Source organism: Perognathus longimembris, chromosome 3 (assembly GCF_023159225.1).
Source record: "Perognathus longimembris pacificus isolate PPM17 chromosome 3, ASM2315922v1, whole genome shotgun sequence".
NCBI lineage: Eukaryota > Metazoa > Chordata > Mammalia > Rodentia > Heteromyidae > Perognathus > Perognathus longimembris.
The window spans coordinates 86,255,497-86,364,323 of NC_063163.1; the positions used below are offsets into that span (position 1 = coordinate 86,255,497).

General features: G+C 42.0%; 1 protein-coding gene and 1 non-coding gene across 2 annotated transcripts; one reads left to right on the forward strand and one right to left on the reverse strand.

Moving 5' to 3' along the window:
* Positions 1 to 14,348: 14,348 nt before the first annotated feature.
* Ift81 (intraflagellar transport 81) lies at positions 14,349 to 94,846 on the reverse strand. Its single transcript, XM_048342975.1, is given in 20 exon segments — positions 14,349 to 14,835; positions 20,446 to 20,491; positions 27,716 to 27,801; positions 27,884 to 27,955; positions 29,207 to 29,293; positions 36,353 to 36,442; positions 37,968 to 38,096; positions 42,237 to 42,386; positions 75,297 to 75,443; positions 77,090 to 77,185; positions 78,562 to 78,725; positions 82,128 to 82,212; positions 83,879 to 83,989; positions 84,295 to 84,360; positions 89,059 to 89,148; positions 90,973 to 91,017; positions 91,019 to 91,154; positions 92,033 to 92,136; positions 92,854 to 93,021; positions 94,737 to 94,846. Coding segments are annotated over 19 exon segments (2,031 nt in total). The 5' UTR covers positions 92,998 to 93,021; positions 94,737 to 94,846; the 3' UTR covers positions 14,349 to 14,652.
* On the forward strand, positions 64,795 to 64,899 carry LOC125349816. The gene has a single exon (XR_007210619.1). It is a non-coding gene; the product is annotated as a small nucleolar RNA U13 (small nucleolar RNA).
* Positions 94,847 to 108,827: the final 13,981 nt, after the last annotated feature.

Genomic DNA, 108,827 nt, shown 5'->3' on the forward strand with positions numbered 1-108,827 from the left:
GGTTTGATTCCTCAGTACCACATAAACAGAAAAAGCTGGAAGTGGCGCTGTGGCTCAGGTGGTAGAGTGCTAGCCTTGAGCAAAAGGAAGCCAGGGGCAGTGGTCAGGCCCTGAGTTCAAGCCCCAAGACTGGCCAAAAACAAAATAACAAAACAAAAGAAGAGGTATCTGAAAATACAGGGGGCCCTAGATAGAGGAAAGGGACCCTGAAACTGACAGTTATTAAGCACAAATCACACAAGGACATTGTTACTCTTAGTACAATGTTTTTACTTACTTATTTACAGATTGATTGATAAGAAAATACTTTCAAACTGGGTGCTGATGGCTCACGCCTGTAATCCTAGCTACTCATGAAGCTGAGATGTGAGGACAGTGGGTTTGAAGCCAGCACGGTCAGGTTGTGTCTGTAACACTCTTATCTCCAATTAACCACCAAAAAGCTGGAAGTGGAGCTGTGCCTCAAGTGGTATGGTGCTAGCCTTGAGCTAAAAGCTCAAAGACAATGCTCAGGCTGGGTTCAAGTCCCAGGACAGGCACACACAAAAAATATAAAATAAAATACTTTCAAAAACATATTTCAGGGGCTGGGGATATGGCCTAGTGGCAAGAGTGCCTTCCTCATATACATGAGGCCCTGGGTTCGATTCCCCAGCACCACATATACAGAAAATGGCCAGAAGTGGCGCTGTGGCTCAAGTGGCAGAGTGCTAGCCTTGAGCAAAAAGAAGCCAGGGACAGTGCTCAGGCCCAGAGTCCAAGCCCCAGGACTGGCAAAAAAAAACCCAAAAAACAAAAAACATATTTCAGCGAACAGTGATCACGTAGGCATATAATGTCAGCTACTCAGAAGGCGAAGGCAGGAGGAATGTCCAGTGTGAAGCCAATCTTGGCAAAGTTAGTGAGGTCCTGTCAAGAACCAAGCAAACAAAAATAGAAGCAAAAGGGCTGGGTGCCTAGCTTAGATGGTAGAAAGCTTCCTTAGCAACTGCAAGACTGTGGGTTCAATTCCCATTCCCACAAATACACTGACATTCCCACTCTGATGTTTTCTGGGGAAAAAATTGTTTTTGGCAAAATTCACATTTAAAATTTCTATTATTTAAAAATTATCTTCTCTCTTGAGTTGTTTTCCTCATGAAAACTTTCCTTAAGCATGACAAATCTTAGGAACATCCTGTAGAACATCTATTTTTTCCCCCTATCTTTAAAATCATAGTTCAAAAGTTACCCAGTTGGAGGAGTTGCTCACGCCAGGAAAAGTAAACGTTACTGCACAGCCTATAAAATCAATCAACTGGGCACTATGAGCCCTTATTTACTTAATTAGGGCAGTGTGGTGACTTCAGCAATTGCTGTAATTCGACACCAATAAAATAATGGAAATGTACACATAGGACAGCAATGCTCATGCAAAACCTGTTTTTTTTTTTAAAGGAGTAAATGTCAGATTAGGAATAAAAGCTACCAGTTTTTGAGTTTAGACCCAACAAATAATGCAATTATTTATAATAACTAAAAACTTAAGATCACTGTCACCTGATAGAAAGGGTCATCTTTAAAAGCCTCCTAGGTGGGGAGAGTTTTAAAAAATCTGTTGTCTGTTCTAGATCATTCTCCCTGTGGTTAACAATGACATGATACTTGACACCAAATCAAGCAACAAGGAATTCTTGAGAACCAGTGACACCATAAAGTATCATAATATGATGTGTTTGTTTTTTCCATATGGTATGGGTGTTCACGTATTTAACAGTATTTTATCAGGACTTAATGTATTGTGCATGCTCGAGACTGTTGCTAACAACACAGTCATCTCCATAAATGCTGTAATTGTTGCTGGGTGTAGTGGCTCAAGCCTGTAATCCTAGCTACTCAGAAGGGGGAGGTTGGGGGGCCAGTCAAGTCAAAAAGTTCTGGAGATCCTCACCTCAATTAGTAAGGGATGGGCATGATAATTCAGACTTGTCATCCCAGCTATGTGGGTAGTGTAAATACAAAGATCAAGGGCATGAATGTATAACCTTATTTCAAAAGTAACTAAGGGGTCAGGCATTGATGGCTCATAGCTATAATCATAGCTATTTAGGAGACTAAGATCTGAAGATAGCGGTTTGAAGCCAGCTCAGGAAGGAAAGTGTGTGAGCTTCTTATCTTTAATTAACCATGAAAGAGACCGAAGTGGAGATGTAGCTCAAGTGGATGGGCACTCGCCTTGAGCACAAACGCTCAGGGTCAATGCCCAGGTCTTGAGCTTAAGCCCAAAGACTGGAGTATGCTTTCCTTTTAAGGAAAAAAAGGTTATGGGCATGGCTCAAATACTTGCCTACCAAGCATAAAGCTGAGTTCAAACCCTAGTATTGAAAGAAAAAAAGAAAAAAGGAAACAAGATAAAAACAAAAAATGTTACCATCCCCGATAATATGCTATGCAAGATAATAGTCAAACTGTAATTTTTATTTGCTTAAAAGTGAAACTGGGGGGGGGGGGGCTGGGGAATATGGCCTAGTGGCAAGAGTGCTTGCCTCGTATACATGAGGCCCTGGGTTCAATTCCCCAGCACCACATATACAGAAAATGGCCAGAAGGGGCGCTAGCCTTGAGCAAAAAGAAGCCAGGGACAGTGCTCAGGCCCTGAGTCCAAGCCCCAGAACTGGCCAAAAAAAAAAAAAAAAAAAAAGTGAAGCTAGGGATGGGAATGTGGCTTAGTGGTAGAGTGCTTGCCTAGCACAACATGAAGCCCTAGGTTCAATTCCTCAGTATCACATAAACAGAAAAGCTGGAAGTAGCACTATGGCTCTAGTGATAGAGTGCTAGCCTTGAGCTCAAGGACCTCGCCCAGGCCCTGAGTTCAAGCTCCAAGGAGTGGCAGAATAAAAGAAAAAAAAAGTGAAGCTGTCTTATCAAAGAGGTTGCCTAAGTCTTGTCCTATGACCATGACAACAAATTAAAAATGGAACTGCTTAAACCTCGAAAATATGCAAAATAGCAATTGAGAGGATGTCACTTTAATGACACAGGCTAAATGTAGACACACATGGAAGCTAACTTTGGCAGGGAGCCTGAGAGGGACCAGAGGCTTTCTATTGTCATCAGAACAGGTGGCAGTAACCTCAGGAGGGGATGGATGTCAGGGCCTTCAAAGCCTTCTTTTAGATCTTACATCAAGCTACCATGAACCCTGGCTGCAGCCCAAACTTTACCACCAGAAAGCAAAGGCAAAGGGTTAACTGTTTTTTTTTTTAAATTTCTTAGAAGCGAAAATATTTTAAAAAGCAAAGACAGCTCAATTTAGATTACAAAAAGGCACTTCGATGAAGAGCAAATATGTTCCTAAATGTATTTTGAAGTGAATGGTTAGAAAGCTAATATGGAGTTTGTGGGCTAAATATATCATTTCTTTTAGAGGCAGAACATATTGCTGGGGGGGGGATGGGGGAGTCCTCTACCAGAGGACTTGTGGCATAAAATGTTTTCCACTGGTTGGATTTTCAAAATTGGGGAATATTCAGTAGGCCCAGAGAGAAGTCCTAAAGTGGAAACGCAGCTGAGTCCAAGGTCATCGCTCGTTTCCAAATATATCTTGAAACAAATGCAAGAAGGGCACTTTGCTGAGTGTTATCTGGACATATATAGTTTCAATCAAATTCTTCAAGAAGTGTCGAAATAAAAGCTGAACATTTGTTTGACACGGCCAAGTCACTGGCAAGTGGGTCTCTTGGAGGGCTGAGGCTGTCTTTGGCACTCGCAGTTATTACAATAAAAACACTTTTCCCTAGGGGAGAAGGAAGGAGCATGATGGAAGGGGTGACTCTGATTAAGATGTACTGCATACATAAACGGACATGATAAATTGTAACCCATTTGTACAACCATTTGTAGATTAAACAGTAAATAAAAAACAGGGCTGGGAATATGGCCTAGTGGTAAAGTGCTCACCTTGTATACATAAAGCCCTGGGTTCGATTCCTCAGCACCACATATATAGAAAAAAGCCGGAAGTGGTGCTGTGGCTCAAGAGGTAGAGTGCTATGCTAGCCTTGAGCAAAAAGAAGCCAGGGACAGTGCTCAGGACCTGAGTCCACGCCCTAGGACTGGCAACAACAACAACAACAAAAAACCCAAAAAACAAACCACAACTCTTTTCCTGCTCTGAAGAAAAAGAAACCCAAGCTGGGTACCGGTGGCTCACACCTGTAGTCCTAAATACTTAGGAAGCTGAGATCTGAGGATTGTGGTTCAAAGCCAGCCCAAGAAGAAAAGTCTATGAGACTGTTATTTCCAATTAATCACAGAAAAAGCTGGAAGTGAGGCTGTGGCTCAAGTGGTAGAGCACCAGCCTTGAGCAAAATGAGTACAGGGAAAGTGCCCAGGCCGAGTTCAAGCTCTAGGACAGGCAAACAAAACAAAACAAAACTCTCAAGTACACTGAAACATGAGCTTTGAATTGCTTCTCATGTTAAAAAAAATAGGAAATCATACAAAAGCTTATCTAAATGTCTCTCAACAGAAATATCATGTTAAAAGAATCTATTTTTCAGCTAAATTTCTTGGAATTATCAAATCTGGTTTGCTAAATCAAAACACATTTCAGGTGACAAAAAGAGACAGTCTAGGCTGGAAATACGGCCCAGTGGTAGAGTGCTTGCCTTATATACATGAAGACCTGGGTTCAATTCCTCAGTACCATATAAATAGAAAAAGCCACAGGTGGTGCTGTGGCTCAAGTGGTAGAGTGCTAGCCTTGAGCAACAAGAAGCCAAGGACTTCTCAGGCCCTGAGATCAAGCCCCAGGACTGGCAGAGAGAGAGAGAGAGAGAGAGAGAGAGAGAGAGAGAGAGAGAGAGAGAGAGAGAGAGAGAGAGAGAAAGAGAGAGAGAATAGATGACACAATTAGAAACTAAATAAAAAAATAAAATGTTGGATCTTTGAATCAGTATAAAAAAATACTTCCCCTAAATACAAAAAAAAAAAAAAAAACAAGTGGCGTATTACTTATCTGTCACAAAAATAACCTAAGTCCACATGGAAGTGTTTTGTAGAGATGATCAAGTTATTTTCTAGATGGAGACTCTCTTACTTCATCAATGGTCCATGGCAAAGGAAGCAGGGACAGCAAGAACAACTCTGATGGCTATGTATCAGTAGATGGTCAGATATCATAGAGGAAGACTCACATCAACTTAAAGCCTTTGTTGGTTTCCACTCTCTTGCCTACCACCACCTTCCTTTTCTCCCATTCCTCTGGCTTGCACCTCAGGATATCACCCCCTTGGGGCTCATTTTTTTTTTCCCCTAGGAGCTCTTGCTTCCTTCTTTTCTTTTTTGGTCAGTTGTGGGGCTTGAACTGAGTGCCTGGGCACTGTCCCTGAGCTCTTTTGTTCAAGGCTAGCACTTTAAGTCACAGCTCTACTTGGAAATAAAGACTCACAGACTTTCCTGACCAGACTGGTTTTGAACTGTGATTCTCAGATCTCAGTCTCCTGAGTAGCTAGGATTACAGGCATGAGCCACCAGCGTCCAGCTACTCTTGCTTTTTTCTGAGCCAAATTTCACACAGGCTTCCAAAAGAACTTGTACATTTCTTCTTCCAGTCTGCCCAGATCACTCTAGTCGAATATTCTCTTTTCCTTTTTAATTCTTAGTTGGTACTCTTAAATTCAGAGGGCCTAATCTCCAAAAGATTACAGCGCCTGCCCATACTACATGCAGTAGAATGAAGTGTGAAGATGTCTAAGGAGTTCTATTTTTCTAGTGAAGACTTCTCTGATAATGGGAAAATTGGGGTGTTGGGTGTTGCTGGCTAATCCAGCAGGTGCATTACTTTACCACAGGTTACATTTCTCATCTCGAGCGCTGCACTTCCTGTTTCTTCCTTTTCCTGCTTCCCAGGCTCCTTAAGAGTTGGCCACAGCAGAGGGGGCACGGGTGCCCCATGTCCTGGCTTACTGACTACTGTTCTGTTAAAAGTGCCACATTTCACCCCCGGTTCCAGAAGACCAGGTAAATTCCTTCCTACTTAATGAGGCCTCTTCACTGGGTTTTCCCTTTTTTTCCTTCCTCCCACCACTAGATGGGCAGGGGGTGTCTCACTATGTCGTCCAGGCTGGTCTTAAGCCCTAAGTGCTAGGATTACAGGCATGTGCCTCTGTGCTACTCTGGGCCTTGGTTTGTTTTGGTCAACTTACAGAACTGCAATATTTAGCCTTTAGTTATTATGTTTGTATGCTTATAGCTGTTTAATATGCTGAATGTTTGGTTACTGCACCATAACTTTAAAACTTTACCATAGCTTAAACTCTCACTGTGCTTTTCTTTTATAGTTTACCTGAGTGCCAGGACATTAAATCAGAGTAGCCCCTACCTCTTATCCTTGGGAATGTGTTTCAAGACTCAGTGGATAGGGCTGGGGATATAGCCTAGTGGCAAGAGTGCCTGCCTCGGATACACGAGGCCCTAGGTTCGATTCCCCAGCACCACATATACAGAAAACGGCCAGAAGCGGCGCTGTGGCTCAAGTGGCAGAGTGCTAGCCTTGAGCGGGAAGAAGCCAGGGACAGTGCTCAGGCCCTGAGTCCAAGGCCCAGGACTGGCAAAAAAAAAAAAAGACTCAGTGGATATCTGAAACTAAGAACATCACCAGCCCTATATACTAAATCTACTGTTATGATAAGGTTTAAGGGTGGAGGGGTGGTCTAGCAAGCATAAGGTTCTGAGTTTAAATCCCAGTACTGCCCAAAACAAAATATATTAAAAAAAAAGAAAGAAAAAGAAATACTGGTGGTTCACAGCTGTAATCCTAGCTACTCAGGAGGCTGAGATCTGAGGATCATGGTTCAATGCCAACCAGGGCAGGAAAGTCTGTAAGACTCTTATCTCCAATTAACCACCAGAAAACTGGAAGTGGTGCTGTGGCTCAAGGGGTAGAATGTAGCCTTGAGCTGAAGAGCTCAGGGACAGCGCCCAGGCCCAGAGTTCAAGCCCTATGACTGACAAAAACAAAAAACCCCCACCAAAATATATAAAAAGAAATACCAAAAATTTGATACAGATTAACAATAACTGATAATGAAATAGAAATATTATAACAGTATACTATGATAAATTATTTGAAATGTGAATTATTTCTAGAACTTTTCAGTTATTATTTTTAGACTGCAGTTAACTGAAGATAAATGAAACCCCCAAAGGTGGAACTGGATAAGGGGTTTGCAGAACAGAGCGTAACAGCTCAGCACCAGGCAAGTGAACCTTTACACACACACCACCACCACCACCACCACCACCACCACCGACTGAGCCCCACTAGTGGGACACAAGGTCACTTTCTTCAACATACCATGTCCTTCATTGCCTTTTATGCCTTCCACTTTTCTCATGCCTATCAAAATCTAAACTCACCTGACAAATGGAGCTTAGTCACACCCTCTTCATTAATCTTTCCTCTTCCTTTCAAAATTAACTGCTTCTTCCGCTGAGCTTTGTTCTCTGTATACAGAATACCTGCTTTGTTTTTCTATATACTATCCAAGCCATCTGGACAAAAGTTTTTTAAGATCAAAACTTAGGTCATGTTCATTTATATTTCAGAACTTAGCACAATGCCATACACACAGAAGTTAATACCTGAATGTATTTTTAACTTCATTCTGCAATTAATCAAATAATACCTTGCTAAATTTTTGGGTTGGGAGAGAAATTGCTTCTTTGTATTTTCTAGATAATGCAAGGTATGTCTGTAAAATTGTTCAACAGATTCTGGATTTAATCATACCACATACATTTGTGGTCTTGCTTAATATGTTATTATATTTTAGTTATTGTTTCATTCCAGCACTGTTCACACACTGAAAAACCAAAACAAAACTGGGTTTAATGTAAATGTCCAGAAGAGGTGTGATTTTTAAGACTCGAACAGAGAGATTTACATAATAACTTACAGTCTGCTGTCTCTGAAACTATTACTCATTTCTTCCATGTATTTACTTGACATTAATTTTCTGTATAAATTATAATCTTTAGTAAACTTAAACTTTTTCATCACACTTATTTTTCTAAGAGTACTACATTATAAGCAGCACTAAAAAGCATTAAAAGAATTTCATTATAACTCATAAATGGCCACCAATCTGTTTCACATATGTACCTGGTACACTCAAGCCACACTGTTATATGGTACAGTACTTACAGCACAGGTCTGGGTCCTGGCTATGCAATACTGTGTACCTGTGTAACACTGAGGAAGTAGTTTCCTCATCTACAAGATGGGGTAATGATGCCTTGTCACATGATTACTATGAGAATGACTTGGGCTCATGTCCATAAAGCAGGGGACAGTGCTTGGAACATAGCAAGTGCTTCATCAGGGTTACAGATGTTGAGAAAATTCTACTGGCTGATCTGCTACTTTGTATAATTGGCAAAGTGAATTTGTTGGGCTTTCAGCTCTTTCACCATGGATCAGGCTCCCTCCTGAGGAGTGAACCGCATGGCAGTAACTCTGCTCCCTCTGATTCTTTCAGGCTCTCATCTGTTTCCTCACTGGAGGCTGTGAGAGCTGCCTCCCAGGCCCAGCATCGTACCATCAATTACTGGAATCACTCCAGGCTGGTGAAACTCCACCATTCCAGGATTATTTACCAGTTATCTGTCACATGCCTTGTTAAGGCTGGGCGGGGGAGGCCCTGCCACACCCTGGACCTAGGTGGAAACGCAAGACTTTCACTGAGAAACAACAACCTTTAATTTCTTCCTGTGCTCTGAATAGCAAATTACCATAGCAGTAAGCCCAGTTCGGTGACTCAAAGCGTCTCAGCCAGCAGTTCTAGAAAGGAAATTGTGAAACTGTGGAGTTGATGGAGAAGCTACAGCCAGTGTGCCAAAAGAGGGAGCTTGGGAGCAGAAAGCATGTGCTTGCCAGGCTTCTAAAAAATACTTAATTTGGGTTCTTTTTTTCTTTTCCAAGGATGGAGTAGGAGTAAAACATAATCATAGTCAACTTTCTCTTTTTAAAGATGCTTTAAGACAGGAAAAGTCAAACATCAGAAATACACAAATCACTTTTAATGATTGCTCTCTATCCTCCCCAGACAAAACACTCACCTCATTCCTGGCTGCCAGGCACCAACAGCTCTAATTAAACTGCTCTCATTAAAGGAAGGAGAGGGCAGGGGTGAAGGTGGAGGAGGAGGAGGGGCAGAGGTAGGAGGAGGAGGAAGAGAAAGGGGACCAGGGGAAGGTGGAAGGTTAGGGGGAGGGGGAGAGAAGGCCAGGAGGTAGAGGGGAAGGGGGAGGAGAAGGAGAAGAAGCTGAACCAGTATGACTAGGAAATCATTGCATATTTAATAAAGGTTCAGCTTTCTTTCTTTTCTGGATGTCATGCAAGGTCTAAAAAAATTAAAAGATGTGTAATTTAGATCTCACCTCAGCACAAGGATGGAGACAGTGCTGCTACAACCTAGCTGAGGGGAAGGCAATCACCAGGTGCCATCTGACCCAACCCCAGGGCAAACCACTCCTTTCTGCCAAGCAGGAGGACTGGTGTAAGCACCTAGAACCCTTGGTGCAGACAGGCCTTTCATTCACCTTCATTAGTCACTGTAGGTGAACGCCTGCATAAGACATACTTCCATACAGAATCATTTTGCAAAATAAACTTTGCCTTTGTAAAGGCAGCTTTGGCAAGCTATTCATTTGTGTATTTTTTCAAAGTCACTTCCAAAGAATTTTAACTTGTATATTTTTAGTTTGAACACATATTGAGCTTGTTATTTTACTCAAATTACCAATTCTTTTTGAATCATCTTAGCTTAAGAAACACAATTGGAAAATGCAGAGCTTAATTTTTTTTTTTAAATGTATGTTTAGGGGCTGGGAATATGGCCTACTGGCAAGAGTGCTTGCCTGGTATACATGAAACCCTGGGTTCGATTCCCCAGCACCACATATATAGAAAATGGCCAGAAGTGGCGCTGTGGCTCAAGTGGTAGAGTGCTAGCCTTGAGCAAAAGGAAGCCAGGGACAGTGCTCAGGCCCTGAGTCCAAGGCCCAGGACTGGCAAAAAAAAAAAAAAAAAAAAAGGAAGTTTAATATATGTTGATAGGCAGAATGATATACTTGATAGCTAATTAAATGACTTTTAGTATACCTGCCTGTTGAATTCAAGAAAAGCAATGGAAAGATCAATCTAAAGAAAACTAGATGTTCTGCAATTCCAGAGCCCCAGGAACAATCTTTTAAGACCCTCTGCTACACTCTCCAGACCTGGAAAAACATGACCTTGAACTCAGCTGTTACTAGATTCACAACAGGAAGCATATCACTGTGCTATAAGATTCCTCCTACAGGACAACCTTTAAAGTTGGACTGTTTCCTAAACCAATAGGGAGCAGTGGCCTTTTGAGAGTCACGGGTGACAGTCTGTCCTAGGCAACAGTTGGCAACACCAAGAACTAAGAGAAGGAAATCCATGAACACAGACACAGATTTCATAAGCCACATTTTTTTCTTTATTTGGGCCACCATGGGAAAGACAAATTATTTTCTACAATGATTAAGAACTTTCATCAATCAGACAGATAGAGCATTCATCTTGAAGGAAAAATGTAATAACCTCTTCTCTAAGTGCTAGTAGTCAAAAACTGCCAGTTAGTCAAAGCTTTTCAATGATCCAATCAAATCACTTAGTGGAAAGTCACTGCATGAGACTGATTAAGCTGTATTACTAAATGTCCAATGTTACATAAAAACTATAAATAACTTTGTACTTTTAGTTTTCTGAATTTGCTTTTCTTGAAGTTATAATGATGTTCTGTTTCAGTTAATAAAAGTAATGTTGGATCTACATTTGTGTTTAATCCACATAATCTTCCTGCAGAATAGAGATAGCAAGTGAAAATCTAGTAGAGCCCTAAGCATGCCTTGGCTTATCTTCATTAACACTTAAAACTCGAGAGGAGCACCTAAGACAGTGGGGCTAGGCAATGGCCTCATGACTTTGTGAGTTGATTTTCCTTTTGTAGAATAAAATGCTGTTTCTGTAAAAGGCTTTCAATATTTGCAAAGGAATTCATATTCTGGTACACAAGACATCACTTACTAGTGGCTAAAAAATAACAAGACTGCAGCCAACACTGCACAGACATTATCTATTCCAATGCTCAAAAATGATTGCTAAACCAAGAACATGTTTCTTCTCTAAAGCATGGCGTTTTTTTCTTTAAGCTTATGGTTGATTTACTAAAGGTACAAATAAGAATGCTGGTAGCTAATGTTGGATAGCTAATGCTCGCCCAAATGAGAGGATCAAGAAGCAGAGGACTAAACTAAAATCACTAACATGGAAATGTTCCTTTCCCTCAAACACTTTTTTGTTTTGTTTTGTTTTTTTTGCCAGTCCTGGGACTTGGACTCAGGGCCTGAGCACTATCCCTGGCTTCTTTTTGCTCAAGGCTAGTACTCTACCACTTGAGCCACAGCACCACTTCTGGGCTTTTTCTATATATGTGGTGCTGAGGAATCGAACCCAGGACTTCATGTATATGAGGTGAGCACTTTACCACTAGGCAATATTCCCAGCTCCTCCCTCAAACTCTTAAAAAAAGACATTTCTTCTGGGAATGTGGTTTAGTGGTAGAGTGCTTGCCTAGCATGCATGAAGCCCTGGGTTTGATTCCTCAGCATCACAGACCCAGAAAAAGCAGGAACTGGTGCTGTAGCTCAGGAGGTAGAGTGCTAGCCTTGAGCAAAAACAAATAAACAAACCAAAAAACAAAAAACTCCCCGGCATTTCTTTCTATACTTTCCTGCTAAATCGAGTTCTTCCTTAGTAATCTCTATGTTAATGGGGACTTGATGAGCAACAAACAAATATTGTGTAGTTCACCAAGAGAGAAAAGTGATCCAAGTTTATGAATTTTACAGGGGGGAGAAACACCTTCCCCTCATTTTTTTCAAGCCAGGCATCACAGTGAATACCTATAATCCTAGCTGGTAGAACAGAATGGCAGGAGAACTGATGAAAGCTTAAGACCAGCCCAAAAGGAAAACACTCAGGAGGAGACTGAGAAGGAAGACTGAAAAGGAAAAAGAAAAGTAAAAAGCAAATAATTTTGAAAATTTTCAAAATTTTTAGAGAGGATAAAACACCTATGAAATAAGATTATCTGCAACTATGAGAACAAATAGAATGATGAAACCTGTGGAAATTATTTTGGGAAGGAAGGAAGAGGGGAGGGGAAAGTGATAGAGGAGATAACATTGAAATACACTATAAGCCAGGCACTGGTGGCTCACACCTATCATCCTAGCTGCTCAGGAGGCTGAGATCTGAGGATGGAAGTTCAAAGCCAGCCTGAGCAGGACACTCCATGAGACTTTTTTTTTCTTTCCAGCCCTGGGGCTTGAACTCAGGGCCTGAGCACTGTCGCTGGCTTCTTTTTGCCCAAGGCTAGCACTGTACCACTTGAGCCACAGCGCCACTTCTGGGCTTTTTCTATATATGTGGTGCTGAGGAATTGAACCCAGGGCTTCATGTATATAAGGCAAGCACTTTACCACCAGGCCATATTCCCAGACCTGCCATGAGACTCTTATCTCCGACAAACTACTTAGAAAAAGCCAGAAGTGGCGCTGTGGCTCAAGTGGTAGAGTATTTTTTTTTTTTTTTTGGCCAGTCCTGGGCCTTGGACTCAGGGCCTGAGCACTGTCCCTGGCTTCCTTTTGCTCAAGGCTAGCACTCTGCCTCAAGTGGTAGAGTATTAGCCTTGAACAAAAAAATCTTAGGGACAGCACCTAGGCCTTGAGTTCAAGCCCCAGGACGAAAAATAAAATAAAACAAAGAAAATAAAAAAGAAGTACAATGTAAATGTGTGTGAATGTAACAATGCTATCCCCCTTCTATATAACTAATGTAAGCTAACATTAAAATAAAAATTTTAGGCTGGGGATATGGCCTAGTGGCAAGAGTGCTTGCCTTGTATATGTGAGGCCCTGTGTTCAATTCCCCAGCACCATATATACAGAAAATGGCCAGAAGTGGCACTGTGGCTCAAGTGGCAGAGTGCTAGCCTTGAGCAAAAAGAAGCCAGGGACAGTGTTCAGCCCCTGAGTCCAAGCCCCAGGACTGGCAAAAAAAACTAAAATAAAAATTTTACAAAGGGCTGAGAGCTTTGCTCAAGTTGATAGGGTACTTGTCTAGCATGCTCCAGGAACTGGGTTCAATCCCAGGAAATGCCTTCTTCTCACCTCTCGCCCACATACCTAAAAAAGAAGCGAGCCTAAGATAGACATAGTGAGCTTTAAAATTTATGGCCAAAATATTTTGAAAAAAATGTAAATGAGGTAAAGAATGGTAAATGAATACACTATGGCTCTTTAAGAAAAAAAAAAATCTTCTAGTACCTTGTCCAAATGAAGCAGGAACCGAGAACTTTTTTTTTTTTTTTTTTTTGGCCAGTCCTGGAGCTTGAATGCAGGGCCTGGGTGCTGTCCCTGAACATCTTTTGCTCAAGCCTAGCACTCTACCACTTAAGCCATAGTGTCACTTTCAGCTTTTTCTGTTTATGGGATACTAAGGAAGTGAACCCAGGGCTTCATGCTTGCTAGGCAAGCACTCTAAGCCACAGTCCCAGCCCCACTTTGAATTCTTTAACTTGGAATCTTATGCTAACTTTTTAGCATAACATCTATATTCTATAATACTTCTTATAATAGTAGTCCTCAAGACTAACAGATGAGCCGGGAGCCAGTGGCTCACACCTGTAATCCTAGCTACTCAGGAGGCTGAAATGTGAGGACTGTGGTTCAAAGCCAGTCTGAGCAGGAAAGTCTATGAGACTCTTATCTCCAGTTAACCACCAGAAAACCAGAAGTGGTGCTGTGGTTCAAGTGGCAGAATGCTAGCCTGGAGTTGAAGAGCTCACAGACAGCACCCAGGCCCAAAGTTCAAGTCCCATGACAAAAAAAAAAAAAAAGACTTAACGTCATTATGTTATTAAATATGTAATAGGTTTTGATAGAAATAAGTAAAATTCTTTAATAATAGAATGTGAAAACATATGTTAAGGAATACATTTTTGACACACTATAAATTTGAAAATAAATAGCCATGATATATTATGCATCAAATTTTATTGCCTTTTTATGAATAGGACAAATGGGGTATTCAAAATATATTTTCTTGCATATTACAGAAGAAAAAGTAACTGAAGTAAAATTGAAGGAATTGAATTGTTGAACTTCAGATAAATGTTTCTTCAAAACAAGAGATACTAGTTCCTAAAAGAGTCCTCTAAAGTTGAAAAAAAGATTAAGGAAAACATTAAGCTATTGAGCTACTACCATTTAAAAAAAAACTACATGCTTCTTAATGGACATAGGTTTACATCTGTAGGTAGTAAACTCAGTTTCCTCCCCCATAAAAACCCAGGAGACACCACTAATATGTAAACTAAGCAAAACAATAAAAGCTTCTTTTTCATATTAAACAACAACAACAAAAACCCTTTTAAATCTAAGTCTACCTTAACTTTACAAAAAAAGTTAATCTGAAAGCAAAAGGTTGTTGAATTGACTTTCAAGAAAAGAAATACATTATGGAATGTGTTTATAACTAATAATGTCAAGTACAACCCAAAACAATGACCCAAGAATTCACAGTATCAGCCTGTCCTCTCCTCCCTCCTGAATTACCTGACCAACAGAAGCTTGGCTTTGTTGTTTCAGAAAGCATTGTTTTTTACATTCCATCAACTGTTCAAAATCATGCCACATTTTCGCTTGTTTCATATTTGGACCATGACTTTCTCGTACAGCTTTTTGCTTTTCTCGAAGTTTCTATCATGAAATAAATAAATAAATAAATAGGTAAATAAATAAGTTAGTCACAGAGATACAATTCTAATGCTACAAATCAAGGTAATATGGTATAGCTGTCATCTGAGCAAACAATTGGCTAAATTTAAGATAGATACAGGATATCATAAAGAAAAAACTGGGAGAGAAAAACAGGGCAAATAAAAAGGAAGAGGTGACATTGTCTAAAAAGAAATGTCTATTAACCTGACTCATGTAACTGTAACCCATATCTTTACAATAACAATAGAAAATTAAAAAGAAAAAAAGAGAACAGGAAAGTGTAAAAAAGAAAGGAAGGAAGTGAAAAAGGGCATCGGCATCCAGGTCATCAGAAATGACATCAGTTTCAAAGTTGGCTTTGTCACTAGTGGTGGCAATGTTTCCTGGGTCCCAGTTTTCTCCATTGTCAGTTAAGGCTAATAATAGAAGATAATAAAAATATATGTCTTTGGCTGGGAATGTGGTTTAGTGGTAGAGTGCTTGCCTAGCATGCACGGAGACCCAGGTTTCATTCCTCACTACCACATACACAGAAAAAGATGGAAGTGACACTGTGGCTCAAGTGGTAGAGCGCTAGCCTTGAGCAAAAGAAGGTCAGGGACAGTGCCCAGGCCCTGAGTTCAAGCTCAAGAACTGGCAAAAAATAAATTATATAGGGGCTGGGAATATGGCCTAGTGGCAAGAGTGCTTGACTCGCATACATGAGGCCCTGGGTTCGATTCCCCAGCACCACATATATAGAAAACGGCCAGAGTGGCGCTGTGGCTCAAGTGGCAGAGTGCTAGCCTTGAGCAAAAAGGAGACAGTGCTCAGCTCTGAGTCCAAGGCCCAGGACTGGCAAAAAAATAATAAAAAATTATATATATGTATATGCATATACATATATATATGTACTCTCTATATGTGTGTCTTTTTTTTTTTTTTTTTGGCCAGTCCTGGGCCTTGGACTCAGGGCCTGAGCACTGTCCCTGGCTTCTTTTTGCTCAAAGCTAGCACTCTGCCACTTGAGCCACAGCGCCACTTCTGGCCGTTTTCTGTATATGTGGTGCTGGGGAATCGAACCCAGGGCCTCATGTATACAAGGCAGGCACTCTTGCCACTAGGCCATATCCCCAGCCCTATGTGTGTCTTATAAGATTGCGTTTTTCACATATTACACAAATACTTCATAAATTATAATCTGCTACATATGTTATTATTAAGTGCTGTATTCTAGCTTGAAACATATTTATGCTCGAATAAAACAAATCATATAGATATCTTCCTTAGGGAGAAGACACAGGTTTCATTTTTTATTACTAAGGTTTGAATTAAGGACCTTTGTGCTTGCTAGGCTCTCTCTATCTGAGCCATGCCTACAGTCTTGATTTTGTTTTGGAGATTGAGTCTAGCAAATTTTTCTGCTAGGGCTAGCCTAGACCTGCAGTACTCCAGATCTCAGTCTCCTGGGTAGCAAGGATTGATGGCAAGAGCCACCAGCTCCTGGTGGAGCCAGTGATTTTTAAAAAGTAATGTCATTCAGCAAGCACAAATCCTTACTATAACCTAGATGATTCCACTGCCCAAACTATTTTACTCTTTGATTCTAAAATTATAAACAGAAGTAAAGTTTCTTCAATAAATTGTAAAAATATACTTTGGTTCTATGTAATAGTAAATTGAGAAATGTTGACTATAAGGAGAGGGTCAGCACAAAGCCAGACACAATGAGAAATATGGTAGAGAGAAAAAGACAGGTCTAGTGGCAAGTGCTTGCCTCATATACATGAAGCCCTGGGTTCGATTCCTCAGCATTACATATATAGAAAACAGCCAGAAGTGGTGCTGTGGCTCAAGTGGTAGAGTGCTAGCTTTGAGCAAAAAAAAAACCAGGGACAGTGCTCAGGCCCTGAGTCCAAGGCCCAGGACTGGCAAAAAAAAAAGAAAAAGGAAAAGAGAGCAGAGAGGGAAGAAAGGAAGGAGAGGAGAGGAGAGGGGAAGGAGAGCTGAGGGGAAGGAGAGCTGAGGGGAAGGAGAAAGGAGGAGAGGGGAGGGGACAGGGACAAGGAGAAGGAAAACAAGAGACAATGATGTACATATAAGGAAACACAGTGTGCCCAAAATACTATCTACTCAGCCATCAAGTGTGAGAAAATCACCAAGAGGGACAGAAAAACAAACAAAGACTAGGAAGCAGAGTGCACTGGAACATCCTGGTTTCCTCTTTTAGTACATGGTGGATCTACCGTTGATCTAAGCATGCTGATGGTTAATGCTTGCCCAAATAAGAGGATAAACTAAGCTAAGGACCAGATTCAAACCTCTTTCTAAATGTTGTCCACTGTAGTATGGACAACAAAGCACTTAACAGTAAACAGCAAGAGAAAACAACAGAATTCTAATATAAAAAGCAGTTTTTAAAAATCCAACATAAGGGCTGGGGATATAGCCTAGTGGCAAGAGTGCCTGCCTCGGATACACGAGGCCCTAGGTTCGATTCCCCAGCACCACATATACAGAAAACAGCCAGACGCGGCACTGTGGCTCAAGCGGCAGAGTGCTAGCCTTGAGCGGGAAGAAGCCAGGGACAGTGCTCAGGCCCTGGAGTCCAAGGCCCAGGACTGGCCGAAAAAAAAAAAAAAATCCAACATAAGGCATATGAATACATATACTTAAGTTCATATTTATTAATAATTTTATCTTACAACAAACTTATTAACTGAGATAAAAGCATTTGCTAAGGTCATTAAAGCAGATCAAAACTTTAAACAGCTATGATCATAATTTTAAATTGAGGTTAAACTTAAAACTCTAATTTTTCTTATATTAGTAGAATAATTTCCTTGTCAAGTATCCTAAAATCTATAAAAGTTAAAGAAGCAAAGTGAACGTGGGTGCTGTGTCAGAAATACTAATTTATCTCATAACTCTGGGCCTGAAACCTTTAGCTTTATGAGTATAACTGACTTTAGTTTGTAATTTATTTTAAGTTTATTGTCCCTTACTACCGATTTATTTTGTTATAGTCGAAATGAGTTGGGACAGTAGAAGTGTTGGGATGTCCTTTTTTTTTTTTTTTTTTTTTTTTTGCCAGTCCTGGGGCTTGAACTCAGGGCTGGAGCACTGTCCCTGGCTTCTTTTTGCTCAAGGCTAGCACTCTGCCAAGTTGAGCCACAGTGCCACTTCTGGCCTTTTCTATATATGTGGTGCTGAGGAATCCAAGGTAGGGCTTCATGTATACAAGGCAAGCACTCTTGCCACTAGGCCATATTCTCAGCCCGGGATGTCCGTTCTATGCTCTGGTGTGGTCTGGAGTATGTGCCTGTCATCACTGTGAAAGGCAAGCTGCACACTGCGTTTGCATGGAAAACTGAGATCTACTCTACAAGTGAGAGGATTGGAGAGCTGTGCTTCTGACAGCCTAGAAGGTGAAGAATGGGCAAGTCATTGACTCATTTTGCTTAAAAATCTTTGGTGTCGGGCTGGGGATATAGCCTAGTGGCAAGAGTGCCTGCCTCGGATACACAAGCCCTAGGTTCGATTCCCCAGCACCACATATACAGAAAACGGCCAGAAGCGGCGCTGTGGCTCAAGTGGCAGAGTGCTAGCCTTGAGCGGGAAGAAGCCAGGGACAGTGCTCAGGCCCTGAGTCCAAGGCCCAGGACTGGCCAAAAAAAAAAAAAAAATCTTTGGTGTCAGATTGCTGCTAGCACTTTTCTCAAGAACCTGCAGTAAAATACTACATTGAAAGGGAAGAGCCCAGGTCTCGTTTTGGTGCTGGGGACCAGAACTGTGCACAGGCCAACATGTGTTCTACACCATCACTCAAGAATAAGCTTGAATTGGTTTAGCAATTCATTTGGGGTCTTCAAAAGGTTTCAAGGTATAATAAATATTTCTGCACATACCATCATCAATCTAGGTGCTTTTCAAAACAAGAGAAATTGAAGATGCTCCTTAACATGAGGTCTTTGTGAGGGAGTTAACTGATAATCATAGTAAGTGCTAAAAAAAGACCCTAAAAATCTCTAGTTAAAATAGTGTAAAATGGGGCTGGGGATATAGCCTAGTGGCAAGAGTGCCTGCCTCGATACACGAGGCCCTAGGTTCGATTCCCCAGCACCACATATACAGAAAACGGCCAGAAGCGGTGCTGTGGCTCAAGTGGCAGAGTGCTAGCCTTGAGCAGGAAGAAGCCAGGGACAGTGCTCAGGCCCTGAGTCCAAGGCCCAGGACTGGCCAAAAAAAAAAAAAAAAAAAAAAAAATAGTGTAAAATGAATGTTCACAAATTATCTCAAATATATGCTTTCAGATGTGAAAATTCTTTTTTTCCTTTTAAGAATGACATGTCCCTGGGGCTGGGAATATGGCCTAGTGGCAAGAGTGCTCGCCTCGTATACATAAAGCCCTGGGTTCGATTCCCCAGCACCATATATATATAGAAAACAGCCAGAGTGGCGCTGTGGCTCAAGTGGTAGAGTGCTAGCCTTGAGCGAAAAGAAGCCAGGGACAGTGCTCAGGCTCTGAATCCAAGGCCCAGGACTGGCAAAAAAAAAAAAAAAAGAATGGCATGTTGCTATAAAGGAATTGCATATTTAGAATTCACAAGTTCTCTAATAAATGGAGTGTTAGCTTTGGAAGGTTTCCTTTTATTTTTAACCTCCTCATTATAATAAGTATTTACTCACAAATCAAAAAGAAAGAATAGAGGAAGGATTTTTAGAGAAATGACTGATTCTAGGTTTGGGACAGGAAATGTATAGGATGAGCCTGGAATACTGTGTCAATCAGGAAGTAAGTCACAGAAGTCTATTAGGGTTTCTTTAAAAGGATTCAGAGGTAGGATTGGTGGTATATGCCTCTAATCCTAGTGCTCAGGAAGCTCAGTAGTATTGAGATTTTAAGGCCATGCAGAGCAACATAGTGAGTTTAAGGCTGTAGTTTGAATCTTATGTTAAAAGTTTATATGTCAGCCTGATACCAGTGGCTCATGCCTATAATCCTCGTTACTCAAGAGGCTGAGATCTGAGGATCAGGGTTCAAAGCCAGCCCAGATAGAAAATTTGAGACTCATTTCCAATTAACTACCAAAAGAAAAACAAAACTGGAAGTAGAGCTGTGGCTTAAGTGATAGAATGCTAGCCTTGAGTATAGAAGCTCAGGGATAGTACCCAAGTCCTGAATTCAAGTCCCAGGATAGACAATAATAATAATAATAATAATAATAATATAATATTAATAATAAAATATTATAATATTCTATTATATATTATAATATAATATTAATGATAATAATATTAACTATTATTATTATTGTAGGGCTGAGGATGCAGCTCAGTGATTAAGTGCTTGCCCAATATACACAGGCCTGTGTTTGATCTCTAGAAAAAGTACAGACATGGATGTTTTGTTTGCTTCTGTGGTGATGCGATCCAATCCAGGGCCTCACACATGTTAGGCAAGTGCTCTATCTGAGCTAACTCCAGTCCCTAACTTTTGAACAAAGCATCTTCATCTTTGAAAGAAATTAACAATTTCCCTTTAAAGGTATAGCCTTTGAAAAGAATGATGATGTAATACTCATTAACTAAAAGTCAAATAATTCTTACCTTTCCAAGGTTTTCTTGTTCAGTAATATTTTTGGTATACTGTTCCCTAGAAAGTTAACATAAACTATTTAGCTTTGATTTACTTCAATTGATTTAATCGTACAACAAATTATAAACACATCTATCTAAATATATTAAGCAATATTTGGTAATATAGTTTAAGGAGCTGGAATAAAAATTAAACCCATTATTCAAATACTTTGCCTTTCCTCATCTTCAGTTAGTTCTTTCAGTAAATAGTAATTTAATGGGAGGAGGTACATTTCATATGAAATTACATTAAAAATTAAGATGTTAAATATTATTTCTGGGGGCTGGGGATATGGCCTAGTGGCAAGAGAGCCTGCCTCATATACATGAGGCCCTGGGTTCGATTCCCCAGCACCACATATACAGAAAATGGCCAGAAGTGGCGCTGTGGCTCAAGTGGCAGAGTGCTAGCCTTGAGCAAAAAGAAGCCAGGGACAGTGCTCAGGTGCTTAGTCCAAGCCCCAGGACTGGCAAAAAAAAAAAAAAATTATTTCTGGTGCTGGGAATGTAGCTTATTGGTAGAGTGCTTGCCTAATATGTATAAAGCCCTTGATTCATTTCCTCAGCAAGACATAAACATAAAAAGCCAGAAGTGGTGCTGCATCTCAAGTGGTAGAGTGCTAGCTTGAGTAAAAGAAGCTCAGGGAGAGTGCCCAGGCCCTGAGTTCATTAAGCCCCGCGACTGGTAAAACAAAACAAAAAAAATATTTCTGATAAAGCTATTCTTAAGACAATGACAATCTATTTACTTAAAGTTTGTATTTGAAGTTTGCAGAAAGGAGAAATACATACATGGTGTGTGTGTGTGTGTGTGTGTGTGTGTGTGTGTGTATGTGTGATAGTACTAGGGCTTGAGCTCAGGGCCTTGGGCTCCCACACTCATGGCCTTGAGCTTTCACACTCATGGCTAGTGTTCTACCACTTAAGCCATGTTTTGCTGGTTAACTGGAGGTGGAGTTTCACAGATTTTTTTTCCTTAGATTGGCTTCAAACTGCAATCTTTTCTGGTTTTAGACTCCTAAGTAGCTAGGATTACAGGTGTAAACCATTATACTCAACTAAGATACACTTTCATTTTTGTTTTTGTTTTTGTTTTGTTGTTCATGGGGCTTGAATTTAGGGCATGGCTGCTGTCCTTGAGCTCTTTTTGCTTAAGGTTAGTGCTCTGCTAATTTGAGCCACAGTTCCACTTCTGGTTTTCTGGTGGCTAAGAGTCTCCCAAACTTTCCTGCCTGGGCTGGCTTTGAACTGCAATCCTCAGATCAAAGGCTCCTGAGTAGTGAGGATTGCAGGCATGAGTCACTGGTATCTGGGTTAAAATGCACATTTTAAATAAATATATAATAGTTTCTAATTCTGCAGTTCTACTTATGTGAAATCATCCAAAAGAAAACTTAAGGAACATGACTTAATGAACATAAAAACAAGGACTACCTACTTCATGAATGCTTAGAACAGCAAAAATTTAAAATATAAATGTATATAGATGGGGAAATGCCTAAGTAAATTATAGTTTGTACATTTAAAGGAAGAATACAAAGTGATAAAAGAGAATGAGGGGGCTGGGAATATGGCCTAGTGGTAAAAGTGCTCGCCTCATATACATGAAGCCCTGGGTTTGATTCCTAACTACCACATATATAGAAAAAGCCGGAAGTGGCGCTGTGGCTCAAGTGGTAGAGTGCTAGCCTTGAGCAAAAAGAAGCCAGGGACAGTGCTCAGGCCCTGAGTCCAAGCACCAGGACTGGCAAAAAGAGAGAGAGAGAGAGAATGAGGGCATATCTATAAATACTGAAGTAGAAAATTCTAGGTAAATTAATGAAACTCTGTGCAAGCTGGACGCTGGTGGCTTACACTTGTAATCATAGCTACTCATGAGGCTGATTGTGGTTCAAAGACATCCCAGGCAGGAAATTCAGTGAGACTCTTATCTCCAGTTAACCACCAGAAAACCAGAAGTGGTGCTGTGGCTCAAAGTAGTGAAACAATAGCCTTGAGCAAAAAAGAGCTCAGGGACAGTGCTCAGGCTCTGAGTTCAAGCCCTATGACCAACAAAAACAAACTAAGTGTGTGCATACAAAAGTTCAGGACAGCACTCAGGCCCTGAGTTCAAGTTCCAGGATTGGCACAAAAAAAAAAAAAGAAAAAGAAAAAGAAAAACTGTGCATATAGCTTAGATGTTACTTTTTTTTTTTTTTTTTGTCAGTTGTGGGGCTTGCATTCTGGGCCTGGGTATTGTCCCTGAACTTGTTTTGCTCAAGGATAGCACTCTACACTTGAGCCACAGCTCCACTTTCATCTTTTTCTGTGATTTAATTGGAGATAAGAGTCTCACAGAGGGCTGGGGATATGGCCTAGTGGCAAGAGTGCTTGCCTCATATACATGAGGCCCTGGGTTCAATTCCCCAGCACCACATATACAGAAAATGGCCAGAAGTGGCGCTGTGGCTCAAGTGGCAGAGTGCTATCCTTGAGCAAAAAGAAGCCAGGGACAGTGCTCAGGCCCTGAGTCCAAGCCCCAGGACTGGCCAAAAAAAAAAAAAAAAAAAAAAGAGTCTCACAGACTTTCTTGAATTTGCTGGCTTCAAACTGTGATCCTCAGATCTCAGCCTCTTGAGTATCAGCTAGAGTGGGCCACTGCCACCTGACTTATAGACAATATTTTTGTTGTCATTCCATTTTCATCTTTCACAGTTTTTCAGGTTAGCTCAAAGAGAGATAGAAGAAAAGCTGTGAAGAGGCAGCATGCTTTAGTTCAAAGTGGAAAACTCGTGTGTGTGTGTGTGTGTGTGTGTGTGTGTGTGTGTGTGTGTGTGTGTGTATGCCAGTCCTGGGTTTGAACTCAGGGCCTGGGCACTGTTCCTGAGATTTTTTGTTTTGTTTTGTTTTGCACTCTACCACTTGAGCCATAGCTCTCTGGCTTTTTAGATAGTTAATCAGAGATAAGAATCTCACAGGGGGCTGGGAATATGGCCCAGTGGCAAGAGTGCTCGCCTCACATACATGAAGCCCTGGGTTCGATTCCCCAGCACCACATATATAGAAAATGGCCAGAAGTGGCCCTGTGGCTCAAGTGGCAGAGTGCTAGCCTTGAGCAAAAAGAAGCCAGGGACAGTGCTCAGGCCCTGAGTCCAAGGCCCAGGACTGGCAAAAAAAAAAAAAAAGAATCTCACAGACTTTCCTGCTCAGGCTAGTTTCAAATCGCAATCCTCAGATCTCAGCCTCCTGAGTAACTAGGATTACCGGTGTGAGCCACCAGCCCTCAGCTAGTAAAACCTTTTTTTTTTTTTTTTGGCCAGTCCTGGGGCTTGGGACTCAGGGCCTGAGCACTGTCCCTGGCTTCTTTTTGCTCAAGGCTAGCACTCTACCACTTGAGCCACAGTGCCACTTCTGGCCTTTTGTTTATGTGGTGTGGAGCAATCGAACCCAGGGCTTCATGCATGCTAGGCAAGCACTATACCACTAAGCCACATACTCAGCCCTTGACTCATAAAATCTTTTTTTTTTTCCAATCCTGGGGCTTGAACTCAGAGCCTGAGCACTGTCCCTGGCTTCTTTTTGCTCAAGGGTAACACTCTGCCAACTTGAGCCACAGTGCTACTTCTGGCCTTTTCTATGTGGTGCTGAGGAATTGAACCTAGGGCTTCATGTATATGAGGCAAGCACTCTTACAACTAGGCCATATTCCCAGCCCTCATAAAATCTTTTAACCTCTTTTTTTTTCAATTCATAGTTGTATCATCTTGGGCAAGTAACTTCATTGTCTATAAATAAAAATAATATGTATCAGATCAAGTTAATATGATGTATGCATTTGTACTTTGCCATTTCTGTCCTGATTTTGACCTGAAACCCAGGGCATAATGGCACATAACAATTACTCTATAATAATTCTTCTTTTCTCGGTGGTGCTGGGGTTGAACCCAGAGCACTCAGATGTGCTGGGATAACATAATACCACCGAGCTATATCCTTAACCCCATAATTATTCCTTAAATAAATTTACTCAACCAATAAAAATTAGTATATATAATGTACTAAACCTGTTTATTTCTTGAGAACTTTTATGTAAATGGAAAATTTGAAACCATTTGGACAGTTCTCAGGCCTGGGGTTCCGATGATTTATTTAAAGCCATCTGCTCTGTAGCCATGCACTCTTCTTGAAGGGTATGCCACGTACACACTCCTATCTGCTTTTCTTTGGAGAACTGGAAAGGCAAGCTGTTTGACTTAGTGTTTCATAAATTTTAAGAGGAAAATGAAGGTTTGTCAGGATGGTTTGTTCTCCCTCATCCTCATTCCTATGTACATTCTACCTTTAGCCCTGTCAGGACCTTGTCCACTTTTCATTCTCTCTGTTCTTACCAATTTCACAAATCTTGCTTCTCTTAGGCTACTGTGATTTCTCTCTTGTGGTTTATGATTTCTTAGATTCTTAATTTTGTATTCTTAAGTAATACAATGTAGATTTATACAGAAAAACAAAAAAAATCTGCTTATATTCAGACATAAAGTGTAAAGTCTCTTAGACTCTGTCATTTGTTTCTTAGTCCTTATCCTTCAACCTTTGTCTTAACACATCACCCACTTTAAATCCATTCATTTTTGTGCAGTATTACATATATTTTTATATTTTTATTTGAAAATAAAGTACACTTTAAAATTTCTTACATTAAAACTGAAAATGTTGGGGCTGGGGATATGGCCTAGTGGCAAGAGAGCTTGCCTTGTATACATGAGGCCCTGGGTTCGATTCCCCAGCACCACATATACAGAAAACGGCCAGAAGTGGCGCTGTGGCTCAAGTGGCAGAGTGCTAGCCTTGAGCAAAAGGAAGCCAGGGACAGTGCTCAGGCCCTGAGTCCAAGGCCCAGGACTGGCCAAAAAAAAAAAAAAAAAAGTTGTCCATATTGTTACACCTCAGACTTTTTTTTTTTTTTTTTTTAGGGTTTACTGCCATTATTTACTTTGTTGAAAAAGGCATGCTAGAATGTAGACTGGAACTTGGCAACATTGAAGCAATCACTCCTTGTGCAGATCTGAAAGTAGAGGTGAAAGTATGTGACTGAGATCCCCAGATCAGCAGGTAGATGAAGGGAGACAAGTCTGCCTTGCAGGGTGGTGACGCTTCAGGATGAAGGGGAACTACTTCCTTGCCCTGGCTGCTCAGCCACAAGGAGTGATTCATTCCCTGGATTACAAGGAAAAGGAGCGGGCAGAAGAGAAAGGCGCTGGCAAGGCAGGTTAGAGCAATTGGTTTCTTCTTCCTGTGGCCCAAGCAACCTGCTGGGTGGTTTACACCTCAGACTTTAACACCAGTATACATTATGAGATTTTTTTCCCCTTACATCTGTGTATGTTAGTCTACATTCAATGAAAAATCTAAATAAGGACATTTTTAATTTAGTATATGAGAGTGCGTTTTAGAAAAAAACAATCATTCTATTTATAGTACACTTTTGGTCTGGTTTGCATTCCAGTTCAGTATATAAAAAAATTCAGACTACAAGAAACTATTTCTTAGATTCCTTTCTATAATGTAAGTGTGTGTGTGTGTGTGTGTGTGTGTCTGCCACTTAAAATCTCAAAAGTGAATCCAATGTTGGGTTTTTAGTAGATGGTAAATTAAAACATTTAAATTGTGATGATGGGCAAAGAAAGCTTACTTGTTTAATTATTGCATTTTATTACAAGTAGAAATTCAACTATAAATATATTTTTGTTTTGTTTTGTTTTTTGCCAGTCCTGGGCCTTGGACTCCAGGGCCTGAGCACTGTCTCTGGCTTCTTTTTGCTCAAGGCTAGCACTCTGCCACTTGAGCCACCGCACCGCTTCTGGCCATTTTCTATATATGTGGTGCTGGGGAATTGAACCCAGGGCTTCATATATACGAGGCAAGCACTCTTGCCACTAGGTCATATTCCCAGCCCTATAAATATATTTTTGTTTTGTTTTTTGTTTTTTTTTTGGCCAGTCTTAGGCTGTGAACTCAGGGCCTGAGCACTGTCCCTGGCTTCTTTTTTGCTCAAGGCTAGCACTCTGCCACTTGAGCCACAGAGCCACTTCTGGCCATTTTATTTATATGTGGTGCTGAGGAATCGAACCCAGGGCCTCAAGTATACGAGGCAAGCATTCTTTTTTTTTGGCCAGTCCTGGGGCTTGGACTCAGGGCCTGAGCACTGTCCCTGGCTTCTTTTTGCTCAAGGATAGCACTCTGCCACTTGAGCCACAGCGCCACTTCTGGCCATTTTCTGTATATGTGGTGCTGGGGAATTGAACCCAGTGCCTCATGTATATGAGGCAGGCACTCTTGCCACTAGGCCATATCCCCAGCCCTGAGGCAAGCATTCTTGCCACTAGGCCATATTCCCAGCCCCTATAAATATATTTTTAAAGGCAGAGTTTGATTTACTACAGTACATCACAAGCCAGGATTACAAAAAAAAAAGAAAATCACCATAAAATAACTAAGTAGCATTTATATACAATAGGCTGGCACACTGTAATCACACAGTTCCTAGCTAAAATGAACCATTGGCAGACAGATGATGGGAGTCCTAGCCACTTTGTGCTTTAAAAGGAGGCCAAGGGGCTGGGGATATAGCCTAGTGGCAAGAGTGCCTGCCTCGGATACACGAGGCCCTAGGTTCGATTCCCCAGCACCACATATACAGAAAACGGCCAGAAGCGGCGTTGTGGCTCAAGTGGCAGAGTGCTAGCCTTGAGCTGGAAGAAGCCAGGGACAGTGCTCAGGCCCTGAGTCCAAGGCCCAGGACTGGCCAAAAAAAAAAAAAAAAGGAGACCAAGTTAATGCTTATAAAGGAGTAATGACGAATTATTCATATTCCTGGGGGAGAGGAGAGGCTAATGAGTTATTGCTTAATGGTTATAGAGTTTCTGTCTGGGTGATGAAAAAGTATAGCAATGATTGGATAGCATTTTCAGTGTAATCAATTGCCACTGAATTTGAGGTCTAAAAGTGATTAAATTGCAACTCTTGTTTTATATATATAGTAATATATACATATTATATATTATCCCATAAATAATAAGCAAGGAAGAGGTAGAATTTTATGTATTCCTACCTAGCAGGAAAGGGATATCCAGAAAATACTTAAGATTCTAATAAAATTTTAGTATATATTTAAATATCCTAAATTTATATAATTCTGTGTTATTTATAAAACTTTCATAGATAACAACATTAAGTAACAATATGAAACAAAAATATTACTTGCCTAATTGCCTTCCTCTTTTCTTGCTGATCGGAGGAGACATAGGCCTTCATCTCATCAGTAGCACGACGAAGTTGAACTTCTAGGTCCTAAGTGGGAAGACGAGTTTCAAGGAAGTTTTTGACATAGAAAAATCTCAGAAAATATTTCAATCCATTTCCTTTGTCTTACCTTAATCATACAATTTGTATAATGGTATTTACTTTCTTCTTGAAGACATTCTTCCCGGAGTCCTCTAACTTCCTGCAACAAGTCATTTTAAATGACCAACATTATTGAAAGAGTAAGACAAATGCAGCAATGACTTTAAATATACAATGAAAGATTTACCATCAGTCATTTACTCTCTTGATCTTTAAATGTACGCAGTTATTCTAATTAAAAAGATAGCAATCTTTTCTAGAAACTTTTCTTATCCCTCTAAAACCTGTAGGTTTGGTTATCCATTATTAAGGTCTGCTGTATGCTCAGCGCTGTCTAAGTGCTGGGGACACAGCAGTGAGTAAGGCAGACAGGTCCGCACTGCCTTGTTCACATAAGGAGACTGGCATATAGAAGACAACGTGTAATGAAGGATATTACAGATAGGGATAGACCATGAAGAAAAGTCAGAAGTAGGATAGGTCAGAGAGACAGGATGGGCTTACCTGGGGTGGAGAAAGTAGGAAACATTAGGTAGGGTGGTCAGGGAAGCCCTCCAGGAGGAGAGCTGATAACTAGAAGAAAACTAGGCAAAAAAACAGGAGGCATAAGAAGTGGTGATGGGCTCAGCCTGTTGGTAGTTTAGGAAGAAGGCCTGTGTGGAAGGGCTCCATGGATGAGGGGCACAGTACATGGTGGAGCTGAAGGGAACAAGGCAGGTGGGGGCCTGCAGATCTCTGTGGAGGTTGGTTAGGTTTCATTCAAAGTGCAAGTGGAAGCCAGCGCAGAGTGTTGTGAACTGCAAATAGGTTTCTTTGGCTGCTTATATAGACAGAAATCTTGGGAAGGGGCTGGGGATATAGCCTAGTGGCAAGAGTACTTGCCTCGTATACATGAGGCCCTGGGTTCAATTCCCCAGCACCACATATACAGGAAAAAAACGGCCAGAAGTGGCGCTGTGGCTCAAGTGGCAGAGTGCTAGCCTTGAGCAAAAAGAAGCCAGGGACAGTGCTTAGGCCCTGAGTCCAAGCCCCAGGACTGGCCAAAAAGAAAAACTAAAAAAAAAAAAAAAAAAGAAATCTTGGGAAGACAAATGTGAAAGGAGGACACCAATAGAAGGTCACTGTGGGAATCCAGCAAGACATGATAGAACTTAGAATTTGGTGGTAGTGGTACAAATGGAAAAGTTCAGAGTATACATATAAAGTTCAAAGAAATAAACATCTCTGGGGCTTAGGAGACAGGCAGGAGATGGTGATAAAGATTTGGGAATTTTTTTGACATTAATGTAGTGGAAAAAAGCATTCACAGGCAGTATTTACTAAACTGTTATAGTAAAAATTCTCTTCTTACCTGTTCTAATTTGGACCGATTGCTTTCAAGGCCTGCTGCACAGCTATCATACTGGGTTTTCTTTTCGTCACACTCCTGGGTTAGTTCCTAGTATGAAAAGGGCAAATGATTGAATAAGTAAAAAAACAAAGCCCTTAAAATGTGGACCTAAAACAATGTGTGCCCTTGTCAGACTTGTAACTTAACTCTAAGCTTCTTGGCATACTTAAGAGTTATTTATACAACAATCAGACATTTGAGAATTATGACAGATGGAGGTGCTGATAAGAATAATAGCTACCATGTATTGAGCTCTGTGCCAAGCTCCTTATTAGAAGCTGGGATATAACAATGAACAAAACAGCTAAAAATTCTTCCTCTCAAGTAACACCCAGACAAGTACTTGTGCTTTTGCGGTAGCTACAATGTGAGATGCAAGGTGAATGAAGCACACAGTACTCTATGGACCTAATCCATGCTGGGGATCAGTGGGAATAACTTCCTGGAGAAAACAATATCTAAACTGAATGTGAGGGATTAGTAAGAATAGTTAAAGGAAGGTGAAGAAGGGGAAACGGGCTAGGTTTTTTTTTTGTTGTTGTTTTTTAGCACATTAGGTATAAAGGGTTAGAAACCAGAGAGAAGAACAATTAAGGAACACACAGTGGTGAGCATTACTGGAGGGATCTAGGAAGTGGTGAGGGAGGATGAAGACGTGGGCGATAAGGAGAACTTTGTGAATGCCAGGGCATTGAACAAGGCCCTTGACAATAACTAAAAGGCACAACAAGGCCTCAAAGGAGGCACTACTACCCATACAATGTCTGGAGAACCTTCAGGAAGGCCACATGCTTGCCAAAGATTATACTACTCAAGAAAGGCACAGTTAGAACTTTCTGTTCAGGCTATTTTAGTAATTTTAAAGTTGATTCTACTGCAATATTTTGAATGAGATAATCTGAAAATGTGCTACAAATACTTCGGAAGGTTGAAAGTATCTACAGATGCTTGGTAAGGTAGAGCAAATATATATTTATGTGCAGAGCTGAATTGAATTCTCAACAAAGAGGAAGTTACCAGGACCAGAAACAAGAGATTACATATTGGCTCTTCCTAGGGAAATGCATGGGGTGAGCTGGTTTGAGTATCAAGTGATTTTAAAGTCTAGGCAGGACAGAAGAAAAGCTCTAGGTCAGTGCAGAGTGGGAAGCTAGAACTGAACACCCAGTATTAAATCCAAGTTGCTTTCAACCTGTGAGTAAGGGCTGCTACTAGCCCGAGTGTGACCTTGTTTTCCCACAACTGTTTCCTTGGGAATGGGAGTTACCATAGATGAGGAATATTGCATTTGCTGCCTCTGTTGTGTGCATATAAGTGTGACTAGAACAGAATGAAAGATTATAGGAAAAAGGATGTGGTTTTGATATACCAAAATGACCCAAAGATAGAGGCTTTCCAGGCTGGCAGTCATTCACACGCTAGGTGGGAGACAGATGCTACATAATTAGGAAGGTGCTGTGCCTCTAAACAAGATGAGATGCAATAGCTAATGAGACCCCTTTGACCCATGAGTCTGATGGACAAATTTATCAGTACGCAGCTCTGCTGCCACAAAGGCAAATGAAAAGGTGATCTGAGCCCAGGTATGTTTGAGATTTAAATTTTCAACCTACAAGGTCCACAAGCTTCTAAACTAAGCATTAGCTCAAAATTAGCTTCCAGCTTGTGATATTTCTAAAACATATGGCAGAATAATTGCAAAAAAATATCTGGAGGAACACATTCTCTGCCCTGAGTTGCCAGGATTCAAGAGACAAAATCTTTTGAGTATAGTGGTACATGCATATAATCTCAGCACACAGGAGGACACCGGTAGCTCACACCTGGAATCCTGGCTACTTAGGAGGCCATCCTGGGCAGACAAATCCAAGAAACTCCTATCTCCAATTAACCAGTAAAAAGCCAGAAGGTGGAGGTGTGGATCAGGTGGTAGAATGCTAATTTCAGTAAAAACAACAACAACAACAACAACAAAAAACAGGGCTGGGGATATGGCCTAATGGCAAGAGCGCTTGCCTCGTATACTTGAAGCCCTGGGTTCGATTCCCCAGCACCACGTATACAGAAAATGGCCAGAAGTGGCGCTGTGACTCAAGTGGCAGAGTGCTAGCCTTGAGCAAAAAGAAGCCAGGGACAGTGCTCAGGCCCTGAGTCCAAGGCCCAGGACTGGCAAAACAAAACAAAACAAAAAACAAACAAACAAAAAAACTAAGAGTACAAGCCCTAGTAGTGCATGCAAATGTGTGAACACACACACACATACACATACCCACATACACATAATATAATGAGGAAAAAATTAAAAGATAGTAATTTAAATTAAAAATTGAGTGGATGGAACCTGGCGATAGTGCCTTATAGTCCTAGCTACTTGGGAGAATGGAAGAAGCCACAGTTTGGCAAAAAGCCCAGGCAAAAAGTTCACAAGACCCTATCTCAACCAACAGCTGGGAGCAATGGTTCACACCTGTAATCCTAGCTATGAGGCTAATGATAGTTCTGGCCTAGCTCTGGGCAGAAAAGTCCATAAGATTCCACTTCAAGAAGAAGCTGAGCATAGTCATGCATCAGTTATTCCACCTAACACAGAAAGCATACAATAGGCAGATTGTGGTCTACTCACTTGCCTGGACAGGAAATGAAATCCTACTCAAATATAATCAGCATAGAAAAAGGGTGGAAGAGTAGAAGAGCATCTGAATAACCAGCACAGGGTCCTGACTTCAAACCCTGTACTGTCAAAAAACAAAACAAAACAAAAAAACAAACCCCAAAGATCTGGGATTAGACAATGCTGAAGAAATAACTGAGAGAAGTAGAAAAGGCATCAGAAGAAATTACCCCAACACTCAACGCAGAGACAAAAATATGACAAGGTTAAACAATAAGGAACAGAATAGATGTCTGACATTTATCTAATCAGAGTGGCTGAAAAACAGACTAAAAATGGGTAAGAAGCTATCTGAAGGTATTATGTGGAATTGTTCCAGAATTAAGGGAAGGTATAACATACAAATCCTAGCAGAGTAAATAGAAGTTAGGTTATGGCTGGATGCTGGTGGCTCACATCTGTAATCCTAGCTACTCAGGAGACTGAGATCTGAGGATTGCAGTTCAAAGCCAGCCTGCACAGAAAAGTCCCCATGAGATTCTTATCTTCAATAAACTGCTCAAAAACCATAACTGGCACTGTGGCTCAAGATGGTAGAGTGTTATCCTTGAGTGAAAGAGCTCAGGGACAGTACTCAGGCCCTGAGTTCAAGCCCCATGAACAACAACAACAACAAAATGGTATTTAGGTTATGGTAGTAAAACTTGGACAGCTTTAAAGAAAAATATAAAAATATTAAAACCAATTATTAGATGTACATTATCTAAAAAGAAATGAGAACTAAGAGCAGATCCTTTAGCAGATGAAATAGTGAAAAAACTTCTGGAACCATTATTTACCAAAAAAAAAAACCAAAAAGGATTTTTTTTAAAAGATGGATTACTTACTGTAGTGATTCTTCACTGAGACAACTATGGAAAAACAAAACAAAACAAAATCCCACGGAAACAGACTTTCAGGAAGAAGGAAAACTGGGCCAGAAGGAAAGAATGAGGCACAACAAGTGAGAACCGCTGGCTGTGTGAGAGCTACACAGGAAGTGACCATAAAAACCACAGTGACAAGGGCTCTCAAAGATGTAGAAAGAAGAAGGAAACTATTCTAAGTTCCTGTAATACTGGAAAATGATCATTAACTTTAGATCTTATTATGTCAGAAATATATGATAAATACTTAAAAAGTACACCATATTAGAATCATAAGAATAGTAAAGGAAAAAAGAAGCCAGACTATTTTAAAATGATGGGGGGATAAAAAAAAAAAAGAACCAACTCAGCAAAAGAAAGAGCATAACAAGTAGGATGTACATAATATAGTGAAAAAATAAGGATATGCTGGGCACCGGTGGCTCATACATGTAATTCTTTTTTTTTTTTTTTTGCCAGTCCTGGGGCTTGGACTCAGGGCCTGAGCACTGTCCCTGGCTTCTTTTTGCTCAAGGCTAGCACTCTGCCACTTGAGCCACAGCACCACTTCTGGCCATTTTCTATACATGTGGTGCTGGGGAACTGAACCCAGGGCCTCACGTGTACAAGGCAAGCACTCTTGCCACTAGGCCATATCCCAAGCCCCTCATACATGTAATTCTAGCTATGTAGGAAGCTGAGAGTCAGTTGGGGCAGGAAAGTTTGTGAGACTCTTACCTCCTATTAGGCCTAAAGAAAAAGCCAGAAGTGGAGCTGTGGCTCAAGTGGCAGAGTACTAGCCTTGAGCAAAAAGAAGCCAGGAACAATGTAACTTTGCACAACACCTTGTCAATAAAATTTAATTAAAAAAAAAAAAGAAGCCAGGAACAGTGCCCTGAGTCTAAGCCCCAGGACTGGCAAAAACAAACAAAAAGAACAGAAAGATGGTGGTTTGAAGCCAGCCTAGGCAGCAGAGTTGGAAATATTCTCAACCCAAAGCCTGGTGTGGTGGCCTGTGCTTGTCATTCCAGATATGACAGGAAACTCACAATAGGCATACTGTATAGGCATAGGCCTGGTCAAGAAGCAAAGTCTTATCTCAAAAAACAGCACACAGGGGCTGGGGATATGGCCTAGTGGCAAGAGTGCCTGCCTCGGATACACGAGGCCCTAGGTTCGATTCCCCAGCACCACATATACAGAAAACGGCCAGAAGGGGCGCTGTGGCTCAAGCGGCAGAGTGCTAGCCTTGAGCAAAAGGAAGCCAGGGACAGTGCTCAGGCCCTGAGTCCAAGGCCCGGGACTGGCAAAAAAAAAAAAAAAAAAAAACAGCACACAAACAAAAAAGAGCTGAAATCTATAATCTTAGCTACCCATGAGGCTGAAATCTGAGAATCAAAGTTCAAAGCTATCCCAGGAAGACAAATTGGCAAGACTCCTATTTTCTATTGACCATTAAAAAAATCAGAAATGGAGGCATGGCTCAAACAGCAGAGTGCCCTTGAGCAAAAAAGCTTGAGGCCCTGAGTCAAGCCCCAGTAATGCCAAAATAATTGCTGGGGGGCTGGGGATATAGCCTAGTGGCAAGAGTGCCTGCCTCGGATACACGAGGCCCTAGGTTCGATTCCCCAGCACCACATATACAGAAAACGGCCAGAAGCGGCGCTGTGGCTCAAGTGGCAGAGTGCTAGCCTTGAGCGGGAAGAAGCCAGGGACAGTGCTCAGGCCCTGAGTCCAAGGCCCACGACTGGCCAAAAAAAAAAAAATTGCTGGGTTTTGCACATGTTTTACACATAAGCTCTACTACTAAGCTATATCCTGGAGCAATTAAGAAAAATGTTTTAGAAAGTACAGCAAGCCTGGTGCCGGTGGCAGAGATCTGAGGATTGAGGTTCAAAGCCAGCCTGGGCAAGAAAGTCCGTGAGACTCTTATCTCCAATTAACCACCAGAAAACTACAAGTGTGGCAGTGGCTCAAGTGGTAGAGCTCTAAACTTGAGCTGAAGAGCTCATAGACAGCACCCAAGCTCAGAGTTCAAGCCACATGACCAACAAATCCCCCACCCCCCAGAAAAAAAGGAAGTAGAACAAAGTTTGAAAACAAATTTAAGGTGGTCACTATATAATTATCCATTTACAATTCCCACAAAATTTCTAGACAATAAATAAGGACCCACTAATAGATAATACCTCTAGAGAGTGCACTGGGAATGCACAAGAATAAAAAACTTCTGTTCTCTTCAAATAATTCTATTGTAAATTATTTGCCAACAACATGAGTTTTTTCTGTTTGTTTTTGTGCTGGTACTAGGGACTTGAACTCAGGACCTGGGCACTGTCCCTGAGCTCTTTTTGCTCAAAGCTAAGCACTTTACCACTTTAGTGACAGCTCTACTTCCAGCTTTTTGGTGCTTAATTGGAGATCAGAACCTCACAGACTTTCCTGGCTTTGAACTGTAGTCCTCAGATCTCAGCCTCCTGAGTAGCTAGAATTACAGTAATGAGCTATTGGTGCTCGGTTGGTTTTACTTTTATTAAAAATACGTAAGATGGGGCTGGGGATATGGCCTAGTGGCAAGAGTGCTTGCCTCATATACACGAGGCCCTGGGTTCAATTCCCCAGCACCACATACACAGAAAATGGCCAGAAGTGGCGCTGTGGCTCAAGTGGCAGAGTGCTAGCCTTGAGCAAAAAGAAGCCAGGGACAGTGCTCAGGTGCTGAGTCCAAGCCCCAGGACTGGCCAAAAAAAAAAAGAAAAAAAATACGTAAGATGGGCTGGGAATATGGCCTACTGGTAAAGTGCTCGCCTCGTATACAGGAAGCCCTGGGTTCAATTCCTCAGTACCACATATATAGAAAAAGCTGGAAGTGGCGCTGTGGCTCAAATGGTAACAGTGCTATCCTTGAGCAAAAAGAAGCCAGGAACAGTGCCCAGGCCCTGAGTTCAAGCCCCAGGACTGGCAAAAAACAAAACATAGGTAAGAAATATTTCAGTGGAACTAATAATGATCAGATTGCATATCTATCTATCTAAATTTGTTCATACATTTACAATTATAAGCAACTGTCTCACTGAATTATATATAATTTCTAAAACTGCTCCAAAGAAAATAACATAATTTTTTAAAGATGCCATTCTAGCTATAAATGATTGTAAAAGGTTAAGATAAGTAAGTTACAAGTCTTGAGTTGGCAATGCCCTACACGTGCCTCACAGAAAGGTAAATGCATTCATCTAAAGTGAACTTGTCACAACTCGTTGGCAGACTAAGCTTTTATCTAGCCACATAAGAATGTAATTTTTAATTTACAGCTCTTACAGCACATGATTTAAAGGAAAAACCTCATCTGGCTGCATTTGTGAATTTCAGTTTAAATTCCTCTCTTGGCTTTCTCTCATTAATTTATGACAAAATCAAAAGAATAAACAACCCCTCCTCTAGGTCACATTACTCCCTTTTGTAGAATCAGATCAGTGCAATAAAAATAATTTATTTTCTATAATTACCTAGGTAAAATATTCAGTAGTCTAACTAGTACATCTAAATAAGACAGAACACTAAAAATATCATAAAAACAAATTCACTTACTTGATATTTCTGACGCAACTGTCGTAATTCCTTTATAACTGGGGCTAGATCTGACTTCTTTTCCAATACTAGGGAATTCAGTTTTTTTACCTGTCATTTAAACAAACCACATACGTCTAAAAAATAGTTAAGAGGAAGAAAATGCTACATGTATAGAAATATTTATTGTAGTGTAAAAGAGTAAAATTTCTACATAAATTGTTTGGTGCCAAACAGTGGTTAAGTAAGATTTATTATCTTGGCAAGATAGAGTATCATTTAGCCAATCAAAATGTTCTCTCTCTCTCTTTTTTGCCAGTCCTGGGGCTTGAACTCAGGGCCTGAGCACTGTCCGTGGCTTCCTTTGGCTCAAGGTTAGCACTCTACTACTTGAGCCACAGCGCCACTCTGGCTTTTCCTGTTTATGTGGTGCTGAAGAATTGGACCCAGGGCTTTATGTATCCTAGGCAAGCACTCTACCTCTAAGCCACATTCCCAACCCATGAGTCTTATCTCTTAACCACCAAAAAGCTGGAAGCAGAGATGTACATATATATGGAGTAATGTTCAAAACACTTAATTTGAGTGGTAAAGGTAATGATCAATTAGAAAACCTACTAGGTATAGGAATAAAGAAGGTCTTGAGGCTTCTTCCATTCAAATTCTTTTTTCCCCCCTCTCTTTTTGTTGGGTGTGGGGCCTGGGCACTGTCCCTGAGCTCTGAGCTCTTCTGCTCAAGGATAGCACTCTACCACTTGAGCCACAGTACCACTTCTGGTTTTCTGGTGGTTAATTGGAGAGAAGATTCTCACAGATTTTCCTGCCTGGGCTGGCTTTGAACTGTGATCCTCAGGTCTCTGCCTCCTGAGTAGCTAGGATTATAGACGTGAGTTAGCAGTGCCCAGCTCAAATTCTATTTTTGTGTGCTGGAATTAGGGCTTGAGTTGTAAACCTCAAACTCTCTCTTGCCTTTTTTACTCACAACTTTTTGCTCATGGTTGGTACTCTACCACTTGAACCACAGCTCTTCTTCTGGCTTTTAGCTGATTAACTGAAGAGTCTCTAGTATAACAAACCTCAATCCTCATATCTCAGCCACTTGAGTAGCTAGAATTGTAGGCAAGAGCTACCAGTGCTCAGCAAAATTTGAGTCTTTTGGGGAGTTACATTTCTATGAAATTCAAAAAGTTCTGGGGGAATGCCCAAGATGAACACGAGGACTCTGGGAATTTGCAAGTGGCTACTTACCAAAAGGTCAGAAAAAAATGTCATCGTTATTATTTGGTGTATGATGTTTTCTCTTTTTTCTTCTGATTTCAACATTATGATGCTGGTGAAAATGAACTGTGTATTCTAGTCTAATAGCATCTTGAATGTGGAAAGATACTAAGCTTACCCATGAAAATAAAGTAATTTTATCAGGTAGGATGGTATGATTTGAGAAAAGTTATTTTTATCACAAATATTTTTTAACATCACTTAACTTGCACGTCTCAAAAACCACAAAATATATAAACTACCAGTAGTTAAGACAACCTTATTAGAATGGAAAAAATTTAAAGCTATTGATAGAAGCACATAAAAGATTATAAACATTGTGCAGAGATGGAAATAAACACAAGGAAAGTATAATCACCATTTCCGACATGTCATCCAAGGTTCGGCCTTTCATTTCATCCACTTCACTCTTCAGTGCCGACACCCTTTCTAGCTCTTCTTGTGTATAACTGTAGCCGGATATACCCTTCTTTTCCTCCATGGTTTGCTGTAAGAATCAAAGAGCCCACAAAATGGTCAATCTGTTGCTGGTTTCCATAAGAAGTATGACCACTTCATACTTCTGTTAAAAAGTTTAGAATCCAAAAGAGTTTTCATTGACTTCAATTATTATTTCACTCAATTATAAGCCTTTCCATGTTATAAACATACACTAAATTTTACCATGGTAGCTTTAGGTGCAGAGAGAGTATTTCCATTTGTAGGCTTTGGAAAAATGCTACATACCTAATACAGACTGAAACACAGGATGCACTCAATAAACACTTGGCAAATACATGAATTCTCAAGTGATCAATTATGTTTGTTCACTCATTAGTATTTATTGAACACTCAAATGTGCCAAACCCAGTTCTATGCACCAGTGTTCATAGTGAACAAAATGGAGGAAAAAGTCTCTTCCTCCACACAGTACACAGCAGTATATAAATAAATAAGTAAACAACTATGGTGTGAGGGAGAGTGGGGTTGGAATCTTAAAACCTAAGATGACTCAAAAAAAGAGAAAAAATACAATAGAAATAAGATACTTGAGTGAATTTATCAGACAGAAACTTTAAAATAGTTCAATAGATTAATATATTCAAGAAAATAAATGAAAAGTTGGAAAGTACAACTGAAATCTACAAAAGTCAAATGGAAATTGTAGAACTGAGAAATATAATAACTGATATTAAGAATTCAAAAGATGGATTAAATAGACTAGGCACACACAAAGAGGATGAATAAATTACAAGATAGCATAGGAGGGGAAAAAAACAGAAAAATCACAGAAAGAAAAATAATGGGAACCAATGGGGATAAAGCAAAGCATAAAGCCCATAGGCACATGGACTGTGGTAGAGAAGTATAATATACTAGCACCTGGAGCTTAGTAGAGAATGAAATGATGGTAGTAACTGCAGTTGGTATAGTGGAGCTACAAATTCCTACTGTAATATGGAGGTCAGATTTGGCCAGCACCATCATTGGCTGTTGAGGGGTATCAGAGTGACTCCATTTCAGATTAGTTAAAGAGAGCAGAAGTTGACTCCATCTTCACCAAGATCCCCCCCGCCCTACCCAGGGAAGTTCCCTTAGGCTGTGATAAGATTGTGTAAACTGCTTGACCACTTGAGTAGTGGAACATTCAAGGTTAAACCTGTGCCCTCCCTTGAGTAGGCGCATCCACCTGCATTATGTGAGCCCGCCAAATCCATGGGCCCAGTCAAACTAAAATGGTTCGAACAGTTACTATAAGGCAGATTGTAACCCCATTGGCCACCTGCGTGTGACCTGGCATGCTCTGTAAGTGTTGTAACCTCATTGGCCACCTCTGTGTGGCACGCTTGACTATGTGGTATTGTTGTGCCAAGTCGCAAGACCACCCCCAAGAAGACCACCGAGATTCAGACACTCCGAAATGCAAAAGCAAGGCAAGGCTTTATTTAACGAGCTGCCAACTCGGGCCTCGTCCTACCCACCGACACAGCGGAGTTTAGGAGGAAGCCCCGAGCTGTGATTACACAGGGCTTATAAAGGCAAAGAACAAGGTTACAACAATCAGCTGTGCAAGCGAGATTAGAACACAGGTACAAATCTGATTGGCTCAGGGTTCGATTCTAAAATGGGGTTCATGTGGTGGGGCCTGACTTCAAAGTCTGGCACCTCATTTCCCCCTTTTTCTTTTTGGTACCTTGGGAGCCAATCATGGCTCCATTCTGTCCATTTCAATGGCTTGCATGTCTAGGGGATGATATAGAGGTAAGGCATGGGCCAGTAGGGCCCAATGTAGTAACCAAAGGGCCTGTCACCATTTCTTACAAGAATAGTCTCTGTACCTCTGTTTTGCATGCCTCTAGTTTATCCTGCCTCATCTTCCCAAAAACAACTCTGGTCCCTTGATTTTAAAGGGGGGCTGATGGGTGAAGATCATCCATCTTCTGTAACTTCTTCAGGCTGACTCAGGGGCGTCCGTTTGTCAGTCAGGCACAGTGCAAGAAAGAAACACACAAAAATGAGCTATCTCCTTAACCTCCCTCCAGTGAGCTAGGATCAAGTAGAACGTTATCCATAGCTCTGATCATATGTAATACAAAAGGAGGAAAACATACAGGCCTAAGAAAAGCTACGAGTTGGAGATCTCCCAAGCTGGCCCACAACCTCCTACAAGAGTGCAGAAGGAATGGACCCGAGTTGGCCCACAACCTCCTGCAAGGGTGCAGAAGGAGTGGACCCGAGTTGGCTCACAACCTCCTGCCAGATAAGCAGAAGGAGCAGACCCAAGTACAAGGTGGGCGGGTTGAGTCTCGTTTAGGAGGCCCTCCTGGTCAGTTCCAGCCAAAAACCAAACTGACTCGCGCCCTACAAGCATAAGCCGCTGTTTTCTTACCTTCGGAGTCTGGGATCTCGGGGTCTCTGGGGCTATCCCGGACGAAACCCCAAATGTTGTGCCAAGTCGCAAGACCACCCCCAAGAAGACCACCGAGATTCAGACACTCCGAAATGCAAAAGCAAGGCAAGGCTTTATTTAACGAGCTGCCAACTCGGGCCTCGTCCTACCCACCGACACAGCGGAGGTTAGGAGGAAGCCCCGAGCTGTGATTACACAGGGCTTATAAAGGCAAAGAACAAGGTTACAACAATCAGCTGTGCAAGCGAGATTAGAACACAGGTACAAATCTGATTGGCTCAGGGTTCAATTCTAAAATGGGGTTCACGTGGTGGGGCCTGACTTCAAAGTCTGGCACCTCAGTATTTGCCTTTATAACCAGACCCAGAGTGTGGCCCAAGGCTCCCGGTCCCAGCTCCCAAGTCTGGGCTGCAGCCCTGGACAGCCAGCCTGCTTTTTACAGTTGCAGTCCCAGCTCCGAGTCTGGGCCATGACCCTGGCCAGTCAATATACTTTTTACTTCCCCAATAAATCCATTTTTTTACTTGAGACTGTCTCTGAGCGGTGGACTCTTGGAGAAATGGGGGATTCCCGCCCCCCTTGGGCCCCATTATATTGTGGTCCCCTCCCTTGGGGGGACCCTATTACACTACCAGACAAGTAACCTGGAAATCCCAAAATGTCTGACTTTAAGGAACAATAAGTAGGCAAAAAAAAAAAAATCACAATGAGAATTAGAAAACAATTTGAAGTAAATAAAGATAATGTAGTTCCTACTAACAATTTGAAATTAGTGTTGTGAGAATCCATGGTAAATTTGCAGTAAATTTTCAATCTTAAATTCTCAAGTAGCAAACAATACTCATTAGCATGAAACTGAAGAGTTCACACTGTCCACTAAAAAGAGAATCACAACTGGGTAAAATTTCATTTATTTCTACCAGATTATTGCTAGTATCCTGAAGAAGTAATTTCCCATGAATAAGAAGAAAAAATGTGAACCCTAGAAAACTCGAGGAACTATCTTCCACAATGAGAACAGCTTTGCTGCTGACTGTCCTGAGCTTAACTCTTGATAAGCAAGACATACACATAAGGAAGAAGCCTGTGGCGTCTCCACACAGGCTTTCCCAGATGGGGCATTTCAAAGTGCCTTAAAAGTACATGCTTCTGCTCAGGAAGCCATGATAAATATTTTAGTTACTCTCTTGGTATGGCACTTTTACTCAGAGTAACTAGTTAACCAAAGGAAAATCTACTTGGACTTCAACTTCTATTAATCCTGAAGTCAGCACACATATTTATAAACAGAAATGCTTACCACTGCATTAAAAATAAATGAATCAGCTTACAACACAACTCCATCATTAATCAGAAAATTAATGTTATGCTTTTCCAATAAAAACAAAGACTTCAATAAAAAGCTGCAACCCATTGACCACTAGTGGCTCACGCCTATAATCCTAGCTACTCAGGAAGTTGAGTTCTGAGGACCGAGGTTCAAAGCCAGGCCAAGCAGGAAAAGTCTAGGAGACTCTTATCTCCATTTAACAACCAAAAAAGCCAGAAGTGGAATTGTGGCTCAATGTGGTAAAGTGTTAGCCTTGAGCATAAAGCTCAGAAACAGTGCCCAAGCACAGAGTTTAAGCCCCAGGACCAGCAAAAACAAAAAACAAACAAATAAAAACCCACTGGAATTTGTATTTTTAAACCTCCTGGCATTTATATTTTTAGCAGCCCAAGGTAACACTTCATTACCAGTTGATGTTGAATATTTTCATAACGCTGCTTAAGAAGTTCTTCAGTCCTCTGCAAGAGACCAAATTCAGCTTTAAACTCAGCTATTATCTGATGCTTCTTTTTGAAAACTGTACTCTTGCTTCGAAGTTTATTGACATATCGTTTGAACTGTAAAAAAAAAAAAAACAAACATAATATAATTAGAAAAACAGCAGGCCCGGAATATGTTATACTATATCAGAGCCTTAAAATTTTTTCTTCTAGGGGGGAGGGAGTAGGGGAGGAGGGAAGGTAGGAGAAAAAGAGGGAGGAGGTAACAAGTGTGCTAAGAAATGTACTCACTGCCTTACGTATGAAACTGTAACCCCTCTGTCCATCACTTTGACAATAAATTTAAAATTATTTGTTTTCTTGTGGGGCTAGGATTGTGGCTTAGTGGTAGAGTGCTTGCCTAGCACGTATGAAGCCCTGGGTTCGATTCCTCAGTACCACATAAAACAGAAAAAGCCCAAAGTGGTGCTATGGCTCAAATGGTAGAGTGCTAGCCTTGAGCACAGAGAAGCTCAGGGACAGTGCCCAGGCACTGAGTTCAAGCCCTAGGACAGGCAAAACAAACAAACAAAAAAAACTTCTCTTATAATATGTGTCAAAAATAAGGGGTTGGGGATATGGCCTAGTGGCAAGAGTGCTTGCTTTGTATACATGAGGCCCTGGGTTCAATTCTCCAGCACCACATATACAGAAAATGGCCAGAAGTGGCGCTGTGGCTCAAGTGGCAGAGTGCTAGCCTTGAGCAAAAAGAAGCCAGGGACAGTGCTCAGGCCCAGAGTCCAAGCCCCAGGACTGGCAAAAAAAAAAAAAAAAAAAAGAGATAAGAATCTCATACTACCCTGTCTGCTTGGGCACCAGCACTGGCTCACTATCTTTACTGTTATTAGGCACTGCCAGAGAGGACACAACTCTAAACAAGATCTTGCCCTCATGAAGTTTGAGGGATTGTGGGTTAAATAAACATGAACTAGAACTTACAACATTGGTGAATATTATAAAGAAATGAAGGGAGCCCTGAGAACAAATACAAGCTTAACCTGGGTTAGGATGAAGATCAGGAGCCAAGGGTCAGGATTAAGAGGAAGGAGGTCATGATACCTTCTTGGATTAAACTGTATATAAGCCAAGACTGAAGGAGTCAAGAGTGTGTCAGAACAAAGAACCCAAATGAGCACTTCAGAAAGTAAGAAACATCACGTTTAAAGGTCCTGAGGCACTGGTTTAATACATTTATATTTCTGATATATGATTCTTTAAAAAAATCACTTTCTGTCATATTAGTACTAGTAATTTTCATATATTTAATGTATAAAATAATGTTTCTGCTCTATCTGATTTCATTTGTTTTTGTCAGTACCAGGGTCTGAACTTGAGGCCTGGTGCTCTACTTGTACTTCTTGTCCAGCTAGTGCTCTACCACTTGAGCTACACTGCCAATTGTCATTCTGGAGATGGAACCTCACATGCTTTTCTGCCCAGACTGGCTTTGAACTTCAATCATCCAGGTCTGTGCCTCCTGAGCAGTTAGTATTACAGGTGTGACTCACCTGCTCCAGGCTTGCTGTATTTTGTTATTAACTACATTATAATAAAACTTCTATAGAAGCTGGCTCACCACTTCAAAATAAAAGGAAGTTATTATATTATCTAATACATAAAATGTTCTGAGAATCTTAGCTTTTTAAGGCCCAGTGATTCTTTTTTTCCCCCCAGACAGTCCCTTGGCTTTATTTATTATATAAGTTAAAAATTATATACAAAGGTGCTTCATTCAACAAGTCTGTTTTTGAGTACAATGCATCTCAATCAATGTCACCCCTCCCCATCCTTCTCCCCCTTTTCTCCTTCTTTTTTTTTATAATTTAATTTATTTATTAATTGAACACAATTTTTTTTTGACAAGGTGTTGTGCAAAAAGGGTACAGTTACATAGTAGGGCAGTGTGTACATTTCTTGTGATATCTTACGCCCTGTTTTTTTTTCCCTTCTCTAGGTCAGGTAGACATATATACAATATACAATGTATCAAGAACATATACAGGGGGCTGGGGATATGGCCTAGTGACAAGAGAGCTTGCCTCGTATACATGAGGCACTGGGTTCGATTCCCCAGCACCACATATACAGAAAACGGCCAGAAGTGGCGCTGTGGCTCAAGCGGCAGAGTGCTAGCCTTGAGCAAAAAGAAGCCAGGGACAGTGCTCAGGCCCTGAGTCCAAGGCCCAGGACTGGCCAAGAAAAAAAAAAAAAAAAAACATATACAGTAGCCACGTGGGCAAGCCCAAGAAAATTCACCTAGGGCTTTAAATGTAATGTCGATATTAGACAATATGTCGACAGAAGTCTTATATGAACGTACATACATAGCTTTTGACCTATTGTATTCCACTGAGAGGTCGATTTTTGACCTTTATATGTTGAGTAGTTGTTTGGTTTTGGTTACATACTGTTGGGTCGCTGCCCGAATCCTGTGGGAAATACCATTTGACAAGCAGTTTTTGGTTTCGCAGACCTGGTCTCTACTGTCTCTCCATCTCCCTTTCTTAACAGTCATATATCAGGGAGATCATGCCCCTTTGTTTTCTGTGTTCTAGGCTTGTCTCGCTCAACATTATTTGTTCGAGTTCTGACCATTTCCCTGCGAATAACAATATTTCACCATTCCTAATCGCTATGTAGTATTCCATTGTGTATAAGTACCATATTTTTTGGATCCATTCATCTGTGGAGGGGCATCTGGGTTGTTTCCATATTTTGGCTACTGTGAATTGTGCCGCGATAAACATGGAAGTACAAATGTCTTTTTGATATCTTGGGACTTGCTGTTTAGGATAGATGCCTAAGAGTGGTATGGCTGGGTCATAGGGTAGGTCTATATTGAGCTTTTTGAGAAACCTCCATACTGTTCTCCAAAGTGGTTGTACTAATTTGCACTCCCACCAGCAATGGAGAAGGGTTCTTCTTTCCCCGCACCCCCTCCAGCATTTGTTGTTGCCTGAGTTCAGAGTATAGGCCTTTCTAACTGGGGTGAGGTGGTATCTCAGGGTTGTTTTTATTTGCATTTCCTTTACTACCAGGAATGTTGAACATTTCTTCATATGTTTCTTTGCCATTTTTATTTCTTCTCTTGTGAAGTCTCTCTTTAGCTCCTTTGCCCATTTCCTAATTGGTTTATTGGGCTTGGAGGGGCTTAGTTTTTTGAGTTCTCTGTAGATGACAGATATTAGGCCTTTGTCTGTTGCTGTGCTGGTAAAGATCCTTTCCCATATGGTTGGCTGTCTTTCTGTTTTGGTGGCTATGTCCTTAGCTGTGCAGAAACTTTTTAATTTGTAGTAGTCCTATTTGTCGAGTCTCTCCCCTATTTGTTGTGCCCCTGGGACTATATTCAGGAAGTTCCTTCCTGTGCCTATAAGTTCTAGCGTCTTTCCTACTCTGTCCTTCAGTAGTTTCAAGGATTCAGGTCTGATATTGAGGTCCTTGATCCATTTTGAGTTGATCTTGGTGCATGGTGATAGGCTTGGGTCTACTTTGAGTTTTCTGCATATAGCTGCCCAGTTCTCCCAGCACCAGTAGTTGAAGAGTCTATGTTTATTCCATTGTATGTCTTTAGCTCCTTTGTCAAATATCAGCTGACTGTAAGAGTGAGGTTTTATTTCTGGATCTTCAATTCTAATCCATTGGTCTTCTGATCTGTTTTTATACCAATACCAGGCTGTTTTTGTTATGATGGCCCTGTAGTAGAGCTTGAAGTCTGGTATTGTGATACCTCCTGCACTGCTTTTTTTGCCTAGAATTGTTTTGGCTATTCTAGGTCTTTTGCTGTTCCATATGAATTTATGGATTGCTTTCTCTATTTCAGTGAAGAATGTGACTGGGATTTTGATAGGGATTGCATTGAATTTGTATAACAATTTGGGCAATATGGCCATTTTCACTATATTGATTCTGCCTACCCATGAGCATGGGAGGTCTTTCCATCTCTGTGTGTCTTCTTTGATTTCCCTTATTAGATTTTTATAGTTTTCATTAAATAGGTCCGTCACATCCTTGGTTAAGTTGATCCCTAGGTACTTTATTCTTTTTTTGGCTACTGTAAATGGAATTGTTTCCATAATTTCCTTTTCTGTTTGTCTATTGCTGGTGTACAGAAAAGCTGCTGACTTTTTTGTTTTGTTTTGCCAGTCCTGGGCCTTGGACTCAGGGCCTGAGCACTGTCCCTGGCTTCTTCCCGCTCAAGGCTAGCACTCTGCCACCTGAGCTGCAGAGCCACTTCTGGCCGTTTTCCATATATGTGGTGCTGAGGAATCGAACCGAGAGCTTCATGTGTAGGAGGCAAGCACTCTTGCGACTAGGCCATACTCCCAGCCCCTGCTGCTGACTTTTGTGGATTGATTTTGTATCCTGCTACTTTGCCGAATTGGTTTATTAGGTGTAGGAGTTTGGGGACTGAGTTTTTTGGGTCCTTCAGATATAAGATCATGTCGTCTGCGAATAGGGATAACTTGATTTCTTCCTTGCCGATGTGGATCCCTTTGATGTCCTCCTCTTGTCTTATTGCTATGGCTAGGGATTCCAGCTCTATGTTGAAAAGAAGTGGGGAGAGTGGGCATCCTTGTCTTGTTCCTGAGTTTAGGGGGAATGATTTAAGTTTCTCTCCATTTAATATGATATTAGCAGTTGGTCTGTTGTATATGGCTTTTATTGTTTTGAGGAATGTTCCATCTATTCCTGTTCTCTCCAAAGCTTTTTTTTTCTTTCTTTTTTTTGCCAGTCCTGGGCCTTGGACTCAGGGCCTGAGCACTGTCCCTGTCCCTGGCTTCTTCCCGCTCAAGGCTAGCACTCTGCCGCTTGAGCCACAGCGCCGCTTCTGGCCGTTTTCTGTATATGTGGTGCTGGGGAATCGAACCTAGGGCCTCATGTATCCGAGGCAGGCACTCTTGCCACTAGGCTATATCCCCAGCCCTCTCCAAAGCTTTTTAATAAGTATGGATGTTGTATTTTGTCAAAGGCTTTTTGGGCATCGACTGAGATAACAATGTAATTCTTGATTTTAGTTCTGTTTATGTGGTGAATTACATTGATTGATTTACGGATGTTGAACCATCCTTGTGACTGTGGGATGAAGCCTACTTGGTCATGATGTATAATTTTCTTGATCAGTTTCTGGATCTTGTTAGCTAATATTTTATTGAGGAGCTTTGCATCTGTGTTCATTAGTGATAATGGTCTGTAGTTCTTTTTGTTGGGTCTTTGCCTGGTTTGGGAATGAGTATGATATTAGCTTCATAGAATGAGTTTGGGATTTCTCCCTCTGTTTCTATTTCATGGAAAAGTTTGAGGAGTATTGGTATTAGCTCCTCACTAAAGGTTTTGTAGAATTCGTTGGTGAATCCATCTGGGCCTGGGCTTTTCTTTGTTAGGAGGTTCTTGATTACCTCCTGTATCTCACTGTAAGTTTATTTAGTTGATTTATTTCTTCTTGGTTCAGTCTGGGCAGTTTATACTTCTCTAAGAATTGATCCATTTCTGTAAAATTATTGTTTTTTACTGAATAGAGGTTCTGGAAATAGCTCCTTATGATTTTTTGAATATCATGTGTACTTGTTGTATTTTTTCCGGTGGAGTCCCTGATTTTACGTATATGAGTCTCTTCTCTTCTTTTTTTTGTAAGCCTTGCTAGGGGTCTGTCAATTTTATTTATTTTCTCAAAGAACCAGCTTTTAGTCTTATTTATTTGTTGAATGGTCTTTCTATTTTCAATCAGATTTATCTCTTCTTTAATCTTTGTGATCTCTCTCCTCCTAGTCATTTTAGATTTGGTCATTTCTTATTTCTCCAGTTGTTTTAGTTTCATTGTGAGGTTATTCACCTGCTCTGCTTCCATTCTTTTAATGTGAGTGCTGAGGGCAATGATCTTGCTCCTCAGTACTGTCTTAGCTGTGTCCCATAGGTTTCTTTGTGATGTATTTTCATTGTCATTGTGGCTTATGAATTCGTTGATTTCATCTTTAATTTGGTCTGTGGCCCATGTGTTGGATAACAGTGTGGGGTTTAGCCTCCAAGAATGTGTATAGCCTCTCTGGTAACCGTTGTTATTGAGGGTTACCTTTAATCCACTGTGATCAGATAGGATACATGGGATGACGTCAATACTTTTGTATTTGCTGAGGTTCTTTGTGTGGGCTATGACATGGTCTATTTTGAAGTATGATCCATGTGCTGCTGAGAAGGTGTATTGGGTCTCTGTAGGGTGGAAGATTCTGTATAGATCTGTCAGATCCATTTGGGATATGGTGTTACTTAGGTCCTCAGCTCCCTTGCTGATCCTCTGGGTGTTGGATCTGTCTCTTGGGGAGAGTGGGGTATTAAAGTCTCCCACTATGATTGTGTTTGCGTCTATCTTGTTCTGTAATTCTGTGAGAATTTGCTTGACATATGTGGGGCCTCTTTTGTTCGGTGAGTATACATTTATCATCATGATGTCTTGATTCTGGATTTTTCCTTGTATTAAAATGTAGTGTCCTTCTTTGTCTTTTTGAGTTGGTTTTAATGAAAAGTCCAGCTTGTCTGAGATCAGGATGGCTACACCTGCTGTTTTGGTAGGTGCATTTGCTTGGAAGATCTTGCTCCATCCTTTCATTCGGAGCCTGTTTTTGTACCTTGCGGTAAGGTGGGTCTCTTGTAGACAACAGATGCCAACTTTTGTTTGCGGATCCATTCTGCCAGTCTGCTCCTCTTTATCGAAGAGTTTATACCATTTATATTCAAAGAGATCAAGGATAAGAGTGTTTTTTTCTCCTTCCATTTTCTTGTTGGGCTGTTTTTTTCCTTTTTTTTTCTTGTCTTTAGTGAGCTGCTCTTTCTGTTTCTGTTTCTGTCTGTGTGTCCTGTACAATCTCTGTTGGGTGGGATTTCCCTCTTAGAATTTACTGTAGGGCTGGTTTTTTATTCACATACTCCTTTAGATCCTCTTTGCTATGGAAAGATCTGGTTTTTCCTTCGAATGTGAACTCCAATTTCGCTGGATATTTAATCCCAGGTTGCATACTGTTGGCCTGTAGAACTTGGATGGTGTTCTTCCACTCGCTTCGCGCTTGGTAGGTTTGTGTGGAGAGGTCTGCTGTTATTCGGATCCTCTTCCCATTGTAGAAAATTTCTTTCTTCGTTTTGGCTGCATTCAGAATTTGCTCTTTATTCTTCAGATCTGAAGTCTTGAATATTATGGGGTGGCTTTTCTGGGGTCTGGCCTGCCAGGTGTTCTATAGGCTTCGGTTACCTGGATCTGGTCCCTTGTGAGATTGGGGAAGTTTTCTGCAATAACTTTATTGAAAATATAATGAAGCCCTCTGCTCTGGTACTCGGCTCCTTCTTTTATTCCAATTATGCACAGATTATATCTCTTGTCTTTGTCCATTAGTTCCTGGATTAGTCTGCTCTGAAGCTTCACCATTTCTTGGGAGTGTGGTAATTTTCTGGTTGTTGTCGGCTGTTTCATCGTCCGAGAGAGATTCTGGATTCCATATGTTCAATTCTTTGTGCTGTGGATTCAATTGCGGAGTTTATGGATGTCAGAGAGCTATTTATGGCTGTCAGATCAGCTCTGATCGTGGAAATTTCTTCCTTTAAAGAGTTGTATTTTAAATCCATTTTTTCATGCATTTAATTTCTCAGGATATTAAGGTCTTCTTTAACGGAGGTTTGCATTGTATCCATTTTTGCTTCCATTTCTTTCTTGGCTTCCTGGATGTCCTTCAAGACTTCCACTCTAAACTCCTGGAATTGTTTTCTGATTTTGTTTCTGACGCTTTCCATCATTTCTGTTAACATGGCCTCATTTGCTTTTTTATTCTCCATCTCCTCTTCAGTCGTGCTGCTTTTTGGAGCTGGTGAGTTGGCTTGCCCTTTGATGAACTGTGTTATATTTCTTTGTGATTTGTGCATCTGGAGATCTGTGGGTAGCTTTCCTGGTTTGGTTTTGTGCTAGTTCCCGCTGGTCTGTCAGTGGGAGCCTTGTGCCCTGGTGTCCTGGCTCTGGGTTTGGCTGTTGGACCTTGCTTCCCAATGGGTGAGTGTGACCTTCTCGGTTTTTGCTGAGGTAGTCACTCTCCCTGCACTTGGGGGCCAGTAGGTTCTGTGTCTTTCTCTGCAGGACAGTGTCCTGCCGCTGTGCTGTGCCGACCCTAGCGTGCCCCTGTTGGGGGTTTGTTGGTCGCTAATTTAGCATGGTGTGGAGGCTTATCTCTTCTTTGGTTCTTTTTTCCACTCTGTATCTTGGTCAGAGGGGCTCACCTCTCAGGTAGGTCGTCTTCCTATGTGGACCGCTCCGGGGCCGGTGTTGTTGGGGTGCAGCCCACCCACTTGTGCGAAATGCACCAAACTGAGTGGGCACGGGCCGATGGAGAGCTCTGCCCTCCTGTGTAGGCACGCCTACCATAGCGGGTGCTGCCGCTGTGGCCCCGCCCACCTGAGTGGGGTACGCCTACCAGAGCGGGCGCTGTCGCCGAGGGCCCCGCCCACCTGTGCGCTGTGCGCCCACTACAATGGGCGCTGCCGCTGTGGCCCCGTCCACCTGAGCGGGGTACACCTACCAGAGCGAGCCCCAGGTTGTTGGGTTGTGCTTGCGCCCTCCTGTGAGTCCGCTGTGGGGGGCGGTATGTGTGGGGCCCAGTGGGATCAACTGTCCAGGCGCAGGTTAGCGCCTTCAGACTGTGCCTCCGCTGCGAGGGGGTGGGGGGGCGTGATCAGGCCCAGGTGTCCCTGCTGTGCTGGTATTGCCCACCAGCGCCTGTGATTTTAGTTGTAAAAGTCCGCGAGGTCCAGGCGCCTCAGGTGGGGCTTGCACTGCCGGCCGTCCCCCAGCCCCTGTTGGGAAGGGGGCAGGGCCGGTTCGGCCAGTTCAGGCTCCTGGGCGGCCTTGGGGCTGCTCCACCCTTCCCCTGCTAAACTCCTGTGACTTTCCAGCGCCTGATGGGAGCTTCCCGCCTGATTTGGGGGTTCTTTGTTCCCTCGGTGTGGGGAGGGGGAGGAAGGGAGATCTAGCTTCTTTGTAGGGTTTGGGTCTCTGATAGCTGGTCTCCCGTTGGGGGAGGGGGCAATGGGGGACTCACTGGTCCTGGATTGTCTGTGTGTCCCGAGCTGCCGTTGGTCCTTCAGGTGTGGCGAAAGGTCGTGGTGGCGTCCTCGGCTCTCCCCTTCTGCACCACTGGGTTCCCCAGCTGCTAACGACCGTTCCCGGTGTGGACCCGAACTTCCTATCGCCACCGTCGCCGTGTGTCTTGGTCCGTGCTCTCCTGGTGTCTGTGGAGTCCCGCTATCTGGACTCTGCACTCCCGGTGTGAGTTTTCGGCAGTCAATCTTCTGATCGCTGGGTCCCCTTTCCCAGCCTGGCCCTGTTTGGGCCAGGGTTGGCTGGTGGGGGGAGGGTTCCCTGTAGATTCTCCAGCTCCGTGCAGGTTTTTGGCTCTTCTTTTTTGCTCCTTTTTTTCCCCTGCATTTCTCCACCGGTCTGGCTGCTGGTTTTGCTGGGTTCTTGATAGGGTGTTGGGTGCTGGAGTTCCCAGCTCGCTACTCAGTTGGAGCGAGTGGGGGCGCCTCCCTACTGTGGTGACGCCATCTTCCCTCCCTCCCCAGTGATTCTTAAGACAATTTTAATGCGGAAATGTAATAAATAATATTATAAATAATGAAGAAATGACATTACGTAAATCTCATAAAACAGAAAAAAGATAATATATATGCAAAGTCACCATCCCAATGAAAGGTTTATTATCATGTTGACATAGGTTCCTTTTTTTTTTTTAAGCAATCCTGGGGCTTGAATTCAGGGCCTGGGGCTTATTTGTTTTGTTTTTGTTGCCAGTCCTGGGGTGTGGACTCAGGGCCCTGGCTTCTTTTTGCTCAAGGCTAGCACTCTACCTCTTGAGTCACAGCGCCACTTCTGGCTTTTTTCTATATGTGTGGTGCTGGGGAATCAAACCCAGGGCTTCATGTATACAAGGCGAGCATATTCCCAGCCCCCTGGGCTCTGTTCTGGAGACTCTCAGTGCTCAAGGCTAGCACTCTACCACTAGAGCCACAGCACCACTTCCAGCTTTTTCTGTTTATGTGGTACTGAGAAATAGGTACATGTATGCTAGGCAAGCACTCTACAACTAAGCCACATTCCCAGCCTCTAGATTACAATTTTGAAGAGTAATTATAAGATCAGTAATTCTCAGTTGTAACACACTTCTAAAATTAATTTTTCTTACAGGTTTGTTTTCTGAGTATACAAAGAAATTCATTAAAAGATTAGAACTCATTATGTATCAACAATTCCCAGTTTATACATCTTCTTATAGGTGACTTAAACTTTTAGAGAATTTTATTTTATTTATTTGCTTGTTTTTGTTCATTCTGCCACTCCTGGGGCTTGAAGTCAGGACCTGGGCACTGTCCCTGAACTTTTTTGTTGTTGCTGTTGCCAGTCCTGGGGCTTGAACTTGGCCTGAGCAATGTCCTTGGCTTCTTTTGCTCAAGGCTAGCATTCTACCACTTGAGCCACAGCGCCACTTTCCAGCTTCTTCTGTTTATGTGGTGCTGAGGAATTGAACCCAGGGCTTCATGCATGCAAGACAAACACTCTACCGCTAAGCCATATTCCCAGTTCCTGTCCCTGAGCTTTTGTGTGCAAGCCTAGCGCTTTACCACTAGAGCCACAGTTCACTTCCCAGCTTTTTGGTAGTAAATTGAGATGAGTCACAGAAGCCAGGCTCTGGTGGCTTACACCTGTAATCCCAGCTACTTCGTAGGGTGAGATCTGAGGAATGTGGTTCAGAACCAGCCCAAGATTTTTATCTCCAATGAACCACCAGAAAACTGGATGTGATACTGTAGCTTAAAGTGGTAGAATAAAAAGTGGTTGAATAAAAAGAGCTTAGGAATAGCACCCAGGCCCCAAGTTCAAGCAAGCCCTACAATGAACAACAACAACAAAAAAAATCGTACAGATTTTCCTGCCTAGGCTGTGTTTGAACTGCAATCTTCAGATCTCAGCCTCCTAAGTAGCTAGGATTACAGGCATGAGCCACCAGCACTTATCCCATGATTTAGTTTTTAAAAGGTTAAGAAATCTTCCAGCTCCATACAGCAAATTTTCAATGGCTGATTTACAGAAACTGCTCTAAAATTTTAAGTAATTGGTATGAATTAAATTAGTATTTACCTAGAGCCTAATAACTTGCTAATTTTCACTTCAAAGAATTAATGTGTAAGCCTGATACAACCACATGCTCAGAATCCCTAGAGTAACTAACTATATGTTCTATTAAAAGTGTCCTGGGCAAAGTGCCCAAAATGAAATCAACCCTGCTCATCTGCTATCCTCTTGTAATATCTAGGCCAATTTCCCCTTCTCTTACTGCTCCAAAACTATTTTTAAAAGCTAAAAGCTAGACATGCTTTTGGTGAAAGAATCTATAATGACTCAATGTGCTCTAGGTGGGTTGGTTATTATGTGACATTCGTGGTACATACTACCTCGTGGAAGGTGGCCAAGGTCAGATTAACCACAGTCCACGCAATGAAGCAAGAACTCTACTATCCAAGAACTATGAGAAAATGAGAAGAAAACACATTATGTTTTTGATCCACTGAAAGTTTCTTTTGCAGCTGGGCATTGGTGCTTCATGCCTGCAATCCTACCTACTCTGGAGGGTGAGATCTGAGGATCGTGGTTCAAAGCCAGCCCAGGCATAAAGTCCATGAGACTCTCATCTCCAATTACCCACCAAAAAACAAGAAGTAGAGCTGTGGCTCAAGTGGTAGTGCACTTGAGCAGAAAAGTTCAGGGACAGAACTCAGGCCCTGAGTTCAAAGCCCCACATCTGACAAAAAAAGAAAGAAAAGAAAAGAAAATTTCAACAAAATACACAGCACACACACACACACACACAAAAAAAACCATGATAAACTCACTGATGTTGTGTTTGATGATGTTTCACAAAGTCTCACTATGTAGTCCAGGCTGGCCTCCAATACACTATCTTCTTGTGTTATTCTCCATAATGTTGAGCTTACAAGTGTGTATTACCATGTCTGGTTCAGACATTTTCCTCAATAATGTCTACAGGAAATATTTAAAGAAATGGACAAAAGGAACATGGGCTTCGAATACATTCTGACTACTCCCTTTCAAAAGGCTATTTATAATGTTTTTGTAATCTATATAATAAGAAAAATACTATCTTTCAGTTGCATTTCTTCATTAGAAAACTTCATTTTTCTGTCATGGCTATTATGCATCTGGGGGTTTTAAAAATTATTTGTCTATCTTAGGTCTACTTTTTATTTGGCTGATTGTCTTTTGTCTATGCATATATACAATGATTTTCAACTTTTCTGACCTAAGAAACCCTTTATGTTTTCTTATCTTTTCTGCAGCACTGGGGTTTGAATTCAGGCATACAAACCTGCCAGGTGTAAGGCCCACTCCTGGGAGGGCTCCATGAAGATGCCCCCACCTGTTTAAGTCTGCACCCAGTACCCGAGATAGCTAGGTAACTAGCACACTTGGAGGCAGTTACCTCCCCCTTCTCTGAGGTCACATCCAATTCACCTGGCCATATCTCCCCTTTTCCTATATAATCTGGCTCAACACCGTCCACACTCTTTCCTTTTCTCTCATACTTTCTCTTGCTCTTTTCTCTCTTCTTCCTTTGCCTCTGCTTCTCCATGCCTCCATCTTGTGTGGGCTGGCAGTTTGCTTCCTCCCCACCCCCCATAAACTCCTTTCTGCCTGAACCACACAGCTGGTTTCCTTTCTGGTGCCATGACTCAGGAGGGGACAGAGTCAGGAGTCGCTGGATCTCCTCCCCCTCTGCTTTTCTGAGGGTTAATCTGCCTCCTTGATCACCCTCCTCGGACCAAACTGCCAAAAGCCAGAGAAAATTCTGTTTGGATTTCTCGCCTTTACCATTGCTAGTTATACATCGCCTTTATCATTGCTAGTTATACATCCATCACACCATCTCCTTTCTAAGTCTGGTGAGTAACTCCTGTCTACAGTCCTCTGTCTGAACAGACCAGAGGGGACCCCTTATGCCTTTTTGACCAGCTGGTTCACATTTCAAGGATATCTGAATCGAGACTTTGACCCTACATCCTTGTGATGTCCTTGTGGACCCCCACCTACATACTTATAAACTCCTATGTCCTCACCAGACTACTCCATAATGTCAAAACGCCTCATAGGCTAGAATATCAGTCTCAATGACCCAACCTCTTGGCTTGTGCCCTCAAGAGTGTGACTCGGGCTGGGTTCCAGGGACCCTCTAGGTTCCCTCTCAAAGGCTAGCTATTCTGGGTTTGATCTACTCCACAAGCCAAAGGAAAAAGCGGGCAATTTTAGAGAAATAACTTTGACAAGTACTGTGGCCAATTCCTAGTAAGTTATAGCCCCTGCCTCATGAGACTTCTTCCAGGCTTAGTTCAAGGACCACCAAGGGACAGCTGCTGCTTTCCTTCTCCAGGAGGGGCCACATCTCCACCTTTTACCCCTAATGTTGACACCCCTTGACAGCAGGAAGTAGCCAGAGAGAGTCTGTGTCCTTTTTCATAATTATTAAAAGGCCAGAATGTAATGTCCACCCCCGGGAGGGCTCCATACAGATGCCCCACCTGTTTAGGTCTGCACCCAGTACTTGAGTTATCTAGGTAACTGGCACATCTGGAGGCAGTTACTTCCCCCTTCTCTGAGGTCACATCCAATACACCTGGCCATATCTCCTACCTTTTCCTATATGATCCAGCTCAACAGTCCCCATTCTTTCCTTTTCTCACTCTCGTTCTTTTTCTCTTCTTCCTTCCACTCTGTCTCCCCATGCCTCCATCTTGTGTGGGCTGGCAGTTTACTTTCCCCACAATAAACTCCTCTCTGCCTGAACCATGTGGTGGGTTTCCTTTCTGGTGAACCTTACGCCAGGTACACTACCTGAGCTATACGCTATGCCTTCAGCCTTTTTTTGGGGGGGGAGGGGGAGTGGAGGAGATTATTTTTCAGATAAGGCCTCATGCTTTGGCCCAGGGATGGCCTGAAGAACCAAACTCTCCTATATATGCTTCCACATTAGCTGAGACTATAAGTGTGCTCCAGGTGCCTGGTGGTTACAGAGGCTAGGGAATGTAAAAAGAGAAGACTAGTGGGTGATGACTGAGTGAGGATGGTGTGGAATATGGAAATGCAGAGAAGGGTGTGGAAAGGTAGGGTGGGCTCAGAAGCACATGGAGAGCTAGGCTTGCAGACATGGCAACTGCACACACAGGACACAGGATAGTGGGAAGCCATGGGAAAAACTGGCACTGGGAGTGAAAATGTGGGTGGTAAGGTAGCGGCACAAAGTAGGTGTGTGGCAGAAGACTGGTGAATTTGAACAAAAATGTAATCAGATAAGAAAGGTATGGTATCACATACCTGTAAATCCCAAACATGGGAAACAGGCTACAGGATGACTTTGAAGCCAGCCTGTGTTTTTTTCTTTTTTGGTATTTGTCTTTATTTCAAAAAACAAAACAAAAAGCAAGGCTCACGCTTATATTCCTGGTGACTCAAGAGGCAGAGACATGGAGGATTAAAATTCAAGGACGGTCTAAGCAAAACTTCACAAGACCTCATCTCAACAAAAAAGCAGGGTGTGAGACCAGGTATTTGGTAGCTTATGCTTATAATCCTTGCTACTCAAGAGGGTGAGATCCAAGAATATCCACTGTAAGCCAGCCCATGAACAAAAATCAGACCCTTATTTCCAATTAACTAGCAAAAAGCCAGAAGAGGACGTGTGGCTCAAGTGGTAGAGTGCCAGCTCTAAGTAAAAACCCTAGCCACAGGGGCTGGGGATGTGGCTTAGTGGTAGGGTGCTTGCCTAGCACAAAGGAAGCCCTGGATCTATTCCTCAGCACCACATAAACAGAAAAAGTCGGAAGTGGCTGCTGTGGCTCCAGAGATAGAGTGCTAGCCTTGAGAGAGAGAGAGAGAGAGAAAAAAAAGCCAGGGACAGTGCTCAGGCCCTGAGTCCAAGCCCCAGGACTGACAGACAAATAAACAAAAAAAACCCTAGCCACAGTTCAAGGCACTGAGTTCAAGCCCCAATACTGGTACACACACACACAAAAAGGCTACAAGGGAGGTACAAGTAGGATCATGATCCAGGCTAGACAAGACAAAAAACACAAGACTCCACATAAAAATAGCCGAAGAAAAAAAAGTTTAGGGTGTGGTTTAACTGTGTGCCTACCTAGAAAATTCAAGACCCTGATTTTCTGATTTCAAACTGTAGTATCATAAAAAAAAAAGGCAAAAGTTAGTTGATTGTGCAAATAAGTAAATGCAACAGAAAAAAATGGGAGCTAGATTACTCAATAACATAGAAGATATTTTAAAAGAAGCAAAGGGAAAAACATCTTGAAAAGGGTACTCATGAATGGGGATGCTTGTTATAATCTATTGTATTGTTATTATGTACACAGATAAACACAGATAAAACATTTGAGTGTAAATATATACACACAGATACATCAGTCTATGTATCCTTTGTACTGAAGGATTTGTACTAGTCAATGTAGTAATAGAAACATAAAATGTGTAAGATTTAGGAAGAATTTTTTTTTTTCTTACCAGTCCTGGGGCTTGAACTGAGGGCCTAGGCACTGTACCTGAGCTTCTTTTGCTCAAGGTTAGGGCTCTACCACTTGAGCCACAGTGCCACTGGTGGCCTTTTCTGTTTATATGCTACTAGGGAATAGAACCCAGGGCTTCATGCATGGTAGGCAAGCACTCTACTACTAGCCACATTCCTGGCCTGAAAATTTCATTATTTATGCATAATTACCCTTGTGAAAAAAATAAAATTAATCTAAAGATAAATATTATAGCCAGTAAGAGACTTTAGCAAACTTTCTATATACAAACTTGATGGCAAAAATCAATTTGTATATTCAATTTGTGACTGGTTAAAATAATTCTAATTTATCTGAAAATCAGAAAGTCTTTTTCTTCAAGTGGCTGGCCCACTGTTGTAAATTACATATCTGTTTATATTTATTTGTTCACTTGCTCTTTTTTTTGTGTGCCTGTCCCTGAGCTTCATTTGCTCATGGCTACAACTCTACTGCTTGAGCTACAGCTCCACTTCTGGCTTTTGGGGGGTAGTTTATTGGAGATAAGATTCACACTCCAATACAGGCACACACACAAAATGTTGTGCTGGGAATATGGCCTGGTGGTAAAGTGCTCGTCTTGTATACATGAAGCCCTGGGTTCAATTCCTCAGCACCACATATATAGAAAATGGCCAGAAGTGGCGCTGTGGCTCAAGTGGCAGAGTGCTAGCCTTGAGCAAAAAGAAGCCAGGGACAGTGCTCAGGCCCTGAGTTTGAGCCCCAGGACTGTCAAAAAACCAAAACCAAACAAAAAGTCATTGTTGTTCAAGTCCATAACCAACAACAACACTAAAATCACTGTCTCTATCGTAGATAGTCTCACAGACTTTCCTGCCTAAGCTAGCTTTGAACGGTGATCCTCAGATCTCAGTCTCCTGAGTAGCTAGGAATACAGATGAGAGCCACCAGCACCCAGGTGTTCACTTGCCTTTTCAAGGTGGCAAATTCAAAAGTGTGAAGATTTATGTCTAAATCCATCTATGCACAATCAAGAGATGAATCTATAAAGTGCTGCTGAACCTGCTTCCACAGTTAACTACAGAATGTCATTTGGCAATAGAATATTATACTTGTCACAATTTTCACTTCAGGAATACAAGATAGATCTCTATTTTATTTTAGTGGGCCCTATATTCAGTTTTTCATCATCTCTTAAACTTCTTTAGGTTTCTTCTTATGACATCACAGAAAATACAGATTAAAAACATTAAATAGGTTCCTTTCTTGCTCCAGAATTTATTAACATAATCATATTTTATATTTGTAGTCATGAACTCAAGCCGGCAGCTACAGCCAAGAGCCAAATATTATGCTAATATATTATAACAAAGAATAATTAAAAGAATATTTTATTTTGATGGTTTCTATAAACAAGGAACTGCAATTCTTGAGCATTATTTTTTAACCTTCACTGTTACTCTAAGCAGTCATATATGCCATAAAATTATTTTAAGGTATTTGTTCTCTGTAAGAATTGTTTTAAGGCTGGAGTCTAGTTCAGTGGTACAATGACTGACTGACTGGCATGTGCAAGGTTCTGGATTCTATTTCTAGCACTACAAAAAAAAGCAAAGAAAAGTAGGTGCAGTTTGAGGGCAGCCAACAAAAGTTCTTGAGACTAACTCAAGCAATTAAAAAACCTTGGTAGAGGGTTTAGAGTGTGGTTTAGTGTTAAGAGTGCTTGCCTACATTGCATGAAACCCTAGGTTCAACTCCTCAGTACCACATAAACAGAAAAAGCCAGAAGTGGTGCTGTGTCTCATGTGGAGGAGTGCTAGCCTTGAGCAAAAGAAGCTTAGGCACAGTACCCAAACCCTGAGTTCAAGCCCCAGGATTCCGCCCCCTCCAAAAAAAACCAACCTGGGTAGAGTAGTGTAAATGTGTCATCCCAGCTACAAACGAAGTATAAGAAAGAAGATTATGGCCCAAGATGACCAAGACAAAAAGCAAGGCCTTATCTGAAAAATAAAGCAAAAAGTGCTGTAGCTCAAGTGGCTTAGCAAGTATAAAACCCCTGAGTTCAATCCCTAGTGCCACCAACAAAACAAAACGCTACCCTGCATGGTGGTGTACTCTATAATCCCAGCACTTGGGAGGTGGAGGCAGAGGGGTCACGAGTAGACAACAACCATTGGGCTATGGCCAGTGACTGTAAAGACAGCATAGGCTACACAGAGACCTTGTCTCAAAAAAAACTTGTGAGGAAAGCCGGGTGCTGGTGGCTCACACCTGTAATCCCTAGCTAATCAGAAGGCTGAGATCTGAACATCAGGGTTTGAAGCAGCCCAGACTTCCTTGCCTGGTTCATGAGTCTGTGAGACTCTTATCTCCAAAAAAATACTCAGAAAAAGCCAGAAGTGCTGTGGCTCAAATGGTAGAGCACTAGCCTTGAGCAAGAGAAACTCAGGGACAGCACTCAGGCCCTGAGCTCAAGCCCACACACACATACACATACACATACACACACATACACACATACACACACACACACACACACACAACTTGAGGGAATGAATATGTTTGGGATAGATGAGAAGGGAGATAATGATGGAAGAGGTAATACTGTTCAAGATGTACTCATAACTGACATGTTGAATTTGTATAACTATGTATAACTACTGAAAGACAATTAAAAATAAAATGAATAAAAAAACAATTTAAAAGCAATTATTTAAAATTACTACTTAGGGCTGGGGATATGGCCTAGTGGCAAGAGAGCTTGCCTCATATACATGAGGCCCTGGGTTCAATTCCCCAGCACCACATATACAGAAAACGGCCAGAAGTGGCGCTGTGGCTCAAGTGGCAGAGTGCTAGCCTTGAGCAAAAGGAAGCCAGGGACAGTGCTCAGGCCCTGAGTTCAAGGCCCAGGACTAGCCAAAAATAAAAATAATAAAATAAATAAAATAAAATTACTACTTAAAATCATTAGTATTTAAAGTATTGTGGGACATCTGGGTTGTTTTGATATCTTGGCTATTGTGACTAGTGTAATAATGAACATGGATGTGCAGGTGTTCTTATCATATCCTGGTTTATGATATGATGCTCAGGGTAGACGCCTAGAGTGATAAGGCTGGGTCGCAAGGAAGGTCTTATCTTTCTTTTTTTTTGAGGAACCTCCAGACTGCTGTCCAGAGTAGTTGTACTAGTTTACACTTCCACCAGCAGTGTAGTAGGGCTCCTTTGTCCCCACATCCCTACCAGCATTTGCTGTTGCTCAAATTCAAAATGTTGGTCAATCTAACTGGGATAAGATGCAATCTCAGAGTTATTTTGACTTGAATTTCCTTTACAGCCAGGGATGAAGAGCATTTCCTCATGTGTTTCTTTGCCATTCTTTTTTTTTTTTTTTTTTTGCCAGTCCTGGGCCTTGGACTCAGGGTCTGAGCACTGTCCCTGGCTTCTTTTTGCTCAAGGCTAGCACTCTGCCACTTGAGCCACAACGCCACTTCTGGCCGTTTTCTGTATATGTGGTGCTGGGGAATCGAACCCAGGGCTTCATGTATATGAGGCAAGCACTCTTGCCACTAGGCCATATCCCCAGCCCTCTTTGCCATTCTTACCTCTGTTACAATAGCCAAAAATATGGAAACAACCTGGATGTTCCACAATGACTGGATCCCAAAAAATATGGTACCTATACACACTAGAATTTTACACAGCCATTAGAAAGTCTAATGTCATTTGTAGGGAAATGAATGGAACTAGAAGTCATGTAAAGTGAGATAAGCCAAGATCAGAGAGACAAACTGCACATGTTCTCTCTGATGTGCAGAAGTTAGATCTAACATGCACTGGGATATGCAAATTACACAGGATTCTAGATATACACATAGAGTGAGACCAAAAGAGGATAGTTTTAGAAAAGAATCACACAAAAGTTCAATGCCTAATTGCCTCTTAATACTTATATAAAATAATAGCATACTAAAATGAACTCCAAAGATATGGAAACAAAAGTCTTTTAATTTTTTTCTTTTCCGATGATTCTGTAGTCTTGACCTTATACACAGTGTATTCACAAGCACATGTATGGGAGGGTGTGAGGAGGGCACAGAATCCGAGGAAAAAGGGTGGAAAAGTGCAGCACTAGAGCACACTGGACATTGATAAAAGTGAACTATTCAACTCATGAGTGGATATGGTAGGGAGGAAATGGGATGGGAGAGAATGAGGCAATAAATGACACTATGCCAAAAAAAATGTACTCATTATCTGACACATATAATACCTCTATAACACCTCTATAGTAACAATAAAATAGACTCATGGTGTAGCAAAAAGAAATAAGTAGGGCTGGGAATATGGCCTAGTGGTAAAGTGCTTGCCTCGTATACATGAAACCCTGGGTTTGATTCCTCAGCATCACATATATAGAAAAAAGCCAGAAGTGGCGCTGTGGCTCAAGTGGCAGAGTGCTAGCCTTGAGCAAAAAGAAGCCAGGGACAGTGCTCAGGTCCTGATTCCATGCCCCAGAACCGGCAACAAAAACAAAACAAACATATAGAAGAAATGTACTCACTGCCTTACCTATGAAACTGTAACCCCTCTGTACATCACTTTGACAATAAATAATTCTTTTTTTAAAAAAAGAAATACTAAGTAAAGTTATTTATCAAAGTAACATGATCAGAAAAGGAAGAAGTAACTATCAATGACTAATATTCAGCATTAAGTCTTAAAAGTTTTTGATTTAAGAATTGAAATATTCTGAGTAAAAATACTATTTTAACTTTTAAACTATCTCTGATTTCTTAAAAACTGGATGTTTTTGAGGATAAATCCGAAACTGAGAAATTGGCTTATTTTTGGTTAAAGATAATAGGAATCCTACTTTGTATATTTTTATCATTAAATTCTCCCATTCTTAAAAAATATTTAAAATAATTAAGTGGGTTTTTTTTTTTGTTTTGTTTTTGTTGCCATTCCTGGGGCTTGAACTCAGGGCCAGAGCACTGTCCCTGGCTTCTTTTTGCTCAAGGCTAGCACTTGACGATTTGAGCCATAGCGCCACTTCTGGCTTTTTCTATATATGTGGTGCTAAGGAATCGAACCCAGGGCTTCATGTATACGAGACGAGCACTTTACCACTAGGCCATATTCCCAGCCCCCTAAGTGTTTATTTTTGTTGTTGTTGTTGTTGTTAGTTTGTTTTTCTGCAAGTCCCCGGGGCCTGGATGCTGTGTTTAAGCTTTTTTCCTTTTTCTTTTTTTTTGTGGGGGGGGGGCCAGTTATGGGACTTGAAATCAGGGCTTGGGTATTGTCCCTGAGCATTTATGTTTAAGACAGTGCTCTGCCACTTTGAGCCACAGATCCACTTAAGAGTTTTCTGGTGGTTAACTGGGGATAAGAGTCTCAGGGGCTTGGAATGTGGCTTAGTGGTAAAGTGCTTGCCTAGTATGCATGAGGCCATGGGTTTGATTACTCAGTATCACATAAACAGAAAAACAGAATAAAATAAAGTGATTTTAAAAAAAAGTCTCAGGGACTTTTGCCCTGGTTTTGAACTGTGATCCTCAACTCTCAGCCTCCTGAGTTGCTAGGATCATAGTTTTGTGGGGTTTTTTTTTGGCCAGTCCTGGGCCTTGAAGTCAGGGCCTGAGCACCATCCCTGGCTTCTTCCCGCTCAAGGCTAGCACTCTACCACTGGAGCTACAGCGCCACTTCTGGCCGTTTTCTGTATATGTGGTGCTGGGGAATTGAACCCAGAGTCTCATGTATACAAGGCAGGCACTCTTGCCACTAGGCAATATCCCCAGCCCATAGTTTTTAAAGTTAAAAAGAAATCAAAGGCAAGGGAGATAAGCAACAAATGCATGGATTATTAAGATAAAAACTTCCCACTATATACTGTAACCGATCAACCAAATAAATGTATCATGAAGTAAACTTGTAAGCTTGCCACCAGGCTGGATACCTATTAGGGCAGCTATTCCTGGTCATTTATACCCAATGCATATGCAATAGAAACTTGTCTTTTATGAGAGATCAGCCATCTTTCTAGATGCCTACATAAGACTAATGGTTCTGGGAGCGTGAGTACTCGGTGGTGTGAAGCCCTAATCTTTATCTCATGGGCGAGTGGTTTGGGTGATGGATTAATGCTTTGCAGTATTAGCTTCTGGCTCATGAATACTATGGATTCAACTCCTTTGTGATCAAAGTGGAATCTGACAAATGTTTCTCTTTATTTGCTTAATGTTTTTTTGAACCTTTAACAGCAATGATTAAAATCTCAGCAAGCTTTTAAATGGATGGGGCAGCTATTTCTCTAATGCTTTTCAAGCTCATGGAACTCAAAAGAACTAACTGAATTTCATACATCATTCTGGACATTTATGTGAAGGCAAGAATCAGTTCCTGTTGCAAATGTCATACTTCAATATCTAGCAAAAAAGTTATTTTCATAGTACCTTGGAAGACTTTACAAGAAATACATCCTTAGTACTAGTGTGTTTGATCAGGATATATTGTGTGCATGAATGGAAATGTACAACTAATGTAAGCTAATAAAAAATTGTAGACTAAGTAATCAAAAACTATACTTGTAAAAATAAAAAAGCTACGTGTAATCCATTAATCTTCAATGAAAACATTTTTAAAGTTAAAAAAAAAGCAGGGCTGGGAATATGGCTTAGCAGGATAGTGCTTACCTAGCATGCATGAAGCCCTGGGTTCGATTCCTCAGCACCACATATATAGAAAAAGCTGGAAGTGGCGCTGTGGCTCAAGTGGTAGAGTGCTAGCCTTGAGCAAAAAGAAGCCAGGGACAGTGCTCAGCCCCTGAGTCCAAACCCAAGGACTGGCAAAAGTAAAATAAATAAGTAAGATCCTTTTCTGGTTCATAAGCATGATGATTGGGTTCTCACATGCTTGTGCGGCATGTACCTCCCTCTAAACTTTGTTATGACATTAGCACATTACCCATCTGACATGAAAAAAAAATAAAAAAGCAGTAGGAAACCTATAGAAAAATGATTAATTTCATCAAAACATCCTAAATTTGGACCACAATAGGTATTTTTGTCTTCAAAACCTGTTAAATACAACAATCATGCTATTTTCCATCCTTAATTAAACCATGTTTTTTTCTCTTGTTTCCTTAAATGGTTTGCAAGTGTAGAAAACTACAGAAATAGGTGGCAGGCTTGTGGTACTCAGGAGAAAGGAGATAAACTACCACCAGCTGTTTAAGAGTAGCATGAATAAGCCCAAAGGTCATAGAAGTTTTGCCCAGTTGTCAGCATCTAGTATTCTCTCTGAATTCAGAGTTGCTGAAAACTTGAAAAGGCAATCTTTTCATGTCATGCCTCAATAAATAATTGACAGTTCCTAAAGTTTTGTCTCAGAGCTGCTAGCAAGAGAAAATGTTTCAAAGTAACTTTTGCTTTTTGCTAAAAGGAGTCTTTTAAAAGAACCCATCAGGGCTGGGGATATAGCCTAGTGGCAAGAGTGCCTGCCTCGGATACACGAGGCCCTAGGTTGGATTCCCCAGCACCACATATACAGAAAACGGCCAGAAGCGGCGCTGTGGCTCAAGTGGCAGAGTGCTAGCCTTGAGCGGGAAGAAGCCAGGGACAGTGCTCAGGCCCTGAGTCCAAGGCCCAGGACTGGCCAAAAAAAAAAAAAAAAAAAGTTAAAAAAATTAAAAGAACCCATCAGGGCTAGGAATATGGCCTAGTGGCAAGAGTGCTTGCCTTGTATACAGGAAGCCCTGGGTTCCATTCCTCAGCACCACATATATAGAAAAGTGCCAGAAGTGGCACTGTGGCTCAGGTGGCAGAGTGCTAGCCTTGAGCAAAAAGAAGCCAGGGACATGCTCAGAGCCTGAGTCCAAGCCCCAGGATTGGCAAAAAAAAAAAAAAAAGAGAGAGAGAGAGAGAACCCATCATAGCTAGGTGCTATATAAATACACATACTATTGCAACCTTCTGCAACCTGTTCCTATTACTTTTTTGTGTGTGCTGGGTCCTGAGGTTTGAACTGGGGGCCTGAATGCTATCTCTTACCTAGTGCTCCACATCTGGCTTTTTGGTGGTTAATTGGAGACTTTCCTGCCCAGGACTGGCTTTAAACCACAATCCTCAGTTCATAGCCTCCCAGTAGCTAGGGTTACAGGCGTGAGCCACCGATGCCCAGCAGTACTACATTTTTACCAATGAAATAATCTACATATGACAGTGGCTCATTAATTGCTTCTTCTTTTGATTTGGTTTTGTTTTTTGTTTTTTTTTTTTGGCCAGTCCTGGGTTTGGACTCAGGGCCTGAGCACTGTCCCTGGCTTGTTTTTGCTCAAGGCTAGCACTCTGCCACTTGAGCCACAGCGCCACTTCTGGTCATTTTCTGTATATGTGGTGCTGGAATTGAACCTAGGACCTCCTGTATACGAGGCGAGCACTCTTGCCACTATGCAATATCCCCAGCCCTGCTTCTTCTTTTGAGAGAAGCTATAGTAAGTAATATGATGTACACTAGTAGAAATCTGTCTTAAGTCAAATTGGTGGCCCATAATATCCATTTGTGAAACTGTTTTTGTTTGTTTGCCAGTCCTGAGCCTTGGATTTGGGGCCTGAGCACTGTCCTTGGCATCCTTATGCTCAAGCATAAGGACTCTGCCACCTGAGCCACAGCACCACTTCTGGCCAATTTCTTTTCTTTTCTTTTTTTTTTTTTGGCCAGTCCTGGGGCTTGGACTCAGGGCCTGAGCACTGTCCCTGGCTTCTTTTTGCTCAAGGCTAGCACTCTGCCACTTGAGCCACAGCACCACTTCTGGCCATTTTCTATATATGTGGTGCTGGGGAATTGAACCCAGGGCTTCATGTATGGGAGGCAAGCACTCTTGCCACTAGGCCATATTCCCAGCCACTCCATTTGTGAACTGTTAACCACAACTTCCAAGGTCTCTGTGCTTCTGTTATAAGTCAAATTACCATCACACAGCTGCTACTTTCATTACCAATGAATGAACAGTTCAACTGCTGTCCAGTTAGCTGTCTAGAAAAAATTATAGGAACAGCTTTAAATTTTTGGGTTCAAATTATGCCATAACCCAGACTGCATGCATTTTACATTTATGTACTACAGTGAGCTGAGCAAAATTCATTTGTCTTGCAACAACTCGGGAAATGTTAGGGTCCTCAGGCCCTGCTATGAACTCTAAAGAGTATAACATGATTTGAAAGGTTCTAAAAATACCACAGGTTCGCCTGGATTCACTTAGAAGGGTGGATGATTCAATTTCAAGTGTCAGAATTTGATTCCTAATTTTTCAGGACCTGACAGCTGCCACAAATCTTGCCAGGATTCCCTTATCTGCATTGTACTTCTCTTTGAAGTATTTAAAGAAGATTTCATAATCTTTCCAATTTAGCTCTAGGATTTCTGCCCATAGCTGTAGAATGGATTGGTTGGCCCTTTCTAAAGCTGCTTATAAATCTTATGTGACCAAGCACATTTTCCAAGTAGGTATAACTGCAAAGCAGCTGAGCTTCTTTCCATAGTTAGGGAAGAAAACAATACAACAGGCTATATAACCACACATAAATCAGCAGTGACCTCTCAATACATGAAGTGGCAGTCCAAGCCTAAACAGAGCTTTATTTGCTGCCATTAAAAAAAAAATTAAGCTGGACACCAGTGGCTCATGCCTGTAAATCTTAGTTACTCAGGAGGCTGAGATCTGAGGGTCATGGTTCAAAGCCAGCCCAGGCAGAAAAGTCAGTGAGACTCTTATCTCCAGTTAACCACCAGAAGGAAGTCCTGTGGGTTTGATTCCTCAGCACCACATAAACAGAAAAAGCTAGAAGTGGTGCACTGTGGCTCAAGTGGTAGAGTGGTAGCCTTGAGCAAAAAGGAAGTCAGAGACAGTGTCCAGGCCCAGAGTTCAAGCCCCAGGACTGACAAAAAAACCCACAAAACCAAAAACACTGTTGTGCTGGGAATGTAGCTTAGTGGTAGAATGCTTGCCTAGCATGCATAAAGCCCTGGGTTGTATTCCTTAGTACCACATACACAGAAAAAGCCAGAAGTGGTGCAGTGGCTTAAGTGGTAGGGTGCCAACCTTGAGCAAAAAGAAGCCAGGGACAGTGGCCAGGCCTTAAGTTCAAGCCCCAGGACTGGCAAACAAAAAAACAAAAAAACTGTCTATATGATGACAGGATAACTGTGGTTAGATGGAGACTTCATATAAATAATTGCTATAATCATACTAAATTCTACAAACAAGTGTTTTTAATATTATCACCTTTCTGATGAAAAACCTATCTAGATTAGTTGACAAAGCATTATGGAGAATTTCATCCAGATTTCCAAGGAAAGTCTAGTAGGCCAGGCAATGTATTACAGGGTGGGGTTTCCTATAAGGAGCCCATGAGGGAAAGGTATCAAACTGTGATGCTGCAGCCTGAGACCTGAGTGTTGAAAATCCCAAGAACATAGAACTCTGGTCAAGGAAAAGCTATAGGCAGTGAGTAGAGCCTGCCAAAGGAAGAGGCCACAAGAGGTGCAAACAGTAAGGCTATAGAGGATCAGCCCAAGCCTGTAGGAGCTCCTAGCATGACATTAGAGGCCTGGATGCTAAACAAGGAATTGCCGGTTTATTCTGCTGAGTTTCAGTCCAGTCCTTCCTTATTATTCTCCTGTTTCTACCTTTTGGAATATAACTTTATTCTGTGATATTTTATGTTCTGTTTTATTTTTTTGCCAGTCCTGGGGCTTGAACTCAGGGCCTGAGCACTGTCCCTGGCTTCCTTTTGCTCAAGGTTAGCACTCTACCACTTGAGCCACAGTGCCACTTCCGGCTTTTTCTATATATGTGATTCTAAGGAATCGAACCCAGGGCTTCATGTATATGAAACGAGCACCCTACCATTAGGCCATATTCTCAGCCCTCTATGATATTTTATGTAGAAAGCATGTAAAATGGTTTCTTTTTTATTTTACAGGGGCTCAGACTGAATATGGATTTGTGAACAATGCTGGAGCTCTTAAGACTTTGGGAATTTATAGAGCGGAACTAAATGCACTTGCATTATGAAATGATTCAGAGCATTTTGATGGCCAGAGGTGGAATGTTATGGTTTAAGGTGATCCATCAGGCAGGTTGACAAGAGGTAGACTTAAGGCTAGTCTTGATTGTCAACTTGGTTGGATTAAGATACACCTAAAAGATTGGTAAAGCACACATCTGGGCATATCCATCCTTGTGGATTCACAATATGATGGCATTAGTGGAGGTGGCAGGCAGTGGGCCTCTGGAAGGAGTGGGTCACTGGGCTGTGTCCTTGGGGCTCCTTTTTCTCTGCTTTCTAGCTGGCATGATAAGCTGAACCCTCTGAAACCATGAGCCAGAGAAGATCCTCCTCCCCTGCCCCCCACTTTTTTTGTCAGTCCTGGGGCTTAAACATGGGGCTTTAGCACTGTCCTTGGCTTCTTTTTGCTCAAGGCTAGCATTCTGCCAACTTGAGCCACAGAGCCACCTCTGGCCTTCTCTATGTATGTGGTGCTGAGGAATCGAACCTAGAGGCTTCAAGTATAGGAAGCAAGCACTCTTGCCACTAGGCCATATTCCCAGTCCCTCTCCTCCCTTTAAAAACAAAACAAAACAAAACAACAACAACAAAAAAAAGCTAAAACTAAGCATTAGTGGCTCACACCTATAATCTTAGTTACTCAGGAAACTGAGACTTGGAGGATCTTAGTTCAAAGCCAACCTAGACAGAAAAGTTCAGGAGACTCCATTTCCAATTAACCATTAAAATGCCAGACTAGAAGTAGAGCAAGATAGGGGCTGGGAATATGGCCTAGTGGCAAGAGTGCTTGCCTCATATACATGAAGCCCTGGGTTCGATTCCCCAGCACCACATATATAGAAAATGGCCAGAAGTGGTGCTGTGGCTCAAGTGGTAGAGTGCTAGCCTTGAGCAAAAAGAAGCCAGGGACAGTGCTCAGGCCCTGAGTCCAAGGCCCAGGACTGGCAAAAAAAAAAAAAAAAAAAAGAAGTAGAGCAAGATAGCAAGTGATAAAGCAAGATAGTCCAGTAAGAGCGTCAGGGCCTTGGGCTCAAGCCCTGGTACCCTCCCTGACAGTCTACAGTAGTGACGTGTTAAATAAGTAGGCTGATCAAACTTGAATTCTACCACATAATCCCATTAACAACATTTTGTTTGTCTAACTAAGCATAGTGCTCTGACCTATCAAGACAACTTTAAATTGTAACCGTATTACCTATCTCAGGTTGGCTATTCCTTCTAGCTTTGTCATGTATAAATTATTGAGGGTTCTGAAACTGAACTGTCTTGGTTCTAATTCTGGTACTACTAAATGCTAACACCAAGATCTTGGCCAAATTAGTTTCAACTCTGTGTGCTTCAGTTCTCTTACCTGTAAAAATAGGGAATCAAAATTATATCTATCTCAGAGTACAATGAGATAAACGCATACAAGAAGCTCAGTATGGTGTTTGACACATTGTGACTGCATAATAAACTTTTATTATTATTAATCTGATTTTTTTATACAAGTAACAAACAGGTCAGAATCTAGGGCAAAGATCATTTTGGTAATTTTTTTGACTCAAAGATAACATCAGTCAAAATGTTTACAAACTATCAATTCAATCATACTTTTACTTAATTAGTTTATATTTAAAGTCTAAGATGAAAACCTTTGAGATACAAAAGCTAATGTTTTTTTCCCCATCTTGAGGTTTGAACTCTGGGTCTAGGTGCTGTCCCTCAGCTCCTTTTGCTCAAGACTAGCACCTCTACCATCTGAGCCACAGTATCATTTCTGGCTTTTTCTGTGATTTAATTGAAGAGTCTCACATACTTTCCTGCCAGGCCAGGGCTGGCTTCAAACTGTGATTCTCAGATCTCAGCCTCCTGAGTCACTAGGATTGCAGACATGAGCTACCAACACCCAGCTTAAATATTCATAATGACCAATATTTAGTTATATCTAGAAAGTAAAATTACTAAACTTAACCTTTTATTACCTCTCAATGTGAACAAAAAGAAAAGCTAGACTGGCTATCAAATGTATCTTTTTTTGTTGTTGGTCTTGGGGCTTGAACTTGGAGCCTGGGTGCTATCCCTGAGCTCTTTTTGCTCAAGGCTAGTGTTCTATCACTTTGAGCCACAGCATCATTTCCAGTTTTCTGGTGGTTAATCAAAGATAATAGTCTTTCAGACATTCCTGCCTTTAGATCTCAGCCTCCTGAGTAGTTACGATTACAGGCACCCAGCTGAAAAATGTATCTCCTATCACTAAGAAGGTAATTTCAACTGCTCCAGAAATTCCTGTCAAAATGTTAGAAGAACAAGAAATAAACACACTCCTTTGCTCATTCTTGTGTATTACCTCAAGTATGACAATACAATAGAAATAAAATATTAAAATTATAACCAAAGAACAATGAGAAAAAAAGCATTTAGACACTTCTTCTTTTATTAATAAGGACAATAAGGAGATATTAATAAACAAGCCTAGTGAAGAAAAATGCCTACAGCACTTGTCATTCACAATCAGAAAAGTAATCAGAAATTGGATCCGTTTGGCCACTTTTCTTTTTTCTTTTTCTTTTTGCAGGGGGCGAGGTTTGAACTCAGGGCTTCCCAATTACTAATTACTAGACAGGTGCTCTAACACTGGAGCCATGCCTCTTTTTGCTTATTTGTTTTGAATTTTATTTTTAATTAATTAATTTATTGTACTTATTATTTTTAGTAGGGTCTCACATTTATGTGCGGATTAGCATGATCTTCCTATTTATGCTCCCTGTGTATAGCTAGCATGTGCTACCACATGCAGCTTTTATTGGCTGAGATGGGCTCTCATGAACTTTTTTTTTTTTTTTGGCCAGTCCTGGGGCTTGGACTCAGGGCCTGAGCACTGTCCCTGGCTTCTTTTTGCTCAAGGCTAGCACTCTGCCACTGGAGCCACAGCGCCGCTTCTGGCCGTTTTTTGTATATGTGGTGCTGGGGAATTGAACGCAGGGCCTCATGTATACAAGGCAAGCACTCTTGCCACTAGGCCATATCCCCAACCCCTCTCATGAACTTTTTTTGCCCAAGCAGACCTCCAATAGCAGTCCTTCTGATCTCTACCTCCCAAGTAGATCAGATTACAGCTATGAACCACTGCACCTAGCTTTGTCTCTTTCTTAGTACCTTCTCTTGAACTGTCTTATCAGACAAGTGGCAAAGGACATGATTATTTTGGTAATTATTATGTGATACCAAATCAGAAACCTAAGTGAAGTCCAGCTACCTTATATAAACTTAGCAAACTTCCTCCTTTTCATCCATATGGCCTGTCACCCTACAAAGTTGAAAATAAAATTGGTCTACTAAGATTTGTTCTTTATAAATTTATGCATAATGTTCCCCAATACCTTCTGTTCTTTTAGGTAACTGCCAAATAATTTACTTGACTTGTTCTGGTTTCTGATCAAATATTATTCAAAAGTTAAGTTGACCTTATCATTTCTAAAGTTAATCTTTTTCCCTTAAAAAGACTTTTTTCTACCACCGATACTTCTACTCACCATGACTTTTCAAAAATAAAGGCTACTAACTTGGCATTGGGTTCTCTTCCCTCACATTTGCATAGAGAACATCTAAATGAACTGGAAGCACTAATCACATGGCCACAGCGATTAGGATTTCCTGTCAACTGGGCAGCATTTTTTTTTAAAGAAAAGTGAAAATGTTAGGAAGTACCAAGGTTTCTTAACAGGAAAAACTGCTACATAATTAATCTTTTTTTCTTCTGTGGATAGCAAAGATGACACAGGGCCATGATTTTAGCTTCCAAGTTCATTTAAAAGATTCCCACGTCATAAAGCAAAATGAAATCAGACATTAAAATCCAAAGGAAGCTGGGTGCTGGCGGCTCACATCTGCAAATTTTAGCTACTAAGAAGGCTGAGATCTTTTTTTTTTGCCAGTCCTGGGCTTGGACTCAGGGCCTGAGCACTGTCCCTGGCTTCTTTTTGCTCAAGGCTAGCACTCTGCCACTTGAGCCACAGCACCAATTCTGGCAATTTTCTTTCTTTTTTTTTTTTTTTTTTTTTTTTTTGCCAGTCCTGGGGCTTGGACTCAGGGCCTGAGCACTGTCCCTGGCTTCTTTTTGCTCAAGGCTAGCACTCTGCCACTTGAGCCACAGTGCCCCCTCTGGCCATTTTCTATATATGTGGTGCTGGGGAATTGAACCCAGGGCCTCATGTATAGGAGGCAAGCACTCTTGCCACTAGGCCATATCCCCAGCCCTCTGGCAATTTTCTATATATATGGTGCTGCGGAATCAAACCCAGGGCTTCATGTATATGAGGCAAGCACTCTTGCCATTAGGCCATATTCCCAGCCCAGAGGCTGAGATCTTAAGCTTACAGTTCAAAGACATCCTTTGCAGGAAAGTCCATGAGACTTATCTCTAATTAGCCACCAGAAAACTGGAAGTGGAGCCCTGGTTCAAAGTGTCGTAGATCGTTAGATTTGAGGGACAGCACCCCAGCCCTGAGGTCCAAGCCCCAGGACTGACAAAAAAAAAGGGGGGGGGATTTTTCAATCAAACACTGACTTCTCCATCTAGCTCAAGGCATATTGGGAGGTTACAATTAGAAATACTATACTGAAAAATGGCACCCTAAGAACAATCCGTTTGTGTTTGGCTAAAGTGAAAATTCACTGCCAATTTTTTTTTGGGGGGGTCAGTCATAAGGGCTTGAACTCAGGGTCTGGGCACTGGCCCTGAGCTTTTTCACTCAAGGCTAGTGCTCTACCACTTTGAGCCACAACCCCACTTCTGGTTTTCTTGTGGTTAGAGATAAGAAGAATCTCATGAACTTTTCCACCTGGGCTGGCTTTGAACTGTGATCCTAGATTTTAGCCTCTTGAGTAGCTTGGATGACAGGTGTGAGCCACCACAGCCTGACCACTATATATATTTTTGTTTGTTTGTTTTTGTTTTCCCCCGTCTTGGACCTTGAGCTTAGGGCTTGGGCACTGTCTCTGAGCCTCTTTATACTAAAAACTAGCACTCTGTCACTTGGGCTACATAGCCACTTTCAGTTTTTTTTTTTTGTTAGTAGTTTATAAAGATAAGTCTCATGGACTTTTCCTTCCTGGGCTGGCTTCAAACTGTAATCCTCAGATTTCAGCCTCCTGAGTAGCTAGGATTACAGGCATGAGCCACTGGCACCCACCTTCCTTAGACTTTTATAGAAATATGTTCAACAACAAAGACAAATTTTTATGTTATTTGTTAGTTTTTACTACCTTTGTTTTCCACTTTTATAATTTAATACTTATAAACCAATGAGTTCACTTAAAAAGGGAAAGTACCTCATATTTTATTATTAATTTGTTTAATAGGGCTGGGAATGTGGCTTAGAGGTAGAGTGCTTGCCTAGCATGCAGGAAGCCCTGGGTCTGATTCCTCAGCACCACATATATAGAAAAAGCCAGAAGTGTGCTGTGGCTCAAGTGGTAGAGTGCTGGCCTTGAGCAAAAAGAAGCCAGGGACAGTGCTTAGGCCCTGAGTCTAAGCCCTAGGGCTGGCAAAAAGTAAAAATTAAAAAAAAATTTAATAGTAAATTTACTGTCTTTAGTGTCTTATTTTTAACTTATTATTTTAACTTTTTATTATTACCTTATTTTTATTATCTTACTGTTTTACTTTTTGGTGGTACTATGGTTTACATTTAGGACTTCACACTCACTAGGTTAAGCACTCTCGTCTCTTGACAAAGTTGACCAATAATAACTCCCAGTCCTTTTTCCTTATGTTTCAGACAAGGTCCCTAATTTTTTTCCACCAGAAGCTGAAGTAGAACTGTACTGTGATTCTCTATTCATACCTCTAACAAAGAATGACAGACAGCACCATGGCCATCTTTATTGGTTGAGATAGACTGGCCTCCTAATAGACTGGGGTAGCAGGTAAGAACCACCTTGAGTCAGATTGCTCCCATTTTATATCAAGAGTATCGTACCACTGTTACAAAAAGACTTAAGGTGTGTGTGTCTGTCTGTGTTTCTTTTTTGAGAGTCCTGGGGTTTGAACTCAGGGCCTGAGAACTGTCCCTGAGCTTCTTTTACTCAAGGCTAGCACTCTACAGAACACTTGAGCCACAGGGCCACTTACCAGCTTTTTCTGTTTATGTGGTATTGAACCCAGGGCTTCATGCATGCTAGGTAAGCATTATACTACTAAGCCACATTGCTACCCATTAGGTTTTTGGAAATAAGATTATCTTTTCATAAATATTCAAACTAAGAAAGTCCAAACCCAGTAGTTATACCCTTGGTTCCATGAGATATCTCAACTTACCTCATCTCCCTTCAAAACCTCGGTGCCATCAAATTCTCGGGTCTGATTTGTCTTTACTGACACTTCTCTTTCTAGGCTGCTTAACTTCTCCTTGGCATCCTGAAGTTCCTCAGCCTTGGCTTCTTTTTTACGAGAAATAATGGATGCCTGATTGAGCATTTAATATGGATATAAAATAGGACATACAGTCACATTTCTATTATCTTGTATAATTATGCATTAGGTTTTTACCAAGCTAATTTTCAGTATCAGCTTTGCCTCTCCTGACCAGAACTGGTTAACCTACTACTTATCTTTTCAATTATAAATCAATTATAAATGTAACTTGAGCATAGAATGTATAGTATCAACCAAAAGACAAAAGCCCTGAGGAATAAAATGCAAAAAAAAAAAAAAAGCCCTGAGGATACAGAACATATCAATAGGGAAACAAAGAACGTACCAATGAAAATCATCAAGTCTTCTCAAGTAACACTCAAATACTAATGAAAACATCTTTCAGGGAGATAAGCAGAAATTAACACTAGAGAAAAGAATGTTTTATTTTCAGAACCACAACACAGATAATCTTTTTTTTTTTTTTGCCAGTCCTGGGGCTTGGACTCAGGGCCTGAGCACTGTCCCTGGCTTCTTTTTGCTCAAGGCTAGCACTCTGCCACTTGAGCCACAGCGCCACTTCTGGCCATTTTCTGTATATGTGGTGCTGGGGAATCGAACCCAGGGCCTCATGTATATGAGGCAGGCACTCTTGCCACTAGGCCATATCCCCAGCCCCAGCACAGATAATCTTATAAAAGTCAATGCTCATATTTTATCATGAAAGCTTAAAATAGCCATTACATTTGGGGCATTCTAAAAAATAAAATGTAAGTTCAAAATCAAACACCTGGCTTACCAGAATTGCGCAAATATTTGCACAACCCAAATGGCTATTCTTAGCCATAAAGGCAGCATTGGCTATTAGCTACCAACTGTGCTATTGGCTATTAGCTACCCAAGTGCTCGCCTTGTAAAATAACAAACGAGGGGCTGGGAATATGGCCTAGTGGTAAAGTGCTCGCCTCGTATACATGAAGCCCTCGGTTCGATTTCTCAGCACCACATACATAGAAAAAAGCTGGAAGTGGCGCTGTGGCTCAAGTGGTAGAGTGCTAGCCTTGAGCAAAAAGCCAGGGACAGTGCTTAGGCCGAGTTCAAGCCCCAGGATTGAATAAATAAATAAAATAACAAAAAACAGGCTTGGAGACAGGGATTAAGGGACAGAATGCCAGCTGAGCACAAAGCCTTAACTTCAAACACTAGTACCACACAAAAAAATTTTTTTTCATTTAAACCATGAATTCCAACAGGGCAATGATGGCTCACACCTGTAATCCTAGTTACTCGAGGGGCTGAGATCTGAGGATTGCAGTTCAAAGCAATTGCAGGAAGAAAAGTCTGTGACTCTTATCTCCAATTAACCACCAGGAAACTGAAAATAGTGTTCAACCACTAGAGTGCTAGCCTTGAGCAAAAATGCTCAGGGACAGTACTCAGGCCCTGAGTTCAATCCCCATGAACACACTCTCTCTCTCTCTCTCTCTCTCTCTCTCTCTCTCTCTCTCTCTCTCTCTCTCTCTGTGTTTTGTGGTTTTCTTCGTTATGGTCTAAGATTAGTAATAACAGAAGGACATTTATTCTTTATTTATTTCCCACTTTAGGACTTATAGGTAGCACAGCCAGTAGTTTCAAGGAACACACTCACCCTTGAGATTATAGACTTAGCTGTACAGGATATAAAAAAGTGGTCTTACCTGTTGCCTGTATAATGAGAGATTGCCTTCAATTGGCTCATTTCTCATCATTTTCTTTTCAATCAGTTGATTGATCTCTGTGTTTATTTCATTGATCTAAAATTACATTAAAATAATTTTAAAACTTATGATTACAAATACTAAGTGATATCTAGCCATATCCACCTGTGAATTTACATTCTTACCATTAGCAATTCAATAAAAAGAATAGTTCCACTAATATTATAAGTGAATTGTTATGATTATTTCTAGAAACAAGCTACATTTCATGATATATTGGAACAATTTGATTATACACATGGGTTTAATCACCCATTTCTAAATTAACCTAAATTATTTGATATGAAATATTTGTACATTATTATTGAAAAGATGCTGTCTGAAAACCTGAAGTGAAGTCTGGCATGGTGGTGTATGTCTATAATTTCAGCTACTAAGGATACTCAGGATATGATCATGAGTACTCATGATCAAATCCTGAGTTCAAGGCCAGTCAGTTCGGTATAGTTAGTAAGACCCTATTTCAGAAATAATAATTCCAACAAATTTAGATGCTGGTGGCTCATGCTTAGATACTAGATACTAGAAATCTAGATACTCAGAAGGTTAACATCTGAGGATTGTTACTTGAAGCTAGCCCAGGCAAAAAAAGTATGAGACTCTTATCTCTAATCAACCACCAAAAAAGCTGGAAGTGAAGCTGCGGTTCAAGTGGTAGAGCACTAGCCTTGAGCAAATAGCTCACGGTACAGAGCCCAGGCTATGAGTTTAAGCCCCAAAACTCACACACACACACATCCCTATTTCTAGGGAACAAAAACATTACATGATACTATGTTTCAGTGAACATTACAATGAAGTTGAATAATTACAAAGGTGATATATTTAATTAAAATACTCATTTTACTATAGAATTGCTATATTATGCCTAGAAGTAAAAGTAATATTCAGAATATTTTAAAATTTTCTCTCTGAATGATTATATTTTGAAGACATGAATTTTTTTTCCTTTTTTTTTTTTGCCAGTCCTGGGGCTTAGACTCAGGGCCTGAGCACTGTCCCTGGCTTCTTTTTGCTCAAGGCTAGCACTCTGCCACTTGATCCACAGCGCCACTTCTGGCAATTTTCTATATATGTGGTGGCTGGGGAATCGAACCCAAGGCTTCATGTATACAAAGCAAGCACTCTTTCCACTAGGCCATGTTCCCAGCCCCATATTCAGCCCCATATATTCAAGTAACCTAGTTTCCTGAGTTAACTAGGCTTTTAAGACACCATGTGTATTAAGTAGCATCATCATCTCCTCCAATTTCTTGTAAGGACAATTCATCAAAGAGTTGTTACCTCTTGGCATAGGCTAACTTTAGAGTAATGAGTAGGACACTATAGATAGAAGATAACATAATTTTTACAAAACTGGGGATGAGGTAAAATTGGGAGGTATGAAAAGATGATTGTTGATTGTCACTTACTTTAGATTCAAGTTCAAGAAGATCAGAATGACCCATTGCTGGCTCTGAAACCACTTTTTGTAAAAAGTGCAATTCTTTTTTCTTGTTCTCTAATTCTTTAGGAAATTTTTCAGTTACCATATATGAATTAAATTTTATCTCCTCCTCTAGCCTCTTCATTAAACCTTTAAGGAAAAAAAGGAAATGAATATTTATTTAGCCCAGCTGAGTAGGTGTTTTGATATTCCATACAGGGTTGGAAATATATGACCTAGAAAGGGCATATCTGTCAAAGCATTCTGTACAGTACCCAGCATAGTAACTGGCCACTGGCTGGGTGCCAGTGGGTCACAACTAATAGCCTAGCTATCTGGGAGTCTAAGATCTGAGGATTTAGGTTTGAAGACAGCCTGGGCAAGAGCGTCTGAGAGATTCTAATCTCCAATTAACCATCAGAAAACCAGAAGTGGTGATATGGCTCAAAGTGGTAGAGTGCTAGCCTTGAGTATAAAAGCTCAGGGATGACTGTGGGCATGGCTCAGGTGTCAAAGGACTTGCCTAGCATGTCTGAGACCCTGAGTTCAATTCCCAGTACCTCTAAAAAATAAAGTGAACAACAACAACAAAAAAGCTCAGGGACAGCACCCAGGCACTGAGTTCAAACCTCACAACCCACATACAAAAAAAGAAATTAGTCAATAAAGTCTTTGGATGTCAATTAGAATGATTATTAAGCACAACTTACATTAAAGAATAAACAATTAGGGTTGGGAACATGGCCTAGTGGCAAGAGTGCTTGACTCATATACATGAAGCCGTGGGTTCAATTCCCCAGCACCACATATATAGAAAATGGCCAGAAGTGGCGCTGTGGCCAAAGTGGTAGACTGCTAGCCTTGAGCAAAAAGAAGCCAGGGACAGTGCTCAGGCCCTGAGTTCAAGCCCCAGGACTGGCAAAAAAAAAAAAAAAAAGAATACACAATTACAGAAAAAGTGGTATGATTTTTTTTCATTTTTTTCTGGTCCTTGGGCTTGAACTCAGGACCTGGGCTCTGTCCCTGAGCCTCTGTGCTCAAGGCTAGCACTCTACCACTTGCGCCACAGCACCACTTCCAGCTTTTTCTGAGTAGTTTATTGTAGCTAAGAGTCTCGTGAACTTTTCCTGCCCTGGCTGGCTTCAAACCTCAATCCTCAGATCCTCAAAGCCACCTGTGACCAACTGATTTTTTCAATTTTTATATCCTATTTCTTTAAAATCCCATTATATTTGGGGCTGGGAATATGGCCTAGTGGTAAAGTGCTTGCCTTGTATACATGAAGCCTTGGGTTCCATTCCTCAGCACCACATATATAGAAAGAGCCGTAAGTGGCGCTGTGGCTCAAGTGGTAGAATGCTAGCCTTGGGCAAAAATAAGCCAGGGACAGTGCTCAGGCCCTGAGTTCAAGCCCCAGGATGGCAAAAAAACCAAAACAAAACAAAATAAAATCCTATGATATTTAAAAAAAAACCCTTGGAGAATCTGATATATTGTTGCATTCTTATTGTTCCTTCTAAGTGTTTAAGAAATCAATGAGCCAAATGGCAATACAACTGAAATCTACCCGAGGTGTTCTCTTCCATAAGTGGTCATTTATTCTTTTTCTTTTAGTGATACTTCTGGATGAATTTTGTAACTTATCAGGTTCAAACCAAAAAAGACATTACTAAAGATACAAGTTAAAATCTGGTGAAGTATCTACATTCATAAATGCTTTTGGTTTGGGAGCTTTTATTTTATAAAGTATTAGTTTATAGTTAAATGAAAACCTAAATTATGTTGTTTTTCTGTCAGTCGTGGGGCTTGCTTGACCTCTGGGCCTAGGTGCTGTCCCTCAGCTCTTCAGCTCAAGGCTAGTGCTCTACCACTTAAGCCACAGCGCAGCTTCTGGTTTTCTGGTGGTATATTGGAGGTAAGAATCTCACAGACTTTCCTGTCTGGGCTGTCTTTGAACTGTGATCCTCAGATCTTAGCCTCCTGAGTAGCTAGGACACAGGCGTGAGCCACCAGCACCCAGCCTAAATTACACTTTTAAGTTTGAATAGTTTCCTGTTTTGGAAGATGCACAAACACAGATTTTCCATGAATAATGGTTGTGTTATGAATTCCAAGCCTAAAAAGCTTTGTAAAGTTTATTTCAGATTGTTCCACTCCACATTTGCAAATTCTAGCTTTACTTTAAGACAATGAGTTTCCGGCTTAAGCATTCTATGTACTTAAGATTGTGTAAAAAAGTCTGGCCCAAAGCCTTAAAATTATTTTTAGTTCTGTTGTGTAAAAATCTACTAATGGCAAGTTCACAAGTTTTCCATTCATTCCCTCAATCTTCCCTTTGTTTTCAGGACTGAAGAAAGGAAGACGTAGAAAAGTGTTCAATGTACACCATAGTCATGCAGTACTTCCTATATGCTTTCCTGGCTCCTCTGCTTATGAGATGACTATCTTCTTTGAGGGAGGCAGTTTTTGAACTGCAGACAGGGTTTGAACTCAGGGTCTTATGATTGCTAAGCACAAGCTCTACCACTTGACCACTCCACCTGCCCCATAAAATCTACCCACTTAAATATACATTTCAATGTTTTTCTAGATATTCACATTGTCAACCATTAGCACAATCAATTTTGGAACACTATTATCAACCTCAAAAGAAATCTCCAAACTCCTTGGCATTTTTTTTTTTTTGCCAGTCTCGGGGCTTGAACTTAGGGCCTGGGCACTGTCCCTGAGCTTCTTTTGCTCAAGGCTAGCACTCTACCACCTGAGCCACAGGGATACTTCTAGCATTTTCTGTTTATGTGATTCTGAGGAATCAAACCTAGGGCTTCAGGCATGCTAGGCAAGCACTCTACCACTAAGCCACATGCCCAGGCCCTTGGCATTACTTTCTATCTACTCTATCACCATCACACAGCTGTCCTCTTGGCCCAAGGCAAACCACTAACTTGACTGATTTCTTTCTCTGGATTTTCTTTTTTTTTTTTTTTTGGCCAGTCCTGGGCCTTGGACTCAGGGCCTGAGCACCGTCCCTGGCTTCTTTTTGCTCAAGGCTAGCACTCTGCCGCTTGAGCCACAGCGCCACTTCTGGCCATTTTCTGTATATGTGGTGCTGGGGAATCGAACCCAGGGCCTCATGTATATGAGGCAGGCACTTTTGCCACTAGGCCATATCCCCAGCCCCCTCTCTGGATTTTCTATTTGGGACTTTTCATATGAATGGGATCATAGACAATAATTAATATGGACATAATCACACAGACAATAACTAATCCCTATTGTTGCCTGATTTAAGTTGATACTCTTTTTTTTTTTTTTGGCCAGTCGGGCTTGGACTCAGGGCAAGAGCACTGTCCCTGGCTTCTTTTTGCTCAAGGCTACCACTTTGCCACTTGAGCCACGGTGCCACTTCTGGCCATTTTCTGTATATGTGGTGCTGGGGAATTGAACCCAGGGCCTCATGTATACGAGGCAAGCACTCTTGCCACTAGGCCATATCCCCAGCCTAAGTTGATACTCTCTAATGACCACTATTATATAATCACTTTCACTTACTTTCAGGCTTTGCGTCTGCTGCAGCATGGCGCATACTTTTCAGCTGGTTTTGTACTCTCTGCAATCTCTGCACTGCATGAAATAGCTTTAAAATACAATTTGATTATTTGCTTAGTCTATTAAAAGTTATACTCACATCGGCAAGCAATGGAAAATAGTTTATTATATAAAAGGAACTAATGGTTAAAAAAACTAAGAAAAACATTACATTAAAACAAAAATGTAATTGGCAGAGTATTCTTTCAAGTAAAATATCTTTAAAAGCTTTTAGAATTTTTTTTAGTTATTTGAACTTGGTGATTAAAAAAATATTTGTTAAATAAAAATTACATCAGGCATTCTTTTTTTTTTTTTTTTTTTTTTTTGCAAGTCCTGGGACTTGGGACTCAGGGGCTGAGCATTGTACTTGGCTTCTTTTTGCTCAAGGCTAGCACTCTACCTCTTGAGGTACAGCGCCACTTCTGGCTTTTTCTGTTTATGTGGTACTGAGGAATCGAACCCAGGTTTTCATGCATGCTAGGCAAGTATCCTTCCACTAAGCCACGTTTCCAGCCCAAGCTTTTCTTGTATAAAATAGTTTTCTTCATCCAAAGCAATGTTAACATTCTCACAAAGTTTTAGAATCAGAAAGTGGTGCTACATAACCATTGAGGGCTCAGGAAAAGCAGGGAGCTGCTTTTGACTTGATGCAAGTCAAGCTCCAATGGAGCTCAATATCAATTTCAACTGCACATTTAGAAACAAAACTGACTTGAGAGGTATTTTCAAATCTACGTCTATTCAGATTTTGAAACACATTTTTATTCTTTTATTTTATTTTTTGCCAGTCCTGGGCCTTGGACTTAGGGCCTGAGCACTGTCCCTGGCTTCTTTTTGCTCAAGGCTAGCACTCTGCCACTTGAGCCACAGCACCACTTCTGGCCATTTTCTATATATATATGGTGCTGGGGAATTGAACCCAGGACTTCATATATACGAGGCAAGCACTCTTGCCACTAGGCCATATTCCCAGCCCCTTGAAACACATTTTTAATAAATAAAAGTAATGATTAGGGGTCAAATATTTTCCTCTCATAGAAGTTTAAAAGCACAGAATGTGGTTGATTTTGAGCCTTTTCATGATTCACTCACTTGATACTAGAGTTAAATGGAAAAGGTTCTGTGAAAGGAGAATGTTTTTACAACTTCAGAAAACTAATGATGCCCTTTAGAGAGTCTGTCCATTTCATCAGTACTTGATCTGACAGCTTCCCATTGCAATGAATCTTAGTATTGTGAGAACAACATGTGCCCAGCAGAGTTCAAAAGAATGTACAGCGACACAAACAGTGTAGAATCCACAAGGATGTACTGTTGTTGCTATTGGAGCCACAGAATGCTCTTAATTAAGAGTATTTCATCATGCTACCACGGGGAAGTATGACATTCTACATTTCAGCCAGGCCCCAGTGGCTCATGCCTGTAATCCCAGCTCTTCAGAAGGCTGAGGTCTGAGGATCGAAGTTCAAAGCCAGCTTAGGCAGAAAAGTCCCCAAGAGAATTAAACACTCAAAACCAGAAGTGGCACTGTGGCTCAAAGTGGTAGAGTACTAGCCCGGAGCAAAAGGACTCAGGGACAGCTCCCAGGCCCTGAGTTCAAGCTCCACAACTGAAAAAAAAGTTCTACATTACTAGTTCCTTTTCTCTTCACATTTGAATTACCAAAAGGAGATAGTCCTTTCATCTTGAGAATATAAACCTGGTGTGTATACCTGATTCTTTTGTTCCTGTTTCTGTTGTGCAAGAAATTCTTCTCTCTCTTTCTCAACTCGAAGTTGCCTTGCTATTTTAAGCATCTGCTGATGATTCTGAACTGTCTCCACCTACGGTAAGGGAATAAGTAGTACATGTTACTGTCAGATTTGAGAAAGAAATTAATGTGTCATGTGACTCAGACATCAACTTATTTCCTTTTGTTAAACAGTACTTCCTTAGGGATGACAGCAAAGGTCTAGACTTCAGGTTCTTAGAGGTTTTGTGCTACTGGCTGGAGAGAGTCACTTTCCTTCCTTCAGCCCTATCCTTTCACATACACCCAAGCCTGGCTTAATCTTTAGCTGCATTCCTAATTCTCTGCCAGTCCTTGGGACTTTGGGCCAAAAATCTACAAAACTAATTCTCAACTTACCCTTTTCTTCAAACGTTCAACCCTCTTAATAAGCTGATCTTTTTCTTCCTCCATTGCACTAATATCCTAAAAAAAAAAAAAGTGGCAAAGATTCTTAGTTTGTAGCATTCTGATAAGGTTTTTATATGATCATGTATCTATCATTTTTATCATGCACAACCTGAGCAATAAGGGACAAAGATCTTCCTTGGATAAAGGACATTTCTCTTCCCTCCATCCCCAGGGTCCTTTATGCAGGGTAATTTTTTTTTTGGCAGTTTGGTGTTCATCTAGAAAGGCAACTAAAGCAGGTTATAACATAGCAAAGTAAAGCTGCCAACCAGCACATTTGTGTTCTGATTCCAAATATGGGCACAGGATTTTTCAAAAATCTTCTATAGTGGGAAGTGTGCAGGTCTAAATACATGAACAACAGCTGCTGACACTCCATCTGCTCTGTTAAGTGCCAAACCATGTATTCTGCCAAATTTCCATCCAGATTATTTCTTTTTTCTTTTTTTTTAGTTTTTTTTTTTCCATCCAGATTATTTCTAAGGCTATGAGGTTCTCAAGACATAAATCTGAGTGTGGTTTGTTAATTAACCAACTCCCCCCTCCCTGAAGAAAGACATTAAAAATAAGTTACCTTCCTTCTAACAAGCTCTATTAAATATGTAATGAAGACAATGTTAATATAGGAATACTAGAAGTCATATTGGTAGAATCACAGAAATGGGTACTCTTACTACTGTAACATTGTATTAAAGAATAACATTAGAACTTCTAAAGCAAGGATGCTTTCCTTCTAGTTCAATAATGCCATATTTGGGGATTTATTCTAATAAAATATGCATGATAAGTCACAGACTCTCCTGTAAGTATACGCACTGGTGTCAATTACATCCTAAAAACTAAAACATTCTAAATGAGGATTGTTAAATAAACTACAGTAAAGTAGAATGTAAAGCCATTAAAAATTATGCAGTAGGGGCTGGGAATATGGCCTAGTGGCAAGAGTGCTTGTCTCCTACACATGAAGCTCTCGGTTCGATTCCCCAGCACCACATATATGGAAAACGGCCAGAAGGGGCGCTGTGGCTCAGGTGGCAGAGTGCTAGCCTTGAGCAAAAAGAAGCCAAGGATGGTGGTCAGACCCTGAGTCCAAGGCCCAGGACTGGCCAAAAAACTAAAAATAAAAATTATGCAGTAGAATGTTTAATGATATAAGATAGTCATGATATGACATTTGATTTTTGTTTATTTGTTTTGTGTTTGTTGCCAGTCCTGGGGTGTGGACTCAGGGCCTGAGCACTGTCCCTGGCTTCTTTTTGCTCTAGCTAGCACTCTACCTCTTGAGCCACAGCGCCACTTCTGGCTTTTTTCTACATATGTGGTGCTGAGGAATCGAACCCAGGGCTTCAGGTATACGAGGCGAGCACTTTACCACTGGGCCATATTCCCAGCCCCATGATATGACATTTGAAAGAAGCAAATTATAACATTCATACACAGTACAATTCCAAGGAAAGGGTTTAAATATATTTACTGAAATAGGAAGAGTGGTTATCTCTAGAGCACAGGATACATACATATGTATATACAGATATACATATGTATAGAAAATATACATAGATACATATCACGAATCCTGATCAAACTCACTCCTTTCCCCCTCCCTTCACTCTCCCACTTCTACCTTTTTTTGGGGAGGAGGGGGCAGTCCTGGGGCGTAAACTCAGTGTCTGAGCACTGTCCCTGGCTTATTTTTGCTCAAGGCTAGCACTCTATTACTTGAGCTACAGCACCATTTCTGGCTTTTTCTGCATATGTAGTGCTGAGGAATCGAACCCAGGGCTTCATGCATGCTAGGCAAGCACTCTACCACTAGGCAATATTCCCAGCCCACTCTCCCACTTCTTCTACCACATTCATCTCTATTTTCCCCCCACCCTCAATATCCCTCCCCTCATCAGGCCATTTTACTTTGTTGTCACTTATTAGTATGTGTTTCTGTGTGTATTAATTGCAACAAGAGGTTTCACAATGCTGTCTAAGACATAAAGTACATTTTAGTCAGAACAGCCATCTCTATTAGGACAGAACCATTTAATGTTGTCAATTTAATGAGAATATAAAAATGGAATTGAGGGCTGGGATGTAGCTCAGTGGCAAAGCGCTTGCCTAGCAAGTGCAATGTCCTGGGTTTGATCCCCAGTACCCCCCCCCCCAAGAAAAAGAAAAAAATGGAATTGATAACTAAGGAATTCTAAAACTAACAAAATTCATTAGCAAGGGTTTAGGGAGAGTACTTAAATGTCTGATAAAGGGGCTGGGAATATGACCTAGTGGCAAGAGCGCTTGTCTCGTATACATGAAGCCCTGGGTTCGATTCCCCAGCACCACATATATAGAAAATGGCCAGAAGTGGCGCTGTGCAGCTCAAGTGGCAGAGTTCTAGCCTTGAGCAAAAAGAAGCCAGGGACAGTGCTCAGGCCCTGAGTCCAAGCCCCAGGACTGGCAAAAAAAAAAAAAAATTTAACAGAATTTAGTAAGCAGTTCTAGGCTGGGCAATGATGGCTCATGCCTGAAATACAAATTGCTTGGGAGGCAGAGATTGGGAGGATAGAGGATTGAGGCCAGCCTGCCCAAGTTCACATAACTCCATCTCAACCAATAAAAAGATGGATGGGTAATATGCTCTTGTCATCCCAGCTATGGCAAGAAGCATAAATAGGAAGATTGCTTACTAGGCCAGCTCAGACAAAAAGTAAGACTCTATCTCAAAAATAACCACAGTAGCCAGGCATTTGGTTCACATCTATAATCCTAGCTACTCAGAAGACTGAGATCTAAGGAAATTGTTTTGAAGCCAGTCTGGGCAGACAAAACTAAGATTCTCTTATCTTCAATTAACCAGCAAGAAGCTGGAACTGGAAGTGTGGCTCAAGTGGCAGAATATCACCTATGAGCAAAAAAGCTCAAGGCTGTGAATTCAAGCTCTTAATACCAGCACCAAAAAGCAAAACAAAACAAAACAAAAAAACAGCAAAAATGAATGGAGGTTTGCCTGCCTAGTAAGCATGAATCTGTGAGGTCAAACTCCAGGACCACCAAAAAATGAAATGAAAAAATAAATTTAATTTTAAATTTTTTGTTATGGAAATAACCACATATATGTGCAAAATATTCTGATGAAGATAATCACTAGCAAGAAATCAAAACAAATGTAATACTGTGGGCTGGGGATATGGCCTAGTGGCAAGAGTGCTTGCCTCATATACATGAGGCCCTGGGTTCAATTCCCCAGCACCACATATACAGAAAACGGCCAGAAGTGACGCTGTGGCTCAAGTGGCAGAGTGCTAGCCTTAAGCAAAAAGAAGCCAGGGACAGTGCTCAGGCCCTGAGTCCAAACCCCAGGACTGGTAAAAAACAAAACAAAACAAACAAATGTAATACTGTTTTTTGTTTTGTTTTTGCCAGTCCGGGAGCCTGAGCACTGTCCCTGGCTTCTTTTTGCTCAAGGCTAGCACTCTGCCGCCACTTGAGCCACAGCGCCACCTCTGGCCTTTTCTATATATGTGGAGCTGAGGAATCGAACCCAGGCCTTCTAGTGGCACTCTTACCACTAGACCATATTCCCAGCCCAGGTAATATTGTTTAAACTATCTACTTATGAAATGTAATTTGGTCATTAAAATCATTTTGTAGGGGGCTGGGAATATGGCCTAGTGGCAAGAGCGCTTGCTTCGTATACATGAAGCCCTGGGTTCGATTCCCCAGCACCACATATGTAGAAAACGGCCAGAAGTGGCGCTGTGGCTCAAGTGGCAGAGTGATAGCCTTGAGCAAAAGGAAGCCAGGGACAGTGCTCAGGCCCTGAGTTCAAGGCCCAGGACTGGCCACAAAAAAAAAACAAAACAAAAAACAAAAAAAAATCATTTTGTAGGAAAGCTATAATAAAATACATTCACATTGTATGGGGGCTGGGAATCTGGCCTAATGGCAAGAGTGCTTGCCTCGTATACATGAAGCCCTAGGTTCAAATCCTCAGCACTACATATAAAGAAAAGGCCAGAAGTGGCGCTGTGGCTCAAGTTGGCAGAATGCTAGCCTTGAGCAAAAAGAAGCCAAGAACAATGCTCAGGCTCTAAGTTCAAATCCCAAGATTAGCAAAAAAAACCCCAAAACATAAAAAATACATTCACAATGTAATAATTTTTAAAGCAAGATAAAAGTATAATTAAAATACACACAATAAAATTATTTTTCATTGTTGTTTTCTGTATTTTTATCTTATATATGAGGCATTCATCAGATAAAGACTCAAAATGTAATCTTATTAAATCCCTACTAGTAGTCCATATAAAACATAGAACTCTGAAAATTACCCTGGTCTCATTAATTTCTTCAACTAAAGAACAGAGAGGTTCTGCCAGGTGCCAGTGGTTCACACGTGCAATCCTAGCTACTCAGGAGGCTAAGAGCTAAGGATCACAGTTCAAAGCCAGCCCAGGGAAAAATATCCATGAGACTCATCTTCAAATTACCCACCATTAAACCAGAAGTGGTACTGTGGCTCAAAGTGATAGAGTGCTAGCCTTGAGCAAAAGAGCTCAGGGACAGTACCCAGGCCCTGAGTTCAAGTACCACAACTGACCAAAAACAAACCCTAAAAAACAAGAATAGAGGTTCTACAAATGAAAGGTGCTATTTGCTAAGTATATGCTAAATCTAATATTATTCAAATCCAAACAAGTATTTTAATAATTGTCTCTTCTTTACCCTTCTTATTTCTGCTGTAGAAAATCCAGATGTCTTGAGCTGCTCACATTCTTTATGCAAAGTTTTAAAAGCTTCCATCAGCTCTTCATACTAAAAGAGTAAGTTATAAACTAATGATTAGGTCAAGTAGGGTTTTCTTAATATTATCTTTTAATTTGTAGCTATCACTTAAATCACTTCAAGAACCAACATTTATGTACCACACAAAAAAAGTAGTTTGGCTGGACCCTGATAACTCATGCCTGTAATCCTAGCTATTCAGGAGGCAGAGATATGAGGATCATGGTTTGAAGACAATTCAAGAAGACCAGGGGCTGAGGATATGGCCTAGTGGCAAGAGTGCTTGCCTCGTATACATGAGGCCCTGGGTTCAATTCCCCAGCACCACATATACAGAAAATGGCCAGAAGTGGCGCTGTGGCTCAAGTGGCAGAGTGCTAGCCTTGAGCAAAAAGAAGCCAGGGACAGTGCTCAGGCCCTGAGTCCAAGTCCCAGGACTGGCCAAAAAAAAAAAAAAAAAAAGAAGACCAATCTTCAAGATTCATCCCCAATTAATAAAAAGTAAAACTAGCAAAAAGCTCAGAGAGCAAGCAATGGAAAAAGCTGAACAGGTTCTAAATTCAAGCCCCTGAATGGGCACACATGTGAACATATACACATGCACATGCACACACATACACACATATGTACATACACACACAGTTTGGCCACTAAATACTCCTCCAGCTTTATCTCTGGTTTGCTTTCCCACCTCATATTCTATACTCTTAGCTATGTTGATCTTTAAATTACTCTCTCACCTCTGGCTTAGACATCCTATTTCCTTTGAATGTTCCCTAGGAATCCCTCATGACTAGCACAGGCAACTCTATCCATCCATCATTTTCAGAGAAGAATTCTCTGGGCCTGTGAAGTTATTTCTGACTAGTTATTTGTCTGTCTCTCTCATCAGTGGCATCCAGGAAGATTCACATTCATGGTTCACACTGAGGTACTTCTGAGACCTGCCACAGTATACAACCCATACATGTAATCAATAAAGAGGAGTCAAATGAATTTTAAAAATAGTTTTTTCATGTGACTATGCTGGTCCTGGGGCTTGAACTCAGCACCTGGGTGTTGTCCCTGAGCTTTTGTGCTCAAGGCTAGCACTCTAAAACTTTGAATCACATCTCCACTTCTGGCTTTTGGTAGTTAAATGAAGAATCTCACTAGCTTCCTGCCGCAGTGGGCTTAAAACCATAGTCCTCAGATCTCAGCCTTCTGAGTAGCTAGGATTACAGGCATGAGCCAGTAGTACTTGACCTAGCAGTGTTTTAAGAACCCTGGCAGATCAGATCAACCAGAATCATTAGTTGTCAACAACTTGAAGACCTTCAGCCAGAACCCAACGTGACTCTAAACTCTAGTAAGAGAAACTGTACTGAGACTTCAAACTCCCCAGACCTATCTCTACCCACTTTGAGATTTCAAGTCTATGTGGCTTCTTGGCCTACCTCCTTACAAAGGATTTACAAGTTGCAAATGGCCCAGGGTAGTGCTGACTTCTACCATTTATTCTGGTAACATTGCTATGCTAGCCTGTTCCTCTCCAGTGAGGATGACAAAAGTCGCACGTTCACACACAGCAGTCTCAAGCTCAGGATTCTACTTATGACTACAAAGTAAAATCTTCATTTCCTTCCTTTCATTTCCCATGTACCTACTCCATTCACTAGCCTTTGTGTGAACAAGTCATTGTTTAAGATGTGATTACAGCTGACTACTAAGTAGTATTGTTTTACTTCTGGTACTGCCTATTTCTTGAGAAAAAAAAAAGCCATTGAAGAGATGAAGGCATATATGAACAATATGCACACCTTTGAAATCCATTGCAAACAGTTTCAAAATATCTTTTATGCTTGTATTGTGTACCTGTTTATTCGTGTCAGCCACTGTTTCTTCCTGAAGAAACTCACCTCGGTACCTCAAGTTTTATTAAAAACCGAGCTAAATATGCTCTTTTCTTCAGTTCATTAGTCCTCTGAAGAAGCCAGTGGAGTACTGGGTAAATAACAGGTTTACTTCCAATCACCTATCCCTGACGAAAAGTACTCCTAAAAAAGAAAGTCACACCCACCCCAGTGCTTATTAGTACAGCTAGAAATGATTTCTAATATTATGACAGCTGCCTATAACTAGGTTTAGAAGATAAACTCAAGACTTTTATGTGTGTGTGTGGTGGTGGTGATGGTGGTACTGGAAACAACTCAGGACCTATGCAGGTTCTCTTATGACTTGACCCACATCTCCAGCCTCTTTTAGGAATGGGTTATTTTTGAGGTAGGGTCTGACTATATGCTCGGATCAATCTGGTCTGTCATCCTTTTACTTCTGCTTCCCAACTTGCTGGGGATGATCAGTGAGTCAATGCCCCTAGCCAATGTGCTTCCACAGCTGAGATAACAGGTGTGGCTTTTCATCCAGCCCTTGGCTGAGATGGAATCTCAAGAACTTCTTTATACCCAGGTTATCCTTGAACCTCAATCTCTGTATCTTCACTTTCCAAGCAGCTAGGATTACAGACTTGAACCACTGCAGTTGGCTAAACTCAAGGTTATTTTAAGGTCAGTCCTAATTAATCTGAATTATTTTTAAAATTAGGCTCTCAATATATCACTGGAGTATCCAAAGAAGTTGTGTTAAAACATTAATTGGCACAGTTAGTCATTATACTTCACTTCATTGAAGTTGTTTTAAATCTAGGATGAAAAGCAAATGATAAAATGGTGCTTAGCCAACTTTTTAGGTTAGGGGAAAAGACTGATCCACTTAGGACTTCTGCATGATAAAGTAGTAATTGAAGGACTGAAATTCAATGATGTCTTCAGGCCATCCAGTTTGGGTGGCCAGGTATTGCCTATAATACCGATCATTGTATATGAGGATTTGGGTATGAAAACATGGTTTAGGAAAGTAGTGAGCAGATCCTTACATGTCCGTGGCATTTCCTGGAGGTTTGTACTTAAGGATACCAAGAAGGTTTAACATCCGTTTTGCTGTCTGCTCTGGCATCTCCTCTCTGATATCAACAACTTGCTAATAAATAAAGACATTGAGAAATACGTCACTGTTGCATATCTAGCAAAAAGCAATATTTAAACTTAAAAATTATTTGGCTAGATTATAACAGGCCTAGTAGTCTCTTCATAATTTTTTTTTTTTTTGCCAGTTCTGGAGCTTGAACTCAGGGCCTGAGCACTGTCCCTGGCTTCTTTTTGCTCAAGGCTAGAACTCTACCTCTTGAGCCACAGTGCCATTTCTGGCTTTTTCTGTTTATATGGTACCGAGGAGTCGAACCCAGGGCTTTATGCATGCAAGGTAAGGACTCTACCACTAAGCCACCTTCCCAGCCCTCATAACACATTTTAAGTATACAGCCCCCCCCCCCATTCCAAATGAGGAAACACAAAGATCAGGAGGTACATTTAAAATGTCAATCCTAAAAAGTCTCCAGTTGGGGGGGGGGGGAGAGAGAAGGCCAGTACATAAAAAATATGAGCTACTTACAATACAACAAAGGCTTCTGTAAAAGTATTTTCATTCTTGGACAAAATCTATTTATGTCTATTTATGTTTCTAAGTAAGGTACAACTAGATTATTTAAATTAGAAGTTAACAAAAAAACATAAAGATTTACTACTGCAAGTATGAAAAATAAGGCACAGAGAGGTCAAGTAATTTGCTCAAGACTTGGCGCTATTTAGAGGCAAACTGGCTGTCCTGTCATCTTTACAAAGAAATAAAGACTCTTACCTTTGGGTCAATCTCAGCCAGAACATCATTAAGAACTTGCAATAGTTGCATTGGTTCCAGGGAATCAAATGTGATTAAATTATAATTCTTCTTAAAAGGCTCCTTATTAAGATTGTCCACAATGAATTTGATTTGATCACTCATAATTACGTCTTATAACTTTTAAAACTAAGGAGTGAAAGTAGAAAAAAAAAATCTTCAACCTCTGGGGGAAAAAAAAGAACTTAGTTCTAGCAAGTAAACATAAAAGTGTAATTCTGTATGGAATAAGAATATTGTTAAAATGCCATTTTACCAAAAGAAATTGGAGTATGAAGACTTTTTATGAAAGTTACAGTATATACTGCTAATATTTGTCACATTTCTACATATGCCTCAAGTGTGCCAGCAACCGCCCAAATTAACATGGACAAATGAATAATACATCCTACCTATGTTAAAATCTCTCTTATACAGCATCATTTTTACCCTGATGTTAATCATGTAGTTGTAGACATGCTTCTAATTTTTTTCCTTAAATTAGCATCCCACATTTCTTACATAAAAACTGAGAATTTGTTCTCTTGAAAGGAAGAAGCTGAGTGGATGGCACACTCCAGCCACAATACCCACTCCTCTGTTTCTGCTCTTCCCCTGTTGGCTTAGTTGAGAGGCCTACCTAGGTTTTGCCATGCTGAGCAACTCAGGCCTTCATTTCTTTTAGTCTTCAATTGGGGGAAATTTTCAATTGTCTGTTAGCCCCCTCTTCCATTCCTAATCATTTCTAGGCTTCTTACTGAACATGATATACTTAGAATCTAAACCTCTTAGATTTTGAGACTTTTATGATTTAGCTCCACTTAACTTCTTCAGAGAAAACTGAAACCAAAGGCTAAAGAAAGTGACCTTAGTGGTAAGAAAGATCCTTACTTAAAAAAAAAGAAGTATCTAATTTCTTAACTGCCGAAACAACTTTATCAAGGCAAAGTTTAGCAATTAAACAATGATCTGCTAAAAGAAAAGAAAGAAAGCAAACATGTTACCTCAGTGCCCCCTAATAGTAAAAACTAGGAAACAGGTGCTATTTTGCCCAAGACTTACATTGGGGTGGCCAGCTCTGAATTAGGCTTCTTAATTGGGTAAGTGGAGCTAAATATCTAGAAACCATATTTTTTTTTTAAATTCATGATGATGGTAACACTATGAACAAATAAAATTGCTTAAAAAAAGAAAAAAGAAAAGAAAGAGTACAACCAGGGTAGTTTATAAATTTGAAGTTCCCCTTATCTAGAAGGAAAACTTTTACATACACTAAAAATATCCACATTGGAGGTGCAAGTTTCTGCACGTTAGAGCACTGTAAGTAAAGTCCACATCATGACTTTCGCATACATTGGTAGCTAATGGTAAATCATTTAGAAATTATTGAAAGGTCCATTCCTTTTTCCTCTTTCAAAAATCATAAACTCCAAAGTCTGGTCGACCGAGTGTAAAGTTTCAAGGAAGGGCGCGGAGAGGAGCGGGGCTCTCCCAAGCCTGGGGACCCCAGCTTTCCAAGGGGCCCCAGGACAGGTCAGAGAGGGGGCACCAGGCGGGCGAAGTTCGCCTCCGGCGCCGCGCCGCGCCGCGCCGTGCCTGCTGCACGCGGGGGGCGTGCGTGGTACCCGCACAAGGCGGGCCCGCAGCCCCCGGCAGCGGCCCAGCCCGGGGTGGGGAGACGGGGGACCCGCACAGCCAGCTGGGAGGAAGCGGCCTGGCTCCCCGCGCGGCCCGCAGGCCCGACCCCCGACCGAGGGGCTTCGCCGCTGCGTCTCCCACGCCTCGAGAGAGGGGCCAGGAACTGGCGGGAGCCCTCTCCTATTCGGGGTTCGGGGGAGTTTCCGACCGCGAGTTGGCGAGGTTACCTCAAATTCTCCTCACGAAACCACCTCCCCACCCCCCCGGAGGTACCCGGCTCCCGCGGGCTCCTAGAGACAGCTCCTTGACAACGGTTGCTAGGCCGCGGCTACGCGTCACTTCCGGCGGAAAGGGCTGGAGGTGCACAGACGCGCTGTGGGCGGGGCCTCACGGAAAGCGCGGGCCAGCGCCTGGCCACGTGCGAGGTGGAGTTCCGGGTTCTGGGCCGCAGCTGACACCCCTTGGGGCTGTTACTCCGACTCCAACGCCCAGCAGCGGTACGCGGCTAACTGATGCTAAATGCCTAAGTTTTGTTCATTTACCAAGCGTGATGGACTGCGATGACTTTTTTCTGTGTTAGTCCTGATCCTAGAACTCAGGGCTTAGGCGTATCCCTGAGGTTTTGTGCTCTAGGCCAGCGCTCCACCGCTTGAACCACAGCTCCATTTCTGGCCTCGCCCTTGCTCTGCCTGTCTCTGTCTGTCTGTCTGTCTGTCTCCTCTTTCTCTCTCAACCTCCCCTCTCCCTGTGGGGCTGTCCTCAACTGTACTTCTCTGATCTCAGCCTTCTGAGTAGTTTAGGGGTACAGGCGTCAGTCAGCACTGGCACCCAGTGATGGTTCTTTGAAGCAGGGTTGCCGGGGTGTGGAGTGAGGAAGCCTTTGACCTGGGTTTCAAATTGAGACTTTCAACACTAGCATCTCCAAAGTATAACCTACTTAGGAGCAACCGGAGTCTGGCAGGATTAAAGGACTCATTCACTGTCTAGAGCTCAGCTTCTGTGTCACATTATTAGGCCACGATGCTTGTACTGGGAATTGATTTTTTTTAATCGAGTAATTGTTTTTAATATGCTGGGGGAGGGGATTTAGCTTTTACAAAATTACTTTTGGCCTCAGAGAGCTCTCCTTGGACACCTGCAGAAATAATTAAGTCTTCTTTCTGTTCTTCATGAGTTCGCATCTTGAAGTGTGCAGAAGGATGTTCATGTGTTCATGCCCAGGTCACTAAAGAGGTTTAGAAACAGGCAGGTTTAGGGGAGGCCTTCCATGCTAGGAGACACTGTGCTTGTGACAGCCGTTGGTAATGAAAAAAAAGGGGAAACAATTTAATTCCTCCTTGCTTGAAGACTGCTTTGCCTGCTGCTGCAACATTTTAGGAGAGAAACCAGCTACAGATTTAGCACCAAGTTTACAACAACCTCAGGATAATAAATTAGGCCCTACATTGAGTTGGCTTCTGGAAAGGCAGTGGGAGGCCAGACTTAACCTGGCTCCACCCTCGTGGAACTGACCCATCTGGTGAAGAAAGAGGCCAGTGGGGGCCAGGACTGAGATAAATGCTAGAAATAAAAGGACCCAGTGATGCAAGATGAAGAGCCCCAGAGTTATTCTATAAAGAGGGGCTGGGGGGGGGGGGGAGGTACAAGAGAAAGCTCACATGAGAAAGGGGAAATTTTCAGGCAGAGGAAATAAACTGTTGCAACAGTTGGTCCATTGCTGGCTGCCTTCAGATGGTTATGGAACTATCAAGGGAGGATGCTTAGAAGCTGCAACTTCTGTGTTGTTAGATGCCCACAATCATCTGGGAGAAGCAAGAGTTAAATCATTCCAACATAAGCCTGGCAGAACCAAGCTCAGATTTGTACAAAGGATTAGGATACTATTCAGTGGGTTAGGAGACCTCTGGACAGCGTAGGTTTGAATTCTGGGCCTGCCATTTCCCAGCCTTGGGAAATTCATTGCTCTGAGCTTTCTTCATTTGAATGGCTATAATAACACTTTCCTGCACAGGGTTAATGTGCAGACTAAGTGAGTTGATACAAGTAAAGAAATTAGAGCATATCTGAAATTGGGAAGTTTGGAAGGTATTTTACCTTTTTTTTAGGAGAGGGGAAGGGGAGTGTGCTGGTCCTGGGGCTTGAACTCGGGGCCTAGGTGCTGTCCCTGAGATTTTTTGCTCAAGGCTAGTGTGCTATCACTTGAGCCACAGCACCACTTCCGGTTTTGAGGTTTTTGGTTTTTTTTCTTTTTTGCCAGTCCTAGGGCTTGAACTCAGGACCTGAGCACTGTCCCTGGCTTCTTTTTGCTCAAGGCTAGCACTGTACCACTTGATCCACAGTACCACTCGTGGCTTCTTCTACGTATGTGGTGTTGAGGAATCTAACCCAGGGCTTCATTTATACAAGGCAAACACTCTACCACTAGGCCATATTCCCAGCCCCCACTTCTGGTTTTTGAGTGGTTAATTGGAGGTAAGAGTCTCACAGGGACTTTTCTGCCCTGGCTGGCTTTGAACTGCAGTCCTCAGATCTCAAGCCTCCTGAATAGCTAGGATTACAGGTGTGAGCCATGGTGCCCAGCTTTGTAGTTGGCATTTTAACTGATGTTCTGGCCATATGTGACAGCTGTTCTTGAAGCTCCCATTCTACTCTTCTCTTTCCTCTTCTTTTGTTTCCCCCCAGTGGTGCCTGCATTTGCAAAATGCTCTAGTACTGAGCTTCATCCCCCAATCCTTTTTTTTTTTAATAAGTTACTGAGCTATAATTCACATGCACACAATTCACCCACTTAAAGTGTACAATTCAATGGCTTTTAGCAAACTCACAGAGGCGTGCCAGCATCACCACTATCTAACCCCTGAGCATTTTCATTGCTTTAAAAAGAAAGCCTGTACTCCTCCAACATTACCTCCTGGGGCTTTCCACCCACCCCACCCCCGGCCCTGGCAACCACCGATTTACTTTGGGTTTCTATGGATTTGCATCCTCTGGACAGCTCACATAAATGGAATCATAAATCCTGTGGCCTTTTGTGCCTGGCTTCTTTCACTGTGTACAGTATTTTTAAGGCTCATCAGTAGTGTTGCACATCAGGACATCACTCCTTTTAATGGCCAAGTAATGCTTCATCCTACGGTTAGACCACATTTTGCATATCCACGCACTTGCTGATTGACATTTGGATGGTGTCCACTTTGAGGGTATTATAAATAATGCTTCTATGACCCTCTATGGATAGGGATTCTATTGGCTGATTCAGGTGAGCTGTCCTTTCTAAATTCTATTTACTTGCAGACACTGCAGGGTGGAGGAGAGGAGAATACTCCTGTAAGGAATAGTTTTCAAGATTCAGTTTAGATAAGATAAAAAAAAAAATAGTCATTGAAAGGATATGTCCCGGCCATCCCAGAGGACCATGCAGAGATAATCACAGACAGGAGAAGAAGGTTCATAAGGAGGTTTATTAGTGGGGCCATAGTTCCCACGGGAGAGGGAGCTACAGAGGGAGCTACATGACGTCTGCACCTTATCGTGGTGGCAGCTTCTCTCTCTGGGGGTAAAGGGGAAGTAGGTAAGTAGTGAGTAGGAGTGGCTTATTAGGTATGGGTGGATCTGGGGTCTAGTGGGAGGAGCTGAGGACCTGAGGCTAGGGAAATGCTAACAGTCATCACTGTGTAACTATAAGTCCATACTCTCTTCAGGCATGCCTTGATCTAGGAGCTCATAAATATCAGATTAATATTCTCCCGCCCCATCTTTCTGTCTCTTATTCATATTTACCTGTGAATGTGCTGCTAGCAACAATAGGCCTGCATCCTGACAGCCTCATGATCAGCAAGACAGTAAAACATTTTCTTCTGTACTTTCAGCAAATTCCAAGGGCTGATTCTTTCTGGCTCAAAATGTGTTAGACTATTCTTTTCTAATTTTTTTTAATGTCTTGACTCCCCCCTCCCCAATTATGGGGATTAAAACACTGAGCTACAGCACTACTCTCCATCTTTTATTTTTCGAATTAACTTTTATTATTGTTTTAGAGGTGATATACAGTGGGATTACCTTTATATACATCAGGTAATAAGTACATTTTCTTTCACACAGTGTCACTCTCTCCCATTCTCTCCCTCCCCTCCCCACCCACAAGTTGTATATTCTTTCTCCCTCCTTATCATCTATCATCCCTACTCCTTGGATGGGCTGCTGTTCGGGGTGTGTGTGTGTGTGTGTGTGTGTGTGTGTGTGTGTGTGTGTGTGTGTTGCAGCAGTGAAGATAGAAGCCAGGACCACTGCACTACATTCCTTCTTTCCATCATGGGATAAAGAAGACCTTGGGACAACAGCAGAGCCCCATCTGGACCCTCCTGGTCCTCGGAGAAATCTGAGGATGCCCCACACATGATGTTTCCAGCCCCTTCTCATTTCAGAACTGCCAAACAAGAACTTTTTTATGAGGAGTACAGGGAGGCCAAGCCAACTTTCTGGTTTTGGTATTTTATTCTGACCTTTTCTGGATCCTTTGTGCGCATTCAGTGAATGCCAGTTTTCAAGATGCTATCCTAGCTGAGCTGCTGCCCACACTGTCCCCTCCTTTTAAGACAAGGAAAGCTGACCTGGGCACCCAAGCAAATCTGGAAGTGGGTTATTCCGTTCTCCACTAATTGTCATTTAATGCCTTTGCCATCTAGGTTACTCGGAGATGAAAGAAATTAAACCTAAATGGAAACCTGAATTGAGGTTGACAGACACCCTACACTGCCTCTGCTCTGGCAATTTCATCTCTGGGTATGTTTGTTTGGTAACAGAATGTGCTTTTTCCAAAAAATAACATATGAAACATTCAACTAAAGGGATGAGAACCAGAGATCTTAGTACTTGTTTGCCTGATTCTCAATCATTGTTGGATAGGTTTGTTTATTTGTGACTTATTTTTTAGTCTGTCATGGGACTTGAACTCAGAGCTTAGGCGCTGTCCCTGAGCTCTTTTGCTCAAGGCTAGCACTCTACCACTTTTTTTTTTTTTTTTTGGCCAGTCCTGGGGCTTGGACTCAGGGCCTGAGCACTGTCCCTGGCTTCTTTTTGCTCAAGGGTAGCACTCTGCCACTTGAGCCACAGCACCACTTCTGGCCGTTTTCTGCGTATGGAGTGCTGGGGAATTGAACCTAGGGCCTCATGTATACGAGGCAAGCACTCTTGCCACTAGGCCATATCCCCAGCCCCACTCTACCACTTTGAGCCATAGCGCCACTTCCAGTTTTTGAGTGATTAAGTAGAGATAGGAGACTTGGACTTTCCTGCCCATGCTAACCTTGGATGGCTATTCTCAGATTTCAGCCTCCTGAGTAGGTAGGATTACAGATGTAAGCCACCAGCACCTTGAAGCAATTTCTATTGCACTGCTTTTTGCAGTCTGAAAGTGAAAAGCTCTACTTCCTCTAGTAATTCTATACTTCCTTTAGAAGCTGTAAGCCTGAAAGGCCTAAAATCTTTGGGAGAAATTGTACCAATTGTCTTCAAGAAGAGAGAAGAAAGGTGAGTACCTTGAAGAGCATGAACAGAAGGCAAGCATTGTGTCTCCTGTTATCCCAGTTAATCAGGAGGACTGTAGTTCAAGTTCAATTCAGGCAAAAAAGTTAGTGAGACTCTATCTCAAGAGCCAAGCAGAATGTTGTGGCACACACCTGTGATCCCAGCTAGGTACGGTGGCATTGGTAGGAGGACTGTGACACAGGCTGGACTCCGGGGTAAAAGCATCTTGCTAGGTAAAGATGATGACCCACACAGTGCAGGAAAGGAAAAGTTAAGAAAGGACTACGTAGGTGTCATGAGACTTCATCTAACGCCTCCCATCTAACACCAAGGGACAATGCCTGCTTGCTGCATTCTCCAGAGGGGAGCACATCTCTGCCTTTTACCCCTAATGTCGACACCCCTTGCCAGCAGGAAGTATCCCGAGAGAATCTGGGTCCTTTTTCACAATTATTAAAAGGCTGAAATGTAAGGTCCACCTGGGAAGGCTATGAAGGCACACACACACACCGTCTGCCCAGTACCTGTGTTACCAAGGTAACTGGCACACCTCGAGGCAGTTATCATCCCCTCCTCTGAGGTCACATCCACATTCAGCATATGGCCACACCTTCTGCCCACCTGGCCTCCTCTTCACCCCTTCCCTGGATAAACTAAGGCCAGACAGAGGCCCACCCCTTTGGCCATGTTTGTCCACTATGAGTGGCGGGGCAGGTAGTTTGGAAATAAAGTTCTCTCTCCTGCCTGAATACTGCATGGTGTTCTCCTTCATCAACTACCTAATAAATCTAACATATGGTGCCGTGACTCAGACTGACTCTTAGAAAATGTTTGAACTCAAATGACAGTTTTTCTTTTTTTTTTTTTTTTTTTTGGCCAGTCCTGGGCCTTGGACTCAGGGCCTGAGCAATGTCCCTGGCTTCTTCCCGCTCAAGGCTAGCACTCTGCCACTTGAGCCACAGCGCCGCTTCTGGCCGTTTTCTGTATATGTGGTGCTGGGGAATTGAACCCAGGGCCTCATGTATACGAGGCAAGCACTCTTGCCACTAGACCATATCTCCAGCCCCCCGACAGTTTTTCTTAATGTAAGGTTGCAAGCCAATATTTCCCATTTGGTTTTAAAATAATGAGAACAGGAACATTACATGTAGGCTGGCTGGCACTGAACTATGAGTAACTAAACAAACTTGAAGAATCTCAGACCATTTTTTTAATATAATGCATCTACTTGAAAAATAGCATTAAAATTTAAAGTTCCATTTTAGGCCATGGTACACATGCTAACTAACATTGAGAGCAATTAAATTATGCACATTGAGACCAAGTTAAGTTACACAGAGAGAACAAAAAAGAAACCTTCAATAGTGCGGAGGATTGAAATTAGAAAAACTGTAAGTCCTCAGGAAACTTACATTTTGCTAAGCCAAATGACTTGATTACAGTACCAGATAACAAGTTGACACAGACACAGACATACACAGGTGTAGTTTCGTAAAGTAAGCAAGCAGACAAAAGAGGGTGGGTGGGAGAGAGAGATAGAGGGAGGTGACAAGGAAGAGAAGAAAAGAGAAAGAGGGAGAAAAGGAGAGAGATATCTGGGAGGCCCTGAGTGGAGAGAGATGAGCAAGCAGTGATGCCTTGGCAGTAGACAAGAAATGGGCAGAGAACAAAGAAAGCCCGAATGTAAACAGCTTTTGACCATTTACCATGGCAGCGACAAAAACTATATCTCTCAGAATATTTTGACCACGTCTGCATTCCAACAGGGTGTCCTGGCTCAGGCATGACTCGCAGCACCCCATTAGAAGCTCAGGAGGGGGTCTGGTGAGCATGTGAGAATTTACTTGGCTGGGGCAGGGTCTCCGTTCATCCCCACCCCACCCCCCACTGCCCAGTGCTCTCTAGAGCAGAGCAAGGGCCAAATTCATGGTCAGGTGTCCCCAAACCCAAAAATGACCTGGCTAAGCCATGGGGGCCCCCTGATGTGATGTCACATCTGCAGAGAGAGAAAGACAGACAGAGACAGGGGGGGCTGTAGAGTAGTATGCTCAGCAGAGTGGGGAAGTGGTGTGGCGTGGATGTAGGAGCCAGCAATGTCAGTTCAGTTTGCAGAAAGGGTCAGGAAGGGAATTCTGCCATTCCTGACTCAAAAACCCCTCCTGGGTTCATGGCACCATATGTTAGGCTTTATTAGGTAACCAATGAATACCTGAATACCATGTGGTATTCAGGCAGGAGAGAGAACTTTATTTCCAAACTGCCTGCCCCACAATGCATGGTGGAAACGCATGGCATGAGAGGTGCAGAGCTGCTTGGCCCTGGCTTATCTAGGGAAGGGGGAGGGGGGAAAGTTGTGGCCATACTGGATGCAGATGTGACCTCAGAGGAGGGGGTGGTAACTGCCTCCAGGTGTGCCAGTTACCTAGGTAAGGCAGGTACTAGGCGGAGACTTAGACAGGAGGGGAAGGCGCCTGCCTGGCCTTAGGGCAGGCCTCACAGTAGGCTGATTCACAAGTACCAGAAGTAAGGGCTGGGAATATGGCCTAGTGGTAAAGTGCTCGTCTCATATACGTGAAGTCCTGGGTTTGATTCCTCAGCACTACATATATAGAAAAAAGCCAGAAGTGGCACTGTGGCTCAAGAGGTAGAGTGCTAGCCTTGAGCAAAAAGAAGCCAGGGACAGTGCTCAGGCCCTGAGTCCCCAGGACTGGCAACAAAAACAAAACAAGCAAACCAAACAACTACCAGAAATAAGGACTGCCAGTGCTGCTCCTGAGTTCGCCACAGGAGGAGAAGGGATAGGAAGTCCAGCAGAAGTGCTGAATGGAGAGGGCTGCTGACCACAAGACATTGGGTGCCACCAACCCAGACCCTGAAGTGCCAGACTTTGAAGTCAGGCCCCACTTTACCACGCAAACCCCACTTTACCACGTGAACCTCAGATAAGCAGGCCCTGTGAGCAAACCCAGGACAAGCTTATTAGGGCCCACTTCGGTCAAGAACTCTAACCACTGGGAATGCTTAACTCTGACTGCCCCCAGAGTGCCTCGAGCCCTGAGCCAATCAGATTTGTACCTGTGTCCTAATCTTGCTTGCTTGAACACCTGATTGTTGTAACTTTGTTTTTTGCCTTTATAAGCCCTGTATAATCACAGCTCAGGGCTTCCTCCTAACCTCCGCTGTGTCGGTGGGTAGGACGTGGCCCAAGTTTCAGCTTGCTTGAATAAAGCCTTGCCTTGCTTTTGCATTTCGGAACGTCTGAGTCTCGGTGGCCTTCTTGATGGTCGTCTCACGACTTGGCACAACATTTGGGGGCTCGTCCGGGATCGCCCCAGAGACCTCCGAGACCCCAGACTCCGAAGGTAAGGAAACAGCGCTGTTCATTTGTTTATTTGTCTTGTCCTGTAATTTGTCTGTTTGTCTGTTTTGCTTTTGCTTACAGGGGTTCTTTAAGGGGTTGTTGAAGCAGACGCGCTTACTTGGCAATCCCAGGGAGACTGGGGGACGCCCCAGACTCTGAGTCCACTTGGGTCCACTCCTCCTGCACCCTTGCAGGAGGTTGGGCCAACTTAGGTCTGCTCCTGCTGCTTACCAGGAGGAGGCTTGTGGGCCAATCTAGGAGATCTTCAACTCATAACTTTTCTTATTCTCAGGCCTGTGTGTTATATTGTTTGTTTTTTTGTAGCCTTTTGAACTAAACATCTGATCAGAGCTATGGGTAATGTTCTATCTTGGGGACCTCCATCTAGCCCCCTAGATTTGACCCTAGCTCACTGGAGGGAGGTCAAGGAGGTAGCTCAGACATCTGGAGGGAACTAGTTGACAGGGACACTCCAGCTTGGGTTCAGCCTTTCTTAAAATGTTTCAGCTGTGCCCTCCGCTCTGGAGGGTCCCGACCAGTCCTGGCGCCGGCAGCCCAGGGCACGGAGGCGTCGGCCCCGAGTCCTGACCCGCAGCCGCCGCCGACAGGGGCAGACACGGGGCCAGCCCAAGCCATCCGCAGGTGGCAGAGAGTGACCGTACCGCGCAGCGCTGTCGTCTCTGTGTTTATAAGTCTGACAGTCTCTTTTGTGTCAAACCTGCATGAGACGTACAGGCGACAGCTCACAATCAGTGTGAATGTCTGCAAAAAGAACTCTGGGGGGACCCCCACCCAGCCTTCTTAAGCAGAAAATTATTTGGTGTGCTAAGATGTTTTACTAAGACTAAAAATGTTTTACTAAGACTATCAAGCCCTGGAAAATGAAGCTGGAGAATGCTAAAATCATATATTAAAGGTTTTGTCTTGGGGGTTGGGGATATGGCCTAGTGGCAAGAGTGCTTGCCCCGTATACATGAGGCCCTGGATTCAATTCCCCAGCACCACATATATAGAAAATGGCCAGAAGTGGCGCTGTGACTCAAGTGGCAGAGTGCTAGCCTTGAGCAAAAAGAAGCCAGGGACAGTGCTCAGGCCCTGAGTCCAAGCCCCAGGACTGGCCAAAAAAAAAAAAAAAAAAAAAAAGGTTTTGTCTTAAAATTTGCGTGTTGCAGGAGTAAGATTGGCAAAAATATCTCTTGCCACTGGAAAATGTACCGCTGATGCCTATTTTGTGCGCTTTAAGATCTTTTGAATATGTATGTGTGTGTGTGCATGTGTGAGTGTGAACATGTTCAAGACTGTTAGCATGATGTAAAATTGAATGAGTTTAAGTTTAAATTCAAATGGTCATCAAGTTTGGGCATTACCAAATGCTTTAAAGGATTATTGCATTGTTTTAAAGAGGAACTATAGTTAAAAAATGTTTAATTAAAAAAATCAGAGCTGGCTCGGAATATGGCCTAGTGGGAAGAGTGCTTGCCTCCTACACATGAAGCTCTCGGTTCAATTCCCCAGCACCACATATATGGAAAATGGCCAGAAGGGGCGCTGTGGCTCAGGTGGCAGAGTGCTAGCCTTGAGCGGGAAGAAGCCAGGGAAGGTGTTCAGGCCCTGAGTCCAAGGCCCAGGACTGGCCCCCCAAAAAAAAATCAGAGCTAAGTGTCAGAAATTTGGATTTAAAAGGATATATATATATTAAACTAATGGGGATAGAAGTAAACTCTCATTAACTCTATGTATGGAGGAAGAAATGGCAAAATGGGCCAATGTTTCTCACTAATATATTGGAAAGCTGAATGGATAAGTATTTCTAATTGTAATTCTTGCATTAAGGAAAAATTGTCATTTGAGTTCAAAGGTCTTCATGCCATGCAGTAACTGGGACTGAAGAAAAAAAAAGCCTCTTTTGAAACAAGCAGCCCATAGGCAAAGGGCGGCACCTGGTTTCAGAATGCCTGTGAGCTTCAGTTTTTCCAATACAGATAAAAACTAAAGTGTTGGGTTAGTAAAAAGGCTTTGGAAATCAAGAATGCATTTCTAGATAAGGAATTTGGAAGAAAAATTGCAAAGTGAGAAAAGGAGAATTATGGCTACCAAAATGTTTAATTGCCATTCCAACTTCTTTGTAGGTTTTTTGTAACAGTTTCCAGCAGGCCCACAGAGAAGCACAGGTGATTCCTACAAGTTTGTCAAGATCTAATACTGGCCCTTAATAAGTTCCAGATAAGAGCATGCTTAAAAACTACTTCTGTGTGGACCACCTTGTTTCCTTAATTGGAGTAAAGTGGCCTCTTGTAAGACTCACTGATCTGAAATCTGCAGTTCAAAGCCAGCCCGGGCAGAGAAAGGTCCCTGTGGGAGACTTGTCTCTAATCAGCCAGCAGAGTGCCGGGAACGGAGTTGTGTGGAGCTCAAAGTGGTAGGGTGCTAGTCTTGAGCTGGAGAGCTGAGGGACAGCACTCAGGCCCTGAGTCCAAGTCCAGTGGAAAGTCACTCCTTCTGGGACAAAAGTGGTAGAGCATCCAGAGGCAGTAAGCCGCTGCTTGGATGGCAGAGATGGTGTCAGATACTAGAGTCACTCCCATTTGGCCTTTCAAAAGTTAATCAAAGCCGGGAAGTCCTAGAAGAATAGTTGGTAAGCATGCCTTTCTAATGCCCATGTCTGTCTACTGGGCAGGAAATTTCCAGTCATCGTGATAGTGGTTAGTAAGGGTAAGTTTGTCAAATGAGAGGATAGTTTAAAATCCCAACCCCCCGCATCTACTCAAAGCTGACTGGCAGTGAGAATTTTAAACTGATACATCTGTTCAGGAAAGAAAGCTTGTAGACCTGAGATTGTGTCCTTATTGAAATCTGTTAAAGGCCTGCAAAGGTAATTTTTTTAGGTCATCAAAGATCAGTTCCCCAGCCAGTCAGGAAAAAGCTTTTACAAACTAGAATATTAAAAGGCACAAATTTATAAACCTGAAGTCACCTATCTGGGCTTCATATTAAAAGAGGGCAAGCGTTGGCTGTCAGATGCACGTAAAGAGACTGTGCTGAAAATCCCTGTGCCTAAGTCAGCCAGACAAGTCAGAGTTCCTGGGAACAGCAGGCTTTTGCCAGCTGTGGATAGCTGGGTTCGCTGAGATGGCCAAGTTTCTATATGAAGCCACCAAAAACCTCCCAGAATTTCATTGGATTGAGCAGATGCAAAAAGCCTTTGAGACAATCAAGAAAAGCCTTCTGGAAGCCCCTGTTTTAGGCTTACCTGACGTGATGGCTTCCCATCCACCATTGGGTCAGACAACAGACCGACCAGCCTTCGTCTCAAAAACCAGGGGACTGGGCTGGGGATATGGCCTAGTGGCAAGAGTGCTTGCCTCGTATACATGAGGCCCTGGGTTCAATTTTCCAGCACCACATATATAGAAAATGGCCAGAAGTGGCTCTGTGACTCAAGTGGCAGAGTGCTAGCCTTGAGCAAAAAGAAGCCAGGGACAGTGCTCAGGCCCTGAGTCCAAGCCCCAGGACTGGCCGGAAAAAAAAAAAAAAAAAAAAAAAAAAACCAGGGGACTGGGTGTTTGTCCGGAGGCATAACCCCAAATCCTTAGAACCACAGTGGAAGGGACCCTACGTAGTGCTACTGACTACTCCCACCGCCTTCAAGGTAGACGGCATCACCACTTGGGTTCATTGCTCCCACTCCAGGCCAGCTGACCTGACCCCTTTGCCCTGGACGATGACTACCGTGGTGGAACATGGGAGGTCTCCAAGCATCCGACTCAGCCGCTTCGCCTTCGCCTCAAGAAAAGAAGGTTAGACTGAATATTGTTATAATTTTCTTTTTGCCCTCTTTCCTTGCTACCCTGGCTAATGTTGATGTTATTTTGGCAGCTCACTCCAAAGTGAGGTGACCCCCTTATTTTAGCAACTAGCAGGAGTCCTGTAAAGTCCCATGCAAGAAGGCATTGGTAGTTTTAGGCTTGCTCAGGAATACGGGTATAGCCACCCGACCCTTAGAGCACAGCTGAGAAGTTCATTTTGTTGCTGACATTTGGATCTTAAACACTATACAGCTAATGGTAAGTCTGTATAGCTGAAAGTTAATTTCCAGTTTGAAGTAATCTTGCAGTCCCTTGGTAAAGTAGACTAAGGCTATAGATTTCTGGCCAGGTAAGGTCAAAGCCCCTCAGTCAGCCTGAAGAAGCTACAGAAGATGGATGATCTTCACCCATCAGCCCCCCTTTAAAACCAAGGGACCAGAGTTGTTTTTGGTTACTACTTTGGGCCCTATTGGCCTGTGCCTTATCTTTATATCATCCCCTAGACATACAAGCCATTGAAATGGACAGAATGGAGCCATGATTGGCTCCCAAGGTACCAAAGAAAAAAAGGGGGAAATGAAGTGCCAGACTTTGAAGTCAGGCCCCACTTTACCACGTGAACCTCAGATAAGCAGGCCCTGTGAGCAAACCCAGGACAAGCTTATTAGAGCCCACTCGGTCAAGAACTCTAACCACTGGGAATGCTTAATTCTGACCGCCCCCAGAATGCCTCGAGCCCTGAGCCAATCAGATTTGTACCTGTGTCCTAATCTTGCTTGCTTGAACACCTGATTGTTGTAACTTTGTTTTTTGCCTTTATAAGCCCTGTGTAATCACAGCTCAGGGCTTCCTCCTAACCTCCACTGTCTCGGTGGGTAGGATGTAGCCCGAGTTTCAGCTTGCTTGAATGAAGCCTTGCCTTGCTTTTGCATTTCGGAACGTCTGAGTCTCGGTGGCCTTCTTGGTGGTCGTCTCGCGACTTGGCACAACAACTCCACAATGCCAAGCGGGGAGGGGGCCTCCCCAAGGCCATCTATGTCTCCTCTCTGGAGAAGACTACAGAGCTGGGTCTGGATTCTCTTCAGATCCAATTCTATGATCAAAACGATGTAACCCCAGGAACTTGAGAAGAAAAGATAAGAGGATCATGGTTAGAGGCCAGTCACAAAGTGGGCATGGTGCATGCCTGTAATCCCAGCACTTAGGTGATGAAAGCAGGAGAACTTTGTGTTTGGGACCAGTCTAGACTATGTAGCAAGTTGCAGGCCTACCTGGGCTACATGACAAGGCTGTGTCTTAAAAATCCAAACCAGCTTTCTCTCCCTTCTCTCCGGCCATGGATCATCTTGGCCACAGGCCAGCAGTTCTGTAATAAACTTTCTCTCCTGCCTGAAAAAAAAAAATCCAAACCAAACCAAACAACAGGCATTGGTAGGCTTTGTGAGGTCACTTGGTTCACTCCTTCAGCACCTCCCAGGTCATCTAATGATTTAGGAAATTGAGTTAATGGTAGGGCCCAGAGCCACCTGGCTAGTAGCTGACTGCACCAAGATTCAGATTCACGCAGCTTTCTCACCAATCCACCAGCCTGTCTCAAAACCAACTTAACGCCAGAGTCTGAAAGG